The sequence below is a fragment of the Puntigrus tetrazona genome, chromosome 22, assembly GCF_018831695.1.
Source record: "Puntigrus tetrazona isolate hp1 chromosome 22, ASM1883169v1, whole genome shotgun sequence".
NCBI lineage: Eukaryota > Metazoa > Chordata > Actinopteri > Cypriniformes > Cyprinidae > Puntigrus > Puntigrus tetrazona.
Genome location: NC_056720.1, coordinates 13,167,500 through 13,277,470, shown reverse-complemented (window position 1 = coordinate 13,277,470; position 109,971 = coordinate 13,167,500). Strand labels below are relative to the sequence as shown.

At 36.4% G+C, this 109,971-nt stretch overlaps 6 protein-coding genes and 2 long non-coding RNA genes across 10 annotated transcripts; 4 read left to right on the top strand and 4 right to left on the bottom strand.

The window, feature by feature from the left end:
- Positions 1 to 50,632: 50,632 nt before the first annotated feature.
- senp7b (SUMO specific peptidase 7b) lies at positions 50,633 to 74,782 on the bottom strand. Its single transcript, XM_043222430.1, has 23 exons — positions 74,630 to 74,782; positions 73,306 to 73,410; positions 73,072 to 73,172; positions 72,012 to 72,242; positions 71,816 to 71,907; positions 70,293 to 70,474; positions 68,931 to 69,225; positions 66,675 to 66,772; positions 63,925 to 64,065; positions 61,989 to 62,022; positions 60,019 to 60,228; positions 58,990 to 59,222; positions 57,064 to 57,155; positions 55,287 to 55,403; positions 55,086 to 55,205; positions 54,570 to 54,662; positions 53,068 to 53,203; positions 52,249 to 52,313; positions 52,080 to 52,123; positions 52,028 to 52,037; positions 51,871 to 51,939; positions 51,467 to 51,617; positions 50,633 to 50,953 (listed from the first exon to the last, which is right to left on the bottom strand). Exons 1-23 carry the CDS (start codon positions 74,669 to 74,671, stop codon positions 50,807 to 50,809), a joined length of 2,808 nt encoding a protein of 935 aa, XP_043078365.1. The 5' UTR covers positions 74,672 to 74,782; the 3' UTR covers positions 50,633 to 50,806.
- A 419-nt stretch (positions 74,783 to 75,201) lies between these two features.
- si:dkey-222p3.1 (uncharacterized protein LOC100007529 homolog) lies at positions 75,202 to 79,437 on the top strand. The gene is made up of 4 exons (XM_043222354.1): positions 75,202 to 75,336; positions 76,515 to 76,546; positions 76,636 to 76,956; positions 78,638 to 79,437. The coding sequence occupies exons 1-4, from the start codon at positions 75,233 to 75,235 to the stop codon at positions 78,748 to 78,750; spliced, it is 570 nt and encodes a 189-aa protein (XP_043078289.1). The 5' UTR covers positions 75,202 to 75,232; the 3' UTR covers positions 78,751 to 79,437.
- Positions 79,438 to 79,811: 374 nt separating this feature from the next.
- LOC122327167 lies at positions 79,812 to 82,731 on the bottom strand. 2 transcript variants are annotated; one of them, XR_006247612.1, is made up of 5 exons: positions 82,637 to 82,731; positions 81,859 to 82,123; positions 80,895 to 80,938; positions 80,482 to 80,829; positions 79,812 to 80,368 (listed from the first exon to the last, which is right to left on the bottom strand). It is a non-coding gene; the product is annotated as an uncharacterized LOC122327167 (long non-coding RNA). The 2 variants fall into 2 exon arrangements; XR_006247611.1 differs by having other exon boundaries at positions 80,482 to 80,938.
- Positions 82,732 to 85,812: 3,081 nt separating this feature from the next.
- Positions 85,813 to 89,136, top strand: LOC122327153. Of its 2 annotated transcripts, none has more exons than XM_043222346.1 (5): positions 85,813 to 86,313; positions 86,400 to 86,726; positions 86,795 to 86,953; positions 87,027 to 87,106; positions 88,044 to 89,136. In XM_043222346.1, exons 1-5 carry the CDS (start codon positions 86,265 to 86,267, stop codon positions 88,104 to 88,106), a joined length of 678 nt encoding a protein of 225 aa, XP_043078281.1. In that variant the 5' UTR covers positions 85,813 to 86,264; the 3' UTR covers positions 88,107 to 89,136. The 2 variants fall into 2 exon arrangements, with proteins under 2 accessions (XP_043078281.1, XP_043078280.1); XM_043222345.1 differs by lacking the exon at positions 88,044 to 89,136 and adding an exon at positions 87,233 to 88,015 and having other exon boundaries at positions 85,815 to 86,313.
- Positions 89,137 to 93,523: 4,387 nt separating this feature from the next.
- On the top strand, positions 93,524 to 96,796 carry LOC122327213 (leukotriene B4 receptor 1). Its single transcript, XM_043222429.1, has 4 exons — positions 93,524 to 94,090; positions 96,072 to 96,272; positions 96,400 to 96,443; positions 96,553 to 96,796. The coding sequence occupies exons 1-4, from the start codon at positions 93,524 to 93,526 to the stop codon at positions 96,794 to 96,796; spliced, it is 1,056 nt and encodes a 351-aa protein (XP_043078364.1).
- Positions 96,797 to 97,249: 453 nt separating this feature from the next.
- On the bottom strand, positions 97,250 to 101,044 carry LOC122327212 (sodium channel subunit beta-4-like). Its single transcript, XM_043222428.1, has 5 exons — positions 100,963 to 101,044; positions 99,585 to 99,614; positions 98,669 to 98,731; positions 98,273 to 98,596; positions 97,250 to 98,131 (listed from the first exon to the last, which is right to left on the bottom strand). The coding sequence occupies exons 1-5, from the start codon at positions 101,042 to 101,044 to the stop codon at positions 98,034 to 98,036; spliced, it is 597 nt and encodes a 198-aa protein (XP_043078363.1). The 3' UTR covers positions 97,250 to 98,033.
- A 1,100-nt stretch (positions 101,045 to 102,144) lies between these two features.
- On the bottom strand, positions 102,145 to 104,738 carry LOC122327169. Its single transcript, XR_006247614.1, has 4 exons — positions 104,609 to 104,738; positions 103,217 to 103,257; positions 102,814 to 103,128; positions 102,145 to 102,680 (listed from the first exon to the last, which is right to left on the bottom strand). It is a non-coding gene; the product is annotated as an uncharacterized LOC122327169 (long non-coding RNA).
- A 2,538-nt stretch (positions 104,739 to 107,276) lies between these two features.
- Positions 107,277 to 108,523, top strand: LOC122327158. Its single transcript, XM_043222352.1, has 4 exons — positions 107,277 to 107,371; positions 107,495 to 107,818; positions 107,959 to 108,081; positions 108,232 to 108,523. Exons 1-4 carry the CDS (start codon positions 107,347 to 107,349, stop codon positions 108,375 to 108,377), a joined length of 618 nt encoding a protein of 205 aa, XP_043078287.1. The 5' UTR covers positions 107,277 to 107,346; the 3' UTR covers positions 108,378 to 108,523.
- The last annotated feature ends 1,448 nt before the right edge of the window (positions 108,524 to 109,971 follow it).

Below are 109,971 nucleotides of genomic sequence, written 5' to 3'. Positions count from 1 at the left end.
CAGAATCAACTCAACAGGCCATGCGATGCCTTTGGCTAGAGCTTTATCCCTACGTACGCATATATAAATATGGTTTCTACAGCTGGTACCACTCTGAGTCTCTGTGATTGCCTTGTAAACTCTTAATGAGTCACTTCAAAAGACAGAGCTGGATAGCACGGGGTCTTGGACAAATTAGAGAAGACTTGTTGACCAGAATCAGGTCATTACTGCTTTGTTTTTCATACCTGAAAACATGTTGACCTATAACCCTCCCTTGGAACATGCCTTAAATTGTTATGCTGCCATTTAACTGCCTTACCATCACCCTGAGGTCAAGCAGCTCACCTTTCAATGGAGCAATGGATTTTGCAATGTTTCAGCTTGAATCATTGTATGTCAACACCTCTCTAGGTTACACGGTTCGTTTGTAAGGATACCTCCTAAATGGAAAAATTTAAATAGATCAGCATTCATTGGTGGACCAGCCAACATAATGTTATAATTGCATTTATTTTGGTATAATTTATTTAATTTAAAAGTGATTTTATATATTCCATTGCACATTTGTTGTGTTGTTGATGACTTTAACTGTGTTGACCTGTGAAATTTGCATCAGCTACTGAAATTTCAAGTCCACGCTAACAGGAGAACACACACATATGCTCATGGTTTCTCCTGCTACATATCAAAATGATGAGTGTTGAAACTAAAGGAAAGACATGACAGGCTCCATGCAGTGTGTATGTCATAGAAATCACAGCTTATATAACAGCTCCACCATGTCTGGCTTGCAAATCGAGCCTTTTAGAAGGGAAAATCATTCTTAGCCTTACAATGCAGCCATTGTCTTTTAGCCTTGAGCAAATGGCATCAGTTGGAGTGACGAGGATCTATGAAATGTTTCTAAAAAGGAAACAAACATTTAAAGCCTACCCTCCAGCTCCCCCTGCTATACATCCATAACAGAAAATATAAATGAGATGTTTCATGACTTACCTGTCAGGTTGAATTGCCCTCCTCACAGGTATCACTGACACAGGCCGTATTAATGCATCTCAGGTTTGGGCTTGTTCCATTGTATTCCACATGGACGAGAAGTTAAAGCTGGATTTGCTCTAGACGTCTGAAGTGCATGGCTTATATTACGGAAAAATGGCCAATGAAAATGTCACGTTAATGGCACATTTCTGATTCTAAACTTTATTCTGACATTTGGTTTGCACCCATCAAGCACTTCCTTGGATTCCAAGGCCTGTTTGATATGTGTACATAGAAGCATTGTCGGTCCCATCTGTGAAACATTTCATGCTAAAATGAAGCCCAGCTCAAAGCGGCTCTGAATTACCACGGCAAATGTTCAACAACACTCTCTGTTGACTTTCAACAACTCCAGACCCTTGATTTACCAGTAGATGTGTTTTAGCTAGGGAAAACAGAAGTTTCAGAACTGACTTTTAAATGCTAAATACGACAAAGTTTCTTTTTCTGGATACACTTTTGATTTGGCAGGGAAAGTTTTACTGTATACTGGTGCAAATATCCAGTAAGTTCAACCACTGATGTCAAAACATAAAACGTTTTGCTTTTATGATCTGGAATCGTTCAAATGTGCGTGTTTGCTTTTTAAGACTGAAACCCCTCTCTGAAATTCCCTGCTGAGTCACATGAACCATAATTTCTTACCCATCATCCTCTTCCTCCGACAAGAAAAAAAAAACACTCACCTAATTTGTGACATCCATTCATCATCCGTCTGTTTCTGCCCTCCAGTGCTGTGTTTTGCTCTCTGACCCAAAAGAAGCACATTGATCTCAAAGAAGAACTAGCATGTGCTCATGGATATTAACCTCTATTCTTAAACCATAAATCATTGTATTCTATCTGCTGGAGTGAATCATAGAACATGTTCTCCAGCATGTAACCCATCTGCTACCTTAGAGATCACCCTGGGCTGGATTAGAACAGAACAGTCCGTTACATTTCTTCGGCTGGATGTTGTAATTACATGAGGATGTTGGCCGTGATAAGAGTTTATGTTTTGTTTTGGTCAGTGAGAATTAGTGGACGGCTCAGTCTTTGTGGTGACCAGCCAGTTCTTGAATAGCTCACTGGGTTTCCTAACTAAATTCAGGTGCAAAGAACAGGATGTATTTTAAAATAAAATACCCCAATACCTTAATCAGAATAAAATACAAAACACAGCAGCCACACCATGTATCAAAATATTTTTTATTTTTTTTTAAAAAAAACAATAAAATATTTCGATATACAAAATAAAGCCATTTTCATCAACCCTATCAATTACAAATGACAAAATCCTATTTTATATTTCAAATGCATATATCATAAATACTGCCCACAAAAATTGTACATGGGTTAGTGACATTAAATTTTGTAAATGTGTTGATTATCAGTTAATTCCAAAACAATTGAAAATGGAATTCATACTTTTTTATTCGTTCTGGTCTTTTAACTCTTAAGGGAGTCAGGGAGCCCCCTCAAACTCAACACCATGAGGACCAGCTGTACATCTGGAACTGGCTGAAGAGAAATGTCCCAAGCCCCTTTGCAGGAACAGCATGCTGGGTATTTTCCACCAGTTTATTTGCATGTCTAAGGGGAAAAGAAGATCATTGGGTGAATGTAGGTCAGAGTGTCTTTTCGCTCCGCTTTTGTGATCCAGATGAGACCCAAACCCTCTGGGTTTTAATACCTATTAATGCTCTGGACATCTTGTGCATGAATGTGCGGACGTTACATGTTCCACATGTTCATGGTGAAAGAGGCTGCAGTGCGTCAGACTTTAATTTCTCTTGCTTGAGGGGCCTGGATCACACCGAGACTCTTAGCACACTTAACACTACAGACAGGAGTGCGCTCAGTAAAACCCCACTTGCAGGCAGCTGACAAGACACATTTCATGCAAGCCTGACATCTGAAACTTTTACACTTTTAAACTTTTAAGCAACGTATTTTATATCAACTACAAAATATGATGGTAAAAATAAAATATTGACTAGTTACTGGCTATAAAACACTTTCTATATATTTTTATTACATGCATATATTTTGCTAAAAGGCAAATTTCTTCCCTTACATGTAATCGGCACACGTAACCATTAAGTACACAACGTTATCAAGTTTGCCTGTTCATGCAAAGTGTTTCATAGTCTAAAAGTGGGCACATGTTGAGAAATACTGATGGATAATCATTTATATTTGAGATTAAGTTTCTTCATTCTTGACTATTTTCAACTCATGACAAGCACGTGTTTCATTCATACACAAAACTAGAGGTCGCTGTTGAGCCGTTATGACCAAGCAATGCATCGTCTTATGATGATGACGAGGTTGTTCATTCTCCAAGTGCTATATTTGGAAAGAAGGAGGTAAGAGACAAACATTTTGACACATGAAAAATTAGCCTAGTGTCAGTAACTACACTTAAGTATAATGTACGTTTATAAGGGGAGTGCTGAAGCAGCTGCAACCTTATATTTCAAGGTAACTAATATTTTGTGATCAAAAGCCACATAATCAAAAAAAAGCTCAGTAAAAGACCTTAGGAAGAGGTACTTAACATGTAGTCATAATAATCACTCAAGAGTGAAAAATTATTGCATATGACAAAATTAAATCAAGTAAACAGGCAATATGAATGTACAAATTTCAGTAGATGCTCTTTTTGGTTTACTGGTTATACAGATTGTTTGTAGATGTAACCCATATTGGCTAGTCTTGAACAATTTGGCTGAATCTGTTTCAGTAAACTCATTTATGATTGTCGCATATAGACTTTTCTTGTGGTGCTTTGTTGGTAGACCACTGATGGTAGACTGAAGTTGGTTCTAGCCAAAACTGTAGCACTGTAGCATTTGTTTGCTTAAAATTCAGCTTTTTTAATTTCAAGTGGTGACCTAGAATCTCCATCACACCACATCTAGATGCTCCCAAAGTAGGTCCTATCAACAACTCCATTTGCAAGTAATATTTTGGACAGTTTGTTGAGGACCATCTGGACTTGTTATACTTTCATTTAGATGATTCATCCCTCAACAGACTGGCTTACTGCGGAAATGGAAGTAGCAACCTTACTGCAAGTGATATTGTATGATTAAGAATGTGTTTGCTTGAAGGGCTTTTTGTTTAAGGCACTGGAGTCTCTTCTTATCGAAGTCCAGCTTAAACTATATTTTGGACCAGACCTTTTGACATTCATCAAAGTTCTGGTTATAATGAAAGTATCTGATGCATCACACTTTAGGATTAAACCTAAAACCTTACAATTACCAACTCCCACTAAGCCACAGCCATCCCATGATACATTTGAGCCATTCAGTGCTATGTAATTATTTGAACTCACGTACAAGAAGCTCCATGGAAGCACTGAGACAGAATAGCCTCAAATATGTACTTCTCCCACATTTCCTATGTAACGCTGGCAAAGTCCTTATCTATGATCTGTTGCCAAAACATCTTAATTTGGTGGAAGCAGCAGCAGTTTCTTAGAGCCATAAATCGCATTGTCTGATGACACCCTTAACAAAGCCACTACGGCCATTTCATGGTTTAATGGAAAGTTTCTCTAAACTCAGATTTCTACCTTTCCTTGTTAAATGTTCATTCAAGATGACCTTGGCCATCACCCGTGACTATCCACAAGAGCTTTTTAGGTCTGAGGTTGTATTTCTGTTACATGGACCAGAAAAAGAGGTACGGGAAATAGCCCAGCAGTGAAAAGAAGAGACTCTTAAGTAGTAATGTTTTTAAAAGCCCATTAAAAATGTTCTTCAGCAGTATTTTTGGACTGACCTCCAGTTTAAAAATATTGGAATATCCCTAAATTAAAATATATTCTATTGTCTTTGCTGTAAATACAAAACATAATTTCCAATTCCAAATATTTCCACTCTAGCCCAGAGTTGCAAAAGTTCCAATCCCAAGGTCCACATATTGAATGCATCTAAAAATGTTACTAGACATAATACACAAACACTGAATGCTGAAGAATTTCAGGCATGTTATTTTAATCTGGCAAAGATTTAATTATTTGTAATGTTAATTCTTCTGTTGATTCAGGATATAACATGAAGGATACACACCTTTTAAACATACTTTTGGTTTCAGTAAAACCAGCTGTCACTACACAATATTCCACTGGCCTTATGCTAACTATTCTTGTTTCCAATGGTCTGTTAAAAAACTTCTTCCATGTTTGCACGCAACAATCGAGAAACACCTAAGGTTTGGGTTTCCTCCCCAGGATCGCAAAGTACTGAAAGCACGGCTGTCTGAAGCAACTTCTATGAAATATTTGGGTACATCTTGTTGCAACAGAAGAGATCGATATGAATTAAAATGACACTGAACATCAGTTTTCACTTAAATTTGTGGGGAATCATTTATTATTGGGTGTAACACAAGAATTCTTGTGAAGCTTTATGGAAGCAAACATTAAATTTTGTAAAGCACAGCTATAGTAAATTACTTTTTGATGTTCCATGAATAGAAAAATGGCCAAGGACAGATTGCTCTCACTCACAGGTCACGTTTCCACTTGTTATTGAGATGCATGTCCAATAGAACTGCTTGTTTGAAATTAAGATAAATTCTGATCAGGTGTGTTATATGCATTATAGTCCATTATTGACGAAGAAATAAGAAATTAATAAAGAAATAAATATAAATGTAATCATTTAATCAAATCAATTTAATCAATCATATGTAATCAAATGTGCCATTTTTATATACATTAAAAAAGCAGAGAGATTAACAAACTTTATATATTTTTATTTAATATAATAATATAATAAAAATAATGCATTTTTAGGGAAACAAGTTCAGAATTACAAGATGTTCGAGATTTTTTGTCTGAATAAAGGGGGCTTTTTACTTTAAAGCTGGACAATTGTATACTATTCAATCTTACTTTGACTCTCCAAAAAGGCTAGAAGCTTTTTTTAAATGTGTGTATTCTATTATTCCAATGTTGCAGTAGAGAATGATCTATTAACGTTGCTATGGAGTGTTTTGAGGAAACGATGGTTCAGTGCTACCGTGTGTTTTTGTTATCTGCACACATGACTAACCCCACAGCAGCTGTAGGCTGAATTGCAGATGTAGTTCAGTGCTTGGATTACGATTAGCTATCATAGATTTCCTTGCGGTACATCCAGAAAGTGATGCAGGTCCACGTCAGTGAACGGGCTCTGTTCGTCAGAAGCTTGTTAAGCGCCTGCTGTGATGAAGCTGAGCTTCTGTGTGCACTGCTAGTAAAACAGCGGCTACGCATTTATTAGTTGCATCTCTGCCCGATTTTTTTTTAGTAATTTGGCTGTTTGGAGTGTGAGATCATTTAATCACTGTCATATCGCTATGCTTTAGTTGTGTGGAAAAGAGCAGCACTAACATTCTTTAAAATTTCTTCTTCGCACAGGTTTAAAATGACGCAACGATGATTAAACGATAACGGAATTTCCATTTTTCCTTTAATATTTTTCTTTTTGGAAAACGAATACGCAATATCTTGAAGTGTTTTTGAAATACCGACTGTTCAACCCATTGTGTTTGTGTGTGTTTTTTATCTATAGCCATGACTAACCCCTCAGCAGCTGTAGAGAGACCTGCAGCTGTAGATCAAGGTTTGGATTACGATTAGCCATCATAGATTTCCCTTCAGTGCATCCAGAAGGTTATGCAAGAGCAAGTCAATGAGTGAGCCCGTAAGATGCTTATTAAATGCCTGCTGTGATGAAGTTGAATTTCTTGACAAATTTATTAGTCGCGTTACAATCCAGTTTTTGTAATGTTACTATTTCTAGTTATGTTTCCCTGAGTTTTTGGACAAATGTGAGTGTATATTTTTGCAGATGAGCAAAGACCAGTAGGTGTTGCGTCAGCCTTCAGATATATATATATATATATATATATATATATATATGTATTTTGTTTTTTTTATTCACTATTTAGGTGTACACACTCATTTTACAAAACCAAGCAAACAGACTTACAGCATATACTAACATTTAGAAAATGTAATAAAAAAACCTTTTAATACAATATTGTGCAATATTGTAAATCAATGTAAAGTTGTATTCAAAATCCTCATATTTAGGGAAAACATGCTTATTCGATTAGACATTTGCAACTTTTAGTTCTCCAAAATGTTCGGTTTTTGTAAATGTTTGTTTTGGTTCATTTTAGTTCATGTCGTTTGTTTTTCGACATTGTTTTTCCAAAGGTTCGTTTGTGCCCTTCGTAGCCGCAGTTCACATCCATAACATTCATAAGCACAAGGATCTCCTGCACAGATGGTGTTAATAACTTATTCGACATAACCCCGATGTATCGTAGAGGCACCAGTGGTTATGTAACAGTGTTTTTTTCAACAAAAGAAAACCTGGTAGGAAAAGACCCTTGAATTTGGACAGAAGACATGATTCAATTATGGCACCAAGTGATGACGCCATTGAAGCTCGATGACAGAGTTTTGACAGAAATCCCTTTTTTTTTTAATTCACTGCCCCAGGCTGAGGATGTAGAGAGACACTTGCTTTTCCAAACAGCACAACCTGCCAGTTATAGATAGTTTCCAACCACCATAAGATCGATACGAAACGGCCAAGTGCAGCACCTGTACCAGCCAGAGAATTTGGTCTTTTTACTTAAACAAATTCTCAATCCTGTTTCAACCGACTGTCACACTGGAACGGTAGCCACTGTCAGTTTCACATGGATGGATGTGGCCGGTTGGCAAACATCTTGAAGGCCTCATGTTTGGGTTCATGAAAGGTGTTCTCTCGCATGTGATTTTTGGAATCAATTCAACATTTTTTTCTCCATTTTGAATTGTGTAAGATAAATGAAGTCAGTCTGGAGACCATATGCTTACGGTGATCTCAGACGAGAACACTTCCAAATGGAAAACAATCAATACAAGGCTTATCACACTTTACGGGTACCGGGCATTTGGACATAGATGTATTTACTGGATCAGAATACCACGGAGATGAGGGTTCGCAGATATACGAGTTAACTGGAGGTAAACGAAGGTAGGGCTTTACATGCAACTGGAACTTTATAAATTACATTTTTTGAGAAGCAGAAAAGTTGAAGAATTTGAAACAAACCAGGATAAGTGAGGTGTTTGTTTATTGATATGCAAAAATTGACTTTTTACGTTCTTATGATGTGCATGTGATATGATAGACAGTTTTCGCATGCATATTATACAAAATTAGACACTGTGCATATGATACACTGTTTTCACATGCATATGAAACGTGTTGGTGTGAATATGCTACACAATTTTCATGAAATTTGTTGCCTTGCATATGATACACAGTTTTCGCGATACGATATGATACCGAATTTGTTGCAGTGCATGTGCAGTTTTCGTGAAATATAATACAGAATTTGTTTGCATACATATGATACATAGTTTTTACTTAAATATGATGCCCTTTTCCTACCCTTTGTGTTGCATATAAACAACATTTTTTTTGCAAATCAATACCACAAGGTTTTTGTTTTACCTTTTGCCCCCATCAAGTGTTTACATCTATTTGAAATTCCTCCTACAATGTAACAGTCTCATAAGTAATGTTATATATCCAAATGATAAGGTTATTATATTGGTAACATCAGTATCCTATAAGAGAGGCCTGTACATGTACTGCAAAGTAATCTAATAAAACCATACAACCTTATATGACAATATGGGAAACCACAAAATGTTATTGTTGTAAATCCCAAATGCCAATAAAAACAAATGGCGGTTTCCAAAAGAAGAACATTTCCTCTAGAGCCAAGTTTTAGCAATGCCTCTGTTCCTCGGAGATGTCCTGTATGTATTTACACAGCTGAAGTTTTCTCAGCTCATGAGATTTTGATTTTCCTGCTGCTCTGCAGTAAGGATTTTCATTGGTATTGCCAGATTTCCTTGTAAAGATAGTCATACTTGCTTGAAAAATTGTGTTTCTCAGGACGACGTACGTGTAATACTCAATCTTAGTTAATCAAGGACAGCTATTAATGTCGGAGAAGCTAATTTGAAACGTAGCTCGCCAAACTGCTCATGATTTATTGCTTTTTTAAGAAAAGGCGATGTAAGCAGCTTTGTGGAGGCCCAGTCTGAATAGAAACAAGTAGGAAATGAAATGCACATATGTACTGTAATGCTAACATCAAACGTCCGCTTAAAAGCCAAGAGAAAGGAGGTAACAATTAAACGTGTTTTTCTAAACTGTCCTCCCTTGGAAAGTCCAGGTTAATGGGTTCATTCAGTTAATGGTAATTGGGCTTGTTCGAAAGAAACACCCTTCACTGCCATATGCCAAAAAAATATTTTCTTATTAAGCTAAATTTATGATCTGACAGTTGTATATTTTTAAAGATGCCTTACCCCTTTGTAGTTGTTAAATAACCCCAAAAGACCAACTTTTATAACAGCATATACATAAAACGATATTTCAATGCTGTTTCCAACTGAAAATATCACTATAGCAGTAAAATACCAACAACCTGTTCACAGATATTGTGATTACAATGGCACATTATCGCTTAACAAAGACTCATTCCTGTGCGGATCCATGCACAATGCTATTTTATGACCTCAAAAGCTTTTTCCATAGTCAATGCTTTGTCAATGAATATATTTTGACATTTGCATCACATAACCAGCTGCAAATGTACTTTTCTGGCATAGTAAACTTTCTCCGTTGCTCACACGGTAGAGCATCTCATATGCAGTGCATAGTGCTCAGTTAAGAGTCTCTTAAAACACGAATCCTGATTTAAAAACAAAAGGCTTATAGAAGCAAGATGATGGCTCAGAAATGCATGTTTGCTTCAGCAAATGCATTTTTATCTCACGTTTATTAACACTGTTAATTGGGTCAATGTTTTTACAAGCCAGATCGTTAACCTTTTCGTCTGATTCGTCTGACATTACACAATAGCAATCCATGTAATGTTTAAATGTTGCCAGATTCACGTTCATCTGTTTCAGAAAGCTATGACTGGATATTTCACATAACCTAAATGATGATTAGCTTAATTAACCAGCACATGCAGTATCTCAGTGTATTGGCGTGATGTTTAGTAATGAATTCATTCGTGTCTGGATTTGATAGCGAATAGAAACAAAAGGTGTTTAGAGATCATGGTCAAGACTGTTCTTGGAGCTGTTACAATCATACATAATGTATCTAAGATGTGTGACTCCTTTCTGGTGCCAGGATCTAAAGAAACATTTGTTTTGAATTAAGATGGGTAGGTTTTGCCAGATAGAAGATGTGTACATGAATTTGTCTTATGGTTTGTATATTTTTTTCCATTAGCCTTATGCCAATCTCAGTAGAGATACATGGATTTTCATAACATTATATGGATAATTATATGGACAAAACAGTTCTGTATAATGCCTTCTTTTATGTTCCACAGAAGAAAAAACTTAATATAGGTTTGGAACGACATAAGGTTGAGTAAATGATTACAGAATGCTCATTTTTGGATGAACTGTTTCTTTAGGGTCAGGATTTGTGTAAGAGAAACTAGCAGATCAATGCAAAGTTAAAATGTCTCTCCAGGGATGAGTTCACACTTGATTTATGGGGGTATCGGGTAGTATAGACCAGGCATCAGTGCTTTCTGAAGTAATGAGATCTACACACATCAGTCTTTAGAGAAAACGTATGGCTGTGGACTTTGACCTGTATAATGTTTGATTTTGTTTGGCGTCTTATGTTAAAAATCAGTTGAAACCCTTGGTTGCCTTTCACATCTTTACCTTTACCATCATTTCCATCTCTTTTTCCTCGTCATTTATGCTTCTTTGACAGGCCAATGTGCTGCCAGTTCGGTGGGTTTTACGGTCAGCTAGAGCTCCAGAAGTTTGGCGCGCTCCGACTTGCAGTTTATAGCGCAGTCTGCAGGAGCCATTATGGCCGCCCCGGACTGGCCAGGCCCCAAAAGCAATGCACAGAGGATCAAAGGCCGTTACGCAATGATGTATTTAAGTTCCTGACAATATTTGGGTTACTTTTGTGACTTACCATGGTGTTTCGCCCCTTGGACAAATGTGTATGAAATATTATCTTGCATTTGGGCTGTAGATGTGGACCAGGTTAACCAGTTTTGTGCGCTGAAGTTTCGAAAACGCAGTAACGGAGCATCAAACCCCAGAAATGAATTGTATGGAGTGAGATCATAGCTAAAGCACGCCGGGATACCACAAATATCACCCACAGAGGGACCAGTAACGAACAACAGTGATCGCTGGATGAAAAACTGCCCCGTTCCTTACCCCGCCATGAGATTTACATTGATTCGTGGTATAATCTGACGTTACATAAGACGCTGCTCTCCCGGAGCGACTGATAAAAACACCTCCTTAAATAAGAGCTTTTTGTTTAAGACACAAAGCAACAGGAAACCCCTGATCATCTTGTGTGAGAAAAATGATGATCAAAGTGTTTTGTTTTCCTGAATCAGCGGAGGGAACGTCAAATTACATTAAAAAAGCAATTCATTTGTATAGTGAATAATTAAAACCCTTGTATGATAATCAAGAATTTCATTTCTGAATTAAACATTTATTTTAGTATTTTTGGAGGTATGAAGTAAAAAAGAAAACTCTCCTTCAGTGATAGAAAAAAAACTTGTTAATTGAATGAATTGGTATAATCTTTTGGAAAAACATGGTTAAGTAAAACTGTTTATATGAAATAAATAAATATAAGTATATTAAATAAATGAATTAGTCATTTGGTGCATCAGTTATGCAGGGAGTTATTTTCATGTTCAAAAAAAAACCTTTTAGAAAAAGATGTAGAATTACACCACATGACATATTATAAGTCACGGATTATAAGCTTTTGCTAAAAATGCTTTTTTTTTTTTTTTTTAACCAAGGAAACCAAGATTAAGTACCTTTGTAAGAATACGGCACGTGTGATTTTAAAAGATTTCTCTTTTCTTGATCGCGAACACTCTTATTTCTCTTTGACACTGATACTGTCATCTTATGTAATTCAAAAACCATGACCTCATAACAGCAACATATTACATAATTTAACAAAACACTGAGCATACGTCTGCTTAACAGCTGTCATTTACATTATCGTCATCCTGTTTCCTCTGAACGGAGCTGTTATTTTAGTTACGCCATTTACAGCGTATGTCTTCCTACATGTGCAGCAAATACAGATAAATAGCTTTCATAAAGCTGCCAGCGCGATGGCATGCTTTAGATCTTCTTAAAATGTTTGGTTGGACGCTGGACTTTTTCGGCTGCCCTCCAATCAGGGATACTGGAAGCCAAGGAACATAGAACAAATGCTTGTAGAGCGAACATTGCTTTTGCAGGCCCCCGTTGCCACGCCGCACCGTCTTTTCCACAGGCACCCATCCAGTGGAAATGTTATCTGCACAGAGTCACAGTGCACATCAGTCAGCATGATTGAAGTCTCATAAGGAATTTTCTTCAAATATGAACCATTAAGAAGCAGTTCAGAGCAGTTAAGGAAGCAGTTCGGGAATATTTGAACTCTGAGGGGCTTCGGTTGGATTCAACAGGGCCTTGATGTCTGAAACTTGAGTTTGTTGTTCTTCCTGTTGCTTTGGCCTCACTATACACTCCTGCTTTTCCAATAGGGAGTTCTGTGATGTCCTTCAAAAAGGTTGTGGGTGTCACAACAGTTCGTAAACAGTCTCCTCACGTGGACTGAGGTGGGATCCTGCAGCATTGAAGGGTAGGAAAACGAGAGTGTGAGAGAAGGGGAAAAAGTTGAGACCTCGCAAGTGCTTCTTTCCACAGGAAGCGGAGTTCATTTAGGTGTGGCCCACGTGCGTCCTTCAAAGGAAAAAATCTAAATAGGATGTTTTGGATGTTGCAATGGAGACCGACCAGAGCCAGAGCCTGTCACAGGCCAAATAGAGAACCAGTGGAGTGGAAAGACAGAATGAAACCGATCCAAACAAGTTGTAGAAGAGTTTTGATGGTAAAAGTGACCGTGCTGCATTCTGCTAGTTGATTATTTCTTATGAATGTAGCAGATGGGGATTTTTGTTTATGTTGCCTCTGGTTTTGCTTCGACTTTACGATTCCAGTTCCTAAATAATAATTTTAGTGCTTTAGAGAACGCATTTGAACCATAATATACTACACATAACATAGACATAATATAATGTTATTTTTTGTGTAATTTTCGATTAGAAATAAAATCTGAACCGTGCTGGCAAAATAAGTCGGAATGCACATGGGCTAATTTTGAGCTACAGACAAAAAAATTAAATACAGTGTTGTTAACTTGCTAGGCCGCTTATTTCTCATAATTGTCTTTTCTGACTCGTAGGTCACAAATACCGTTGTTCTTCAGAATGTTAAATGTTGTTGGAAAATCCATTTGACTACATCATTTACAGAAATTGATTCTTTCCTACTCTAAAGAATGACTAAGACAGTATTTCTAAGTCTCAGATGTCTTACAGTAACATAACGATCAACACGAATCAACATGACTCAAATTAATGTGTTTATAGTCAAGAGTCATTCCAAATAATTCAAAATGAATCATCAGACCAATGCAAAAGAAATATACATCTTTTTGATTGAGTTAAACTAGATGGTTGCTTTGTATATTGAGTACAAATAAATCCAATGATTGTCTGTCACTATAAATTGGACACAGCTTTGCAGGAAATACTGTCAATTTTATTTCTGTTTTGTCCACATCTGCAGAACCAGTAACAGAAGCAAACGTCATGAAAACGATCCAGTTCCAATATTTTTTACAAAATGGAATCAGTTCTGAATAAAAACTATTCCCCATTTCCAACCCTAGTATTCACCTTGAAGTTAAGCCCAAGCTTTAAAGCGCAGTACAAACTTAGCACTGACATCACTGGAAATGCAAAAGAGTTTCGGTGAACTTTCCAAACGGCTCTCTTGCCTTTACAGCCACCATCAGTGCATTAAACTCTGTCATACTGTTGTTAAAGCACCTCAGATTGTTTAGAAAGACTTAAGTAATAATATTCACTGCTCATTCGTATGAAAGAACGATTGTTAGCGGATTAGAGCGGATGGCCAAACATGGAAGCGAAGTGGAGACCTGGTGAAATTTTCCAGCCCTTTAGTTTTCCGCACAAACACGACATGCTGTCCGCTGCTTAGACCAAAACAAAAAAATTAATTAATCCGAATCTCTTCCAGAATTAATCAGGAAATCGTGCTGCAAAGCCGAAATCGCGTCTCTGCTTTGACTGACGGGATCAGGTTTTTCACACATTTGATACAACCCAGCTGAGGGTTGGTTAAATACGTTGAAACAAACTTTCCATCTGTGTATGGAAATGTAATCACTATGGAAATAAACATTTGCTCTGGGAGGCGGTTTTAGAGGCTGTTCTGTTACCTTATCTGGATAGAGGGTCGTAGTACAAACGCGACGCTGCCAGCTGCCGCAAACATCGCTGCTCTTTGAGCTGCCGTACCGTATAATCGCTCCGGTTCAGTGTGGTTTCTATTAGTCGCACTCTTATCGAGATATCGCAGAGCTCGGGCTGATGTGCTTTGAACTCTGGTTTTGGAGGGCATTGGGGCCCGGAGACTCGACGATTGAAATGCGAAACTGTGACACACAAAGGCTCGCTGAATGAGGCATGTGCCGCCAGCTAAGTAAACCTCACACTGAGATAAAACAGGAGAGGTTCAAAAAGAGGCCTGTCGTGAAAGACACTGGGAAAAAAAAAATGTGAGAGAAGCGACACTTCAGCGCATGTCTCGGGTCTGGTTGACCGTGATTTATTATGCTCCCTTACCCCGAAATTGTGTCGCTGTTGGACTGTGTTGTCTGTTCGTTCTCTGCAGCTCTCACACGTCACCGAGAGTCTTCGACACGCTGTTAATTTTCTCACTTCACTGAAAATTATCCAACAAAAGTCTCCATTCTCCTGTTTCTTGTAATGAAACTAGAGCACCGAAAAATAAACGTTATATTATTTTCTTATGTCGGGCTGTGGGTTGGGGGGTTCTGTTTTCTGTTTTTATTTTGGAAAATGTAATTATAATACACTGTTAGAAAACAAATATGTAGGTCCTGCCAATTTCCACAAAAGAATGCTTTTAGTTTATTAACTTTCTTCAATGCATTGCGATACAATGCATAATTCAAAATGAAGTTAAAACAACTTTGAAAATGCATATTATTATAATTTTTTTTTTTAATAGATTGGATGAAAATCATAAACCATGAGATAAAGTCCATCGTCAACATACAAAACACACATGCATATCAATAATTGCGTCGACTGCTTCATTTCTATTCAGGTGGCTCCAAGCAAACAAGCAAACAAAAAAGTCAACGTGGCATTTAAATGTGAGGAGTTGAAAGAGATCACAAATTAAGAGCCACTGAACTTCTCCTAGCAGTTTTTCTTGTTTTTCTTGTGTGTTGTTTTGGTCCATCCATTTACTGGCTTCCCCATCCCATAATTTCCCTCTGCCCCTCTGGAGGGAAATTCCAGGCTTCACATTTAATCGGTTTCAAACACATTCACCTGCTTTGGCAGAGTTGATGACCAGATTCAGTCCAGGGGTGTGTGATTGTGTGTGTTTTCCCAAGCAGAGCTCTTATACACTTGCGAGCTGATGGTTGCAATTGGAGCTATTCGGCGGTATCATTATGTTAGTGCATTTGGCAGCTTTACACCTCAGCACCAGTCCCTCTGAGGGAGATGCTTAAATGCTAAATATTTCTCACAGTGAGAAAAGAGACCCGACATATTAAATGAGATGATGGGTTTCAGCAATTCCAACGTTGGACATCCTGGCATTTTGACTCTAAAAGCTTCCAGAAATATATCTGGAAAAGCAATTACCGGTAGTTTTTATTAATAACTTCAACAAATTTATTCTTTTGCTTTTTGCACGGACTTTGGGTTGGGGATTTGAACAAGAGACCCTAAGCATTAAAATTTATCTCGTAACTCATCCCGCACGTGGCTGCAGACATGAATGAAGCCAAAACATTTTTTAATATATCTTTCAAGATTGTTCTTACTGTTTCATTTTGCAAATATTGTGAATTATAAGTTATTTAGGGTAAAATCAGAAATATTGGAACACCCGTGCCTTTGAGATGATTAAAATAAGTCTACCGACCTTTGATGTGTGGTTATTAAGATAGGACAATATTTGATTGAGATACAATTATTTGAGTTAAGTTATGAGTTAAGTTATTCAATATGTACTATATTTCATTTTAATATATTATAATTAAAAAAGTAGATTATGTCATTATTCAGATAGCATAACATTTGCACATTTGGTGCTTATCAACGTGTGCGCATCCGTCACAAAGGATTTCTTCCAAATTGTCTCGATGCAAATCGTTCTGGGATCTAATGAGTACCAGGGTGGAAAAAGAGTTCCCGCTTGGACCCCGGCCGCCCGTTACCGCAGACTGATCGCTGGTGTGACTTCGTGCGATTTGTCCGTTAAACAACTTCAAGGCCTCTCTGAAGATCTGCTCTCGCTTTACTGTAGCTGCGCACACATTATTTTCACATTAGCCCGGGCTCTGCCGTATTTATGTCAACATTCTACTGTGACTAAACCTATTTTCCGACAATAAAAAAACGGGTAAATCTGTGTCACTTATCTTCATTCAACAACGTTACAATTATACAGACATTCGATCCTGATGTGTTGTTTTTTAAACTTCTCCGAGGAGGTTCTGCAGGCCTTTCGGAACAATCTGCACTGACAGGAAATGTCCCGACGGGTCTTCAAAACATCCTTCTTTTTGAGTGATGCATACAAACCCCTTCTCGGCTCACCCCAGTACTGTATTGTGTGGCGGTAACACAAGAAATCCCACCGGGGGGAGTTTCGGCTCAGCGATTGTGTAAGTTTTTCCTTGTTGACGAATGTATTCCATCATTCGCTCGCTTCTTGGTAAATTGGTTGTGATGTGGTGTTGGTCAGGGGCTGATGCGAAGGTGACTGGCGTCAAAACAGCATCTTTCAGCAGGTTTGAGAGATGTTTTTGCAGTCTTTCATCAACACTTCATCGTTCGCAGCACTCCAAGGTTCCATGACGGATGAAGCGCAACATGTCAACAGCAGGTTTACGGGCTCAAACAAACAGACCTATGTGTGCCGGCTCAGAACACACAAACATAAATTTGCATGAGACCAAAACATGTTGACGCTGAGTGATGGATATGGACACACTGCTGTTTAGTCCCTCCTCAAATCAAAGAGCTTTATATCTCACACACACACAATCCTTGGGCCCGTCCAAGGCCTGAGGAGGGAAGTCTGTATGTCATTTGCTTGCTGGATCAGTTCGGCCAATAATCTGGCTCGTAGCTTTGATTCTTCACGGGCACGTGAGAGGGGAACGAGAGAAATAGTCCAGCCACGTGCTGCTGTCTGGCTTTGCGTCTCACTCTCTGCTCCGGCACTGTAACTCTGCTCAATATCACACACTGAAAATATGTACATTTTTTCTTGCGTTTCCTTGTTTCTTTCTTTTTCTTCCTTTTTTGGCCAGACGTTACGACGGACTGTCCCTCCGTATAGTCATTTTGTGGGCTCCATCTGTCTTCTAACCTGGCAACAGTATCTTCACAAATGTGATTAAATTGCTTATCTGACAAAAAAATGATTTTGTTTATTATAATAGATAATGAGCATTACATACATTTCGAAGCAGTGACATTAAAATGTTTTTTAATTGTTTGTTTTAAAGGTGAATAGTTCATATCTACAGTATATGAACCATATGAACAAACCGAATGCTACATTCGAAATAGCGAATGCAAAGTCATGAAAAATATGCTTGTATTTCTGTCTAAATCAGCTCCTAAATATCTGTCTATCCTAAATTGACAGAGGTGAATCTGTGAATCGTTTATTTCTTCAGGGAATCAAATAAATATTAACCATATGAGCAAACCAAATCACTAAAACAGTTCTGACTTGCTAATGCTACATTTGAGTTATGAAAAATATGCTTGTTGAACAAGCCCATTATTACAAAAGCCAATCTTTTTTTCCATCTATCCATCGTTATCCATCTGTCTGAATTTGCTCATAAATATCCATTTATCCAAAATTAGCAGAGGTTCAAGTGAATCTATCTAGCTATCTATCTAATCTTTCTGTGTCTATCCGTATATATTCCTCCCTGCTCCTTGTGTGCCAAATTACTTAGAAACTGTACTCAGAGGTAATTGCTTCCATACAATGAAAACACCTGGATGAAGTGAGCGCTCCCCAAAACAGGCAGAGTGGAGACGTGTCTCTCAGTAACTGCTCTTAAACACGGATAAACAAACATTCAGGTACTCAGTCATTATCTTACGGGCAAATGTGGATTGAGGTTTTTGTGCTTTTGTTGTACTTAAAGTGCATCAAGTGCCCAGCATGTGGAAATTAGTGCACAGCAACTAATTACTCAGTTTGGCTGCACATGGCTGAATGTCACTCTCACACTGAACTGTGTAAATACAGAGCCCCCTAGTGGCAGGAATGGTTTGCATATCACATATGACTCTGACAGAACTCAACTTCAATAAGTGATGTGCATAAAATATATGAATAATTAATCAAATGCACTGCATACGTTAGTTATGCACGGTCCCGTGTTAAAACCACTGTTTTATTTTTGTTTATATGTATACAATGCCTCAGTGCACAAATCCACCTTTAAAAACCAGACTCTTTAAGAAAATTCCAGAAAGTTGTGGAAAAAGCTTCGCTCCACTTATGGTTTGCAGTGATGGCTAAATCAACTTAACGGATGGGTTGCAGTCTCAGCAGAGCACGAGAGCAGAGGAGAGCAGGATGGAGAGGATGCGAGAGAGATACATCATTCACCTGTGCATTAAAAATCGTCTTTCAGCACCACATCCTGTCACCATTCCAAACAGGCTTTCCCAAACTTTCCAGAGACTCCAACCGAGCTCAATCCATCACACATCCATCTCCACATACACGAAAAATGCTGAAGCGTGTCTGTCGGGGTTAATCAACGCATGGGATGCGCTCTGCAAACACATCTGTCCACACTTGTGCAAAGTGACTACGGATCAATCACACATGCGGCCAGGTTTTGATTCCCTCGAGGATTTCACTGTATCCTCAGCTGTGCAAACTCAGCATTCACGGCCTTAACTTCTGCGAGTCGAGATTCAGACATGTGCACAATGCACATCAATCAACAAACGAGAAGCCAAAACATCTCCAAGTTTTACAAATAAACAGCCGAGGGAATGCGGTCGCTAATCCTAGCGCTAAGGGTGTGATGAGTCAGCTTTCCCTTACACCCCACGACATTTTCACGCCACATAAATGGATGATTCACCCGTCCAGTTGCCGTGGCAAATATTCCCCTTTCCCACACACGGATTTGATGTCACTATCCACTTTTAGCGGTGCGTGATTTGAAGCGCAGCCACTTCTCAGCCACTCCCGGCTTGTGTTGTGCATGCGTTTCCATGGCTCTGCTGTAATAGTTCACAGGGGGAGTCGTTTCTTGGATGGGGGCTCACTGTAAACGTGTTGTGGTTTTGGAGGTCCAGGCAACATTTCTTGCATTTCATCCACTGGAGGCAATTGCCGGCGGGGGCCAGCACTGAGTGAGGGCTCCGATCAGCAACATAAAGCCTGCCATATTTCCAGAATCACGCAACAGCTGAGTTACTTAAGATTTTCATGAAGGATGAGGACAGAGAGTTGGCTCATAAGATATCCCAAGGAAGCTGCCTCACCATTTCCACATAACAGTGGCTCTCCTCTTGAGAAGCGGGAGATTCCCTCTTTCTCTTTTTCTCCATCTGTAAGGGCTGAGCTCGAGGAGACACACATCACAGGCATTGTACATCCAAAGGTTAAGTCACTTGTTCCATGGCGGAGTTACCTTATACGCCCGTTACTGGCATAGGGATTTGTTTTATTGATGCCACTTGTAGAGAGTCTTCTGGACTACGTCTGAAAAGAGTTGGCAGAGTGAGGGAAGAAGAGAAGGTTAGACAGCACAAAAAGACAGATAATGGGAGATAAAAAGGTGTCTGAGGAAAACTTATCCACTTCTTGACCTTGACTTTCCAGTTCATCTCAGTAAAGGGAGTAATTGGAGCATTCGAGGGAAGTTCTGAAATTACTTTTTTCCACAGTCACGGTCAAACCAGTATTGCATAACCTTGGCTTGGTGAGATGACACTGTGAACCAGGTTGCATTTAGCACATGTCATCATGCATCACACTGCCCAAAATGTGAGTAATCAAGGGGACCTTCCCAACAGAGGAAATCTGTGTACCTTTGGGGGATTCTGTTACCATTGTACCCTCGAACAAGACACCAAAATGCCACCATATTAAGTCTAGTCAAAGTTGTTTTAGGTGGGGCTGTCAAACCCTTTTCCTGTAGGGCCAAATCAATTCAGTTCCAAATTTGTACAAACACCTGAATCTGCTAATCAAGTACCAGGATTACTTGATAATTACAGAAAGGCCTAGTTCAGACTTCTCACAAAACACATGTGAAAAGTGGAACAGGAATGATGTGAAACAACACGTGAAACACAAGTTGTTCATTTGAAGATGGACATCGGGAGGAAATTAGCCGTGAAAGCTGTTTGCGCAATAATTTTAGTATTTTTTGTGTCTACACGTTTCTTAAAGCCATGTTGCTACCTTTTTTGTTCCGGTGACCTTAACCCATGCCTTGCTTTCTCATTGACTGTAGCTCATTGTGACACCTGTTACCACAGGTGATAAAACCAGTCCAGATAATATAGCAGCTAGATATTTTTTGGCATCTATGAGCCTCTGATGTGTTGTTGAGTAGTTCACACGTAAAGATTGCACTGATGAACTTGAAAAGCAAAACCAAATCCTGCACACTAACTATGCAAAACAGTATCAATGTTTCTACCTTACATTTCTGTGGTATCTTAAGGGTTAATGTACCACCTAGAGGTGGCGATATTGAATTGCTTTTACAGCAACAGGTGAGTTTTTCTGGATTTTTACTCTTCATACATTAGCACCTAATAGTGTGAATGACGAAGCTCTATTCAATGTGATGTTATAATGTATTCTGAACATTTAGTGTTGTTAATATGTACGTTTTTTTTTGTTTTGTTTTGTTTTGTTTTGTTTTGTCATGTTTTGTTTTTTTTATTTAAAAGATTCCTGGTGAAGGTCACACAACCGAAGCGTCGTTTATAAATAAATTTGATACTTTTCTGCATAGTTAGTTTGCAGGATCTGGTTTTGTTTTTCAGTTTTGGACTTGGTGGTTTTTGTCTCTTATGCACCTACTGCTGTCAGGTATACTGAGAATCATTACTAATTGATCTAAATCTAGCTTAAAATCCTGTAGTGTAGGCTTGGCCTAAGTTTTGTTGGAACAGTCTAGAATTAACATGTAAGGTCTGACAATCTGAATAGACCTGCAATTAGAACTTGTTTTTTTTGTGTTCAACATGCATCAGTGTAAAGGTTGTAGGTGGAGATGCTGTCTGGATCTAAGGGTACTATAGTTTTGTTTTGTTTTGTTTTGTTTTGTTTTGCATGGCTATTAATATTTACCTAATTAAAAATTTGTAATTAGTAACTAGCCTAGCTATTTAGGTGGTGTAGTGAGAAATAGTCAACTTCTAGAAGATTTCAAAAATGCAATTTCCTAACCTGCGGGGAGTCTGTGGATATGCCACCTAAGGTTAAGACTGCTTCAGAATAGGACTTGGATTTATCCCACTGGATAAAAGTATCAGCTGGATGACAAAGTAGTTGATAGCCGTCTCCTTCAGCATGACCAAGTGTATTTAAGGTAATTTGTCATTGAGTAAGCTTTTGGCAGATGCTAAGTAGTGGTAAGAGTTTAGCCAAATACGCAAACGTTATCTTAAGTACCTGAACATAGTGCAGAGGTTAATCTGACAAAGAATCACAGTACCTAAAAAAGCTTTTCATAGAAAATGAAAATAAATAATTACTTAACAAAAGCTAATTAAATCTCGGAACCTTCACTGCAAATAAAATTTGTTCTAATCCAACTTGTAAAGCAATTTGCACACAGCTGAAGTTATTTGTATAAGTAATCTCCGGCATGTACAAAGTTATTTATTGATTTTTAATTTGTTCACAAATTGTAAATCAAACAATAAATCAAAACTGTGTGCACTATTCTTTATTCGTAAAACAGAACTTGTGCTGTGACCACCATGAAAATCATTGTGGAAATCGATAATATTAAAAATATGCATAAATAGAACAATCTGTTGTGATAATGGACATTAACATTTAGATTATATAACTTTAATACACTTGTGTGTGTGGCAAGTGTTTTACAAAAGTAGAAAAATTAACAGCAGGATAGTTGCTAAACACAAAACACATTACTAAAAGAAACATCGGAAAGTTAAAATAAAGGTCGTATAATGAAAATTCTTTGTCAATTAGCTGTGTTGACAAAGAAAAAAAAAAGCCATGAGGGCCAAATGTTGAAGTTGCAAATATAAATATTGAGCTACTTCTGTTTTGTTTTTTAAAATAGTATAACTATTGCGAAAAGTTCTCTCTTCAGTCAGTCCGTGTTTTAGGATACAATTAATTATGTCCCATGTTGCAAATAAAAAGAAGAGTAACGATCAAGGTGAAGGCACTGACAAATGAAAAACCATAAAAAAATAAATACAGGCTTTCCATTAAAAAAGAGAACCAACATGAACCCAGACGTATAGTTGCATTAGTTTGTGTAGGTCAGATGATACAGATATGTGTCAGTTATACGTATTTATGTACATGGCCTTGACAATGCAACAATAAATCAGCCCATCAGTAAAAACAGTAAACATAATCACAAATACATAGTTTTCCTACATTAGATCACAATCTTTCAATCCATCGCATTGCACACTCATTCACAAACAATTCAAATCCAAAGTCCATTTACATCTTCACAAATTATCTCCCTGCAAAGTCCACCATGGCAGAAGAGGACCTCTTCTTGCATTTAAGAAAAAAGGCAAGTGTCTGTTGAGCAAAAGATGACCAGAATTACATTTAACGTCTAGGTAATCTACTGGTGCACATTACATTTATTTTGTATCTCAAATGCTTTTCGTATAAGGCTGTGGAAAAATTACCTTGGGTTTAGTGGCTGTTAATTGGAAGAGCTCTCTCGTCTAGCGTCAAGTGCCCTAAAATAAAGATGTACAGCATAAAAAGTATGCAGATGAATACAAACCGATAAAACTTCACTCATTACAATGACAGCCTTTCCTGCTTGAGGAAAGCAGGTTTTAATGTCAATCAAATCAATCAAATAAGATCGTCAGCTGTTTCTGTCTTGACTGACGGCTTGAATTGAACTCTGGACTTAAACTTTTCTGCCAGGCTTGAGTCTAAGAACCAAAGAATGTTCTTGGTTTGCTTTCAGAAATGTATTATGTGATCTATTTTACATTTATATATGCGTATACTTGTGTTTCCATGTGTTAGTCTCGATCAGGCTGTGTTCCAAAACCTAGTAGGCCGCCTTGCTGTCTACGGGCCTAAATAAAAGGCATACTAAGTAAATGGAACCTTCTAAGGGCAAATTCTAATGTCTGATACTAAATAATACTAGTTTAGAAATGCTTTGAGTAAAACGGTAACTATTTTTATTGATACTGAATTTCTCTTCCTCTCTTGCCATCTTGGATGGAATTTTCTGGGGTTTTTTTACTGAGCGTGTTGCTGCCATAGAGTCTGGCAAAAGGAACGCAGTAGATTTAGGTTGCTTACCAACTGGATTTGCCCTCACGTCAGTAGGTAACCTACAAAGACTTAAAATGCCTACTACGTAGGCAGCTCACTAGATTTTGGAACACATCCTGAGTGTGTGTGGCCTGGCTCCAAACTCCAGTGAACGATCTGCCCTGTGCTCGCAGCTGGTATGACAGTTAACCATTACTCAGCCCCAGCGTTCATTTTTCAGTCTGGTACTCTCCACCTGTCTGGAACTCTATACGCCACCTGGCACAGGTAGAACACCCACGAATGGCCTGCTGTCTGGATTTGTCTTGCCATGCTATTGTAGCGCAGAACATTGAGCTCTTTTGAAGACGTATTAACTACCATTGCACAAAGAGTTCAATTCATATCCAGAAATGGACTGTCTCAAAAAGACATTTCTTCATGATACAAAAAAAACAAATAGGTGCTCTACAACGGCATGAAAATTATTTTTCAATATAGTATTAAATATTGCTTTTGGATGCAAGCAGTGGCACCAGATTTAAGTTTTTAAAACTGTCTTAATACATTTTAACATCATATGAACCTGTCAGTGATCATTTTTGTCACTTTACACCACTTTGTGTCACATATTTTTGCCAGTGCTGCAATGTAAAATTTTTCCAATCTTTTTGACGCGATGTGGCATTTTGAAATGAAATCTTTTAAGTGTTTTGGATTAGAGATAGATGAAGGGGTGGAAGGATATATAGGACAGATATATATATATAGACAGACAGACGAACAGATAGATAAATAGATAGATAGCTATTTTTGCTTCCCTGCCAGTGGTTTCCCCTCCAGCAATGGCATGTGTGCCTAAGGTTGCTGACCCCTCTTCTATAGAATTTATTGATTTACGTTTATGTGCAGCTGAGGTCATGCTTTACAGAAGTACAAGGGAAGTTCGCTTTCCAGTAACTGATGCATTTAGTGGTTTTGCAGTCTGTTATTTGGCTCAGGCCTTTTACTGGCTGCCACACTGCATGTTAAAGAACAGTGCTGGGTTCAAAACAAGTTAAGCTCCGTCTGCAGCATCTGTGATATGCAGACGATTGCCACCTAAAGCAATTCTGACTCGTCCGCCGGTTTTTAAAAACAAACAAAAATGGTGTTTATAGTAGCACACTTACAATGAGTCTATGGGGCAAGACATTTCTAAGGGAAGTGCGGCTCGTATTGTTGTTAAAAAATGAAATCTCCCGCATAGAAATGTGCTATTGAAAATGTAAATTGTTTATCCCGCGCAAATGTCTTGTCCTGTACACTTTCTTTGTACGAGCGCAAGTGTAAATGCATGTTTCGCTTCTTTTTACAACCGAAGGACGAGCCAAAGTTATTTTCCGTGGTCATCGACAATTTTCACAGATGCTGTCTAACTGAGTTTAGGTTATACACGAACCAGAACATTCTGATGGTGTGTGTCGGGTCTATTATCATCAGTTTGTGTTAGTACAAACACTTACACTTGGTGTTGTCGGACAAAATCTGCAAACTGGCGGTCCTTGGCATACAGCTCGATAATTCGAATACGGTCCTGGATTTCCTGTTGTGAGAGCAGGAAGGTGAAAGAGGGAGAAGAAGACAGTTATATAACAAAAGAAAGTGACCTCTTTGCCCTAGCCCTTATTTTACTTCTAGACGCCTAGACCAACTATATCACTTTAAACCAATAGCAAAGGTGAGACACAGAACCTTATGAAGGATTTCTTCAATTACGGGCACTTTCACATCATAGATAGATAGATAGATAGATAGATGTATAATATATATTTAAAATATTGCTGCATTTTACATAGTTTTACATAAATAACATTTCTGTAATATGAATCAGTTATTAGTTAAGTCAATAGTAGTTCCTCCCTATTAACTTTGCACAATGTGTTTAATGGATTGAAGAAACAAGTGAATAAAATCATTTAGCCTCTTAAACTCTTTAGTGCATTCAGTTCTGTTACATAAGAAATATGATTTATCTGCCCATCAAGTATTGTTTTCCAAAGAGGACATGCTTTACAATTCTCCATTGTTCAGAGTTGCCAGAATATTATCCATTGAGAGCATATATCAGTCAAGCAGACTATGACAGTTTCATTGCTACAAGGAACAGTGCTTTAGTTGAAGGACATGGAGAGTTTTTAGGAAAGTTTTTGAGGAATATTCTATGCAAACATGTGGCCCAGTGAACGCTATTAAAATACTAAGTAATGCTGCAGACCACTTGCGTGAACACACACAGCTGCACATTTCTACGGACAATGTGTACCACGAGCACCTGGTTATTTGTGTAATTAAGAGCACACTCTCATGGCATTTGTAACTATTTTGATTTTAATGTTCATTTCTTTCACGCTTGATCTACTTATGCCTCATTTGATGGTAAGACTTAGGGGTAAACCCTTATGACTTTTTCTAAATATCATACGTTCATATACAAATAACACAAATTCAAACTAAAATGTGTAAACTGTTATGTTTTCTAATTCATAGTCTATACAGTCTGTTTATTATTGGCTTCATTTTGGGGGGAAAAAAAAGTACAATCTACTTACTCCCTATTTGATAGGATTAAAGTTTTTTCAATTCATTTTTATTTTCAATTCATGCAAAATCATCACCATGTAAAGTTGTCACGGTTTATCATTCAATTCATAATAGATTTAATTTAACGCACTTTTATTAGCTTTGTTTTTGATATAACATTTGCTGCACTGCTCGCATGACTTTCAAAAATCCATATTTTTTAGCACAAAGATCATCTTTTTGTCAACTAAACTATCAACAACAAGCTACAACATACCACATGACATTAGCTTGCTTCCATACCACATACGTTTTAGCATGTCGAACCAAATATTATACCTGTTTAGGTCTATTAACTTGCAGGCCAACACATCATTACCTCTTTCGTAAGTTCACTGTTCTCGTAAATGTGTCGTATTTCCTCGCTGCTGAAGTCCGTGGAGGTCTCAGCACTGCCAGTGCTATACGCAGGGCCATCTGGGTAACGGCGGTAGTACTGATTATAGCCTGTAGTTGCTTCACTTTCAAACATGGGGTTGTACTTAGTGGCTCTTTCTAGAGATGGAACATTCTCTGAATATCTGTGGAAAAAAATGTCAGGAAATGAAACTCAGATTATGGATTGCGACATTAACACGTTAGAAAAAAAATGAGCCTTGGTGCTTATTTGGGAAACGCAGGTTCGAATCGTGTCCAAAAAAAATAATAACTGACCCTAATAAATGGATTGTATCTGGGATCAAACATGCCCTTGGCATGAGTTCGTAAAAGTAGCAGATCTTCCCACCTATTTATATCTGCCCAAGGGTCAGATAGTGGAGCCACGGAAAAAGTGAGTGGATTATCTCTGGCCGAGTGAGAGCGGCTCAGTGTTCTGACATCCCAGCATTCATTCCTCTATAACCTGTTGATCAGGATCACTGATAGATCCCTTGGATAGACGTTACGTCATCTTACGTCTGCCAGGATTTCCCTGTTTGCCCTAGTGCTGGTGAAGCAAACAGGTTTAAGTCTGTCGTGTTTATGTTTACAGACAAAGTTTAGATGCAAAATAAATCAATTATTCAAGTATTTTTGTGTTTATTGAAATGTAATAATTTCACGTATTACTTGAGTTTTTGCATGATCATTTTTAGTGCCACATGAAGTCAGATCTGAAATTTACACGATCCATTAACGTTTGACCATCACAATATGTTTTATTAAACTGAAATTGAAATTTGTTCTGATATTGTACTAATTTAGTCAGAGTCGCCTGTGTTTATGACCTCTAAGACGTTCGTACTTGCAAGTCGACAAATTGTAATTACGACATCACATGCGCTCATAATCCCTTGCGCCCGAACAAAATGGTGATTTAACAATTCTACATAAAATTCAACAATTCTTTTTTAACTCTACATCTATAAAATGATGAATAAATAATTGTGCGTTTGCTTTTTTGATTATGTAACTTAAATCGTTATATATTCCATGCTAATTATACAATAATATTTTCAATTACTTCTTGTGCACGCTTTATGTTATCTGGAACTGACAGATATAAAAAATTGCCATCTATGCTATCATTAAGATGTATCAGATACAAAATGTGTAAAAAAAAAAAAAAGAAATCCTTTGAAAGGAACAACGTGTCCAAAAATTATAATTGATCCAACCTACCCATGCCTTTGTTTCATTTTGCCCAGAGCATTTGTTTCATAACAACCAAAGAGAACATATTGTGTGTTCCGGCTTATTCGTACAAGGTCATAAAAACAAAATATACACGTCTGGGCCATAAAATATTGCAGTGCGCTCCATATGTACGTTCCAGATTGCAGTGCTTTCAAACACAATCACAGCTGAGAATATTTGGTTCCTTTTCAACCAGGTGAGGAAACCAAATGTCATTTAACGAGTTGCACCATTATTTTTCTTTTGGGGCCTTAGAGGAAACTCAAATCGCATTTCAGAGTGCTTGTATTTACAGCGTTCATTCAAAACATTGACAGAATGCTTTAAAAAGGCCATTTAGGCTTCACATGTGCACCACAGAAGTCGTTCAAATGAATTGAACCGTTATTAATCATCCACTTTTTTTAAGATTTGTAGTGCCTCAAGGAGTTCTGCTTGTTCTTAAGTTTAAAGCAAGACATAAGTTTTTTAATTTCTTCCAAACAAAATATGATCTTGTGATTTATTAGAAGCATTAAGAGCGTGTTTGTTATGCTGTAAGCACAGTGTGTACCGTAAAGGGTCTTCTGAATCATCCGTGTCGTACTGGTCTCGCAGAGTTCTGGCGAGGAAAAAGATCACACCGGAAGCCACGAGGAGGAACCCAGCGACCGAGGCAATGGCGATGCCAACCACTAGTGGTTCTGACACATATTCCTCACAGTGTTCGCCTCGATACCACCAGTTTTCACCGACTCGACACCTAAGAACAAAGGTGAGTGAATTTCATTTTTGGCCATGTTGTTGCTTTAGGAGATTTTGTACAGTACACACCTGCAAATGGCGCCCTTGCCAGGTATGATGTCACATTTCCCATCATTCTGGCAGAAGTCTTCCTGTATGTCACAGATACTCTGACATGGCAGACCATCGACACTAAAATAACCAGCATTGCAAACGCACTCTGCCTCGCCAGACCAGCGGTTGACTAAACACTTGGAGAACTCATTACACGCTTGGAACTTACATGGATCAGCCTGGTCACCTACCAGAAAGAAAAAGACATATTATAAAATATATATATATATATATATATATATATATATATATATATATATATATATATATATATATATATATATACTCTCACAGTGAACAGAAAACATTACAATAAAATCTAGTAATATTAATAGTAAGTATAATAGTACTATAATGTTTTGGTTACACTTTGTTATAGTGTAATTATACATTTAGGTAATGAATAATATTAATTAACTACTTGTACATATTGTAGGATTAGGTTTAGGGTTTGGCTTAGTGTTGCTTGCATGCAATTATGGATACTTTACTGTATTATAATAGCAAGTACATGTAACATGTAAAAAGGACACCTTGGACTAAAGTGTTGCCAATGTTTCAACATATTATTTTATAATATCTATTCATTTATTTGATTTTTTACAAAAATCATGATTTTTTTTACTCAATATTGGCATTTATTAAGTTGCATTTTACAACCTTTCATGTTTTCAAACGTTAAAAAGCAGTTGAGTATGTTATTGCTATTTTGTGAAAATAAATTTTGCTATAAATATTTACATTTTGTCAAACTATTCACATTTCTTTTTCTTTTCTTTCTTGATAACACGAACAGCTGTATCGTTCTGACTAAGAGCTTTGTTCAAGTCACTGTTTATGTGATTAGAATTTTTGTCTTTTTTGAAATATAATCCAAACAAATATCCAAATGAAAACATCATGTCATTGATTATTCTGACATTATTCATACACTGACATTAAAAGTTTGGATGTCACTTGATAAATGTGATAAAGTTTGCTGTTTGCTTTTGCTGCAATAAGCATTATTACAATTTATTACAAATTTGGAGTCAAAACAAAGATAATTTTCTGATTTCAAAGGCATCAGCAGTTGGTCATTAGAGATGTGTGTTGACAAAGGAGCTCAGAGAGAATTTACAAAGGGACACAAACAAATATGACTCATTTGCCTGACGCGTTGAGCTCTGCATGTCTCACTAGAATAAATCACCTCTAATCTGTCTGCAGTACAGAATCAACCTCTTATCACTCATCCTAACAAGGCCTAATGTTTTCCAAAGCCAGACTGGAATAAGCCTAACCTTGTGTCCTCTAGCATAGAAGAAGCCTGCTAAATATTGCTTAAAATGCCAGAGATACAGTATACCATTTTGGAGGTGTGCCAACAAAATGCACAACCCTTCTGATACTCTGGCCCTCAAGTAATATCTATGATATTTTTCATCTAGTTTAATACCTGTTCACTTAAAATTCTTCAGCAGCCTTTTAGTACTAGTATCAATTGAAGAAATGTTTCCTTGCCAGTTGTAGTCTGGCTCATGTAACATATATGAGTCACACAGCCTCCCTGTGTAGCACACATAAAATGCAATAAACAGTAGAACAAAACAGTTGTTATTCCTCCATTTTGGATTTAAATATGACAAATGAAACATAAGCGGTGCACAACTGTGAAAGTATATAACAAATAGTCCTAAATCCCAGTTGTGACTAGTGCTAGTAATTTTAGGATTTAAAACAACTTTGAATTGGCAGCAAATGCATAATATGGCAGGCATTCTGTCTTTTAAAGAATCAAATAATATTTAGTGAACATTTTTGGTCATAAGCGGTGCCAAAATTTTACTTGTGTTTTCATTTTAGCTAACCCCAGTTTGTTTTTCCCAGTGTGTTTTGTGTGTGTATGTAAATTCTGTGAGTTACCTGATTCAACATCCAGTGAATATTTGTCTATTGCCAGATTCATAGTTTGGTAAGCTGTATTGCAGAAATCCTCCAGGATAAGGTAAACTGCTGTTGTCACACCATGGGGAACTGGCTTGACAAACTTCATCCTGCTGTTTACCACAATGCTGCCATTCCTGAAGTTCAAGATCTCTAAATTCTGAAAATTGCTGAGGTTGGACTGTAGATATGGTACAAGCTACAAAAAAATAATTAAAGCATATTCCAATTAGCAGTAATACAGAGCCTCACATACCTAGTTACAATAATAGAAGTAAAGAAGGTGACTGAAGTTTCTAATTCCATCAATTATCTCATTAGTTGGTGTTCATAAAGACAACTATGCTAATGGAGTTAACGGATAGTATGCAAAGCCCCTAACAAACTCTCCTAATGTTTTACAACAACAAACATCAACAAATCTAAACTGGCATTGTCCTGTGAGTAACCTCAGATTTTGCTTTACAGCATGTTTAACAAACTAACAAATATATCTTACCAGCTCCATAAATTGCTGCTCAAGAGCCTTGTATTCTGTAGAGCTCTTGTTGAATAGATCATCAGAAAACATCATGTTGGTGACCCTGAGGCTGAAAAACACTATTAATGCCCTTCCAGGACTGGCTGGCAAGGCAATACTTGCCAAGTCAGTCCCACGAGCAAATCCACTACCATCGTTTTCTTCATGGCTTGGCCCATCAAATGGGAATATGTCAAATGAAACATCAAACTCTGTTATGTTGGGGTTTACTGGAAAAGGAACTTTCATAGTAGCAGCATCAGAGTTCACTGGTATGGTAGGTAGGTTGAGGCCTGTATTGTCTGGTCTTGACCCAACTGTGTGCTCTTGTATCGAGTCATCTGAAGTTATTTGTTTGGTAGATTTAAATGTTGGCTCATAAAATGATGGTACAGTGGTGGAACTGAGGGTCTCCGAATGTTCTGAAACATCTGTAATGACAGACTTTGTGGACATAAATATTTCAGTTGAGTCTCCATCCACAATATTCTCTGAAAAAGCAAGCTCCATTGCAACAGTTGCATCATACGTGTGGATTCCATCAGTTGGAGTCTCTGACGTCATCTCTTGAAGAACTGAATGAGTAGATGGTTGGGTGGATAGAGGATCTGCTGTAGTTGATTCTGATAAAGGTTCGGTCTCCTCTATTGATGAATGTGATATCCGAGTGAATGGAGAGTCCTTCTCAGGAGACAGGGAAGCTGAATGATCTACACTTGGTTCCTCAGTAGCTATTGTAGTTGGAGATGTTGTTGCAACCAAGATTTCATCCCCAGCTAAATCCTCCTCTGACAGTTTAGTCACTGGACTTCCTGTAGGGATAAGTTTGATGCCTTTCATCTCCTCATCTAGAATCTTGACTTCTTCATCTGAACCTTCTAACTCTGGCCAAAAAAGCGCAGGTAACTCTGTGACACCTTTGGTTACAGGATGCTCAGCAGCTTCTGAAAAAGTAGTAGGACCTTCCACAGAAACCGCATTAATTTCTGGGATTTCAGGTATTTGCGTGGTTGAAGGCATTTCATTTAAGTTTGTTGTAGAAGCCAGTGTTTCCTGAATCTGCTGGTTTTCTGTTGAAGTAGTTTGTTCATCCATAGCTACTGCTGTGCTTGGTGGGATCACCATGGATGTAACAGGTTGTTCTGAATAGTCCTTATCAGCAGGTGAAACAATTGAATCGGGGCTTTCTGATGCATCCACATCTTGGGTTTCTGCGGAGGTATAGACATGTATCAAGGGATGACTGGTCACATGTGTAACCATAGTGGTAGATTCATCAGGAAAATAATCATCGTATTGTTCAGGGGCTACTTGGGTCTGCATGGAAAGCTCAACAGTCAAAGTCTCCATTGTCCAAAAAACTGGAGCTTGGTCAGTTGTTGTGTAGTGAGGATGAGTACGAATGTCTTGTGTGACAAGAACCCTGTCCAGGAATGGCTCATTGGGTGTCAGCTCTTGGTGGGGAGGCTCAAGCTGTTTCTCTATAGATTCCTGGTCTTCCTGAGGTTGATGTACCTCATCTTCCTTCAAGACTACTTCTGGTATTCCAGACTCCCAAGGCCAAATGTCAGGACCTAGATGATCCCCAGAGAAACCTGAGCCTGAACCCAGGTCTATTATGTCACTCTGGGTAGTCAACTCAACATCAGGAGATTCCACATGAGAGTTCTCTTCTAATTTGTGAGATGATTCCGAAGGTAAGGCCACTTCAGTTATCGTGCCTATGGTAGTACTGACTGTAGTTGCAGTCTGTAAGAATCCCTCCTCTTCAAGAATACTATCATCTGAAACAAGAACACAATATTTAGAACCATATTACTGCCTTTAGGTGGGAAATAATTAATGAGAGGTAAGACTCACTCTCTGTTGCAGGAGCAGGTGCACTGCTTGACGTCTCAAATTTAGAGGTAAGCTCGATTTCAAAATTCTTCAAAGACACATCTGTGGGAGACAGAGTGGGACTTTCCTCAAAGATGATTACATCATTTGTGTCCTTGTTTTGATCATCCATCAAGGGATCTAATGTGTGAATGTGGTCAAGGAAGTCATTATTTGTAATGAAGATGTCATTGTTGGATAATTCCTGCCTGGGAACGTCTGGTGGCTTCTCAGAGTCAAGAACATTATCCTAGGATTTAATGATTAAACAATCATGGTTAGTACTATTGACTTAAATTATTTTGGAGAAATAATGCTTAAATGCTTAAAATCCACAAAAATTGCTGACAAAAAGATATTGATTTCCATATTGACTCCTTTGAATGTTCGAATGTTTCAGCTGGTATAAAGTATGTCCACCATTTGGCAATCAAAAATAGAAAAAAAAAGTACACTTATGGTGAGAGTGGAAGACTTTTTCCTTCAACTTCTCTGTGAATTACACTGGAAATACATCTTTTTTCCAAGGAAATGTCAGTGGGATAATAGCATAGACATATAAAAAAAAAAACACATGCACATGATCTTCACACCATACTGAGGATTTGGTTGGGTTGGGTTATTGATTAATGCATATTTGATCAGAAGAGAGTTTAACTGTTCCATACACCAGAAATCAACAATTAACCTTCACACAGATTTGGAATATGTCATGTTGTGTATATAACAACTGGTTTTATATACATTCATGAGTTATTCACACCATTTTATTTTTGTGCAAGTAATGAGTGAGGTGCTACTGGAACTAGATCACCATCAGTTGCACACACTGGCCTCATTCATGAAACACGAGCAGCACAAATTTCTGTGTAAATCATTCGCGAAACCACTCTTACGTAAACCATCTCTTTTAATTCAGTGCGACAATTTACATAAGAATGGTTTCACGAATAATTTACACAGAAATTAGTTATGCTCCTATTTTTTGAATTAGATCCATTGACCATTTAATGTGGGACAAATTATTGTGCTGACTTTCCTATAGAACTAGTTTCATGCACCCTACAGTAGTAGTGGGTTTATAATTTGCATCAAAAGCTAACTCAACTTTAAATAACTAACATGTGTCTTCGGAGGCAAGCACACTATTACCTGTGAAAGAGAATGCGTTTTCAGATAAAGACATGGACATAATGCATCAGCCAAAACAAGACCGTAAATCTACTTAATAATGTTATTGAAAGAAGTGCCTGGTTTTGTCAAATATAAGAGGAAAAACCAAGAGTAAATTCTAAGATTATTGCCATGTTTGGTATCCAATGTGTCTTTCTAATTAGACTACAGACTGTGAAGAAAGTTGCTTGGCCTCTGCAATAAATATATGTCACACTGAGATTAAAAACAGATTCTTTTCAATATTTCATAGTGCCTGAGCTAAACAATTTTAATAAAATAGCATGCTTACTTGTGTCTAGAGAATACTTGAGCTGGAAAATTGACTTGAATAGTTTTACAGACCTGCTGTATTATCCCATAGCTGTGCTATAATCTGTTTTAATGACATGCCATGAAAACCCATTTTATGTGCAAGGTAATCTTTCTTATCATGTAACAACAAAAACCTACATGTGATTGCCATTAGTGTGACTCATTTTTCATTTAACAGCTTTGGAAGGATTCACATTCACACTTGAGAGTAATTGCACTGAAATGAGGTGAAAAAAGACTGAATCCTAAACTGGAGTTCTGGATAGGGATTCTGGACTGGACAGTCGTGGTTACCCATTTACTGGGTGGTCCTGCCAATGACCATTGACTCACCATCATGTCATTGGAGTCAAGCGGTCTGCTGGTTGGTTTGGAAGACTCCAGTGTCTCCACTGTGAAGCCAAAACAGAGACAAATCATATCAAATTATATTTAAAATTGCTTAAGCACAGTTCATACCCATACTGGCGTCTCTTCAAGAGATTGGCTCTGAGTATTGCAATATTAGTCTGCCAAAACCAGAGATAAGAACCATGAAGGCTCTTGCTTCTGTTAAAACCACATACAGCCAAGAAGTGTAAGAGGATATGCCACCATTGTCAACATACTGTATTTCGGGTTCATTCAGCTACAGTTTGCAATTTACCATTGTGACAGAACACAAACTTGAACCTGAATGTTTATAAGAAACATCAGTATGAAGCACTCAACTCAACACCCTGGTGTCTTGGGTTCCCTATAATGGATCCACAACGCGTCTCTACTTCTTAGAGAATGTCTTACCATTTTCCAGCTGCAAAGAATCAGGGTCCACTTCCAGAGTAGTGTTTCTGATGAAATTCTCCTTCTGGAGGGCTTGAGTGATGTAGTTTCGGAAGTCTGTGATGGTGTACACCACAGTAGGTAGCTCATCAGGGTCTGTGAAGGAGTTCTCAACCATGTTTGAATGTAGGTTTATGTAATCCATGGTCTCATTACTTATTCCTGCACCATCGCCCTCAAGAACCACAGCGTAGTGTACTACTACAGCCAGGCCTCTGAGGAATGCAAAGAAAAAGGTGACTATTTGAGGTAAAAAACAAAACAAAAACAAAACATACTATGCATGGTCAAAGTCCTCATTGGCTATAAACTGGCATCAAGACTGGAGCTGCTATGTATGAAATGACTCAAATACAATACAGCAGGGCATTTCCATGTTGAACCCTGCTATCTGTTTTTGTTTGTTTACATACTTCTTATGCCCAGTGGCAAATTCTAGTGAAATAAATTCAGAGAGGGCAGCTTACACTAAATGGCCTAAGGTTGGTGGAGGAAGCTGGTCTGGTTAAGCTGGTTTAACTCATCAGCCACCTGGTGTCCCAGTCTAACCAGCTGACAAGTAATGATTAACCACCATGGACAGGCTAGGAGACATTGGTTTAAGCTGTTTTCAGTTTTTTTAGTAGCTAGCAACCATTTGTTATGGAATATACAGCAACCAGCTGTTGGTTACTAGGGAAAAAAAAAAAAAAGAGAGAATTGGGAGTGAAGAAAGCTGACCTAGATTTTTTTGCCACATAATTTTCTATGAGGGTTTGAAAACCTAGTGCGTTTACGACCAGATCAATTTTCTCTCCTATGACAGATAAAACCTCCATGAGGATTCAATTTCTTTGGCACACCAGAAATGCTAATTAGTTTTAAACGGCTTTAAGTGAGAACATCTCTGTTGGTTTAAGGGGCCTCATAAAGCTCACAATATGCAGTTATCCATTGTGTGGGTTATCCAAGGCCTCGCTGATAAACCACAGGAAACATTGACACGATACATTGCCTTGAGAGCAGAGATCATTAGGATTCAGTCCCATCATGCTTTCTAACTGGACATTTAGCACATAGACTTATCACAATTATGGTGGCAACTGGCCAAAGTAGCCCACTGATACAACATTAAAGACCATCATTTGAGTCCATTAATTTTGCAAGGCTAATGAGGCAGCAAGCACATGACCTTACCAAGAAAACAGTGTGAAAGTGATTTCAGAGCAATGCTCTATAAAACACTACATATGGTGGGTGGAAAATTCAGGCACATGAATTTCTTATTAGATGTTTTGGAGGAGATATGGGTCATGCAGCTGTGTGATATGGCAGGGTGGGGAGATGGATTTATCAGGCTTGGGTGAAACATTGCAGATATATTAGTAGTGATAGCCCAAATTACATTAATATCTATTTCCTTCCATTTAAGATGTGGTTAGCTGTAATTTTAAATTTGTAAAAGCAATGCATTTAGATCCAGAGTTAGAACTAAATAAGCTTTACGATGCTTACCCTTCAATGTCCTTCTGTGGCCTGGGATATTTTATAACAAAAAAAGAATGTCATTTAGATACCAACATATATTCTTTTGCTACTCAGATTTTTTTCTTTTGCTATTTTATCTGTATGCGTATTCATATATTCATATATTAGCATATAAATCATACCTGAACTCAAGGACAAATATTTTCTTAAAACCTGGGAGCCGTTTAAAAACTTCTTCAATCTTCATAAAGGAAAAAAGACAAAAATAAAATAAAATAATAAAAGATTATTAATTTGTAAATTATATATATATATATATATATATATATATATATATATATATATATATATATATATATATATATATATATATATATATGCTGCTTACCTTATCGATAAACAGTTCGGATAGATGTTGATAGTAGTAACTAGATGGATCTCTCAGAGCGTCATCATAACTTTCACCTCTTATCTTAATACTCAGCTCCACAATATGATCACCAGGATGTACTGGTCGGACCATAAAGTCATCGATTTCATTTCCAATCTATATATATGGGAAAAAAGAAAGAAAGAAAGAAAACCATTAAGAAATGTTTAAAAGGAATTCACACTTACAGAGTTAAAATATACAGTATAGTTAACAAAAATGTCTTAAATAATTGTCTATTATATATTCAGTGTGCTCACCATGCTGTTTTCATTTAAAATATCATTAGAGATATCCTGCGGCAAGTTTTGTAATGTGGTAGAGAAGGTTTTTTGAATAGTAGTTGTCAAGTCATTTAGTACAACCGTCATATCCTCGACTTTCAAGATAGGAGTTGGAATGTCGTCTTCTGCAAGTTCTGGTTGGACAACATGTATGTCAGGTGTTTCAGGTACTGTCTCAGGCACTTCTGAAAGTTCAGATATTGGCAAAGGTGACTGAGATATAACCTCAAGTGTCTTTGTGACAGATACACTTGTCTCCACTTTAGGTGCTTGAGATATGACATAAGTTGTCTCTGTCATGCCATCAGCTTCTGTAATGATCTTAGGCGTCTCTGTTGCAACTTTAGGTGTCTCAGATAAGGAGTCTCCTCTGGTATTATGCATATCTGTGATTTCATGTGTGATTTCCACTTCAACTTTAGGTGTGTCCTGTGGAGTTTCTAAAGGCTCTGTAACTTTATGTATGTCCTCGCTTAGAGTCGTTGTCAGTATATCTTTTTCCAATGTAGTAACAGAAGGATCCTGCATTGTGCCTTCAAAAACTTTGAAAAGTGTTTCCTCACTATCTTCATCCTTTTTAGTTGTGTCTTCTACTTTATCTTGCATACTTTCAGTTACAAATTCTACAATGTCTGTTTCAGGGGTACTGATGTCAAAAGAAGTATCAGGTGTGATTCCAGTTTTGGTTCTACTTGTGGTCTCAGTATAAGTTTTTGTTCTCTTAGTAGAAGTTTCTTCAAAACTTTTCTCAGGTGATTCTTCTAAAATGACAGCTTCCGTTCCATCAAAGACTTCAGCAGTAGCTTCACTTGTTCCTCCAACAAAATCTTCAAGCTTGTTATCAAGAACTGTTACATCATCTGTAGTAATGTCAAATTCAACCTCATAAACTTCTGTTGGCTCTGTTGTCATCTCACCAAGTTTTGCAATATCAGTTATGTCCTTATCAACAGGTTTGTCTTTCTCAGTAAGCACAGTAGCTCCAGTACCTTCTGTTGTTTCCTGTATCAGTCTAGGTGTCTCACCAGCTGTCACTTCAACAATTTCTGGGGTCTCAGTTATAATGTCCTCTTCGTTATTTAAATGATCATTTTCAGCATTAGACGAGTCAATTATAAGCTTATGTGTTTCTTCTGAAAATGTTTGAGCAATCTCTGTTATGGTACCTGGTATTTCTATGTCTCTTGTCACCTCTGGTGTAGGTTTAGTGTAGGGTGCCTCTTCCTCCTTATCTTTGTCAAGCGATGTAACAATTGCAATGTCTTCAGGTCCACCCTCTGTTGATACTACCTCAGGTGATGTATTTACAGGTGTTGCGGGTGACAGAATTTCTGGCTTTGTGGTCATATGTGTGATTTCAACAACATCCTTATTTGTCAGAGCTTTTGGCAACTCTTCTGTGGAGGGATTAGGCAAAACCTTTTTCAGATCTGTAGGAATTGTCTGCTCTGGTTTCTCTGTTAAGACACTCTGAACAGGAGGTATTTCTGTAAGAAATTCTACAACAGGTCTATCAGTAGACATCATTGTAGCTTCTAAAATATCTATATGCTGAATGGTAACATGTGCTGATTTGACAGAAGTCTCAGTAACACCCCATCCATCGTCAACCTCATTTTCAGAAATAAAATTTTCAATGGATTCTCTAGAGACTGTCACAGGAGTATTAGTACTTATTGGTGGCAAGCTCCCAAGGGTTGTGGAAAGATCTGTCTCATACTTTCTTGAGGTGGAATCTACAGGAGTTCTACCAGTGGGCACCAGTGTAGTCTCTGACACAACATCAGCTTCTACATATTGAATTGTAGCATCAGCTGATTTAAGAAGACCTTTAGTAACACCCTTCCCCGTATCCAGTTTGGTTACAGAAATAATCTCTTCAGCAGATTCACTGGTGATATCTTTAGGAGTATTTGTACTAACTACTACCGAATCCTTGAAACTTGTGGGAATGTCATAATCATATTTTTGTGTAGTAGAATCTTCTGGAATTCTAGTGCTTGTAATCAATGTAGATTCTGAGACAATGTGAAACTCTTCATGTGGCATGGCAACATCTGCTGTCTTAACGAGACCCTCAGTAACATCCTGTTTCACAATAGCCTTCACAGTGGCTTCATTTGTGAGTTCAGTGGGTAAAATAGTAATTATCTCCAGTGTGTCTTCAAAAGATGTAGGCAGAATGTATTCATATTTTCCTAAAGTAGTATCTTTTGGATTTCTATCAGTGGTCATTAATGTAGACTCTGTAACAATGTCAGACTCTTCATGTGGAATGTTAACATCTTTTGTCTCAACAGCACCTTCAGTAGCATCCTGTTTCACTGTAGCCTTCACAGTGGCCTCATTTGTGAGTTCATTAGGTGAACTAGTGACTATCTCTAGTGAGACCTCAAAGGATGTGGGAATAACATGTTTTCCTGAAGTAGGATCTTCTGGAGTACTATCAGTAGTCATTAAAGTAACCTCAGAGACAATGTCAGTCTTTTCATTCGGAATGTTAACATATAATGTCTTAACAGGATGCTCAGCAACATCCTGTTTCACAGTAACCTCATTTGTGAGTTCGGTAGGTGAAATGGTGATTACCTCTAATGAGTCCTCAAAGGATGTGGGAATAACATACTCATATTTTCCTGAAGTTGAATCTTCGGGAGTTAAATCAGTGGTAGGCTCAGAGACAATGTCCACCTCTTCATGTTGAATGGTAACACCTGCTGTCTTAACAAGATCCTGAGTAACATCCTCTGTCATCTCCGATTCTGATTCTGAATGAAGTTCTTCAGTGATTTGACTGATGATTACCATAGGAGTATTAATGCTTATCCTCTGTGAGTCCTCCAAGGTTGTCGGAATATCATGCTCATGTTTTTTTGAGGCATAATTTTCTGTGTTTGAGACATCATTTTCATAATAATCAGTGGTCAATAATGTAGACTTTAAGACAACATCAGCTTCATGTTGAATGGTAACAACAGGACCACTAGTAACCTGTCCAAACTCTGTTTCTAAATAAAGCTCTTCAGTAAAATCATTGGTGACTGTAGGAGTGGTGCTTATTTCTGGAAAGTCCTCAAAGGTTGTGGGAATTTCATAATCATAAGCTCTTGAGGTAAATTCCTCTGGAGTTCTATCAGACTCTGAAACCATTTCAGCCTCTTCATGTTGAACTGTAATGTTTAATGTTTTGGCAGGACCTTCAGTAGCATCCAGTTCAACCTCCAGTTCAGTATCTAAAATAGGTATCGCAGTGGCCACACTTGTGTGTTTTATAGGTGAAATAGTGCCTATTCCTGTTGAGGTGTCAAAGGCTGTGTCAGGCTCTGGAGTGATTCCAATTGTTATCTGAAGCTCTGCAGCCATAGTGGTAATTAATATTTGGTCTGCAATGGTCTGTGGTGTGGTGTCCTGTGAATCTGTTACTGCCTCAGGAACTAAAACATTGAGAGAAAGAAAGAAAGAAAGAAAGAAAGAAAGAAAGAAAGAAAGTGAGGAAGTGATAGAAATAAAAATAAATGTATGTCATTGACTTTACATCCATTACTTGCATGCTCTTATTTGTCTTCAGGACATCAGGGACAAACATGTAGTCTATCGTTGAGGCTAAGTCAATGCACAAATAATTACTTACATTTGACTAAATAAAAGAAGTATGTTTAAGGATCCTGACACCTCTACTGCATTACAAGCTAATTAGTACCTAAAAAGGATTAAAGTCTATTCTGAGAGCACTGCATATCTTGAGGTAGAGAGCACTAGGTCTCTATTGATATGACTGCAGGGTCTAATACAGACATTAACAATAAAGATTAATCAGAGCATAACTTAAACCAACTGACTGAAAAATCCAACAAATAGAAATAAGGCTTTCCAGGCTTATTTGAAGTATTTATAAACACAGGGAATAGGAACACAGATCCATTGTTTAAGTGGCATATTTTTTTAAACAATGTAGTAAACTAGACTGACCTTCTTGGGTTGTGGCCACGCTTGCTTGTGTTGGCGCAGTAGTCGTTGTCTGATGTCTGTGAAAGAAAAGACAATTATAAGTGCTTTTAAAGGCCAGGAACATACCCAAAATCTACAAAATCTAAACTTCTTATTGGCAACCAAATTTTGTTTCCCCCCTTCAGGATATGAATTGAACCATAAGCAGAGCTATGTCTCTAAAGCTAGTGGAAAGTGAACTAGCTTTAGCAGGGACTAAAGGTATGACTGAAATTTCTGCAGTCTGAAGCCAGGGGTCTGCATCCAGCTCTTACTGTTAATGGGTGGTTTTGTCTGCAAAGCATCAGTGTGTGCTCTGATTTAGCTGCCATCACTAAGACACTGGTGTTTCAGATTATTAATTTATTGTTAGTGTTATGTTACAAACTGAGATCCACACTGGTCATTTGCAGATTTATTTATATTTAGAAAGCAAATTATTTTAGTTGTTTCCCATAAATAGCTTGGGAGCTTGAAGTCCTACCTGCATTCAGGTTGCCATGGACTGGTGGGCGCACTATTATAACACAAATATTAGAGTTATTTGATTACTATGTTATTTTAAAAACAGTAGAATGCGACGTGGAATCTTGTTTTTGTCTATATAGCACATTATTATTTATCCACTGAAATATGGATAAATATGCTGTGTTGACCAAGTTTGGTGAAAACTTTTGTGATATGCAACACAGTGTAAAACTTTAAGTTTAAAAGTATTTCCCCTCGCAATATTATCATATTCATGTACCACGATATTAACATAGTACTCAACATAGTGCTTCAAAGAAAATCATATAATGATGATAGATGCTTATAAGCAGTTCTCACCTTGTTGATGTTGTTGAAGCTGCTCCTACTCTCTGAAAAATATCATAAAAATGAGTTTGCTTTTGTGAGATCGTCAGTAAAGTGCTGATTTGAGAGTTATTTGTTCTGTATCATGACATAAGCAAAGATACTTACACTTGAAATCAGAGCAAGGTGCTCAGCTGACTGGCTAAAGCTCCGGCCAATATCTATCACACTACTATTTTGACATTTTCTCATCCAGATCTGATACTCTTCTTTCTCGGGTAAGCGATCCCAGAAGATTTTGAAAGCCTCCCAAACTGTTTCCTGGCACACTTAGGTACACAAACAAATATAGACAGAGATACCCATAAACACACACACAAAGCTCTCAAATGTGGGAATAAACAGGAATGGAAAAACAGCCAAAACATTGAGTAAAAAGGTACCTATTTCATCCTGAATATTCTGACAAAAAGTATCAGTTTTTGTTTATTAGTGCATCTGCATTAGCTTTAGCGAAATGCTAACCTCAAACTTAGAGCACTTTGTCATTTGAACTATGCACTTTGTAGAGTTGCTGTCTGTGAGTGCACTCCAGATTAATCACTTAAGAGGTTCAATTTAATTTATGACGATCCTGCCAGTAAAGACAGCAGACAGTAATGCAGCTCGCTAGGTTTTGGAAAAGAACTAGTGAACTATAAACAGCGTAGAAGGCAAAATCTGCCAAAACACTAGCTATGAACTCTGCTGTAGTGGAAATTGACATCACTTCGAATGGATACCCCTTTCATTTAAAAGACAGAAATACAAAAATAACAGAATTATTTCTTTATTTCTAAATTGAATAAAGAAAAAGCAATAACTAACATAATGGAAACATCTCTTATCCTTATCCATACACGTCAGCTGTTCCAGACAAACATAGTTTCTTTTATTTCTCAATTTGTGAACCAAAATTACTATTTTGGTACGTGTCACATACTTTCTTAACGTACCCTGCAAGTGGAAAATTAAATGCACAGATGGGGGATGTTAACCCCTGCTAAACATTTTGTGGCTCCAGTCGAAATATTCCATCTACATCTGCCTGCCATACCGACTGTGTATGACGACTACCAGACTCAAGTGCTAGGGGGGCAAAGGTCACAAGTTTTCCCGGCAAAGCGAAGGATCTGATCACTGTCTACAGTGGTTCAGTAGCAGTGAGGAGTGAATGGGAAGCAATGAGGGCCTTTCCTACTGGAACTATACGTTGACAGCATTTGACTTCAAAAGCTTTGTCAGACACCTTTCTCAAGCCACCTGCTGACAGCCACTTCATCATCAGCCTTAAAGGGAAAGTTTACCCCCAAATAAAAATTACATAATTATTTAATCAACCTCAAGTCTTTTTGATCCCATATGACACTTTTAAGAAATAAAGGTTCTTTATTGACATTTATGGTTCCATTAAGAACAAACCATTAAACATTTCCATTGCACAAAAATGTGCGATGATTTTTTTAACGTTCACTTAAAAATTTTTGAGGAACCCAAATAGTTCCTTTATGGCATCACTGCAAAAACTAGCTCACTGTATAAGAGTGTACACTATTATTTGCTTTAATTTGTTGATGAATACATTTATTTGGCATGTATAGTGGGGGGACACCAAATACTTAAATTAGTGTTTCACACAAATTGTATTTGTATTTAATTATTGAAAAGCAAAACAGACACGTTCACAAGTAGTCTCTGACTTTTGGACTTGACTTTTGTAAATGTAATAAAGCACCAGAGTACCTTATAATAGCGTTCCGTGGCTAAACGTAATCAACTTTCCACTGACACACTGTGAGAATAACCTTTATGTAAAACAGCAACACTTGGTTCTCCAGTTTTTGTAATTAGATTCACTAGGGTCATCTGGGTCCTATTAATGCAACAGCGAGAAACATTATTCTCAGTGGTGGTCTCCAATAGAGTTTAATACTAAGATTGCATCTAACTTCACAGGGTAATATGTGAACTTCAGAAAGAGCATGATGTGGAAAAGTGTGTTGAGTGCGTCTGAATATTTGTGCACGATTATAAGTAAGACAAAGAGACAGTGTGTTTCTGACTTTTCGAAACCATGGTTCAAATATGTGGTTACTTGAACATTAATGAAATTGGTCAGGTTGGCTTAGTTTATTATTATTGACGAAAAGTAGAGAAGCATGAGGTCATTTTTCTCACATTATGATCTCAAAGAGCATCCATTTACACTATACAAGTCATCTGCAACGTACTGTACCTTACAATTACCATTCTTGGCGACTATCCCAGAATCTCTCAAAAGCAACAAAATGCCTGGTTCTTACCTCGCAGGTGAAAGTAGTTGAGATGATTCTGTATTGCCTGTTGCACCGTCTCATGTGAGCAAAGTTTAACTCCACTTGGAAACAGAAGGTCTCTTTTTTGTCTAGTAAGAGCTGTTTTTCCCTCACCGGACAAGGTTTGATCTTTTAATGGCACCAACGAGTGATTCAAAACTTCACTGGGATCCAAAAAAGTTGTAAATCCATTTGGTAAATAATCCTCAGAATCTGATGAAGAACAAAGAACACATGGTCACTGCATGGATCACAAAACTCTTCAAGGCCTTCATGTAGAGTAGATACATACCTGCATCTATGAAAAAATGTCCCGTCAACAACAGTACCAAAACCAACCAAATGCATTTAAAAGATAAACCAGGCATAATGATTCCTTATTCCGGCACACTTTGAAGAAAGATTTTTAGTCTACTGACAGATGTATTTTGGGCATCCCTCCTTACAGTCCTAAAAACTTGTACATAGTTGAATTAATTAGTCTGCATTGTCACTAGATCCTTTCCTTGTCACGGAGGGATGCAATCACGTAGCTTTGAGCTGACGTCTCCACATGCGGCTTAGCAGATGGCTCTTTGGAAGATTTTTCTTGCCCGCTAATCCTATTAGTTAATTCTTCTGAGGAAGCTTGTCGAGAAGTCAGTGATACTCCTTTATTGCCCACCTGTGGGATTCGTCTGGATTGCCGAGACGTCCAATTTCAGTCCCGTAATTTGTGGTCTGATCCGTTGAGGTTCAATTATGACTGGCTTCTGCCATTGTCTGCAATGGGATTTCAAGTTGCAATGAGATCATTGATTAATTGCGCAATCTACCGTGGGAGATCTCTTGCTAAGTGTTTGACTAGATGTGACATCCAGTCAGGTTAGCCCTTTGTCTACAAGTTTGCCACGTGCTGTGACTGTACAGCTTACAAGAACTTCATCTTTATTGGGTTTTGGGTGTGTTCCATCATGGCAGGGATTGTATGAACAGATGGCACAAGAGTGTACCAAACAATTCCAGGTTTCGTTAGGTATCAATGGTTTGGTGGAGGGTATTAAAACCACAGCTGGTCATTCAACACATTTGCGACCCCGGAATGCCAAACCAGTATTATAGGTCATTTTATAAATACAGCATCAGAAAGCTGAATAAATAAGCTTTCCATTCATTCATGGTTTGTCAAGATAGGACAATATTTAGTCGAGATACAACTATTTGAAAATCTGGAATCTGAGGGTGCAAAAAAATAACCTATGAAGTTGTTTGAATGAAGTTCTTCTAGTAATAGCAATGCATATTACTAATAAAAAAATAAGCTTTGATATTTTCACAGTAGGATATTTACTTATTATCCTAATGATTTTTGGCATGAAAGAAAAATTTATAATTTTGACCCATACAATGTATTGCCGTAATATAGCCGTAGTACTTATGACTGGTTTTGTTTGTCAAGGGTCACATATTGAGTTGAAAATAGCGGTTTGTAAAGCAGAGCTGTGTCGCTAAACAGTAGTCAGAAATCGCTTGTGGCCAATGCCTTGGACAATATCAAGATGATTCTTATTATTAACATCAATCTATTAATATCATCAAATTAATATTAGGGAGTTATTTTTACATCATTTTTACCCATTTTTACAGTGTTGCATGTTATAACCAATCACGTGTGTTGACTTTGAATGCAAAGGCCAATCAGAGGTGCTCAGATGCATCATTGCTGAGTCAGAGCAACTCCGAGAACGTCTCTCTCGCGAATTCTCTTATCATTAGCAACAAAGTGCAAATATACATGTGATATAAGTATAAGAGCTAGCTTCCCTGATTATATCAGGAGTGTTCTTTAAAATGCACTAACTCGGACTAGACTGAAATCAGTTGAAGGTGTATACAGTTTAGCATATTGAAAAAAGTTAGATATGCTATAATGTTCAACGGTTCCAAATTGTTAGGCAGTTGCTAGGGTGTTCTGAGAGATAGACAAGATTTCTTCAGAAGAAAGAATGTTAAGAGCGCCAGATGGTTTAGATACTGAGCTGACGGACTCCGGTTTAAATCCGTTGAGTTTGATGGCAAAGGGTGTTTGACGGGAATCAGGCGGTGGGTGTAACAGATCAAATCCTGTGTGACATCTGCCATATCTAAAGCTTCATGCTCTCTCTCGCTCTTTCACTTCTTCCACCTTTCATTCTTTCACTAGTCCTACTAACAAAGGCCAAAATGCATTACTAAATTCTTCAACAATATGAGGATTTTTCCACTAATTCATTTTTTTTTATTCAGTTATGTTTTAGTGCATAAATTAAAATGATTTCAGTTCATTCATTTTTATTATTATTATTATTATTATTTCAGCTTTACTCATTAACTGAAAACACCTCATTTTAGTGATACAATAACACCCCAAAAAACTATAGGTTTTAATTGCATAATAAAAAAAAGTTTTTAAAAAAGTTTTAATGTGACTTTCGTGACTTATTAAGAAGATTTTCAAATGATGATCATGCAGTAATTCTGTTATGACAATAGTCACGGGTCGACTTATCACAACTCCTCACTTCAGCAGGAAGTTGTGTAAGCGTTTAGGTAAGTTTGGCTTCGTCTGCGTATCGCTCGGTGTCCTGAATTTTAAATAGCTTAGAGAAAGACAAAGGAAGGGTTGGAGCAGGTCGTCACAGCAGCACTCCAACACCTTGACCTATTGAATTCAGGCAGACCTATTTATAAAACAAACCACGCGCTTTCTTTGTCTGCAACACTACGTTGAGTACAAAGGACAAAGTTAGCGCCAGACAGTGACAGTGACATTTCAAGAAGGTTTAATGGTTAGACTTTAGCTATTGGATAAAATGGTAAGTCGTTGGACGCTCGCCCAGCAGAGATCTGTCCGACAGTCCAGACAGTCAGATAAGCATTTAATCTGCAGTCACTTCCATTCACATTTACTGTACTTGGTTGATATGATTTAGCAGAAAGGCACTTAAAGTTCATATGTACTTCTTAAAGAAATAGTTCACCAATGATATGTTGAACAGAGTGAGTCTACACAGTGAGAAGGAATGGGGATGGGGGCTATTAATCTTGAAAAATAACCCGATAACAAGCAAAAAATAGAAACATGACATTACGCTGCGGAACAAAAAGGAGATATCTGTGTATTTAATAATAATGTATAGTAAATATATTGCATCTAGTATTATGTAAATAAACAAATAAATATATATTTAAAAGAAATTATTACAAACAAGTTTGTTGTTATTACTGTTGTTATTATAATATCAGGAATGACGTAATACCAATCAATTCCAGAAATTATATAATTTTGATGATGTAATACTAAAATAAATACACAAATACACATTTTACTACTATGTAAAACAACGATCGACTGCTAAAACTATTTTAAATAATATTTATAAGTAATTCTAAGTAGTAGTACTAATCATCTCTGCAATCAGATCCTTGTTTCAGCTACTAGGACAGAACCAGAAACCATTAACCTTGTTGTAAGAGTAGATTATGGGGCGTAATGCAGGGTTGAGGGGGGTGTCCTCTTTTCAGAGGCTAATTCAGATCTAATCTCAGAGCCTAGTCCAGATTAACTAATCTAGGGCTGTATAGTGTAAAGTTGTAGAAGTGGGCTTGACATCGGCTCAATCAGGCTGCTTCCATTGTCAGACGTGATTAGAGGAAAACCCAACACTGATCCTAAATCCCATCGCAGCACCCCAGTCAGACCTGGAGTAATGTGGGAGGCTCAGGACTTCTATTAATAAACGCAAATCATATACTGGATACAGAGGGTGTCCTAAAGTCTTACATTTCACGTGTTTATTTTTAATTTTTATTTTTGAGGAATGACATCACCAGCAAACCAATTTGAATGAAAAGTGCATTAAAAATACGTTTGCTCTTTGACTTAATAAGTAAATATGGAAAAACTATGGAATTTAAATTCGGAAAGGTCTAGTGAATTTTACGGGGACGTTATACATGGCGAGCGGCCATTCTTGTACTGAACAAGTACAGAAATAATCTCTTAATTTTTCTCGAGGAATCCTTCACTATCCTCAGAAATAATCTTTCGGTCAACAACACTTGAAAGAGAGGACACCCTTTAAATCCCATTCCCATCCAAACAACGTCCATCTGCTCCGGTCCAACACACGCAAGCCCTCCTCCAAATCCCGGTCCGATCACGTAGACGGTCAGATTTCAGGCGATCAGTCATAAGTTCTTTTACATAATTAAATGTATGTAGGCTATGCTGCGTATATTCATTATGCGTATATAAATACAAACACATGCATGTACTGTATAAGCAAAAGAAATGTGATGCTTATATATTAAGTATATAATGTAATTATTTTCTAAATATATACTGTATGTGTGTGCATTTATGACATACACAGTACACAGTACAAAAAAATAATTTTGGATGCAATTATTCATTCGACAGCAAATGACGTAAATAAATTAATAAATGCATGCAGGAGTAAAATGGACCTCTGAAAGTTTAGAAAAACATTTCCATTTACCACTAAATGCTTAATTCTTCACTGCCATGCATCCTATTAATACGCATGTCTACATGTATAATTATTTTCCTTGGAAGAAAAATGCACACGAAAAGCCAATCAGCACTGGCCATCAAACCTTTTTCCAACAAAATGCTTAAAGCAGCCCAGCGGGGGCTGATAATGCCTGTACAGTCAAAGCGAACATTAATTTTCTTAAATAAACCCTTTCTTTTCTTTTCATCCCTCTCCTTTTTTAAAGTTTTCCCTTAATGAAAATCATTTTAAACACATTCCAGGTACTGCTTAAATAAAGTTTATGATGTTTATTATTATTTTAGCAGGCAGCGAGGGGTCCAGCTGAGCTGTGGCCAACTCATACAAACGGTGAAAGCGGCCCGATGCTTTGTTTGAGTTTCATCACAAACGCTTGTGTTTTCATGTGCCTCTGGAAAAAAAAAAAAAAAAAAAAAAGGCTGCTTTTTTTTCTTTAATGGAGCAAATAAGTGCATTATGGGGATTCCAATGCTGTTTGAACTCCCAGGAACACAATGCTTGTTTGTAGTGATGGCACTATTGCTTCCAGCTGTGGCTGTCAGTGATGTATTTACATGAATAATATTCAGTCACTCACTTCCAATGAGAGCATTACAAAATGTGTCATTGAAAACAGAACTTGTTCATAGATTTTGTATACACACACACACACACACACACACACACACACACACACACACTCAATCATGTTATTCATAATCTAATTGTAAATTACAAAGTATGTGATTATGTAATATAGATTACATCTAATCATTTACCTCCCAGAAGCTAGTTTCCAATACGAGATGAAAAAAAAAATTCTGAATTTCTCACAATTCTGAGAAGTATATGAGGACTATGAAGATAAAACAGTATGAATTGTGAGAAAAATGCAGAAAGTGAGATTACAAATTCCTTATTCTATAAAAAGATGCGTCAGATTTGTGAGATATATATTGAATATTTCAACATGAATAGAAGGAAATATCTGAACTATGAGATAAATCCAACAGTTGCGAGATAAAAATATGAATTGTGAAGGGGGAAAAAACGCAGATTTGTAAGATATAAAAGAAAAATGAGATTACACACTCCTTATTGTATAAAAAGTCTGAAATGTGAGGTAAAAACTCGCAAATGGGAGAAAATGACAGATTTGTGATATATATATATATAAACTGAATTAAACTTGAAAACATGCAAAATATGAGATACTTTACAATTGTGAAATAAAAAGGCTGAATATAAATACAATTTAAAATATTCAGCTTTGTTTTATTTAAATACCCTACATGTCTGTGTGGAAATGAATCAAACAGATGAAATTGAAGTCACATTTAAAAGCCATTTTAATACAAATAAATACAAAGTTAAATTATAAATATATCCTTTATCTGTTAATCAGTAGAAAAGAAAAACGAATAAAATAAAACGGGACGAGCGAACAAACTAAACAGGAGGCCCTAATTATTAGTTTAGTAACAGGACATGTTCCCGGCTGTTTTTATTTGGCGCTCTGTTCAGCCCCGCCCCCCTGTCGCTGGTACAGCTGCAGCACCAGCTCTCGTAGCTCCTCCCTCTTCCTGCGCACTTGATTCCTCGGAAACCAATGGTCCAATCGCAGCGGGAGGTCAAAGTGCACCACGGGATTCTGAGCAGAACAAAAAATTTTACGGATCAACAATACCAACACTACACGGATGCAACATATACGTATAAGCATATGTGAACAAAATTAAAAGTAATGTACCATAATTCAAAATATATATAAATATAAACGTTTAATATGGATTTAAAACATTCAAATATAATGTATGTTGCACATGCACAAGCATACATTTGAATACTTTTATATAAAAAAATACTAATAAAATACATATAAAAGAAACGCCTCCATTCCAGTATGTAGTTCACTATTTCTAGTTCACTATGTGTTTTAATATCAGGATTTAACTCGAGGCTGCAAAACAAACAGGTGTAACTTGAGTTCCCGAGATCCCAATCCGTTACTGACATTACTCAAAAATCCCCCCCGAACGGCGGACCGTGAAATGTCAGGTAACTCGGAAGACTAACGTTTCTGACATTTACCACCGAGGAAAGCAAAAAAGCTCTGACCTGGATCAAAACGCACCACGGTGCACAAGGTATCAGTGTGTAGTACCTGCAGGAAGCTCTCCACGTACTGCAGCAGGTACAGGCCGCAGTCGCTGCTGTTGTCCTGCAGAGGGACCCTGCACAGACTCCCGTTAATGCTTTCAGTGGTAAAAGCCCGAGCGCTTTCTTTCCGAACCTCCCATTCCACCTGCAGATACCTGCGGGGATGAGGTGGCATTGCACAAATGTTCTCTTATGGTACGTTCACACCAAACGCGAACGTGATTATTCGCGCGAGTGGATCACACGCAAAGCCAATGTAAAGGTTTGAATAGAAGCGAATTCATGCTGGGTGCCATGAACGGAAGTAGATACGCTTGAGTCAAATATTGCAGGTTCAAAAAATTCGCATGACGCATTCTCAAGCAAGCCAATCAGTAAAGAGCTTATTGGCATTGATCAACGACTCACTCTCGCAACAGCGTGTAGATCCGCTGGTGGGACGACAGCTTCAGGGAGTCCATGACCAGAATACAGGGCCTGGGGACGGGCCAGGGAAAGAGATCGATAATTGGATTAAACACCAATCGTGCCGTGAAAAAGTATTTGCCCCCCATGATATTCTCGCATTTGTAATACTTGTTATTTGTAATTGAAGATGACAGATTGAATACTGGTACCTCCTGCGGATGGTATCTCTTGTGCAGCTGTGTACAGTGCAATCCTAAAAACACAGAGCCGTCAGACTCCTCCACAATGTAAATAAAAGCTTAAAATGCCCCTGAAAAGTTTTAAATAAAGACTAACAAAACCTGACGATATACATTGAGTTTAGCATCTAGTATTTACCGGTAGGTTGTGGGGTTTCTGCTCAGTGGGTTTCGATCGGTTTCCTTTCGGTTGCTGAGAACTATCTGGAAATACGTAAAAGAAACATTCTCGAATTATTACTCTTGTTTTTTTTTTGTTTGTTTTTTTAAACCACAAAATCAATCAGAAATAAGCGCAAAAAATGAGATCTACGGGTGTTTTTGTAACAGTAGCCAACAATACATTGTGTGGGTCAGAATTATTCATTTTTCTTTTATGTCAAAAGTCTTTAGATATTTAAAAAAGTACATTTAGTACATTCTACACTGTAAATATATCAAAACATTTTAAGAGCTTTGCTAAAAACTTCATTCTCAAAAAATTGTAAAAAACTATTTTTGCAATAAAGACAGAAACAAGTGTTCCTTAGAGACAACTATTAGATATGTTTAAAAATATTATCTAACAAAATATACTTGGCATGAAAAAACCCTAATAATAATAATAATAATTTCTAATAAAATTTTAAAAGGTCAATCTAATATTGTATAATTTATAGAATGAACTGCAATACATTTTAAACAAGGAAACCACTGCAGACTTTTCCTTAAAATTGTGAACATCTAAAAATATTATACACATACAAGTAAATATAATAATAACAAGAGGAATCAATAAATAAAATGAATATTGGCGATTAGTCGCATCTAATATATATATATATATATATATATATATATATATAATATTTGCAGTGTATACTATGCATATATAAATACACACATGGTATATATTTACTTTTAGTCAATTAAAAAAAAAAAAAAATGTTATGGTTTTAGTTTTAGTTCACTAGAATACCTCTTTGACAGTCCCCGCAGAGCTGGCTTTAGCCGTCTGACTCTTATCCTGGGACACAGGGCCTTTGTTTCTCCACGGTAACCACTCAGACTGTTCCAGACCGGGAAAACAGATCACCACGAGGTACCAGTGAGCCCTGGACCGAGAGCAAACAGAGCGGGAAACAAAGCAGGAGAGGAAGTGCAAGTCAGTGATCTGTGATAAAGCCTTGTTTCAGTTGCAGAAAACACCCTGTAACAGGATGACGTTGTTAAAAAAAAAATACTCTCTGAACATAATATTTATGTATTTTCTTTGAAACATCAAATTTATCACAAAGTGAAAAAAAGGGGACGTTTTCTCTTCCACAAGCATTTCTGAGAGATCACACAAAATAACCAAATAAATTCATTTGAATGGATTGATGTAACCCATACATGGAAACGTGCCGACACTGCAGAGCTTACACCGGCTGCACCGAAGTGCATTAAAACACACTCTGCTTTACATCAATCACCAGCAACATCGTCGTAAAAATCATTTATCACAAAGTCCTAGTACAAGATCTGCCAAGCTCTGAACTAGGACGATGGGCATGTCCGAATTTGTGAATCATCCGTGCCATGTCGTACTGTGCGAGTGTGTGCATGTCCCGTGCGTCCTACATGGCAATTTGTTTTTATGGGAACATGGAGTACCACATCGGAATTGCCAGTTCTCGCGCAGTTTGGTAATAGAAACCTGTTACGGACCAGAACCTCTTGTTCACAGAGCTCTAACGAAATCCAACATGCTCTGCTGGGCTCAGATATCAAACATCTACCCAAGCTTTCAACATGCATCCTTGGCATTTAACAAAAGAGCAGTCCGCAAAGTGTGTTTGAGATGTCGTAACTATTTGCGAGGCATTGCGAAGCACTCTGACATTGAAAGTGCACGTTTCAGTTCTGTTCCTACGCAGGATTGGTGATGCCACTGAATTATAAATTAACAAACCATATAAGATTATAAATGAACATTTTTTGAAAGAAATGAATACTTTTATTGGTTTCATTTTGTTTGAAAGGATGCCGTTTAATGCTTTTGAATTTATAAAATAGAAATGTCTCAACACAAATATTTAACTGTTTTTGATAATACTGAGAAATGTTTTGTGAGCAGCAAAATGGTATATTAGAATGATTTATGAAGAAACGATGCTGGAAATTTCACCACAGAAATTAATCACATTTTAAAAATGTATTTAAACAGAAAACAGCTATTTTAAAAATGTGTGTTTTTTTTTTTAATTACATTATTACTGTAGTTTTAATTCAATAAAAACAGCCTTGGTGAGACAATAAAAGAATCGTATTGTTAAAGTATATACATCATTCCATATTATTAAAAAATAAAACACAATTAAATAATAAATAGTAATAAAGTAATTTAAAGTTAATTATTAAATTATAATATTTTATCTTATACATAGTCCCTATCTGAATTATGCAAGTGTGCGATTTAAATGTAAATTTCCTACTTACTCATGATTTACGGGAATAAAAAGGTAGTCTTTGCTAAATATGTCCACGTGACGGGTCCATGTTCTTACTCTCTGATGTCGTCTGTGTGAAGCTCTGTGAAAAGAAACAAAAAAAAAAAAAACATTAAAAGTATAGTTTAACCAAAAATGTATCTATTATATGTCTATGTTGAACGCCAGTCTAAATTGCAGTTTATAAAAAGTTGTAATTTTCATTCAAATTTATCAATTCAATTCAGAAGGCCTTTAATAACCACTCAGATCCACATGAGGCACTTTTTATTATGGATGGATACGCTTTTTGGGGAGTCAAATAAATCTCGACCCCCACTTACTGCTGTTATGAAGCTCGGAAGAGCCAGGACATTTTTTAATATAACTCCAATTGTATTCTTCTGAAAGAAGTAAGTCATACACCTTGATAACTCGAGGGTGAGTAAACCACAGAGAAATGGCATTCTTGGGTGTACTGTCTCTTTAAATCTTATATAGCGACACTATAAAGGTGATTTCTTACGTGCTTCCAGAGTCTTCAGGACAGCTAGCGTTCTTCCGAGTCAGTTGCTTGTAGAAGAAGCTGCTGAAGATGTGAGATCTTTCGGCCACATCTTTGTCAGCTCTTTCCAACAGAAGGTACCTGAGGGGCGTATTTAACATTAGGGAAAATATCAAATCTAATTTTACAAGCCAAAACCCTCATAAGTACCGCCAGACTCACTTGAGGTAGAAGTCGATGATGACGTCGTTGAGAAACTCGCCATCCTTGAGGCACTCCAGGTCCTCGGTTGTCACGGTAATGCCGCCCTTGGAGGGGGGAGGCGGGTACTGGATCAGCCTGGTGGAAAAAGTTCAAACAAGCTCCTCATAGAAAATGTAACTTCAGCTTCCAAAAATACAATCCTCCGTGCTAATCATGACATATCAATATTGACTTACAAATTAAATCTAAATTTCACTGCCTGTATGGAAACTTCAACAACTTGATGGAAAGTTAGTGGTATGGAAACCTCTCTGAAGGGCCAGGGAACGTCAACGTTTGGGTTCCAACTACTGAGCTTATGGCTTAATCATTGCCTTCAAAGAAGAAATTAAAGGTGAAGTGTGTCATTTCTGCACCTCTAGTGGGACCAAACTGAATTGCAAAAATAATGGCAAGTATAAAAACAAGTTTCCCGTCTTCAACGGTTCAAAAGACAAATATATACACATATATACGTGTGTGAATATGTATTAAGGTTATTTAAACGGATTTAAATCCCTACGTTTATTATATAAGGAGCATAAAGGGGTCCACAAAACTGTCAGAAAAATTATGCATATGATTGCATTTGACTTTCTATACCCTGATTGTGTTGTTTTATTAGTTATATCTGTAATATTTTATTTGAATTTAGTACACTGACAATATAAAAACATTATAATAATAATTTTTTAATTCTTTAAAATAATAAATCTAAAAACTGTATTAAGAGCATTTAGCACTTCTGGTTCCATCATGCTGAAATTAATGCTTTTCTGAATAGGTTTTTGGTTGAATATATGAAGTTCTGTGGAAAAATAAGCAGAATATATATATATTTAACATTCTATTCTACAAAAATGCATCAATATTACCAACCTGTGATTTTTCCAATCTTTTTCTGGTATTTAAAAATGTTTTTTTTATCAAGTAGCTGAACAGGACTGAAAGGGAAAGTTCACCAAAAAAGGAAAATTCTGTCATTCTCTCACCCTCATGTCGTTCCAAACCTGTAAGACCTTTGTTCATCTTCAGAACACAATCCAAAAGTTTTCTGACCCTCCATAAACAACAATGCAGCCTAATGTTCAAAGCATGTTAAAATAGTCCAAAATTATGAACAATTTCTTCTCTTCCCTGTCAGTCTTTGGCATGCATACAAAATGTGAGTGTTATTTCTTTTTACACACAAAAAGTATTCTCGTAGCTCCATATTACAGCTAAACGACTGATGTCACACTATTTTAATGTTGTACGTGCTATCTTTCTGGGTCTTGAAAGTGTGGGTCTTGAAAGTGTAGCTGTGTTGCTGTCTATGGAGGGTCAGAGAGCTCTCAGATTTCATCAGATTTATCCTAATTTGTATTCTAAAGTTCCTACAGGTATGGAACGACATGATGGCAAATAATTAATGACAGAATTTTGTTTTTAATCCTTTATTTTTAAGTCAAAAATGTATAAAAATATGTTATTTTGTGAAGATGAACCTGATGAAACCCACATGTAAGAATTATAAACTTTTGTCAGTCACACAGCTTTTTTTCTGCAATAATACAAAAGCCAATGGAAAAATCCAGTGCAACATGAACTGCTGGGCTGGCCTAAAAAAAGTCATCAGTGCAGCTTTCTACATCACATTTTATAATAATTTTTAAACAGTTTGAATTAACCTGTATGCATAAAAATATATAATCCCTTCATAATTAAAGTGACATTATATTTGGAGCCTCTTGGCATGAAGCATCAAATCCAGTACCTGCGAGGTGAGCTCTGTTGCCGGCTGTGGCTCCGCAGGGGTCTTCTGACTGTTGGCTCTCTTAGCCAGCTGCTGGTCCCACTTGAGTTCTCCTGTTGGGGAAAAATGAAACAGGTCAGATGGGAATCAAAACAGCTGGAGATACTCCAACTGCCTGTGGTTGGCGTATCCAAACCTATTGACCTTCTCCTTGGCTAGGAGAGGGTCAACAGGTTTGGATGCTCGGATGATTTCCATTCAAGCGTGCAAATTACATTTGATTTTGTTCAAAATAGGATTATAAATACAGGTTGGGAAAAATGTAAAGAGAGCAAACATCATGGACTCAAAGTGCCAGCTAGACTTAAGGGCGATATGGGTTCAGAAGAAGGAAAATGAAAACTGAGAAGAGCGACGCCATGTGCTGCCTGTTTAGGGCGACTAAACGGGCTCCATCTCTGTTGAGCGCCGAGCCAGCTCGTAAAGAAAAGAAAGAAAGGAGAATGCGTCTGAGGTGGCCTGCTTTGCTTGCTGCCAGCTGGCACCATTGAAACAGAAAAAGAAAGAAAGTGTCACGCCCCAAGAGTCCTGACGCCCACACGCAGATGTTGCCCCAAAAAAGACCCACATACGTACTAAAGTTGTAGAACCCCCAAAATGCAGCAGCTACAAGCCCCCGCCCACGTCATAAAGCCTCTGGAGAAACTGACACAAGGGCCACTTCCACAGAACCAGAGAAAGAAGGAACCGCTCAGCTACTATCCGTAAAGGCGGCCAAGTTTCCTTCTCTGTCCCATATCTACACACCAGCACAGCCTCCATGGACCATGGCTAACCTCACTCCTGCTCTTATATTGGGCCGTATAATTCTACTGGTGCCTCTATCACGCCTGCGCTCAAACTCCTGCCAATATCTGGCCAACCCATTGAAAACTGCAAGAGGAAGCAATGGAGAGGGGCAAATGAATGACTGGAAGTATAGAAGGACAAATGAATGTCCAGATAAACAAAGGGATTGATGGATGGATGGATGGATGGATGGATGGATGGTCAGAAAAAGGAACAGATTGGTAGACTGATGGATCAACAAATACATTAGTTGGATGGATGATAGATGGGCAAAAGGAATAAAGGATAGATGGACAGACAAAAAATTGAAGGATGGTAATAGATGGATAGACAAACAAAAAAATAAAGAAATGAAGAATGGATGGAAGAAAGAATGGATGGATGGATGGACAAAGGAATGAACAATGTCTAACGACTAACTTAACTGAAACAATTAAAGATTTAAGAAACTTAAAAAATAGATTTAAAAGATGAAAGAAAGTGAGGCACTCTGTCAGAAGTGTCAACAGCTTTGAAACATAAAAATCTTTCCTTTCTTTTAAAATATAACTCTTGTATCAAATAAAAATTATTTTTTGTTGTTTATGACGTTTCTTTGGCCGTTCACTCCACGACCCGATACAAATATGGGATTGAAGCATCGTTTATTGTGTTCACACCAAATGCAAAGGAAATATGCACATTGAGTCACTCTAGATTAATGGAAACATTGCACGATCAACCACGATGGTGATAACTATATTTGCTGCTTTATAGAAGCCAAAATGCTGACATGTCTGGATTCACAGGAATATATCACATCTCTCTTCGAGTCTTCGTATTAACTTAATGAATAATTAAATTTGCGTTCGGTGTGAACCCACCATAAGAATAGATGTAAGAACGAAAGAGCCTGAAGGACAAATGGACAGTAAAAGAAATAGATGGAAAAACAGGCAGAGAGACACAAGACTGGATGGAGGGACAGACCAAAGAATGGAAAGATGTACAAAAGATTTGACAGATGGATGAACAATGAAATCATGGGTGGATGGAGCAGATTAAAGGAATGTATGAATCAATAGATGGATAGATGGATGAATAGACAAATAAACTGACCTTTGCCGTGTCCTGTCCAGCATCCTTCACATTTTGTCCCAGCAGGGACATAAGATGTTCGCCCCGTAGGTGGCAATGAAGCTGATTTAGTCCATCTGACCAGGACAGAGAGTTACTCAAACAGCTCTGACCATGACGCAGGCCAATTACGTCCATGAGAGACGCCAACAGAGCTGCCTGAAGATCCTCCAACTGACCGGTCAACACCAGCAGGACGAAAGGACAGGCCTGTCCTGAAAACACAATAGAAAAATAGAAACCACATTCTTCATTTCTCTTTTTTTTAATTAATTTAGTTTGTTTTATTTGTTTATCTGCAGCATTTAACTCTGCAGATCAGATGCTTAAAGATCCATCCAGAAATGCTCACTCGTTGGCCAAAATTAATAAAAATGAACAATAAAAAAAAAGAACTTTCTTCCTTGCTGGAATGCCAAGCACATGAGCACCAGACTGAATTAATTAATCTTTTAACGGCGGCCTCTTCAAATACACACGCACACACACACCTGTTTGTGGTTCACACAGACTGTAGGGAATGCCTTAATACTCAATGGTTGACGGCTCGTCACATGAGCTCCGACTGCTGCGATAACCGCATGGTGCCATTAAGACTGGTTCACCCTGCCAGCAGCATTCTCATTGTAGAGATCAAGGATGTGTGTGTGTGTGTGTGTGTGTGTGTGTGTGTGTGTGTGTGTGTACTAAGCAGAGCTTGATAAATTTGTCTGAACAAACTGAATGTGAGGTGATAATCAGCCAATGAGCAAATATGGTTAAATGTTTACGATTCAGTTATGAGAAGCAGGATTTTGGAGCACTGTATTATATTGTATTATAATAACTATTAAATAAATGTTATTTATTGAAATTGTCCTTGATAATAAACCATAAACTTTTTTTTTTGCATTACAGCACACTATTAAACACTGTTTACAGTAGGGTTGTACAATTTGAAATTAACCTGCAATTCTTCTGATACTCAGCTGAAATGGATCCCCACCCAGAATGCTCCAATGCAGGCCTCACCTGAAGCATGTACAGTGTGCAGCACAGACAGCTCTTTCTGGAGCAGCCTGGCTTGAGCGTCTGACAACACGAGGAAGAGGAGAGAAGGTGCGGGCTCCTCTGTGTTTGAAAACAAACTGCCGTCACGGGCCAGTCCGCCATCCCACACGCCGTACAAGAGCAGCTCAGAGCAGGACACGCTAACGGCTACCTCACCCTCCCCATCAACACCTACAAATACAAAAAACAAGAAAGATTATTCAACTTCATTCACACATATTTTAAATACAGCATAATAAAGCTTTGGCAAAGTATGATCTCGATGCGTTTCATTTCAAAGAGTCTTCAAACAAACAAACTATCCAAACTGACATACATAGTAATAAGAGTCAAGGAACAAATCTTTTTGGTGAACAGAATCAAAAAGATTTGAATTACTGGGATGAATCAAAATCATCATCAATATGTAGCTAAATGTTGAAATCAAATCAAAGTTGACACATAAACTTAAACATGACATCGTCATGTGACTTTTTGACATTTACAATTCCTCTCCTAAGGCTTAATGGCGCATCCTAGCATCAATGCTAATAGCTAACAGCCACAAGAAACATCCAACCCCATTTTTTTATTCTCAAATGTCCTCTTGCCCTCAGAAAAATATCACCTTATTCATATAAAATAGTTTCAAACAGCAACTGACATTAGCACGCATACGTCAGTGCTAGCAGCTAACAGCCCCAAACTTATCGAAGGCTTGATAAAATGCTTTCATTGGCTCTTGAAACAAGATAGCCTTGTTTGAATGAATACCAATGTGAACTAGCATCAGTACGTTCTGATATTTAGCCCCCATTTGTTACGTTCCCATCACACTTTTTACTTTTCCTGACAAATACCCTCTTTTCCTCAGAAATGTCACATTACGCAAGTAAAATGAATTTCAAACAGCAAGCGACAATGATTAGCTTTTAGGCACACGCTAGCATTTTGTCAACACTAGTAGCTAACAGCAACAAATTTATCACAAAGGCTTGATAAGATGCTCTCTTTGGATCCCGAAACAGGATGGTCTCGTTCGAATGATTTGTTTTAATGTCTCTCGAGTGGGTAGCTCACGCACAAAGACCCCAGAAAGCTAAGAATAGAGAGGCGCTAGTCTGAAACCCTCATAAGCATCTTACACACACACGCACGTGCTCTATTGAACACATTCAGTAATACGGGGGTGACTGAAGTCACGCAAACAAGTTCTGTGCTCTTCCTCTGTCTCGCACACAAAAATAGAGTCTTAATCTGAGCCGTCTTAGCGGTGAAACTAAGAGCGAGGAGGGAGAGACAGAGGGTCACAGACAGTTGAGGAGAGACAAAACAGGGTGAAGGGTCAAAGAACTCTGCTGGACGCCCATCTAATGAGCCCAGTGGTGTAACTATACTTATTTGCCACATGGGGCAGCACCACAACAAAACATTGGCTTTTTTTATATATATAAACTTTGATATTTGGGATCAGTTTGCTCACTGGGTGTCCAAATTTTATAATAGCATCTTTAAACGTCTGTACTCCGTGCTAAAGTGCACAAGTCGTGCAATATAACGGAAAACACCTGTTTAAACAGTCTAGTTTTTTCACTGCTCTTCCCAGCATGAGCACCAGACTGAATAAATTAATCCTTTAATGGTCTCTCTCACACACACACACACACTCACTACAGCTAATTCCTATATGTTTATGCTTTGAGCAACTTGCTGACAGATTTTTTTTTTTAAATGCCTGCATCTCACTTATAAAATAATAAGATGTAAATATATTATTACATTTAAAATTATAATTATTATTATTATAAAACAAGTTTTTTTTTATGTTTGCACATTTATTTTAGATTTACATTTAGAATAATTTACTAGATGTATTTTTTAATATTTAACATACATTTTTATTCATGCAAGTAGGTTTTTATAAAACCGATTATTAGTTTATTAGTAAATACCTTTCAGTGGTACAGAGATGCCTTCATCTGTGATCTATAAAAAAAAAAAAAAAAAAAGGAGGGAAGAAAAACATCAGATTAAGACAAAAGCCAAACATGGACAGAATAACAAAGGCTTGGCGGTCTCTTAAAAATGCTGACAACAAAGTCTGTCCACCACCAGATATTTAACAGATTGAAGAAATAAAAGAGCCATTCTGCCACAGATGGAAAAGCAGAAAAGTCACATAAAACGGTGGTCAACGAACCCAAACCAGAACAGAGGATGTTCCTGCTGGGATTCGTTCTGATAAAGACAACAAACTCTTGACACTTCCTCTCTGTTCCAAAAACCAACGCTCTCGCTGCCTAAACTGGCAGTTTTTTCAAAGGCAACATACTTACTGAAACCAGCCTCAAGAGAGACTGATCTGGAACGGTCTACATAGACAGGAAATAATAAGACATACCACAGTAAGTGTGATAAATATCTTTGCAATATGAATATTTTTTTATAGCATGCATATTGTAATACAGACTTGCTAAACAGTATTGATTTTCCATAATAAAAATCCTACCTTATGTAACCGATCGATGTATTGATCATGAAATAAACTTTTAAATCTGGAAAATTTGTCTCAGATATTAAGCTAAAATGCAAAAGAATTGTGATTTGTTAGTGTACAAAATCATATAATTTAGATGAAAATCAATATGAAAACCAATGAATTGTGTAAAAATATTTTTTTTATCATTTTTAGAATTCTTTCAAATCAATTTTAAATAAAAATTCTAATTTTACCCACCATATTTGTTCTTCATTTTTTTGTATTCATAATATTAGTTACAGTAGTGTATTTTTTTCTTTATTAAAAAAAAAGCATATAGCAGAATATTTATAATACATATTTATTCTACTTGCATATAATTCAATGTATAATATTATTTATTTAGAACATTGTTGCACCCTGAAACTATTTTCACTTGGGCATTAAAACAAACGAGCAATAAATAAATGTTACTTTAAAGAGAACAATCTTTATTTTCAAATGTTAGATTATTTATTATAGATATTCTGTTATATTACACTTACATTACTTACAAAATTGCTTCATCCTATTTTGCCGCTTTTAAAATTAAAACTATTTATATTTTACCATTAAAACTTGACAAACCATAATATATTTTCACCATAATATACATTATATATTTTAATATGCTACAGTTTTTAAAAACATATGCATAGAATTATATTTATGAACAAAGAGAAAAAAATACAAATAATGATAAAGGTCCTTCAGAGATTTAAAAATCAATTTCAAGACCTTTTTTTCAGGTTTACAAGGTGAAAAGAGGCAGCACGCTGGATTTGGGAACAAAGACACTGACCTGTTGATTCCATCCACACGCTACCCACGCTCCCCCCCCCGGCTACGCTCATTAAACACATCCTAAACGAGCGGCCCCTCCAAGAGAGCACAACTCTTGCTTAACGGCTTGTAAAATGAGAGCAGAAAAGCCTGCGTTACGTGCTGTACTGCTGTACTTCGTGTTGAGGCCAGTTTAGCTTCCAGCCGCCGTTGTTGTTTAAATACACACGGCTTATCGGTCGCTCCGCATCGCTTCGGCTTTAACTTCGGGAATTTTCTGGCAAACACGCTTTCGTCGGCCTCTTAATCACATCTGCAGCGCGATGTCGGCTAGCTCTCGCTTTGTGGTTTAGAAGGAACGGCCAATTAAAATACTGGAATAACAGATGTCCTTCATTATACAAACAACAACAAAAATCGAACGTGCGTGATTGGCCGAATGGAAGAGCTGGAGTCATGTGTTGGAAACCCATCCAGGCCAGATCTGGAAGAGGGAAGCGTGAGGCCTAACCTACCACTTTCATGCTGAACCACTTTCATAATTTAATACTACTAGAAATCATATTTTCAGCTTAAGAGTCTTTTACCACAATGGTCCCGTTGGCCTGGGCCTCAACGGTGTCGTAATGGAGTCTGCTGAAGTCCAGTTCTATGATGGAAGGCACTTCTACTTTGGTCGCTGACCTTTCACCTCCTGCGTTTGTCTTTGGGCTCTTCTGGTTCCCTGACTTAAGTGTGAAGAAAGAGAATGCAAAAAACATTATTCATTATTGGTGGTAGACGTGTGCCGGTATTCAGTAACACTATATATTAAGATGAATGAACAGCCAAAAAAACGTTAAAATTCTTCTAAACATTCATTATTCTGAGGTAATTCAAATTTTTTATAACACGTTATTTTGTTGTATTATTTCTGACAAAGATTAAGACTTCTGTAGCAAATGTCACTTTTGTTCATTGATAATGTTAATGCATTAACATCCCATTTGATATGGTCATAAAAAAAAAAAATCATCTAGTTGAGTCTAAATAAGTGCAATTCTTATCCTGAAATGAGCCAGAAGCAGCATTTTTGAGTCAGGTGACCATTTGTGAAACTGAAAAAATAAATAAATAAATAAAAAAAATTATATATATATATATATATATATATATATATATATATATATATATATATATATATATATATATATATATATATATATATTTAATTTGATAAATTATAAGCAACTTAACATAAAAATAATTTAAATGCACAGTCTATTTCAGTCTGCTAAAAAAAATTGTAAAAACAGTAATCTTATGAAATGTTTTACCATTTAAATAATCTGTTTTCTACTCATTGCTGTGATGCAAAGCTTTCAGTATCATTACTCTATCATTATTCAAGAATTTTCAGTATCACATGATTTTCAGAAGTCATTATAATATTACGCTTTTATCCTCAGGAAACACTGCTTATTATGAAATGTTAACAAATCAGTTGTGCTTCTTAATTAAATGTGTTTACACTTTGCATCTTTCTTTAATAAAAATACGGTTTTCTTTTTCATTTTAATTTTAGTTTGCTGTCACTTCTGATCACTTTCATGAATGCTATTTAAATAAAAATAGTAATTCCTTAAAAAAAAAAAAAAAAAAAAAAGGGCATTGTACATAAAAATCAACATTATTACATACTAATAACAGTCAATGATTTTATGATACAATATTGAATATTTGATCATCATTTGATTATTTTTTTTAACAAAACCAACAAAATACGCTTTTTATAAACGTGTTTCTCATTTCGTTGGCATGCCAGGTTGAAGGTGAACGCGCAGACCGATACTGATAAACACCCGAGTCGCATTTCTGTAATCATCCTCAAACATCCCGACCCTGTGATCAAGAGCTGATCCAAAATCCAAAAGGCTGCATACCGAAGCTAGAAGCCTCTCATACCGGGCTGCCATATTGAATCTGTTCTACTGTCACAAAAAAAACGACGCAAATTGATGATGTGTCCAGCTTGGACAAACAATACTGACGATTCTGACAAAGGATATTCGTTGAAAGGGTTTGATGAATAGCTGTAAACAAGGGTGAACCCAAAACTCCTCAGCCATGCTGAACGAATCTAGACTTCAAAAGACAGATGTGCGTGAAGATAAGTTGAAACGAGTCAACATTTGTTTAGCATAGTCCTTCGGCAGGGTTTCAAAGCTTCTTCAAACAGGACACGAGAGCTTCATCCAAATGGTGCGAGTTAGATTGTGTGATAGGGACATTTGAAGATCAAAGATGTATCCACATTGATCAGGGGAGAAAGTACTTATAAGCTACCTTTCGAAAATTTGAGCTCAATAACAATTTAATTATTTTATTCAGTAAGGGTGCATTAAATGAATGAACACTGACAGTAAAGACAATTTCAAATAAATGCTGTTCTTTCGAACTTTCTATCAAAAAATTAAGCTGCACAACGGTTTTCAATGTTGATAATAATTATGAAACTTGAGCAGCAAATCGCAACGATTTCTGAAGGATCACGTGACCTTGCAACACAGGAATGCATTGCATTTTTACAAGTGTTTTAAAATAGAAAACGGTTTCTTTAAAGTGTAGTGATATTTCACAATAATACCGTTTTTTACTGTACCTGTGATCAAATAAATGCAGCCTTGGTGAGTTATTGTTTTTGTCTAACTTTGGGACATAAAAGAAAAAGAAAAAAAAAAACTTGTGGTGTAAAAATGCATATTCAGTAATAAAAAAAAACTTAAAAGGCACAAAAAAACAATATATATATATATATATATATATATATATTTTTTTTTTTTTAGCTAGTGACTACTGTTTAAAATGTTTACAGTTTTTTAAAATTAAAGTCCCTGTTAACTAAATGTGTATTTAACTAAAAATATTTATATATAGTACTGTTAATTCTTAGTTCCTGTTTACCAATGTATCTTATTGAAAAGTATACCCAAGTTATATATTTTACATTTACATCAAAGTGCAATAAAAGTACATACACAATGTAATAATAATAATAATAATAATAATAATAACAATAATCTTTACTTTGTGGGCTTAATTTCACCAATTTTGCCACTGGCTAAAAGTAGCAATAAATAAATATCACCATAAATTATTTTATTTCAGCATCCCATCTTAGTTTAACTAAATTATTCAGTGACTTCTGCTAGTATATAACCACAAACAGCATTAAACATTTATCATTCGTATTTTGTGTTGGATACAAGCATGTGCTAAATGAATAAATGTAAATGTTTATGACATACAGTCAGTGGGGGCATATATTTTAAAACCACACCCATTTATTATCCGTTACCTGAGCGTCCCTGATCCCCTCGGAGATCCGCTGCTCTTGCAAACTTCCAGACGCATCATTCACCTCATCAGCTCCTTCATCATCGCTGGACAGCACGACTGAAAAAGAGAGACAGATGTGCATTAACCAATCAGAAATGCCTTCACGCAAAAGGTCAGATGTTCTAGCTTCCATGGAAGCACACAGGATGTTCTTTGGGGCAAAAAATGCTCATCATAATGAATTTTTGGTTATATTAAATTAGGAACAAATGAAGAATAGAAGGCTTTTCAGCAGTGGTCTCAGACTTCTGGACCACACCGCACGTGTCTAAATGTTCTGGAGAAAAACAAACTTCAGGCTTCCTAGATAAACTTCTGATGCTACATTTTCCAATGAGGTAAACGCGAGTCTTGACAGATGTTTGCTTCAGTAAACAGTTTGTGTGTGTATTTGAAAAGTTCACATGATTAACGCCAGCGAGGGTCAGATGGTCATTCCGACATTGTGTTCTTACAGTTCAATATTATGTTTCTAATAAAGCTATCAGCCCATTTTTTATTGCATCAGGTGATTGATGAGTGTTAATTTCTGGACCGCAAATTTATCTTTTCCCCTTCTTCTTTGCAGCAGAAGCTTCTCTTTGGCTGGGTCATATAATGGGCTTTGTGAGAGAAACAGGGACATGGGTAATCCTCTCTCTCTTTTTTTCTATTTCCCCCATCCTTCACCTCATTCCCTTCCTCTTCCTGTCCACCAATCCATCAGAAAACAATAACAAATCCAATGCTGCCCATCTGTTTTTGCTACATCAAAAATGGTTTGCATTGGAGAGGTTTGCAAACCAAGCAGACGTTTGTTCGAATCGCTCTGTCCAAATCTTCTAAAATCATAATGAATCATTATATACACAGAAAAACAATTGAAAAAAGATGGGAAAAAAGAGAATTACTTCGAGTCGTTTGATGAATCAATTGATCTGATTCCCTAAACCAGCCTGAATGAACTCATTGACCTAACGATCCATACCATCATATGACTCCTAAGTCAATACATTTTTCAGTGACCACTGACCAACTACTGCTTTAAAAGGCAACCATGACAGGAGATAAGGTGTTTAGGATGAACTAGTCCCAGCTGATCGTGAGGAGGAGGATGATGGTGCATCAGCGTTCCTCTCTAGCAGACAGAAGTGTAATGGGCTTTACCCGGACCTTGAGGTCGGGATTGCAGTAATCTAGATTGTGAGAGTGAATGCTGCTATTCTGCACACCACACACTTAAAGACATTAATCTATATGAGGACATCCTCCATCCAATGACAGCTCAGAACAAATGTCGCCTCCATAACAATAGGACTGTCATGTAGTAACGGAAAAGGCTGCTAAAAAATTTTTTATTTGGTTTTACTCTCTTTTATCGTTCACACTCAGTTTGCATTCCTCAATACAGATTCCACATTGTTCATTTGTCAATGTTTACCATTTTATTTAACATAAGCATTATTGGAAAAAAAATACTGCATTTACATTCGGTTTACATTTTTAAATCCAGATGTTTACTATTTAATCTAGTGGGGTTTTTTTCCTTTATCTGTTCATTTAAATCATTTTCAGTCTTTTTGCGTTCGCATTCCATGTGCATTTCGCAATCCAGATTCCACCCCATCCACTGGTAAAAAAAAATATTATTTTATTTAGGCATGCACAGTATGGCATGAACAGTTTTTTTTCCCCTTGTTAAGTTCTTTTTTTATTTACTTTCTTTTTATGTTCACACTCAGTTTGCATTTTTAAATCTCTAGAATCCACTTTGCTCACCAGTGGAAGCAGTCATTGTATTTAGGGAAGCAAAATATATCAGTACAGTATCGGTTTCCTTTTTTTTTTTTTACCTGAACGGTTAATTCAGTTTTTAATCTTATTTTAAGTTCACATTCAATCTGCATTTAGTTATAAAATTACTATATTGTAATCTTGGTGCATTTTAATTTATTTCAACAAACCTTTAAGAGGTTGGAGTTATCTTGACCTTCTGACCATTTCGAAGAACAAGATCTGGTGCCAATCAGTGCTTATAAGAAATTTGTCTTCCATTAAAGACAAAGGTTCACTTTTTTCCCCAAGCGTTTATGGGGTAAGCTGGCATACACGGCATGCAAAAGCTGTTAAACAAACCACTCACCTCCCTCAAGGGTAAGAAAGTTTAAATAAGGCAAGTTTGCATTCAAATCGATGTTTGAAAAGCGATGGAAAGAAAAAGCATAGTCACACGTACTTGGCTCTGTGGAGCTAGGCTTGGATCTCTTGTAGGTCTTGCAGAAAACCCGGGGCTTCCTCCCGAATTTGTTGCTGTAAAACGAGCCAAAAGGGTCTTTGCTCTTGGCCTCCGGAGGGAAAGCCAGTGGGCCTTCTCTAACAGGCACAGAGGTGGCAGCTCTTTCTCCAGAGGTCCTCACGTGCCTGGCTGGAGCTTCCTGAAGAGAGCGGTACGAGTGTAGGCTGGGTTCATGATTGGACGGTGTGGATTCTTCATTCAACACGGTTCCATTCTTGCTTTTGCTTGCTGCGTTCTGGATTCAGAAGGGGCAAGGGCAAAGTGCAAAGAGGTTACAGATAACCCTAGGTGAAACAACACCCTGGGAAAACTTCAGCTCTTTATTATTAATTAGATAATAATGCCAAACACTTCAGAAAACCTACAAAGCAACTTTAGTATGAAGCAATTCATATTCATGACCCAACACTTACACACAGTTTGAATCTTCAATTTTTTCAACATGTACAAATTATAAGTATGACTAAATTAATAGTTGCTACTTACATTATGGCAATTATGACTGCATGATCTAATTAATATTTATCAGTCCTACTATGGTGAAAACTCAATTCATGAATATTAAGTAACATGAATGGAAGGGTTTTGAAGCAATGTCAGTACAACATATTTTATATTTATGAGCCAAGACTAGACTTGTTCGAAGGTGAAATTTGGCTTTAAGAATATTAATTAGGTAGCATGAACTCATTTATATTTATGAACTTCACCAGCTCTTGTACCAACATCAATGCGACCAACTCAATGAGCATGAACGCCAGTGAAACTTCAGCTTGAGAATAATATTTTTATAGCACCGCTGGACACTCCAGAGCGGTAGCAGAGCAAAAAGACAAAATAATACGCATTTATGATCTAACACTTTGCCATAGTACGATTTGTAATTTCACCACTAGCGTACCAATGACAACACACCTCATGAATATTAATTAGGGGACGTGTCAGTTGGCAAGTGTGACCTTATGTATATTTATGAGCCAAGATTCACTCTAGGACCAGTATAACTGGATGCTCCTGGTTATGAGCTAACATCAGAAGAACCACGGATGCTTGGTTAATGAAAATTCAGTAGATAACAAAATGATTTAAGTCAATATGATGAAATATGACATAAGAAAGACATATGAGCTATAACGTTGCCATATTTCAGCATTATGCTAAGCTTTGGCGTAAGTGTATTACTTCATACAAGCCTTACTATGGCGACCTTTAATGAACTTTGGTTTAGACAATGCCAGAATGCAATTATTATTTATATTAGTCATATTTTAGTTTTAATAACAAACCCCGACACAACCTCACCTTAGAGACGTCACAAACAGAACCTGTGGTTTTTAATTTGCGGTCATCCCGTGAAACGTGTGCCGTGTCCTCTGAAGCGGACGACCTCTGTGTCTCTTTCACCTGAGAGTGGCCTTGCGTTCCTTCGGATTCTTCTTCCTCATGGAAAAGCCCAAATGCCTCCAGTTCCCCAGAATCCAGGCCTAACAAGATGAAATGATGGAGAACTTGGTGAAATAATAATAATAAAAAAAAGAAAACTCCAAGATTTTACAAGCAGCACATAACCTTCTCCTAACAACTGTTTTTTCTCTTTATGCAGTCCCCAGTACATATAAAACGGCCTTATTGACCAAATATCATTCCTCCACCTTGGTGGAGGTCACATCAGCCATGAAACGGGGCTAAATCGCCCGATTCCCCAGAGACGTGGAACTAGACAGAGTATAAGAGAGAAAGCCAGAGAGAAGGAGAGCAGCAGGACCATTTTAACAGATCCATAAAGTTAAGCATTTGTTTATTTATCAGCGATCCGAAGCCAGGAAAACTCTGATGGCGTCCAATATTATGTAGAGCAGGGAGTGAAGGAGGGTCAAAGGAAAGGAGACAGCTGCGAGATGTTAAACATACTGCCTTGAAGCACAATGGAGGGAAAGAGCGGAGGGACAAAGCTGATCGTTAAGGTATTTAGAGATGCAGAGATTTAGTAAAGTCCAAAAATAAGGGCATTTTCCCTCATTAGCTTCTTGATAATCTACAGCAGATATCTCAGCCAAAGTTTACAGTTTGCTTTAACTGCTTCTTTTGTTTAACGATCCAACTCATTAGGGAAAATGAAGTCTCTTTCTGAATTTTGAGGGAATGGTCATGATATAGCGTGCTTGTGTTTTTGGCAAGATTTAGTATGAAGTCAATTTTATTTTAAAATGTACGGTTGAGTTCGTTCTATAGTTTTCTGTTTTCTTAAAAAGCGTTGGACGTGTATGCGATACCCAGCACCAAAAAATTAGTAAGAAATACAGATTGTGGACAAAAGAGGAGAGTGAAAATTAATGAACCTGTTAAATTAAACCATTAATAATATTGTTAATTGAATTAAATGTCAACTGAAACTAAATTAAATTTTACTCCCAGTGCTATACATTTCTGAAACTTCCCTTTAATTTAAGTACTAAAATTTCTAAAACTGAAAAAAAATGAATAAAACTACATAAACCAACAATGTTTAGAAAATGAAATAGAAGTGCTAAAATAAAAATGGTTTTATTTTCTTAAAAATAAAAGACAGGTTTCTGTTAAACATTTCTGAACATTCTTTTAAGTACAAAAAGTATTAAAATAAATAAATGAATAAATCTTAAAAAAAAACACACAACCTTACTAAACTAAAATGAAAATATAATTATATTATATAATTATATATTTTGAAAATATAAATATAAAATTAAATCTTAATAATTAATCATTTCTATATAACTATATCACTATATAACTACATCACTATATAACTATATTAATGATACTTAAATAAGACAGGGATGTACCTCTGCGAATCTTGAACAAAGAGCTCTCAGACGTGCCCGTATGGTTCTCATCATGGCAGAGAAGAGTATCCGATGCTCTTTTGGGTCTCCATCTGAAACAAATAAACATGACTGTTATAAAACCCACTAGATCATACAAGAATCTCCTGCTCTAGACCACAGACGTTAACCGCCAGGCCATAGTTCAGAGTCTCACCTGTTGTTTCCCGCGAAGTCTCTCCCTGGGGTGGGAGTTTGACACTGGGCTCTCAATCCGGGAGTCTCTGACACCTTACTGGGTGTCCTGCTCGCCTGAATGGGGCAGACTTTTATGGGTTGTTTGTTCATTTTAAAACGGACCAGTCCACGTGTGGCTCCTTTGGGAATGTTATCCGAGCGTGCGCGTGAGTCCGGAGAAAAATCACCGCCGAGAGACGGCCTGACGGGTCTGCGAGAGAGAGATGGACACAGATATTAATAAAAAAGGTCATTATGATGTTTTGCTCTGAGTTCGTAATTTCGTACGTAAATGTGATTAATACAACGCGAGAATGTATTTGTTTTTTAACGTGCAAACGTTTTGGACGGGAAGACCTTAAATGTGGTATATATATATATATATATATATATATATATATATATATATATATATATATATATATATATTTTATTTATTTATGTGGCAATAACTCCAAATTCACAGTAAAAATAAATAAAAATAAAATACATTTCTAAAAAATAAAAACACACAAGGATGGATTCGAATAATTAAAAGTGACAGTAAAGATATTTAGATATTTATAACGTTATAAATGACTCATATATTTCAAATAAATGCTGAAAATTCAGAAGAAAAAAAATTATTAAGCAGCAAAAAAAATTTTCAACATCGATAATGACAACGATTTTTAAAACTTAGCACAACAGCATATTTGAATGATTTGTGAAGGATCATGCGACACCGAAGGCTGCTGAAAATTCAGCTTTATATCGCAGGAATAAATTACATTTTAAATTACATTGCAATAGAAACAAGTCATTTTCGATTGTAATAACATTTCACAATATCATTGGTTTTATAGCACTTTCAAGCCAATATCTGTGCCCTTGCAGAGCACAGATTCATTTTAAAAACATTGTGAAAAATATCCCAACTCCAGACTTTGGAGCGGTAGCGTGACTGAAGCTTACGCTTACAAAGTGAATAAACAGCTCCATCTAGTGACACTTTCCGAACCTTTAAAGCATCCGATGCATGGCGTTATATAAAGTCTTACCTCAGCGATTCACTCCTCTGAGTGTCTTTTGACAGAACATTTCCATTACAACTGTTTTTTTGAAGCGTTCTTCCGTTATAAGTGCCTGAAACCCACTGCCCCTGTGAGACAAGAAATATTCGAATAAAAAGACCCGCTTCGCATAAAAATACTAACATGACATTGCGAATGCGTAACACATTTTATTGTCTGATTATAAGTACATTAGCGTGAAGATAAAGGTGTTTAACTCACCTTCTGCGAGTTGCTGTCCTGGAGTCGAGACAGAGGAGACATCATGTCAAGACTGCATGAATCTGTCGGCTGCTTCTTTTTGGGGATTCTGAACGGGACTGCCATCTAAAACACACACGATATATTTAAATCATAAAGTATTCGTTATCATTTCAGATTAAAAGCACGATAAATCAGCTTAACACACTACAGCAAACTATTTTTTAAGCATTTTATACAGACTTTTCGTAATAACGTAAAAAACAGTTAAGACATAATTTAAACAAAAAAACATTAATAGATCGGAAGCACACAATGCATTCACAAAAGATCTATGTTACTTTTTAAAATTGATTTAAGTGAAAAAATACAGAATAGACCAACATTATGCGGAAATAGCTTTTACTGTACCCGCAAAACATACATTCATTTCAGATGGAAAATAAATATATGAAGTGTCTTGATTTCTAGGCAACTGATCAACATAATGTGAGTTTATACTTACATCAAATCAAATATCTGCCAATCAATTGAGTAAAAAATTAATTTAAAATAACAAATGGCAATTATTTTTAAGTTTTAAGCAAAAAAATCACTTTATTTCGTTAAATTTCTCAGCCGCCTTATCGTCATTCGCCAGTAAAATGCATCTTAAGAATGTTAACAAGAACAATATTATTATTATTAATATTATGTATTTTTGGCAACATTTAATGCCGCGACTCTACACATTTAAGAATTTCCGGGCAAATTGATGACATTTTAATGCAAAATTATTATGGTTTCCGTAAATAAATAAAAGGAAATCTACGCATTCTTCTACAATTTACACATATTTCTTAGCGACACAAAAGAAAAAAAATTGTAACAAAATAATAATAGTAACAACAGTAAGGAAAAAGAAGAAGATTCATCGTGAGCCCTGATGCTTAGTTCTTATTTGTTTTTATGAATCAATTTCATATGCAAAATATTTCTATTCTTGCAAATTCGAATCTAGACTCGTTTTCTTAGTTGTAAGTAAACAGCAAAGCTTTGAACTATTTCAGGTTAATCCAGTAACCTTAAACGTCCTCATTAACATAAGGTTGCTATTTTTGTAAGACATTTAAAAACTCATATGAGCATTTTACAATCAAAACTGATACACATCAAACAACATGCAAGAGCAAAAAAATCTTACATATTTCGAATAATAATCGCAATATAAGTGTCTAGAAGCTCTAGAGCTCATGAATGTGATTATTGTCAAGCAGTTTAAACATGTAGCATTGGCTGCTGCACTCCAGGGCCATTGATATTAAGACATCTGAACTGATATTAGCCTCAAAAACGCCATACTTACAGCACACACCTGTCTGAGACTCGCTCTATAAAACTCAGGCATGGGCTATGAACAGGTAAAGGCACTGCTAAATCATTCTGGTCAGCAGAATAGCAATAAGTGCACTAAGAAGTATGCATCCCTCTTTCTGTTTATGTGCGACGTTCTTCCCAATTCTTCTTCTTCTTCTGCAGTTTGGCAGTTGGCGGGTAAATAATCGGATTCGTTACAGCGCCGCCTCGTGTACATTTTGAGAAATGCCAAGCATCCTTTGTTTGTCAGATGTTGAATCTGCAACGACGTTTTAACGTATTATACCAAATTTTAATTAAAAAAAATAAATTAGTATACCTTTGCGCATATTTTCCATAGTGTATGGGTATAGGCTTAAGGGGTTTTATTGTTTTGCTGATCGAGTATCTTTATTATGTAATGATTAGTTGAATGCGCATTTAAAAATAATTAGCCTAATACGCGCTTTTATGCAACACAAACAGTCCGAACACGCCAGTTAAAAACAAAAATTAGACTGTATTATGTATATAAATATAAGTATTTATTTTACACGACAGTGTATATATCAATGTTTAATGTATATTAACTGGATAAACGACAGCCGTGCGCATGCGCAGCAATGCAAATAAAAACGACCACGCAATATTCCAGCTGAAATTTTTCCGACAACTACCTGTTTACATTGTTACAAATTTGCGCGTCATGCTCGAAAGGTACGTTGTGCTGAAATTGCCGTCGTCTTGCAGTTAGACATCTTTTTTTCTCTCTCTGGCCTTGACGACAAGATGCGTCGGCAGTGTTAGGATTAGCTAACAGAGGCTTTGTGCTAGCGCAACGTTATCAATAAATAACGTTGCTATTGCTATGATAACACGTCCTAAATATTGCCAGGAACAAAGAAATATAATATCCAATGCATCCGTTAAAAAAAAAAAAAAGGTTTTTCGCAGTTACGTCTCTTTCTTGTTTTTATTTTTGACCATCTGGCCAGTTGAACCTAAAGAAAACTGTACTTCCTTAAAGTAAATCAAGTGTTTTTTGCGTTTATTAATGCCTATATATTATAGGCTGTATTATATAACGAACTAATACAGTTTATGTTTTTGTATAATTGCTAATTATCTGGCATTGAAGTGTTGCACCTGTTGTGTTTATTTTAGTTCAATTTATATATATATATATATATATATATATATATATAAATAAATAAACAAATCATCTTGTTTATTTTATATATATATATATATATATATATATATATATATATATATATATATATATATATATATATATATAAACAAATCATCTTGTTTATCTTCACACTTCCACAAAAGCCTCTTTTAAATATACACTATATTTGCAAAAGCATTGGGTCACCCCCTTCCAGGTTTAACTACTTTAGTAATACGAGTACGAGTCTTAATGTTAAAGCATCAACAGATTGGACCGCATCCATTTCTATTCTAACATGACAATGCGTCTGTGTATAAGGCAAGGTTAAAAAAAGAAATGATTGATCGAGTCAGCGTGGAAGATCTTGACTGGCCTGCATATAACCAACTCCTAAGTCGAACGCATCCAAAAACTCTTCACCGAACACCAATGACATACGGGTGCCGTCCTTTTAGACGCTTCCAAAACTACTGCAACAGAGATGGAAACCAATTTTGAAATAAATGAATGAAGTTTCTATCTTCATTTGTCATCAGAAGTGACATTTTGTTGACCTCTGTGCAGTAGCTGTTGTTGAAGTCCGTCAGTCCCCCTCACGAAAAGCTATTTTTAATAAACCGTAACTAGTACCCCGAGGCATATCTTTAATATTGGGCAATAGAAGTTCATCACGGTTCATTATGTCTAAGCAATACATTTTTGTGTTTGTTTTTCGCAGTGTGTTTCTCGTTATGCTCCTCTTGAATGACGGTAAGTACTTAAAAGCCGCGGATATTACTTTGACTTTAATGAAAATCAGCATCGGCTGTCTTTTACATGTCCCTGGTCTTCGATTTCAGCATCCGCGCAGAAAACAGTTGAGGGGTTTATCGGCGGTTCTGCGCTTTTGCCGTGTCACGCCGAGAGGACAACGATCACGGTCATCACCGCGCACTGGAGATACGACGACAACAAGAATGTTTATGACATACTGAATGGTCAAGGGAAGACCAAGGAGCAGGCCCCGGAGTACAGGGACAGGACTGAAACGTTCCCTGCGGAGTATTCCAAAGGAAACTTCACTCTTAAGCTCCGGAGTCTTCAGAAAAGCGACGAAGGGTCGTATTGCTGCTTCGTTATCGAGTTTGGCCTCAATGAATGCGTAAATCTTCAAGTCAAAGGTGCGATGATACGGTTTGCTCTTAAAAATCTGTGACTTCGCATTTAAGTGGAGAAGTGAAGGAAGGGCTCTCACCTGGGTTTAATTTTCAAAAGAATTTTCATATGAATGCAAAATAACCAGAGACGCGTTTCCAAAAAGCATCGTTGGCTATATGGTCGATTGAACTCGCGACCGTGCTGCAGTTGCTTCGGGAAACGCACCAAACGTTTGGGGTTAGGATAACCCTTTAGGGGCCCCCAGAGATCTGCTGTAATGCCACTAGCGGTAAAGTGGAAGAAATTAAAAATATGCATCTACAAATAACACAAAATTACTTATTTCTGCATCTCCAGTCAAATGACACCCCTCTCTGTGTTGAAGTGTCAAAGCAGATATGACGTCAAGAGCGTAGAGAGAGAGAAAACGGGTCGACAATTACTACGTTTTTCGAAAACAAAGGTATACGTTTATTCACGAAGCTTCCTTTTGATGTAATGTCGGCGCTACTTGCATAGCGAGGCGCCATCTGATACTCAATTCGACAGGTTACGTTTTTCGCCAATGAATAATCCAGAATTAGAATTTGTAGCAAATATACCAGCATCATCTTATTGGCTAGCTATGCTAGCGGACTTTGAATACTACCGCCGTGTATGATAGCAGATGACTAGTTCACTAATAATGAGATATCCCTAATACTGTACGGATGCGGCCTCTTCCTCGCCTACTCTTCCTCACGAAGTTCCCCCAACTCTCCTCCCAGTTGAAGAAGGAGGTAACCAGAATGTCACTGAGATCCTGCCTTTTAAAAACAGGCTAAAAGGCGTTGCAGTTTGATTATAAGCATTAATTCTACTATTTCAATGTCTGACATAGCCTTGCTTTGTCAATAAGATGAACTTTACGTTTTGTAGATCAATTTTATGCAGAAAATACTGTAAATTACGAAACATAAACAACAACTTTAGCTGGGGTTTTACATTTTATTTAAATTAGAGTTTATAAAGCCGATCGGGTTCATTATGTAGAATATTTGAGATTAATGCTCCATGGATATCGCTGAAAATGGTATAGTATTAAGGGGTATTCTACATAGTATTATAATTTAGCTTTTAAGTCACTGACAGGTTAAACAAAAAATAATTTCTAATTTATTTATGTTGTGTCTCGTTGATTGATAAAAGTCACTGTTGCACTGTAATATATATATATTGCACTCTGTTTATATATTTTTGAAAAACCTCACATTTTGTCAAAGGGCCCAAAATTGCATGAATGTACATATTTAAAATGCATAGTAATATAAATATATGCATGTAAATATTTTTTTCAGCGTAAACCTGCATCCGTGTGTCTTTGCATATACTTAATAAATATACACGGTATATATTATGCAATCAAAAAATTAATCACGATCGATGATTTGACTGTTAAAAAAAACTGATATAGCAAAATAAATAATGCACTTAAAAATTAAATGGCTATTTTAACTAAATTACATTTTTAAAGAAACTAGCCTGAAAATAACAGACCCGAGAAACAAATGAACAGATTACGAAGAAACATAAATCAAATTACGTTCGGTGGTACAGAAGCGACACACTTCACCTGCAGGCTTTGAGCGCGTGATGATTTTGAAGTGCAGCGTAATGGCCTACGTGCTACTCTTTTTCATCCTTTTCATTGTTTTTGTGTTGTAGAGAAACCGAGAGGAATCCAAACAAGTCCAGACTCTAACGGAGGAGGTGAAAGCACAGCAGGTTGGATCGTGTCTCTGTTAATTCTCCTCTTCTCCGTAACTCTTCAGCTCTGAGTGTGAGAGATGACTGTTAAACAGGCAGTGTGTGTTTAATTGCAGTGAGCCTCTACTTTGCACTATTACTATTTTCCGAAGCAGGAACTACAGCGTTAGATTGTATCTAGTTTTTCACTGAATTGTGTCTAGCATCTAGATATAATTGTGAAAACTGAGAAGCATTTGGAAACGCATACACACGCACACACACACACACATATTACATATCAGGCCTGTTATAATTAAGGTAGGTGTCATAAACGGGCGCTATTCATATTTCACATTGTCATTCAACATTGCAAACATGACATTCCAGAAAATGTCCAGTGGATAAAATCAATACATTTCCTTAATTAAGACACTACCGCTTTTGCATTCACATTAAACAAAGTAAAATATGGAGTCTACCCCGACTAGCTTGATAATATTCAGGAATTCTGATAAAATGTGACTTGTGTGGAATTGTTTGCTATTCTGCCGTATTTAATTGTTAATACCTCTGATGCTTCGGGCGAGTGTATGCACTACATTTATTTATTGCGTGTTTATTTAATTGAAAGTAATTGTATTTATATTTAATTTATTTTATATTTAAGCTAATATAATTTCTAATACGTATGAGATGTTGAGTTGAACTCTGTTGTTTTCACTTCTTGTAAAACAGCGCTATGATGCTTAGTGCAAATAAATTTGTTCCTGGAAACATCTGCTCGTCGTTTTTCGATTAAATGAGATGTGGGGGGAAAAAATGAAGGACGCTATGGCTAGATACCAACATTTAAGTGTCATTGACAAATACTAAATTTATAGTTTTTATTAGTTAATTATTTAGATTTTTTTTTTACATTAAATTATTATAAGTATGATGTGCTTATCATTGATAATAGTTTATATGTATTTACAGTGTGATTTATAGTACATTATAGCAATTTAAAATGAATGGAAATAAGTGATAGCTGAAATAAAAGTTTTTATTTCATTTAAAATGATTTTATTTGTGAGGAAAATGTTAATAGTAAATGTTAATAATTTACATTTCTCAACTTTCATGCCACTCCAACAAAAAGTGGGTTCAGTCAGAAGCATAAAAATTTTATTTTACAGTTTATTACCTGGGTTGATGTTATTTAATTGCACACATAACATTGAGAGAAATGGCAAATGACTGAAATGGTTACATCTTTAGCAGAAACACAGATGAATAAAAGGCAAGTGCCATGTTGATGATTGAAATGGATAAAAATAATGTAATGCAATGCTTGAAAACAAGGGGATCGACTTGATTTCTGAAATTTGAATGAAAATACACAAAGATACTTGAAAATCGCTGACTGAAATACGCAAGAAATAAAGTCAGTGGGGTGGTATCTTTTCAAAAGGAACACTTTTGTACGTATTAGGTTCAAATATATACACTTTAAGTACTAATATGTACCATTAAGGTACCAAATTGGACCCTTTGGGTAAGAACATGTCCCTTTTAAAAAGTTAGCTCCCCAGTGACAGCTTTTGTACCTTTATTTCTGAGAGTGTACAACTCTTAAATAAATTATAGTTCAGATAAACATGAAAAGAAAACCGATCAGCAACACAATCCATGATAGTTCTCCATGGTTTCCTCTTCCATCCGGTCCATCTATGAGACAGTATGACAATAGCAATGGTTTTAACACCGTTTGGTCGGTCAACTAATAACAATCAGAATTTGAAACCTAATCATATTCTTACAATTAAACTCCGATTAGATACCTTCGACTTGAAGCTCAGTGATGGCGTGATTCTGAGAAGGTCCTGTGATGTGACAGTGGTACTTCCTTGCATCGGTTTTTTGAAGACCGCTGAGCTTGACGGAGAAGTTTCCCATCTTATACTCCTCAGGAAACGTCTCGATTCTGTCTTTGTACTTCGAAACTTGGACTTCGACTGGTCTGTTGCCTCCAGTGATGTCCCACACAGTCTTGCCGTCATCATCTCTCCAGTGCACGCTGAATTCTTCCATTTTGTCTTGAACGTCACTTTCAGGGATCGAACAAGACAAGACGATCGAGTCTCCAACAAAGCCTTTAACTGTGACTCTCACGGGAGCAGAGAAAGAACCTAAAAACGGCAAACGCACCGTTCGTCAACCTGCATGTGACATGAATTTTTATTCTAATTCTCACCTGTGATGTACAGCAGAAACGCAGGGATGATGGTGATGAGCCAACTATGGAAAAAGAACAATAAAAGATATCAGCCATATCAATTTGTGAGTCATGTTCGTTGAAGAATGTATATCCCTCAGTCTAAATAAAAAATGGACCAAAATGGGACCTAAATTGAGCTTTAAACATAAAGGGTCCAGAACATAACATGTTACATAACATTATACAGCAAAGATTTCATCCACACACCTATTTCTTCCCTTGACCTATTGTAAAAAACCTTCTAACCAAACCTGTCTACCGGTTGACAATGGACATGCGTTTATCTGTAATAAATGTAATGCTACCTAAACAAAAGATGTAGTTAGCTTCATGCTATTCTAATGATAGCACGTGGCGTTGGCGATCTCGGATCTTTTGTCTCAAACGTACCTTTGTCTCATGGTAATTCGCTTTTGTTCAGATGAGGCACTCAATTGTAAACGTGTAAACGTGTAAACAATTTAAAGAATTTACGATGAATGAGTTAAAATAGTTGCAGAGTCAAATGTCATCGTGCGCAGTTGTGACGTTGTTACACAGGTAGATGGAGACGGAAGTATATAGGAAGTATATATAAACAATATTCATTTTATTATATATATATATATATATATATATATATATATATATATATATATATATATACACACACACACACACACACAAACACTTTTGGTCTGCACAATGCTTTTCAAATTAATTTGAGAGAACACTTTTTTAATACTACTGTGATATTTTATTATACAATTAATTATTATATTAATTATTTTATTATACAATATAATTAAGTATTATACAATATTGTTACCATATTGGCTAATCCATTGTTGCAAACAAGGCAGATTAAGACCGAATCCGCTGAATCAATAAAACTGAATCCAGTTTTGATAATAAACAAACGCAATGCAAAGCAACTGAAACCTTTGAGATCTTAACATACCTTTGATGAATAGCTGTGCTTGACTGGTGAAGATGGAACGCATCTTTCTTGATTCTTCAAGTGATTTCGAAGGGTAAATGATACGTGTTTTATGGTAACTTTAGGTTCATTTATAATCCGGTTGATGCAGTCCTTTAATTCAGGTGAAATCTTGGCTTGCATTACCACATTTTTGTTTTTGAAAAGCATGATAGGAATTTCAGTTTCAATTTAAGTTTCCATTATGAGAGTGTTCAGTCTTGTTCCTTGACTTCCTCATAGTGATCTGCAAATAATGATGAGAAAATTAAATAACGTACACAGAACTTTCGATGCTACTTATGTATTTATTTTATATATATTTTAAATGTGCTTTCGAAATGTTTATTGTCATAAACACAGATGATAGCAACAGAAAAAGAATATGCTAAATGACTTGCTACTCTCTTCCTAATATCAGCTCCGATAACAAGGAATTTGAGAAAACAAGGAATTTATGTTGTCTTGTGGATGGAAGGACCAGAATTCTTCTAAATAAATACTAATACATTTTCAGGATATATATATATATATATATATATATATATATATATATATATATATATATATATATATATATATATATATATATATATATATATATATACACATATATACACACACATATAAAATGTAAAATGTAACAGAGTCTGTTAAGAATTTAAAAAGATATAAATTATATAGCTGCTTTCTGCCTAAATAAATATAAAATATTTAAATTTACAACAGCAGAATATATACTCTCCTCGAGGTAACTCACCCTTTTCCTTTGCCACAATCTACAATTATTTTCCTTAAAGTAAATTATCCCTTTGTTTCTCATCTTCTCTGTGTTGACTTGCCTGTAACTCTGACTGAAAATGATTTGGAAGGTCATATCTAGTTTGAGAGGAAGAGGAGGAGCATCAGGCTAGTCATTACAGATAATACAGATAATAATAATATTATATATATATATATATATATATATATATATATATATATATATATATATATATATATATATATATATAATTTTGTGATTTCTACTAAATGCGATTTAAATCTATGTGCATTCAAAATAAAGGATCAAACACAGTAATGACCTGAGCATATATGAAAGCAAAAGCATGAAATTGATCTTGACAAATACCATCAACAGGTTGTACAAACAAGCTAAACAATGGAAACAATTAGACAAGAAAGCAGGGACAGAAGCAGAGGCATAATGCACTTGTTTTATTTGAATGGGCATAACAGCACATAAGTTCTAACATTTAATTTTTATTAGATTTTTATTAAAATATATTGATTTTCACCTTTATATATATTTTTAGTTGATCTATAGTGGTTAAAGTAGCCTAATATAATCTATTAACCATGCATAAAACCTGTCTGTTTGCTTAAGTAGCCACATGCCTTATTTAATGCGACTGACTGAACTGAACGTTAATGTGAATATAAAACATTCCAAGATGGGGTACTTATAACACTTTCATTGTGCAGAAAGAGAGCAAAGAATATTTAAATTACCAAATAACTTTTTCACTTACAGTCTAGACTCTAGAGTTTAGATTTAGAGTAACTGAAGCTGTTTACAATGTGTATCGCACTTACACATTCAAACATGCACTTTGTTGTTTCTAACTAAAAAATTCGCCGGTGAGAGGTTTTCTGTCAGCTAGCGTGAAAACCACACCAAATAGTAAAAACTATAGCTTATTGTCTTATTGATAGTTTGGCTGTGTGCATGTAATCATCAAGCAAAACGTGTTATAAAAAAGTAGCAATTTGAAGATGGTGCACTATTATTTTCAATTCCATTCACATGTGCTTGTTGTTTCAAGACACGCCCACAACAGAAGAACTAATGTCTATTCATGTTAACTCCACCCACTCTAACACAGGAACTGAATATTGTAAGCTGGAAGGCAACAGCTGGGGTGCTTCTCAATATCCATCTTTGTTTCCTCTCTCATCCATCATATATCCTATGACAAAAAAATTATTGAGCTCAGCACTATTATAGAACATCTCTGTTCTCTAATTCCCCCGTGAAGAGGTGAGGATCGAGGAGTGATGAGGAGTATTTAGCGAGGAAACACATGTGCATTCTCTTCCCCCTTCACATTTGTCATAATAATTTATAGTTATATTATAACTTTTGCTGTTTAAATAAGCTTTGCTTTATTAATATTTATTATGAATGCATTCAATAACAACTGTTAATAACATATGGGCCTATCCCTTTAGCGCAGCCTATGACGCTTTCAAGTCAAGTCAAGTCAAATCAAGTGGCTTTTATTGTCACTTCATATAGCTGTGCAGTACATAGTGAAATGAGACAACGTTTCTCCAGGACCTGGTGCTACATGGAGTCACACACCATCAGTAAGGTCCAGAAACGTATAGTCAAGGGGTGAGAAAGTTAAAGCCCTGCCATATGTTTATTCCAGCCATTAACTCAGCAGCTGATTTCAGCAGACGAGGAACCAAGTCATTCCTTTCAAGACACAAGCAAGTCTTTATTCAGATCCCGAGATATTTAAGTTTGCAAACTTAAAAAAAAAATTAAAAATACCGGCAATCAGTTTTTTGAGTTAGTACAATCCGGGTTTACAGTGTAGAGCGGTCAAGAATATTAAAATTTTCTTCCTTTGATTCCTCATCCTCATTAATGAGTGTTAAAGAATTAGGATGGCTGGAAGTTGATCAAATTTAATTAAAGGTTTGTTAGGAAATGGGTCAAGGCAATCAAGAGTACATGAAATATAATTTAAATATCTGAAAAACAGGAATAATAGATATAATCTAGTTTGTGTTTTCATTCATTGTTTCTTTCTTTCTTCTTTTTATTTATTTTTTGTTTGTTTGTTTGTTTGTTTTCCCTCTTCCTAAACTATGCACACTCCAGATCAGTAGGTGGAGGTAATGCACCTTTCTTTATTGTTTTGTCAAACCACCATAAAACACTGGAAGGAAGTGAAGGAGATAATCACAGGAGAGAATGACGTACCAGAATCGAACCGGTTCCGCTGGCTACCTACGGTACATGGGAAAGATTTTAATGAAGAGAGACATAAAGAGAGAAGTGAGAATTTTCAGTTCCTGTAGTAATTAACAATGGAAACAATACATTATGAATTAGGGACAGCTTAATGTCCGTTGTTTTATCTATACTAGTCTATTGGTGTAATGTGATATTGAATACAAATGTTATCTATCAATCAATCAATCAATCATTTTTATTTATATAGCGCTTTTAACAACACAGGTTGCATCAAAGCACTGTACAGGATAATGACAGGGATGTATAATGACGAGAGTGACCAATTTCTTATTAAATGCAGAGACGGTCTCTGTAGTCAATTCAACGATAGTCACTAGAAGTTAAGTGTCCCCAACAGAGCAAGCCAGAGGCGACAACGGCAAGGAAACAAAACCCCATCCATACAGAATGGAGAAAAAAAAAACCTTGGGAGAACCAGACTCAGTTGGGGTCAGTTCTCCTCTGACCGAACACCCAGCACTTAACTTCCAGTTCAATTTTAAACACAGCTGTGTCAGATAGTGTAAATGACTTAGTGTGTGCGTGTGTGTGTGTGCATCAGGATCTGGTGATCTGTCCACGGGCGCATCTAGGTGTTCTGGTCTCTGATAAACATAATCTCTGGGTTCTGATCCATCTAATCTGGATACAAACTGTGAAACAGATTAATAAAGAAACAAGACTAATATTAGCGTAGATGCCATTCTTTTTACGATGTTAAAAGTACATCGTGTTTTAGGAGTAGTGTTCCCGGTTCCAGCTGATCTGATTAATACAGTCTAAAAATCCTTTAACGGATTTGAATAATAAAAGTGTGTTGGTGTTACACGTAGGCTAGGTTCAAAAGATGTGTCTTTAATCTAGATTTAAACTGACAGAGTGTGTCTGCTTCCCGAACAGAGTTAGGGAGATTTGTTCCAGAGTTTAGGTGCTAGATAGGAAAAGGATCTGCACAGTCGATTTTGATATTCTAGGTATTATCATATGGCATCAGTGTTATCTTAGAATAAGAATCAGAATCCAAACAGTTCATCACAGTAATCCACAAGTAAACAACACCACTCAAGTCCATCAACATCTTATGTTATGTTAACATCTTATGAAATGAAAATTCATGTTTGACATTGTCATTTTAAACTTCAAACTGGGATCCATTGTCCAGCAAGTGATCTAGGCTGATTTTTCCATATGTGTTTCATGGGCTATTTTGGGGTGAACTGTTCCTTTAAATCTGTCAGGTATGGTGTGAGCGTTACTTCCTTTCAGTGGTTGGTAGAGAATAATCCTCTTCTGGGTTTCAAAGCCAGTTACATTTACAGCCTAAAAACAATTTTGAAAGCAAACTGATTTAATCATCTCAATGTATTTTAATTGCGAAAATGGCACAAAGATCATCCAACATCTCATCTGTAAGTATTTTATTGAGTAATTGATACATTTATTGTTGAACAAGTGTTGTTTTTCACAAGAATCCTACTGTGCTTTTATCTTGCAGGTCTAATAATATGGAGTCAAGCTGTAGAGCCTTTAACAGAACTGACACATTTGGGACGAAATGTTTCCATAAACTGCGATCTTGAAGAAAAAGAGATTTACTGGACGCTACTAAAACTACCAAATCGTCCAGTTGTGATATTGCGGTTATTTTCAACTTCACCAAATCCTTTTTACTACCATCCGAGATTCAGAACCAAATATTCAGTGCAACTTAAACATCATCTGTTCATAAAAAATGTCACTACAGATGAGTTAGGTGTTTATTACTGCATGACCACAGAAGCACCTCCAAAATTCAGCAACGGCACCAGACTTTACATTACTGGTGAGTGAGCAATCAGTAATCAGGCCGTGCGTTTTGGTTATTTAAATGTAAAGCAATTTTTTTTACAGAATCGACTAAACTACCTGAGTGTCAGAATCACACTGTGGTGAGGTATATCGAGCAGAATCATACAGTGGTGAATCGTGCGGACCAGATTCAGAGACCGTGGGTGATTGCTATCATCGTATCTGGTCTGATGCATGGTGTTCTGGTCTTTGTGGTGGTCGGTGAGTTCAGGTCATTAATGTCATCTCATTTAATCCATCTGTAAAATATCACAATGATCCTCTTCTCTTGAAGGTTATGTATGTTGCTACTCTAGAGAAGAAGCAGATTCAGAGCGCACTGTCCGCAAACAACTTACAGGGCCAAAGGCAATGGTAAATTATGCAAAACTTCTTTTTAAAATGATTTATTTTTATTACTTTTAAGATTATTTATCACTTTTTGGATCAGAAAAAACTGCTAATACTGCTAATAAAACTGCTGCCTCGTTGCTCTTTCAGTATACTGAGGTGGTCTTTTCTCAAATGCGTGAAGACATTGAACAAAACCTGTGCTTTTTGACTGCAGCCCAAATCGTAAACAGTAAAGCTTGTTCCTGACCTTATATCAGTGGGTTGCTTGTATTTGTATTGTATGTGTATACCGAATAAAAATAAATAAGACATAAGAAATAAGCTTTTCTCCCTTTTTTTAAATAAACAATGGAATCTTCCACCTACTAGATGATTGCTAGCCAAACGCCTTTTTGCAGATCAAATGTAGGCCTAAACCAGACGAGCTCAGAGACTATGAGTAAGATTAAGTTGTTTAATTTTATTTTTTTGTAGATATAAAGATTGTGTTTATATACGTTGTGAATAATGTAGAAATAACAACAATCACTCTGCCAAACTTCTAAAACCTTGCTGACTGCACCGCCATTCTTTTTCCATTTGTGGTTAAGGAAATCATGTGATGCCGATATATGTAAAGCATATGGGAGCTCTTATCAAGGGTAAACTACCCGTTTAGTCAAATAAGAGACATTTTTTTGTCAGGTGACCAACTCAGTGGAAATAATATGAGTTCAAGTTGAGTCAAGCAAACTGCAAACACTCAACAAAGGTTTGCTTGCACAGATTCAATGTGGATTATATTTTAAGAGACGCAATAAGCGTGTGCTTCATGTGAACACGACAAATCAACACTCTGAAATGTCCAACAGAATTTTGCACAACGCAGGTTATGAAGATTTTTCTTTTTTTCTGCAAAGTACATGAAATGCTTTTAAAATGTTTCAGAAATGAAGCTACATGTTGCTGTCTTTCACAGAACAAAAACCACAACACTTACAGGAAGTCAGACTTAAAACTAACCACATGTTGGCCATTTTGAATGCCAAGAGACGGCCAAAATGCTACAGTAAGTACATGCTACAGGCCCAGTGAATGGTTGGCCATTAGGAGGCATCGTGTTAAAATGCAAATTTATTTATATGTACAGGCTAGAAATGAAAAAAGAAAAAGAAACTTGTCAGCCAAACATATAACACCGTTATATTATTAAAATGCGTAAATGGGGTCATATGATGTGCTAAAAAGAACATTAATTAGTGTATTTGGTGTAATGTGTTATGAAGGGGTCTGAGGTGGGCTGATCCATAACCATTTTTATTGAAAGACGTGGTCATAAAGCGTTTTCAGTCCCAAAAAATGCTGTTGTCATCTAAACTGTTACGTGCCGTGTGTGTCTGGTTGTTTGTGTGGTCTTTTTGTTTGTTTTCCCCGAGAGCTGTCTCTCTTCCGCCCCCTATCTTTCGTTCTCTCAGGTACGCGCTTGCTGATTGGAGGATGCGGCTGTCCATCATCGTTCCGGAGTCGCCGGTGCAGCCAACCCGACGTCTTCCAGCAGTTTAAAAAGAGCGCTGCTTGTTAAGTTCGGTAGCTCAGAGCTTGTAGCTCAGTGCTCATTGTTCAGTACACGCAGGTGTTTCGTGACACAGTTGATTCGTTTCAGTTTTCTGGTGTGTACTAATGTCTAACTCATTCGGTTCCAGCATCTTGGTTGACATTGTTGCCTAAGAATTATCTGTCCTTTCTCTTGGGTAAAAGAGAACAGGGTTAGGTCGTACGACACACATTTTGCACGTAGTTATTTCATGTTAGACACACCAGGTAAGGAGTGAGCGCCTTTTTGTACTTTTGTTTTTTCGTCCTAGTGAGAGTAGGTTAGTTACGGCGCCGCACGCGCTGAAGATTTCGGTTTGTTTTTCACATTTTTCTTTGGTTAGCTTACAGGGATATTGGGCTACTTAGTTTGGGGTTTTGTTATATTTATTTCTTTACTTTGGCGCCTCTCTTAGTTCTTTTTTTTTCCCCTTCACACTTTGTAAATATTTCACACTCTTTGTCAGTAGAGTATAATAAACCGCTAAAACGGACTCTGTCGTCGTCCGTGGTCATTTTTACAACTCCGCCCCAGCATTAATTTTAAATGTTGCGTCCTCACCCCTAGACCCTTTCTAAAAGTTCGTAACATAAACGAATGCACAAAATGACCTACACCTAACCCCAGCTCTACACCTACCCGTCACTGGAGTTTTAGACAAATAGTACAAAACTGTATGAGTGAGATCATTACTGATCCATTAGCAGGTTTTTATTGAAAGACATGGTCATAAAGCAGCAAAAGAAAGAGCAAACAGTCTGGCAGAGGCAAAACTCAAGAATAATCCAGTGAGGTTGAACACTGTCCAGGGGAGTGACACAGAACAACAGTCTGGAGGCTAGCAAAAGGTCAGAACACAGGAGGATAGACTAGACTAGACTAGACTTGTACTAATTTGAACACTGCCTGTGACTTGGTGTTACAAGCACTTACTCTTGTCTGTTTGTCTCTCAAAAAATGAATCGCTTGATGTACTCTCAATTGTAAGTCGCTTTGGATAAAAGCGTCTGCAAAATGACTAGACTAGACTAGACTAGACTAGACTTTGTATGACTAGGTCAATACTCCACAGGGACTGAATGACAAACTGGGCTTAAATGCACAAGATAACAATATAAAAAGGGGGTGGAGTTAATCAGTCGCTATGGGAACAAACAAAGGAGGCAGAGTAATGGTGAACAGAGACATGATGAGGAATAAATGTTTCACAATAAGAGTCCTTAAGTCCAGACAGAGAAATGCAGACTGGGGTGGCACAAACAGTCCGTGGTGGAGTGCTCCCTGATGAAGTTTCTCCTCTGAGTTCCTGAAACGCGTGGATTTGTACAAAGCTCACCATTCGTAGAAGCAAGGCGAGCTCTGACTGGTATCCAGTGAGTTGTGATTGGCCGAATACCGTAAGCCTGTGACAGAAATGTTACACCCCTTCCTGGTAACATTTTCTATGAAGCTCATATGTATAATACATTAGGTATTATACTTTATTAAGGTATTATATTTCTGCATTTTCATTCTTTCCATATTATTTCACAGAAATTGTGGCCTGTTCCTTTACTGGTGTATCAAGAGAAGTGATTTCTCTCGCAGCATAATGAACTACATATAAACAAACAATACTTTTAAAACATATCTCCCCAGATAAATATTCCATGTAAAAATATATATAAAAATATATCCCATATATCTTACTCTTATATCCTGTAAATGATCCCCACCCACCACAAAAACACAAATACATCTATAAATATATTTAATATATCTTTATATAATATCATATAATATATATTTAATAACTCTTTACAGCCCATAAATAAACCCCACCCACGACACACACACTCAACCCACCCTGGCTAAGACTTTTGTGGTTGGCCTGAGCACACCTGGTCACACTGCTTGAGGACACCACCAGCTATTGACTGAAGCTATTAATTAAGTGTTATTAACTGTAGACTGTAATTAACTGATATTAGCTTATTAGTGATAAACACCTGCTGTTATTGAAAATTACAGAGGATCAGATGGTGATGTTTTATTGGTTAAAATAATGTCACCACCTTGGAGATCAGTGATTAGTTTAGTTGTGCTCTTGACCCTTTTACCAATTCAAAATATTATGGTTGTGAACAATTACAATGTCATTTCACAGCAAGCATTTGTGTGTCGCTAAAGCAAACTTTTAAGTAACTTATTGGTTTGTAGCTCATGCTGAATGAACATACAGAAGTGGTGTCTGTTTGGGTTATTAACTGACATTCAGCTGTTTGTCACCATTATCTAAGATTACTTTATGTAATATTAGTTGTGTTTACACTGAGACAATAATGGAAGCATTTTCAGAAACTTGCACTTTGAAACATGTTGTCAAATGTATGCGTTTTCAGTCCCAAAAATGCTGTTGTCATGTAAACAAATGCACAAAAAGTTTCCATATTTTGGCAGAAAACTGTAAATTGTGTAAATTGCCACTGAAATACTTGTAAGCTTGCATCGTATTGAGAAGAATCCATCTCAATATTATGCACAAACCAGGTAAGACTGTTTTATATTGCGTAAAAATAATATATTTTAATTGTATTTTTTTCTCAGATAGTATTTCCAATTTTTCCACAGTATCCTACACACAAGACTTGGTCGGCTCATCTTCAGAAATTATTAATGGTAACATAAGTTCAGACAGCCTGTCACAGCGTGGTTTAGCATGAAGGAGCACTCAACGAGAATATAAAGTTAACAAGTTCAGTCATACACATATACAGAATTAGTACCTCGGGCAGGTAGGCAGACAGACAGATAAACAAAACCACATTCCAACATGGACGAGATCAGAACTGAAACCACAGGACATAAATATACAACGTAAATACTTAAACAAGACACAGCTGAACACGATACGACAATTAACTGAAAGTAGGTCACACAGAACACATGATACACGACAAACCTGTGTGAGTGTGTGTGGTGACTTTAGATTTTAAAACTGTCCAAATATGGCAGGTTCACATGTATATGGTCATTACAGAGATCTTAGAGCTGTTCCTGGAAACACAGTGATCAAATATGTTGGAACTTATAATCACAAGATATCCAAAAACCACATTAACTTAATTCTTTAAGAGATCTTGAAATTCAAAAATCCAGCATCTCAAAATATGAGAATATTTCAATCAATAGATGAATAAACAAAGGATTTGCAGAAAAGTTCAAGTTATCTAAAGGTATGTTTAAGGGTATGTTAATTTATGCACTCTGTACTTGCTCTGGGCTCCTTCTGCACAAACTCCAGCATCAGTGGCAAGGAAGCGATCAGTTTGTGGCACTGCTGAGTCCTTAGTGTGCCTGTGTTGTTGAGTTCACTGTTTCTCATCTTTCTCTTGAAAATATCCCATAGATTCCACATGGGTTTCAGGTCAAACATGTTGGCTGGCCAATCAAGCATAGTATATCATGGTCAGCAAACCACTTGGAGGTGGTTTTGTCACTGTAGGCAAGTGCTCAAGTTTAGCTGGAAAAGGAAATCAGCATCTTCATAGAGCTGGTCTGCTGATGGAAGCATAATGTGTCCAAAGTCACTGCAGTCATCTACCAGGAGATTTCTGATCAAACAATAGCAGACACCACAGCACCCCAAATCAGCACTGTCTTCAGAAACATTACACTGGACTTCAAGCAGCTTGGAATCTGTTCCTCTCCAGTCTTCCTCTGGACTCAAGATCATTTCCAAATGAAATGCGAAATTTACTTTTCTGACTTTGGACTGCTGAGCAACAGCCTACTTATTTTTCTCATTAGCCCAGTTAAGATGCTCCTGTTGTTGTTTCTGTTTCAGAAGTGGCTTAGTAGCTCCTTTCCTGAAGATATCTCAGCGTTGTGACTATTGATGCAGTCCAGCTTCAGTCCACTCCTTATGAAGCTCTCCCAAGTGTTAGAATCAGCTGATCCTTGTGCACATTTTCCTGCCCAATTTCATAAAATTTTGCATTTAAACTGTTTTGATACAGCACTCTGAACAGCCATCTCTTTCAGTAATGACCTTCTGTGACTTATCCTCTTTGTGGAGGGTGGTCTGGTCAGCAGTCTTCCCACCAGTCTTCCCCATTATTGTGGTTTTAAAGAACAAGAGATATGGCAGAAGACCCTGGAGTAGGTTCCAACTTCCACGTGAGCCAACATTGCACAAGCAGTTTGCAGAATGAATTGTTGAATTCCCTGGAAATCAAACCAATGACTTTGGTGTTGCTAACACCATGGTTGTCTGTTTAGGTTAAAAAACCTACTAATATGCACCAAAGAGTAGAAAAGGCGTACTTGTGAGGGATTTACACCAGTGACAAGTTCTGAAGGGTTTTTTTTTCCACATTTTTCTGACAGTGTGTGGTTGTACAAAACCCCATTTTGTTTCTTGATAATGGCAGATGTGTGACTTTTGGTGTTCTGGAAAAATTGACCTTTGCTTTCAATGGAAGTATATACACAAATACTATAAAATTGTAAGGACATTATTATACCACTACTTTGTTATCCTCTGTTTCTGATATAGATGTGTTCAACTACTTGTGTTCTTTCTCTGTGTATAACATGTTAGTGTTGACAGATGGTTGGCATTGAATTTGTTTGCTATGACGGGCATGTCTAGTCGAACAGGAAACAAGTTGAGATAACGATCACATTATGCAGTTTCCAATATGCACTTTGGTAAAATATCATTTTGGCAATTCATCTGGAAGCCTATCAATGTATACCCTTGCTAATGCACAATAAATAGTTCAGTGTCTATTGATGTTGCTACATGTGACATTTTGAAGCAGACTCTGAGGTACTTGTTCTCTGAGAAAGTACCACTCTCCTCTTGCACTAGATCTTTTACCATGGCAGTCCACTTTTTCACCAACACCACCCACTCTGGAATGAGCAATGTTTCTAAGACAGCTGTGAGAAGCAGTGCTGGGTCAATCACAGGAGCTCTGATCCTCTGCTTTTTGTTACCCATTGGTGTTTCTGGAAACCTCTTGACCATTTGGAGCATCCTGGCTCGAACCCGGCACCGTTCCATCACAACCCTCCTGATCCTAAACCTAGCCTTTGCGGATGGATTCTTGATGCTTTTGATGCCTTTTTTCATTGTTTATTTGTTAAAACGCAACTGGATTTTTACCCTGCCACTTTGCAAGATTCTGCTGTATCTCTGCAGTGCCAACATGTACGCTTCTATATTTTTGATAACGTTAATGAGTCTGCACAGGATGGTGGCTGTGGTGTGGTGGAAACAAGCTGGTGTCCTGACAGACCGGAAGGTGATAATTCGGGTGTTGATAGGACTGTGGATTTTTGCTCTAGGACTTTCAGTACCTAACTCTGTTTTCTGGACCACTTTCTGGAGTGCGCAAGAGCCAAAGTTTTTAATGTGTGCATGTAAACACCCACTGCCACGAGATGTAAGTCATGTTTGCCAGATAAACATTTACAAAGTAATTTCATAACAATTAAAAGAATAGTAACTCAATGTATGCATATCAGTTTGGGGCAGTATATGTGAAAGTAGCAATATATGTATATATTGCAATTTAGCTATATTTTATAACCTGTCTTCCAACCAATACGCCCATATAGGTAGTTTTTGTCCAAAACCCTAAAATACAACCCATCGGATCGTATGCTTCAATTCTACCCCTATCTGCAACAGGACTTTTATTTGCAGCATAATTTGGATTTCATGTAGCTCAGTTGGTAAAGCATTGCATTATATGACAATATGTAATCATTAGTTTGGTGTAAAAACTCCACACATTGCATTTACAGTTGTAACTCTTAACACACCAACATTTGGTCAAATAGTAGATTTTCTGTCCGTAACCATATTTTGTTAAATAAATACAAACTCTCCATTTTAAAATGCTGAGTACCTTTTTTTCTACATATACAAACTGGAGCCTTGATTGAAATTGTTTTCCTGTGGATGGGTGTTGGATATGGATGGTAACTAATGCCAGTCATCAACAAAAATTCCAGAATTTATCGCCTTTGGTTACTGTGCAAGCTTGTTTCCATCACATAAAAAAGTAAAAACAGTAATTGTGACCTTTTTATCTCACAATTCAGACATCTTTTATTGGAATTGCAAGTTTACATCTTGCAATCCAGATGTGAAATACCGTAAATTCACAAATGCAAGAAAAACTGTCCGAATTCTAAGATCTCAGAATTCTAAAGCCATGATTACCTTTACTCTTTCTATTCCATGGCAGACATATGTTTTCATAGGTTCCACATATGTAAAGGGAAAAAAAAACAAACAAATATCAAAAACTGCACAGTACAACACACATTATCACTTCTCTCCTCTACCTCTTCTTCTCCATTTTCTCGATCCAACACTCTTCTCCATCCTACAACTGTTCAGCGCCTTCCAGGCATTCTCTCTCTCTAAATCAGTGTTGTTCTGCATCCACAAAAAGAGCTTCAATTCCCTACTATTCCATCAACTGAGACGGAAATAAACTATTTCTAAACATTTCAGTGATTTGTTACTTAAAATCAGTTAATTGTGCTAGTTTTGAAAATGACAAAAGAATGTTAGCAATAGAAGTAAAATGTAAATAAACATACATTTTGATTGGTAATGACGACACAACACTGTCAATATCTTAATGCCTGCTAGAGGGTGCTTAACTTTAAATCATAAATATCGTAGGTCGTAATAAGGTGCTTGGACAAGCCACTTATAAGCAATTGCACATGTAGCCTCACAACTTTCTGATGCAACGATGCAAACTGAAGCTTTCTGATGCAATGGTTCGATTTTAGCTTCTGTGTTTCCAAACAGAAGTTGTCATAGAGGAGTAAACACTATTCTATCACTATTACCTTTTTAAAAATCAATGTTAATGCAAAAGACGCACATAAAAATCAGAAACTAGCTGCCTAGTAACCTGGTGGAAGCAAGTGCATCATGGTTTATCAATATTTAATGCATTACACTAACAGTGTGAAAAGAGTCCTTAATCAAACACAATCTTCTAGAATGTCTCGCTTTATTTTTGGCTCTGCAAATAATCCATTAGTAATTAAATTGATGGCTCAGTCAAATTCAAATCAAAAATATTCAAAGCAAAAATATAATACTCACAGTAGCTTCAGGTATATTATCGCACTCCTGTTTTATACAGTTTTGAGCATGCTGACTAGTGCACATGTGCGGAATTTTAAAGTGATGCACATGAATATGTAAATAAGGTTTACTGTTAATTAACATAAACAGAATATTATAAATTTGCCACTATGTTGGCAAAAACCAGTGCATGTAAACATACCTATATTACGTCTAAATCAAACATTATTAGAAATATCTCCGCTTTAACTTTCATATAAGACAACATGATGTTTACTAATTATTTGTATGTCCTCACTCTGTTTTAGGTGATACTGCAGCACTGTTTGGAAATTCTGCTGGGTTTCTTGACGCCGTATGGGCTGATCATAAGCAGTTATGTGTGTATCCTGCGAAGAATTCGCAAGACTCGGTTTCATAGGCACATCCGTAGTGAGAAACTCATTATGGTGATTGTTACCACCTTCGGCTTGACCTGGCTTCCTTTCCACACCATGAATATGGTGGAGGTGTGTGCGCGCAACTTAACCTCAAACATTTTACACAAAGTTAAACTATTTTTATTTTACAAAGCTGATAACGTAAAGTGGGATCATCATGTTTGAGAACATGTTTGATTATGACTTCCCTGCACAGATTGCTGGGACTTTTCTCCCAGAGGATTCCCATGCAAAAGCCAGGTGAACTAAACTGAAAGCACACAGCAAAATATTACTCTGAATGCTTTCGTCGTGTGTATAAAGGATTTAAAATCAGAGTTAAGTAACTAACTTATCCTCTTTCTTACAGACTACAGAAAATCTGGTCATCATTTCGAGGCTTCAGCTCCATTATCACCTTTATCAGCAGCTGCATAAACCCAGTTCTCTACACCTTTGCTGGAAAGTCCTACATTAAAGGCGAAGGCCTGGCCTTCATGGCACGGCTCTTTGAAGGCTCAAGATTTGAGTCCATCAGAAAGAACCGGCAGAATCAGAACAATCAGGATCAAGAAAAGAAAGAAGAGGTTGACCATCTAAGAGACAGAATCTGATTTCACCACTAGTGCTAATATTCGAGCAATAAAGCAGATAACTAGGAAGGGTCTGCAGTCTTGTTGGGTTTGTTTTTGGGTCTTGGCATATTTTTATGCATTTGTATAGATTAGACTGAATGATGCTATTATTGGGAATCAAAAAGATAAGATTATTTAAGTTATGGTCAAAAATATTGGCACCCTTAATAAATATGATCTAACGCTTTCCTCAAATACAAGTTTGACACAATTATTGGCACCCCTAAAAATTCTTATGAGTTACATATCTCTAAAGTATATTCCCATTTCTATTCACAATTTTTAGCACTCCAGAATGATTATGAAGATGAAATTACATAACCATAGCTTCTTGTTTGACAGAAATATAAATGGGAGGAAAACATTTTATTTTATTTAAAAAACCTTTATTTCATAATGATATTTCCCCCCATATAAAATTTTTATTAACAGATGATAAGAAGTTCAAAAGGATTGACAATGCAGAATAATTCACAGCTTTTTTTGATCATATTTACCAAGGGTGCCAATATTTTTGGCTGTGACTATTAGGATAGTTAGGACATTTAAGTAATTCTTATAAACATGCCTTAGAAAAAAGCTTAAGATAAAGTAAATGCAAACACTGCCAAGTTTTAAAATCAGTCAGTGAAATTTTATTTCAGAAGAAACAGCTCAGATTTACATTTTAGACTTGGACTAGGTTTAGGCTTTGTCTGTGAAACCGGGGGTGAATAATACATTTCAGTGTTTTGTTTAGTTTTTTTTTTTTTCTTCAGCATTTTATTTTGTTGTTTATGCTTCAGAACAGTTTGATTTGCTGTTAAGATATTAACAAGGTTTAATATTTTAATATTTGCGTCTGAAATAAATATGTTACTTGTTTTGGGAATGTTTAGACACTTTAACTGGAATACGCCAAAAAAACTAACAGAACAAAACTATATGTTTGAGATACAAGTTGGCACTTTTTGAAGATGTAACTTTATATCACAAGTTAAGTATACTATTATGCCCCTATTTAGGTATTAATTTGTGTATATGTTTTTATACGAACAGCTAAACATACAAAACATCATAAGCAAGAACAGGGTGTGATAATCAAATGTAAGTTAGATTAAACCAATTAGCACCCCAAAGTCTGACAGTCACTGTTAACTCTTTACTGGTAGACGTTTTATATCATAAACATAACATAGACATGAAATAACAAAGAAAACCTATATTTGTTCTTGTATCAGGCTATAAGCACTGTAAATAATGCAATGTAAACACAGTGTGATGGCGTCCCCACACTAACTGCTCCGGCATATTCTTCTTTCTCGTTTTCTCTATCTGCAACAAAACAAACATGATACACTTTAGTAAATGCAACATCTATCTATAATTTATATACATCAACACTCAGACTGAAACATTATAGTTAGTCAAACTAAAATTAAGTTGATCAAACATTAATTAACCAGTTTTACAGACCCTTGAGGATCAACTTTACAGTCTCCTGTTCGTCTGAGGGTTTGATGTAGCAGATGTATTTTCCTGCATCGGCATGACTGAGATCATTGAGCTTGATGGAGAAGTTTCTTCTCATATACTCTTCAGGGAAGGTTTCAGCTCTGTTCTTGTACCACTGGTGCTGTTTCTCTAGTGAATCTTCACCCTTGATTATATCGAACACAATCCTGCTGCCGTTGTGTCTCCAGTGCACTTCAGTGTCTTGAAGTTTATGACGTGCAGCTGAAGTACAAGTCAGAAGAACAGAACCACCGATAACAGCTTCTACTGTGACCTGCAGAGAGACTGAAATGGTACAAACTTTAACTACACGTACAACATGAATCTATTACTCTAATGTGCTTTTCAGATGCTCACCTTTGTTTAATAGCGCCGCAATTACACAGATGAAACTGCAACTGCAGAAACAGTAAAAAATATCTACAATAAACCCAATAAATGTTACAATTTGGTAGTAAATGTTCTTTAAGGTAAGCATCTTCACCTATTTTGCCCAACTGAAAAAACATTAAACGCACCATTAGACTAAGAAAAATCTAATTGCTATCAAATACAACCAGCTTCACCTGAGACACAAATAATGCTAACACAAATGGCTAAAGCTAATTTCTAATGTCTTAAAGGAAAATAACAGTTACCGCAGATATAACCGTGAAGCTAAATCTTGATAATCATTCATTAATCATTTCATGTTAAATGTTTTGATGCTTGAAGTTCTCCTTTTTCTATTTTAAGTCAAGTATTCGACAACATATCGAGCAACAGCATCAGGCCTAGGTCAGGAAGTAAAACCAGTTTGTCGGAAAAGTGTTTCAGCTCTGAATTCATCAAACGTACCTGATTTTCATGTTGGTTCAATATTTTTTTTTAAATTTCTTCTAAAGCTATGCTAAAATACAATTTTTTCAATGGAAAGCCATTTTAGTATGCCACGTCTACATATACGTCACACCATGGAAGTGACATCACAGGTCAACATAATCAGACAGATATTCGTTAAACATTCTGAAATTTACTTCGGTACATTCAAGATGCCTAAGAGACCAGTTGACTTCTCTGATCTTCTACTGAATTTTAACCCTTAGTATCATCAAATGTATGTTTCTAATCATAACCATTGTATCTGGACTTTGATTAATTAATAAAACAATGCTATTAAAACAGAAAGAAGGAAGATATGTTAGTATATAATAATTAAAAAGAAGCTGATAGCTGTAAGAGACCTAATGTCTGAAGTGGAATAAAGAAATGTTAATGAAGAGCATTAACTTACATGAGTATGAGAGAGGGGTTCCTTCTGTGACTTTTCAGACTCAAGTGAAACCTCTCTCTGAATGATGTTGCGTATATTCCTGACGCTATCAGATTTAGTCATATTCTTTACCTTTGTTTTCTTATCAAGAATGCAGAATGAGACCCGCATTCTGACCTACAACACAACCTGAATTCTGAAAACAACATGGCAACACAACACAACCCATTTTCAAATGGATTATCAAATGGATTATCAGGCTCAAACCAGAAAGATTTTCTTCATAGTTGCTCTCTCCTTTTTTACACACTATGCAAATAAAAGGCTCAAGGATAATGATATCTGAAGTAAATCAGAGAAACATGTCTGGTTCCGACACAAACAGACGACTGGGTATGTTGTGTATATCATCTAAATCACATGCATTTTTGATCTGCAGATATGAGAGACTATATATAACTATAGAGACTATAGGAAGTACACAAGAATTTTTCATTTTATTTAATCTGTGAAGATAACTAAGCAGGTTGCTATTTAAAATACATTTGTTTTGGAAATTAAAAATATTTTTGTTGAACATAGTCTAGTTTGTGTTCAGCACAAAGTAAGCCTGGGTCTACATGTTACAGAAAAACTTAAGGTCAGCTTTTTGTCTGTTCGCTTCAAAGCGTTGGTTTGTTGGTTGGTCTTGGCTGCTCCTCTGGTTCCTGCTTGCTTTTGTTTAATGACGGGAAGATACAAACTTTTCCCAAACTTTGAATCAGCTGAACCATTGTTTTGCATGAAGCGCTCCAAACTACGCATGCTGGGGACATCTGCTGGTCAAAACAGTGTCAATTCAACTTAAATTTAATTTAAAACATGCATAAAAACATCATGAGTCTGATTACAGCATCTGATTACAATTGAGTACTTTGCTGATGATTTATAAAGGGTTAAAGACTTAAAGTTAATGAGATAATTAAGTGACTAATTAAATGATGATTGTGTATTAGTGATAAACACCTGCTGTTATTGAGAATTACAGAGGATCAGATGATGTTTTATTGGTTGAAATCAGTGTTTGGTTTAGTTGCGCTCTTGATGCATACATAGTTTGTGTTCTTGAATATTCTCCAAAATGGCCCTATGGTAATGCAGAGAGACACAGTAGAGAGAGACAGATTATTGAATAAAGGAGTATTCTGTAAATGTTTTGCATACTTTTGTTGACCTTGACAGTATAACTTACTTGGTAGCCAATGGGACAGTCAGAAGCCTCCCTGTTTTAATCTAGAATATCTTAAATTGTGTTACGAAATAAGCAATTCTGTGGGAGAGTTGATCACTCTAGTTACAATGGTGCTGCTACTTATTCAAACTCTTACTTGTCAACTACCAATAAGATTTCCTCTTTTACAGGTACAGCTGAGAGTGAAGGCGAGCTGAGGATTGTTCTTCTGGGAAAAACTGGAGTAGGGAAAAGTGCCACCAGAAACCATATTAGTACAAGATATTTTTAAAGCAGAATTATCTTAATGTTCTTAAGAGATAAACATGTGAAATCAATGGCCAAATTGTTACTGTGTCACTCCAGTACTGTTTGATTCTGAACTTACTAATGAGGAGATCCAGAGAGAAATCAGCAACATCATCTCCATGATCCTGCCTGGACCACATGTGTTCTTCATTTAGCACAACGAATCACTCAAAAAGAACAAAAGTCATTCAAGAGACATTTGGTGAAAACTTTTTGTTCACCACGGTGCTCTTCACCAGAGGAGAAGATCTAAACAAAACCCTTGAACAGAGTTTGGGAAAACCTGAATCTCCTTGGTGCTGATTGATGAGAAAAGAGCTAGAGACATGTAATGGACATGTAACAAAAAGAAAGACTTTAGATCAAAGACAATGCAGAAATAGGAAAACAAAAAGAAAGGAAAAGACAAGAAGAGAAGAAGAGGATGAGAAGAAAGCAGAAAGCTAGACAATGTATATAATGTCAAGGAGTCTGTAAAGGGTCAAGAGTAAGAGATCAAACATCCCCTCAATAGAACAAAAAATGATAAACTGCATCAATATGCTTTACCAAGACTAAACAATATCAGGTGCGCATGTCTGATCATTTCGTCATTACATGTCTGATGCTATCATGATTATCAGGTCCTGTAGGCTGTTTTCTGATACAAACATCTATCCAATTCATTTCCAGTGTCAGGTCTGTAGTTCGTTACAGTATCTGTCTTTTGCCTGGTTTGTTTTGGACCTCAAATACTACATTTATAGCAGTCATAGAAAACTCTCAGACATAATCAATTAATACAGTAGACTCTTGACGTTGTCACAATGTGAGGACCAGTGAGCTAAAAGCGTAACCTCAATGTGACGTCAAAGTGCACTTTACAGAGACTACTGTAGGTACCCAGCATGCACTGCGGCATGCAACTTTTGATTGTCACACATTGATGTTACGGTTCGTCAAAGTCTTATTACGCTGCCTTCAACCTCAATATGTCTTCTTAATGATAATTGTAACATCTAAGCTGATAAGAAAATTAAGAAAAACAACACATTTGAAAAGCAATACAGGGAATTCTATGAATGTCAATTTACGTTTTATTTTTAATTACATACAAACATTACATAGTTTTTCACTTCCAAAAACTGGGTTTTAAAATTGTCAATAAAATTGTCTGAAATATCTATTACAGTTTTTCACTAGGGGGACTTGCCATTAACCGTTTAACAGCTTTTTACTGTGGCATTTTTACACTTTTACCGTTAAATTCGTCAAACTCGTCAATCGCTTCATACTGTGGTATTATAATTCATGTGACGAAATACAGCACACAATTGCACCAAAGAGAACCAATGAAAAGTTTAATAATTCAGCCAAAGGTAAGCCTTTAGTCCTAACTTTCATTCATGGTGCTTTGTTTGTTCTTTATTTAAAACAGAAGAGAAAGAGACAGCTTGAGTTCTTTTTCTCGAACAAAATAATATTAAACTATACTATAGCTAATACTACAATGCAAGGTACTACAATGTAAACCCACAGCATTGTCCCTGATTTCTTCACACTGTCTGATACTGGAACTTCTCCCTGGTTTTCTTGATCGCTGGATTTGTTTCCTGTTTCTACAACAACACAGAGAAGAAGTAAAACAACAGAATTACTGCACTGTGTTATTTATATATAATTTTTATACAGCATCAGTAGTTGATCAAACACTTGTGTTCAGGTCATCAAGATTGAACTGGTTTTACACACCATTGATGATCAGCTCTACAGTCCTCCATTCATCTGAAGGTGTGATGTAGCAGATGTACTTCCCCGCATCAGCATGATTGAGATCGGAGAGTTTGAGAGAGTAGTTTGGGCTCAGATTTGTTAAACGTTCAACTCTGTTCTTGTACCGTGGATCACGTGTGTCTGAATTTTTACCCTTGATTATATCAAACACAATCATGCTGTCATTGTGTCTCCAAAACACTTCAACGTCTTGAGGTTTAATATAATGTTTAGTTGAATAACACGGCAGGACAACTGAATCACCAATAAAACCCTCTACTGTGACTGAAGACACTGAAATGAGAAAAACTTTAAGTCAAAACGAACAATCTGCATTGAGACATGAATTGAAATCTTAAATGTAGTTTGTTTAATTGCTCACCTATGTCTATCAGCACTGAAAGTACACTGATAAAGCAGCAACTGTAGAAACAAACAAGCAATCATTATTCTTCAGAACTTATAGACCAGTTTGAGTTGAATTGTTTAATAAATTTAATAATCCCGTACATCTGAACCAATTTTACTCTACGGATGACCTTGAACGCGCTGTAAAACCAATCAAATTACAATCAGATAAATGCGACACAAAAGATGCTAATACAAAATGCTATGCTAATTGCTAATGGCTAAAAATAGTTAGTTTAACAGTTACAATAGTTTGTTATTCCCTGCAAATAAAAACTGCTTATGCTTTTGAGTATTAATGATGCTTAAAGTGTCTCCTTCCTACTGAAAACCGAAACACGAAGCAAAACATATGTTTCAAAAAAGCAACAACAAAAGTGCTACATTCAGTGCAAGTCATCAAACATACCTGATCTGCATGGTGCCCTGATATTATTAATATATGTTTTACTTTTATGTTGTGTTTGAAGTCTGAAATTAATTACAACTTTTTCAAACAACAGAAAATACCGCAACTTTTCCGTATCATTCGTATGACCTCATACGTAAGTGACCATCAAGAGACGTCAATAGCACATGCGCACTAGATATTGTTCATTGTTTGTAAATTTACTATAGATTAATAGTGAACATGTCTGCCTGTTGTTTGTGGACTTTAGTTTATCGGTAAATACTTCAGTAAAATAATAATACATTTTTTTCATTATAAAAACATTTTATTTATGAAAAGTGTTTAGAAAACAGAATAAAATGTTTTGGTTTACAATCAGGTTCTTGTACAGGTTCAGAGAACATAGTATATACAAATTAATACTTAAATAGGCATGTAGTAGTAACTTAAAAAATTATGTAAAGTTAACTTACGAGTATATTTGTGGTGTGAAACTACTAAAAGAGTAGTTTACTCAGACTATGGTATACTAAAATGCTAATACAAGAATTTAATTAGTAAACTATCAGTATTCCCATAAGTTCACATTTAGTATAGTTGCAGTACAAACTAAAACATTGATGTAAATCAAAGTTTATTACTGTTATACATAAAGTATAATTAAAAGTATAGTTTTAAATACTAGAAAGTGGGCAAACTTAGTTCTAAGGAGTATTGAAATAGTACAGTATAGTACAGAAATAGTATTACTTGAAGTATGCTTAAAATATACTTGGACTTTACTTATGTATACTTCATAAAATACACTTGAAGTATACTACTGTTTGTTAAGGGTAGACTACAGTAAATTGTGCTATATTCACTGAAATACACAAAAGCAAGTTAGTTAAAAATAGGTAGCTATGAATTTGTACGTTTAATGTGATGTGCTTCCTATTATTAAGAGTCAATGTAACTTGCATGAATATGACCTACCTTTAGACTCCTCTGATCCTCGGTTGAAGCAGTTTTTCTTGAAATCTTACATATTCCTGACTCCATTGTGTCTCAACTGCCTTGTCTTGACTCAATGTGTTATCATAGAAAGATCCTTATTCGTGACCTGGAGAGAAAACGAAAGAGAGAGAGGATTCAAAGTCTGGATTTCCCTGTCAAATGGTTTTCATATATAATTTGCCTGTAAGACTTTTTGTCTTAAGAAAAGACTGAGGTGCCTCTATATAAGAGGCACATGAGTGTAATCAATCTGATGGGATCAGAGAGTCAGGAGTGATGGAGAGACTTGTCAAAACTTGGCTTTAGGATATAAGGGCCTGGCCCCATGTGTCTACAATATTCTGATACTCCCTCCCATAAACAAATTGATCAACTGCAAGATATAGCTTTACAACATACTTTGGTTTTTGGATTAGTTGGGATTAAGTTGGATTTATTGGATTTCAGCTTCAAAGTAATTTGACGTGGAGTTATATTTTGGACCAATGAGATTTTACTGTGGGCAGGGTTTTAGACGAGGACCGAAATTAATGTGCTTGCTTTTTCAGTCTCGTTTTTGCTTTTCAACTTGTTGTTGAAGAAGAAAACTATGGATTAATCTAATTTAATTGCTTGCCAAGAATGTTTATTATAAGCATTAACGATACAAACAAGTTATGAATATATGATTATATATGAGACAGTTGTTTTCAGTGAGATCTGAAAGTGGTACAAAATAATACACTATAATAGATCATAATACATTCTATAAGCATCAAAACAATAGGCATTTAGAAAGTATTTACAAATGAGTTGTGAACGAGGACGAACTGCAAGATTATAACAAGACCAAAATGAAAATGGAAAAATATAATTTCGTAGTGTTTTAGTGTGGAGCCAGATTAGTCTCAAAAATAGTACATTAAAAATAAAATTCATAAACGCACAGCACAGTTCATTTACAAAATCTAATTCATAAATTCTAAACTCAATACACGAGTGAACGAAGAAATATTTACCCAAACGCTCGCACAAATTCATCTTACCTAAATAAATTTCAAATGTTTCAAATATGTATATATCAAGTTTTAAAATGAATTTGCATCGTGCATATATGAATGATGTTAGATGTATTTATGCGTCACTGAATCTGCATTTGCAAATGGTCACACGTGCATGGATTGCTTTGAATTTGTGTGCAGTGTCATGAACTGTGGCTTTCTCCGACGGCCACCGGAGGGAACCCTCTCCAGAGTACTAGTTCTAAGAACCGCAATTCCCATAATGCCCTCACCCAGTCCTGATTTCCTGTCCAGGTGTGCCTCCTTTAGACAGCTATTTAAGCTGCAGCCAAACTCTCTCACATTGCGAAGTCTTATTCTTGCTGTGGCTGGTGTTATTTCCACTACTATTATCTTCTTGTGTTTGACCTTAATCTGTTTACCACTTATTCTGATTGTTTGTAACCTGCCTGTTGACCCTCTGCCTGTGTACCCCGACTTCGATACGCCATGGTTTGCTATTGCTCCGATGTTGTCCAATCTTTGCGCCAGTAAACACAATGTTAAGTGAAGAAAAGAGGGCCATTACTCAAAAGGAAGGCTGCATCCTCCAAAGGTCACATTTACAGACTCCAGGTCTTCAAGCCTGGTTTTTTCAGTAAACGGAGCATTACATTTGACACGTATTTATGCTTAACTATGAATAATGATCGAATTTATAACTGTTAATATTGCAAAATGTGGCGCCCATTAATTTTTTCACTCTAAAGTTCCCTTCGGATGGCGATATATTTCGATTGCCTTTTTGAGAAACCGCCAACATGTTGTTGAAAGAGAAAGCTGAAGTTACACTGATCAAGCACTGAAAGCATTTCGACAGCAAAACCTGACCGTAAACAAGCAGTATAAACAAATTGTGTTGCATTCTGAGTCTTCCGAAGCTATGCAAAGTCTTTAAATGAAGAAAACCGTAAAACATAAGGTTTTTTTAAATGATTCCGCCCTGGAGATTGACACAATTGAGACACTCGAGAACCGATGGCATTTCACAACCAAAGCTGACGTAAAGCTACTTCTGGGGATATTTTTTGAATTTGCGCACAAACTGCAGCACAGGAAGTGTTTCAAGGTGGACAGAGATGTTTTCAACGGGTTAAAAGACTCTTTATCCATTAGGCCACGACTGCCCCAAACACAAGCAGTAGTTCTATCTGCCTGTTATATATTGTCCCAGAATCCCCAGAAGTTGGGTTATTTGTTCATAAATGTGTAAATAGTGTAAAATAAATAAAACTGTTGTGACCATTGAAAAATCACATGCTAATATATGGAATAATGGCAATATCGTTACCCATTATAGAATTTAATCATGATGATAAAATGCATAGTATCTTTCCCATCGGCCTATTGACGCCAAGGGTTTCTTATTTAAAGCAACGGAGGACCTGCAAGTTGAAAAATGACCAAGCGATATGAATAAGCAATATGTGACGAGTTGTGAATGAGAATGTGTTAAGAAAAACTATTACATGATTAAATGAGAATTGTCCTTACATTATAGAACGTGATAGGTGTGTGGTCAGAGCAAAAATGACTTTGACTTCCTCTGCTTGATGTGAGAGGTTTTTTTTTTTTTTTCGTCTTCCTGTCTTTGACTCAGAGCTGCAGTAGATTCATGTTCAGTGCTGTTTGGTAAGAAAACGATTTTATTCTGAAGTGTCTTAAACCACAACAACAATGAAGACCATTCAGCTTCAGCTCTGTGAGTTTTGACATGATATCAGTACATTTAACTGCTTTGTAACTTTATTAAAATTCAAATGTTTTATGTTATGCTCACAGGGAGTTTACATCAGTACGCTTTATTTTCTTTTGAATCTTATAGGTGTGTTAATCTGTTGTCAGTATGGAGTTGCAGATCTAATAACTGATCTGGGATCAAATGTGACCATAAACTGTGATCTTGATGAAGATGAGGTTTATTGGATTTTACTGAAAACAGCAGATCCTCCAACAGTCATCCTACGATCGTTCTCAGAACCAATACCACCATTTTACACAAATGATACATTTAGAAAGAAATATTCAGTGCAGTTTAAACGTTGTCTGGTTATTAATAATATAACTGCTGATGAATTAGGAGTTTATTACTGTATGAACACACGAACACCTCCAAAACTCAGCAACAGCACCAGAATATACTTCAACGGTGAGTTCATTTACTCTTTATTAAGACATACTGATGATAACTGATACATACATGCTGGTAACAGTTAAATGTTTTTAGATACAAAATATTTTTTTCACAATCTACAGTCATTTTAACGACTGTGGGTACTTTCTTTCAAGAAGCAGGTCAACTACACGAGTGTCACAATCATACAGCGGTGGAGTTTATTGATCAAAATCAAACACAATGGCAGATTATTGTTATCATCATATCTGCTCTGATGAACGGACTTCTGCTCATTGGTGAGTTATTTTCAACCATATATAAACATCTGTATAGATCTATACAGTATACTGTGTATACTTTTCTCCATAGACAGCTGAAGTTAGTTAAATATTACACAGGTTTTAGATTCTGTTTGTACTGAAATTAATAAATGGTTCTGTTTCTAGGACTATTACATGTTTTTGTTGGAAACAGAAGATCTTTAAATCAATCACAACTCAACCCTGATCTACAACATCAGGAACATCTGCACTTAAAAAACTGTGAATCCAGTCTTATTACTAAAATTAATTTCTGTCTTGATAATTATTAAGAATTCTTGCTGATCTGTAGAAAAGGTTTCTATAACACTTTGTTTTGATTGAGCATGCCACGGTGGACTTTTCCAAACTGCATAGAAATATTTGGTCGAGCGAAAGTCAACAGAACCTGCTCTGAACCTGCTCTGAACCTGCTTTGAACCTGCTCTGCAAATTCTTTAAAATATAGATCAGGGTTCAAACTGAAGTATGCTGGAAAATGTAGAGACGAAAATACTAATAAAAGTAAAAATAAATATACAAATTTACAAAAAAGTTAAAATCAGTATACATTTAATATTGACTATTATATTATATTCTGCATTCTAAAGATCAGTTGTAAGTCATGAGATTAATCACAATTATTTTACTGGACAGACAGTTCTTTGTTCTTTGTGTTTATATGAAAACGCTTTATAATAACATTCAGTTGCAAGTCATTCATAAGTGATTAGATGAACTTATAATTTACAAAAAAGTCATAAGCGGTTAATAAGCAATATGCTAACAATTCATGTATGTTTTGTTAATTAATGTATTTATTAAGTCATTTACAAGTGATTAGTTAATGATGAACCAATCATTTACAAAACATGACTATATATTCACAAATGATTAATGACGTACAGATCCTTCATAAAGTATCTTTAATAATAGCATATCATGAAGTAAGCAAAATCTTTGGTAATTGGTTTATAAGTTATTAGTTAATATATTATTTTATATTAATGTATTATAGTAATATATTAATCTCTTATAAATCATTGAAATGTCAATATTGTACCATTAACTCATAGCGTTAAAAATACTCCAGCTGTGTCAGAAATGAATATATCTTACATATATGTTAAATTAGCCATTTACCAAGTATATGTTTGATTATTTCATGATATGATATTTTGTTAAGATAACTCATGACAGATTTGTACATTGTTAGTCCATTAGTTAATTTGTACAGTAGTTAATCATCATCTAATCATTCGTAAATCACTTGTATATCAATAATGAATCATTTTTGAACGCAGTTAAAATTTTGTAAATTAATAATTCATCATTACCTAATCGCTTATAAATGCCTTACAACTGGATGTTACTATAAAGTGTTACTGTTTATATTACTGTTTTGTTTCTTTTGTGTCTTTATCTGTATCTGCTGATACTTTTTGTGAGTGGTTGTTGATGTGAATATTTTTATACCACTTTAACCTTGAATAAAGAATCTGCACATTATTATTTTTGTGAATGGAGTTTTCCGTGCTGTTAGACCACGAAGATGGTATTTTTTTTTTTTGTAATAAAATCATTTAAATAACTTTTTGGGCACTGTGTTTCAACAAAATTAAAGCGTGATGCTGTGCATTTTAAAATGTGTTTTACACATTTGAATATATTCTGGCATTCAAATAGGAATCATAAAAAAAGAACTACAGTCAATAAAATGATAATAAACTGAATGTCTGAATGTAAAAAGCACTTTTAATTTAATTTCAACACCACTTTAATAGTCGTTATTGTTTGGCAACACAGACGACCCTTTAAGCATCGTAGCAGATTCATCTCAAATCTATTAAACTAACTTTTTTCAATGACCTTTGATACTGTACTGGT

Excerpts from the sequence above, each read along its gene's own strand:
- LOC122327153 (XM_043222345.1), top strand. The coding sequence starts at position 86,265 with ATGTATTTTAATTGCGAAAATGGCACAAAGATCATCCAACATCTCATC. Across the intron at positions 86,727-86,794 it reads CACCAGACTTTACATTACTG|AATCGACTAAACTACCTGAG; the intron begins GTGAGTGAGCAA and ends TTTTTTTTACAG. Across the intron at positions 86,954-87,026 it reads TCTGGTCTTTGTGGTGGTCG|GTTATGTATGTTGCTACTCT; the intron begins GTGAGTTCAGGT and ends CTTCTCTTGAAG.
- senp7b (XM_043222430.1), bottom strand. The coding sequence starts at position 74,671 with ATGCCTGAGTTTTATAGAGCGAGTCTCAGACAGGTGTGTGCT. Across the intron at positions 66,773-68,930 it reads GCCTAGCTCCACAGAGCCAA|TCGTGCTGTCCAGCGATGAT; the intron begins GTACGTGTGACT and ends TCTCTTTTTCAG. Across the intron at positions 64,066-66,674 it reads AGGGGATCAGGGACGCTCAG|TCAGGGAACCAGAAGAGCCC; the intron begins GTAACGGATAAT and ends TTCACACTTAAG.
- LOC122327213 (XM_043222429.1), top strand. The coding sequence starts at position 93,524 with ATGGCAGTCCACTTTTTCACCAACACCACCCACTCTGGAATGAGCAAT. Across the intron at positions 94,091-96,071 it reads AACACCCACTGCCACGAGAT|GTGATACTGCAGCACTGTTT; the intron begins GTAAGTCATGTT and ends ACTCTGTTTTAG. Across the intron at positions 96,444-96,552 it reads GATTCCCATGCAAAAGCCAG|ACTACAGAAAATCTGGTCAT; the intron begins GTGAACTAAACT and ends TCTTTCTTACAG.
- si:dkey-222p3.1 (XM_043222354.1), top strand. The coding sequence starts at position 75,233 with ATGCGCAGCAATGCAAATAAAAACGACCACGCAATATTCCAGCTGAAA. Across the intron at positions 75,337-76,514 it reads TTGCGCGTCATGCTCGAAAG|TGTGTTTCTCGTTATGCTCC; the intron begins GTACGTTGTGCT and ends TGTTTTTCGCAG. Across the intron at positions 76,957-78,637 it reads CGTAAATCTTCAAGTCAAAG|AGAAACCGAGAGGAATCCAA; the intron begins GTGCGATGATAC and ends TTTGTGTTGTAG.
- LOC122327158 (XM_043222352.1), top strand. The coding sequence starts at position 107,347 with ATGAAGACCATTCAGCTTCAGCTCT. Across the intron at positions 107,819-107,958 it reads CACCAGAATATACTTCAACG|AAGCAGGTCAACTACACGAG; the intron begins GTGAGTTCATTT and ends CTTTCTTTCAAG. Across the intron at positions 108,082-108,231 it reads GAACGGACTTCTGCTCATTG|GACTATTACATGTTTTTGTT; the intron begins GTGAGTTATTTT and ends TTCTGTTTCTAG.
- LOC122327212 (XM_043222428.1), bottom strand. The coding sequence starts at position 101,044 with ATGGTTTCTGGTGGCACTTTTCCCTACTCCAGTTTTTCCCAGAAGAAC. Across the intron at positions 98,732-99,584 it reads AACCCCTCTCTCATACTCAT|ATATTTTTTACTGTTTCTGC; the intron begins GTAAGTTAATGC and ends GGTTTATTGTAG. Across the intron at positions 98,132-98,272 it reads TGTAAAGTTGATCCTCAAGG|ATAGAGAAAACGAGAAAGAA; the intron begins GTCTGTAAAACT and ends GTTTTGTTGCAG.